The sequence below is a fragment of the Amblyomma maculatum genome, chromosome 4, assembly GCF_055883805.1.
Source record: "Amblyomma maculatum isolate TAMU_Amacu chromosome 4, ASM5588380v1, whole genome shotgun sequence".
Lineage (NCBI taxonomy): Eukaryota > Metazoa > Arthropoda > Arachnida > Ixodida > Ixodidae > Amblyomma > Amblyomma maculatum.
In genome coordinates, this window is record NC_139347.1 from 15,137,887 (window position 1) to 15,258,978 (window position 121,092).

General features: G+C 43.7%; 4 protein-coding genes across 10 annotated transcripts; 2 read left to right on the forward strand and 2 right to left on the reverse strand.

Moving 5' to 3' along the window:
• Window positions 1-5,846: 5,846 nt before the first annotated feature.
• Window positions 5,847-42,210, reverse strand: mtDNA-helicase (mitochondrial DNA helicase). 4 transcript variants are annotated; one of them, XM_084600791.1, is made up of 16 exons: window positions 41,960-42,210; window positions 40,634-40,816; window positions 37,840-38,109; window positions 37,634-37,721; window positions 37,185-37,326; window positions 35,588-35,742; window positions 31,948-32,104; window positions 31,737-31,858; window positions 26,065-26,244; window positions 23,756-23,882; window positions 20,608-20,681; window positions 20,385-20,499; window positions 18,704-18,895; window positions 13,852-13,980; window positions 12,416-12,565; window positions 10,836-10,970 (listed from the first exon to the last, which is right to left on the reverse strand). In XM_084600791.1, exons 2-15 carry the CDS (start codon window positions 40,770-40,772, stop codon window positions 12,449-12,451), a joined length of 2,007 nt encoding a protein of 668 aa, XP_084456917.1. In that variant the 5' UTR covers window positions 40,773-40,816; window positions 41,960-42,210; the 3' UTR covers window positions 10,836-10,970; window positions 12,416-12,448. The 4 variants fall into 4 exon arrangements, with proteins under 4 accessions (XP_084456915.1, XP_084456914.1, XP_084456917.1 ...); XM_084600790.1 differs by lacking the exon at window positions 10,836-10,970 and adding an exon at window positions 11,284-11,420; XM_084600789.1 differs by lacking the exons at window positions 10,836-10,970; window positions 12,416-12,565 and adding an exon at window positions 5,847-6,264 and having other exon boundaries at window positions 37,840-38,091.
• Window positions 42,211-42,560: 350 nt separating this feature from the next.
• Window positions 42,561-77,888, forward strand: Glys (glycogen [starch] synthase). Its single transcript, XM_084600792.1, has 14 exons — window positions 42,561-42,826; window positions 45,136-45,317; window positions 48,950-49,141; window positions 49,988-50,182; window positions 55,341-55,485; window positions 61,218-61,335; window positions 61,414-61,534; window positions 64,609-64,775; window positions 66,027-66,219; window positions 68,421-68,547; window positions 69,358-69,515; window positions 72,668-72,769; window positions 75,062-75,130; window positions 75,983-77,888. The coding sequence occupies exons 1-14, from the start codon at window positions 42,697-42,699 to the stop codon at window positions 76,154-76,156; spliced, it is 2,073 nt and encodes a 690-aa protein (XP_084456918.1). The 5' UTR covers window positions 42,561-42,696; the 3' UTR covers window positions 76,157-77,888.
• A 6,890-nt stretch (window positions 77,889-84,778) lies between these two features.
• On the reverse strand, window positions 84,779-101,178 carry LOC146190331 (hsp70-binding protein 1-like). 4 transcript variants are annotated; one of them, XM_084600797.1, is made up of 7 exons: window positions 101,081-101,178; window positions 100,742-100,884; window positions 97,515-97,719; window positions 94,269-94,484; window positions 87,082-87,237; window positions 85,165-85,246; window positions 84,889-85,078 (listed from the first exon to the last, which is right to left on the reverse strand). In XM_084600797.1, exons 1-7 carry the CDS (start codon window positions 101,100-101,102, stop codon window positions 85,033-85,035), a joined length of 870 nt encoding a protein of 289 aa, XP_084456923.1. In that variant the 5' UTR covers window positions 101,103-101,178; the 3' UTR covers window positions 84,889-85,032. The 4 variants fall into 4 exon arrangements, with proteins under 4 accessions (XP_084456919.1, XP_084456921.1, XP_084456922.1 ...); XM_084600793.1 differs by lacking the exon at window positions 85,165-85,246 and having other exon boundaries at window positions 84,779-85,137; window positions 101,081-101,167; XM_084600795.1 differs by lacking the exons at window positions 85,165-85,246; window positions 101,081-101,178 and adding an exon at window positions 100,939-101,078 and having other exon boundaries at window positions 84,779-85,137.
• Window positions 101,179-101,394: 216 nt separating this feature from the next.
• LOC146190332 (sorting and assembly machinery component 50 homolog) lies at window positions 101,395-117,968 on the forward strand. Its single transcript, XM_084600798.1, has 15 exons — window positions 101,395-101,646; window positions 101,862-101,915; window positions 101,972-102,073; window positions 102,158-102,245; window positions 102,322-102,428; window positions 102,504-102,637; window positions 102,699-102,786; window positions 103,581-103,712; window positions 103,787-103,858; window positions 104,413-104,496; window positions 106,075-106,216; window positions 111,039-111,185; window positions 113,217-113,358; window positions 117,615-117,697; window positions 117,778-117,968. The coding sequence occupies exons 1-14, from the start codon at window positions 101,626-101,628 to the stop codon at window positions 117,658-117,660; spliced, it is 1,359 nt and encodes a 452-aa protein (XP_084456924.1). The 5' UTR covers window positions 101,395-101,625; the 3' UTR covers window positions 117,661-117,697; window positions 117,778-117,968.
• The last annotated feature ends 3,124 nt before the right edge of the window (window positions 117,969-121,092 follow it).

Sequence of the window (121,092 nt, forward strand, 5' to 3'; positions counted from 1 at the left end):
AAGAAAAAGTGGTTTTTGCCCCTCGGAGGGCCCATCTGCAGCCAGAGGAGTCTACAGGCTCTCATGCCTTCGAGGATAATCCCTGGCATAACCAACGCTGGGTGTCCAGGTTAAAATGAGAGAAAGAAGATGGCTACACAGTATGAAAGAGCATTGAACAAGGGTTGAGAAGGAGCCTCAGATACAAGTCGAGCCAGTGTTTCAACACGTGGACTTGTCTTCGTCTGGGCTGTGGCAGATAACGTGGTTCACCACAGCTTAATCTTAGTAACAGCAGCACCATATGAGGGTCGGTCCATGCCATTGTTTGAAGGGCCTGATCTGAGGGGCATCTGCCGCTTTTTTCTTAAGCTGGAATTCAAATATTATCACTTAAGAATGGCTTAAACCTAGCAAAATATTCGAAAATTTGATTACTCTGGGGACAGTGGTTGCAATGCAGTTCTTTTCGAATTGTACCCTTCTAACAGTTCTCTCCAGTTAAGTGCTTCGCACTTGCCACATTGTCTTGCAAGAACCGATAGGCACTGCAAAAGCACGTGCCACTGCTGTGCGCTTGCGGACTTCCAAACAATCTGAAGAACTTTCGTGGCACGTCAGGGCTGCTCCCAGCTCACCGGGGCTGGGAACCTAGTGGCCTTTTCCCTTACTCTGCGGCGGAGGTTTATCTGTTGTACGTTCCATCACTGCACTCGCAGCCGCTTTGCTGGCGGACAGCAGCTATTGCGATGAGCGTCTCTTTTTCTTTCTTTTCTCTCACGCACCTTTATTCTCCTCTGTCTGCACGCGGCAGCAGTGGAGGCTCAGCTAAAGCCAGTTGGCAGGCCCGTGCATTTTCTTTTCCTCCTTCCTAAGGTGGTGGTGGTGAAAATATTTTAATGAAAATGTTTAGGAGGTTGTAACAGCAGTTGGGGTCCTCAGTCCGGAACCCCATTGGCGTAGGCTGCTGTCCGTGCTCTTTCGACAAGCTCTTTTTGACTCCTTGCGTCCGAGCTGGTCAGAGCTGCCACCCTCCTGCGTTGGCTATGGTTATTAATAGGAATAATCTGATTCCATTGGCAGGCCCACACCATATGGTACAGGTCTGCCTTCTCCCCGCAGAACTTGCATTGTGAGTCAAATGACTCTGGATCTATTGCGTGTGTCTTCGTGGATTGTTGAAAGAGTTGGTCTGTAGTTTGCGGAGGTGTAGCACCTCTCATTTGTCTAGTGTCAGCCTGTTGCAATAACACGGTCGCTGTATGCCACGGCGCATATTCGAATTTGCGAACACGCTGGCGGAGAAGTGAATGACTACTAATACGAATACTGCTTCCGTTTTCGATAGCAACGATACGAGGCGCAGAGCGCACAGAAACGTAACAGGCGAAGCTGCGACTAGTAAATTGGAAAGGAAAGACTGTATCTGTAACTTCTGTGAACAACTGGACTTCACCGTAAGGAAAGGGGCGAAGGAGGGATTGAAATAAAATGCTACGGGGCATTGACTACTAAACTGCGATGAGGTGAAAATGGTGAAAGCCTCTATTGCGCCGCGGTCCGGAGGCCTCCACGTGCACTAGGGCGACTAGGGCGACCTCTTTCTCTCTTTTTTCACTCCCACCTTCCTCCTTTTCCTCATGGCTCGGTAATAAGGTACCCGCGGAGAATTGTGACAGGAAAGGCGCAGTATCTGGCACACTGTTCTGTGGACACCTGAACCACGCCTTAAGGGAAGGGAGGAAGGTGGGAATGAAAGCGGAAAGAGAAATTGGTACCGTAGTGGATATGACCTCAAGGTCATATCCACTACGTCATTCAACCGTAAGTAGAGCCGAAAAAAGGGCATAGGAAGGGATTGGCACGCAATTTGCAAGTACCAAAGACTAAAAGGGTTAAATAAGAAGTGAATTAATGTGAGGTAGAGGATGTGACGTCACACAACCGGAAGTAGAGCCAAAAAAGGGCATAGGAAGGGATTGGCACGCAATTTGAAAGTACCAGACTAAAATGGGCAAACAAGAAATGAATTAAGCTACTAGAAGCAACCAGAAGCAATTAACAGCAGCGTCCATGCTTTTACATTACTCCAATGTAGATTCTGCAGTGCTCTTGAATTTTTTATTATTATTATTACGTTTCGCTTCCATTGAAACGCAGCGGCGTTTCAATGGAGGCGAAACAGACGGTGGAGGGAGGGTGGCTGCTCCTGGCCCTACGGGGTTGGGACTGGTAGGTCACTGCCGCTTGCGGTGGGGGCTAGCACCCTGCCACCACATTTTTATCTGTTGTAGGCGATCACTGTAACTGCCGCCGCTTCAGTGGTGGACGATGGCTGTTGCGGCGCGCGTCCTTCTTTCCCTCTTCTTTTGGAGCGCAGCTCTTTGGCGCCCGTTTCTGGGTTTCGTGTCGACCGAGTCCCGCCCCTCTTTCATGCCCCTAGTTTGAGCACGGCCGGTCTCGAGGGAGAGGGAGGGGGGGTGAACGATGGGGGCACGAGCGCGTGCAACAACCGGATAACACGAGGAAAGGAGGGCGGGGTCGCTGGAGGCAGCGCTAACAGCAACTGACACCGCTGCCACCGCTAGCGAGTCAGGACAACGTGACTGCGTAGACTGATTTATAGGAAGGGAAAGGCGCGGTAACGGTCTCACTTGTTTTCTGTGGACACCTCAACCACGCCGTAAGTGAAGGGAGGAAGGTGGGAGTGAAAGTGGAAAGAGAGAAAGAGGAGCCGTAGTGGAGGGCTACGGAGTAATTTCGACCACCTGATTGGCCGAGGCGAGATGCGTCCCTGCCATGTGCAATACCACACTTGAAAACGCGCCAAGGAACGCCACGCGACAGGAGCGATGGTCCAAACACACTTGCCGGAGAAAGTGTGATAGATACTGCGCCTTTCCTTTCCTGTAAACCAATTATAATTAGAGCCCTGCAACGAACGCCGATAAAAGAAGTCTCATCTTGTCTAGCGTCCCTGCTATCTGCAATCCCACACATGAACGCGCGCCATAGGAACGCCATGGGACAGGAGCGATGGTGTACCGTCCAAACGCACACGTTTCAGAAAGTGTGGCAGATACTGTGCCTTTCCTTTCCTGTAAACCAATTATAATTATATGTGGCACTGCAACGATTGCCGACAAGAGCCTAACGATGGGAGGCAAATTATAGGATAGGAAGGGTAGGCTTTCGCCATTCTCCTCTTAAAAGACATTTAAGAGACCCTCTAATTTTTAAGGGGGAAGGAAGTGTTCTCATCCGTTCTGTGTCTAGAGCAGATGGACAGACCCTGGCACCCCTCTCGTCACCGCGAAAACGCGCCGCCTGTCTACTCTCCTGTTGTTCGGGGAAGCAAGTCCCATCCGTGGAAGTGCGTTCCCTCCGTTCTTCAGCCAGCCAGTTCGGCTTTCGCCTTGGCCGACGCTGGTCGCACCCTCATGAGTGTTTAACACGGTTAAAAGTACGCGTACGTCTTTGCTACACTGACGACGAGCAAACACGACAGTATACGACCTTGACATGCTCTCAACCTGCGGATTTGTGCTTTAATTTGTACTCTTTGGCTTTAAATACATGTATGCATTGTTTCCAGCGCTTCTCCGATACCCACGCAACGGTAGGCATGACAGGCCGATGGTTTCGTTTTTGCCGTCGCGCGCGAAGGGAGCTGTCGGCCATGCCAGCCTGTCAATGCAGGCACATCACTTGTGAACCAAGCCCGTCAGTGCACGTCGTTTAGAACGCTAACCATTTTTTTTATTTCAAAGATGTTATACCGCAGCGGTACAAATATGCGTGCGAATTCCGTCCGCGAGGCACTTCTATTATTCCAGCGTGCCGAAACTCTGCGTCTGTCACGTGCTGTTCGTCGCTTGTGCGGTGGCGGTGAAGCCTACTCAAGAGCAATGAGACCTACGAAGAAACTGCAGCTCTACCGCACTGTGCAGTGGAAGAATCTGCCGAAACATTCGCCATTATTTAGTAATTCTGCTTCCAAACCTCCCCATGTGGTGTACACGAACTGAAGCATTTCATAGAACTGGCCGCAAAGCGTGCTTTGTCTAAGGTTCAGTGCGTTTGCGATTATTCTGGTTTGTTTAGGGTTGGCTGCGTGGTTTACAAAGGTAAGCATGGGGTTATTCGATCACTGCAGTGGGGTTGCACAATAACAGACTTTGAATGTAGATTTGGCTATGCCCGTCATTGGCTTGACACGCGTCGATGACGGTGCACGGAGGGAAGGCACACTGCCGCGAAGCCGGCTCCGGCCCTCAAAAGAAAAATATTGCATATAATCCCCACCCCAACTTTTTAACTGCATTTTTTCTTTTAAATTCTTGGTGCGTGTTATATGCGAGAAAATATGATAATGCGAGGAAGTCTGAAAAAAATGTTCCATAGACTTGTTCAGTAATGTTCAACAGGCCCTCCTAGCACAGATCTGACTTCATCCATGATGGCTGTTAAAGGTTTGCCCCCAATGTCGTAGAAGCTGTGGTCTGTGTGTGTAGAGTTGGCGGCGAAGTTGGTGATGTTAAGTGGAGGCACTTTTGAATAACGGGTGGACACGTGGGCACAAAGCTACTGTATAGGCTCCTTACGAGCCAGGGTGGGCACAAAGCTACCGTATAGGCTCCTTATGAGCCAGGGTTGTGCACAGGTTATCTATGCTGCTCTCCTAAGCATGGAAGCTACGAGTTAAACTGCTGCTCTTGCATGCAGAAAGCACGCCTGGTGCAGCTGTAAGATATTTTGTTGAATCTGTTTATTTGTGGCTGCCAAGCTCGCTTTGCTCTTTACGTATAGTGTCGCAGTGAATAAGACAGCATAAGAGTAACATGCCAGCTGCACGGAGACCTGTCTCAAGAAGTTAGCACAATACTTGCCATGCCAATGGGCAGTGCCACCTCATAGAAATGCAACAAATCACTAGCATGTGCTTCTTATCATGCTGGAGAAGACTTGTCAAAATTGTGGTTTTGATACAAAAAAATGCTCTTCAATGAACATATGCACTTAAAGAAACAGACCGCAAAGCACATTAACTCTACACAAACTCTAAAGAGTACAGATGAGTTGGCTTCTCTGCAGTGCACAGATGATTAAGAATTACGTGATTACATTTTGCCAATACAGGCATGAGCAGCGTGGTGACAACAAACGGTATATCCTATGCAGTACTTATACGTGAGGAATGCATCCAGCGCTCAGAGCTGATTGCAGCAGGTTGGGGCAACTTTAGGGTGCTCTCTGTGTCCAGAAGTGACCTGAAGGTGTATCATCCAGGAAGCATTGGGATGCCTCTGGCATGTGAAAAATTCTATAGACCATGGCTTCACGAATGCCCTGGATGAGCTCTATGTAACAGCCTTCGCTGTGAAATTCCCATGTGCATTGTGACGTCAGCGCATGCTGAAAATCCCAGCCGATCTAAACCAATCCGGAGCCCTTCAGTGCAGTATCCCTTATAGCCCATTTTATACATAAAGAAAAAACAAAGTTGAAATGTGGTTATTGGGAAAGTATGTTTTCCTCCCACAAAAGTAAACTGGTAAGGCTCAGAAAAATCTTTTTGAGTGAGAAATGTAAACGAGACAGTTTGCGATAATGAAAGGCCAACAGTGACTGCTAATGCATTAGCATATTTTTAAATGCCTACTAAAAAGGAAGTGTTTCAAACTTTTCTGCATAGAAGTTTAGCAGGACACTGACAACATGCTTAATGTAAAAGATCGTGTCACATCAAACAGGAAGCAATTTAAGAATTAAATCACATTTCTTGCATTCCCAAAACTTGTTCGCAGGTTCAATTTTAAATTTCTTGTTACAGATAAGAAAGTGTATGGTAACAGCGGCACAATAAATCTCTTATATAAATCATTTTATTCACTGTCAGCTTCAAAAAAAAGAAGCTACAACTTATTTTCAGAACCTTGCATCCTTGTCTATAAATTACACTAATTTGCTACTAGCTCCAGACTGCTGAAGCTGGTGCAATATGACCAGCAAAATATTATTCCATTCCTAATGACTACTACTTTCCCGAGAGCCAAACAACACAGCAGCAGTTACAGGACCCTGAATCAGTCACAAACAATGTTCATGTAATATGGACATCTCTCATGATCGCCATGATGGAAGACTGTTGCGATAAGAGGCACTTTTTGGCTTTGTATCCGGTGTCTTCTTGAAAGGCGATGTGCTCTCTGAAAAAGTGAGGTTTTCCTTATTGAACTCCAGTGGCACTGACCCGATGTCTCCATCAAATCGATTCTTGGTCACCTAAGGGAGAAAAGTTCCATAAGAATCGCAGGCAAGAGAAATCAACCATTATATTAAGTCAGTGAGTACAGATTAAAGCAACCAAGTGAATTCGAGGCAAACAATGCTTCAGGCATTACCTTGTATTGAGAGCGAGACTTTCAAGACAAAGTAGCAACTGGCACTGTATGCTAATGTAATGACTAAATTTGGTGACTGTGCAACAAAAACAATTCCATGGCTAAGCAATAAAATGCTAGAAGTGCGCATTAACAGGTTGTTCAAACATTGAAAATTGTGCATTGAAGAGAGGGTCATAAGTAAGGCTCCTAGTTTCTCCTGAATCCTTGAAAAATTGTGGACTTCAGCATTCCTTGCATTAGCAGCCACATTATCTTCCTCCGGGAGACATCATGTTTTGAGACATCAGTAGGCATTTGAGAACAATGGGAACGTGATCAATTGTTTGAATTCTCTTCAAACCTAGAATGTACCTAGTAACAAAGTTCTGCTGATGATTTGACATGCTTGCTTCACTATCAACTCAAGCAAGCTAATGCCAGCTTCAGTAGCAATGTGCCCACATGCATATGTGGGGATGACTCATGATAATGGCACCTTTAAAAGGCAATATTACCGTAGTTCCACAAATATGAAGTATATTTTTTGTTTCAAACAACCTGTTTCAGAAAATATCTTGCATTATATTTGGAGTCTATAAATATTACATACTTTCCTTCTCTCTTTCTTTCTTTCCTTTTTTTTTTTTTTTTTTTTGTTACTTGAGGGGCCCATAACAAGCTCGCCCACCAGGCTTGTGAAATGCAAGAAAATGTCAGCTTCTTGATGGCCCTGACCATCAAAACGAAGTGCGTGTCGCACACTGGTAAAATAGAGATGTTACAAATGTGGCAGATGATGGTGCGAACAGCTGAGGAAAGAGGGGGAGCAGTGAAAGAGGCGTGAGGAGCAGAGAACGAAAAAAAAAAAAAAGAGGGCAGAATGTGCAGCACGAAGCACGAAATAGCGGGGCAAGAACGGTTGCGTTGCGTTATCCACATTATCACTTGGGAGATACAATACTGCCGATCCCGCATTCTCAATTCCCAGAATTTAATACTTTCTTCTGCAGAAAATTCGAGACCTTTGGCCTTACAAGGCCCTAGCAAACAAGTTGCTGTGAGTATTACCACCAAGTAATTACACTAATAGCCTTCAGTGCAAAGCTAAGAAAAGGAAGAGCACAAAAATAAAGGCTTCAGAGATAGGACTTGAGCCAGTCGCCTTTTGGCCATACATAATTTATTGCTATTGTAGAACCTCTCTTTATACTGACCCTCCCAATCCTTCTCGACAGGTGTAATGGCTTGACCCTTAAACTCAAATCGTAAACCATGACAGTTTTGCAGCACCTAAATTTCCTAACTGCATTCCCTGCAGTGCACTAACATACTTCACAGCTGGCTGACAGTCTACATTAGCACGGGAAGGCAGAACGCAAATAACTTTTCTATATATATATATATATCTTTTTTCTTCTACGTTGTGTTTAATTATCTTTCCCCTAAACAGATTACATTACTAATCTCTGTGATTATCCAAGTAAACATTAAAAAGAAAAAAAAAAGACAAAGTACCATCCCCAACGTTTCCTTGGCCTCGCCGACTGTTGGCTTCTTTCCTTCATTCATTCATACATACATACATACATACATACATACATATTTTAATATCCACACAATTGGAATTACTTTCTTCAGCAGGTAGGTACATAGATTAAAATTTTATTATCAACTGTAGCACTAGGCAGGGATGCAGCTAACAAAACACCCTAGAGAGCACAGCCACTTGTGTAGCAGGCAATACACTCTGGGAATGGGCAATGGTGTAAGATCTCAACACGCACAGCGTGGCCAAGAGACAACAAAAATAAGTGCTCAATTAACTGAATTAAGACAAACTTCTTGTGGTATCTTTCTAGACTGTCAGGTACTCACAAAGTGGCACTTATGGCCACTGCATTTTGCCTGGTGCCTTTTTCACACTGTGCTTGCCAAGCTCGACAGTACGGTCCAATATGAAGAGGAATTTGCCAACACAACTCCTGACCTGAGCAACCAAGGTAATTTAGTTCTACAATGACACACAAACACACAGGACAGAAATGCTGGCTGCCAAGTTGTCAGTGGATACACTAAGTTCCTCTGTATGCCACCTGTTTCCTTAGTTGTGGAACATGGGCTCACAGGGAACACACAGACTTATACCCCTGTCAGACGAGCAAGTTTAGTGACACTTTCACAAAGTGCACTTATCTCGTAAAATGTCACTTTCAGTGCTTGCTGCTACACGGCAAAATAAAGCGACATTTGGCAGTGATGGCGATGGCTAATTAAGTAATTGGCAGAAAATATTAGTTTTTGCACCTAAACGATTTATTATCTTGTTTTTTTTTGTAGTTATAACTTGTGTGGTCTACTTTGCTGTCATTTTTAAAGAACCTAGGATAAGTTTTGCAATTACAAAAAAGCGTCTAAAGACGAGACAAGCCAGAAGCAGCTCGTATCCTGGTTGTTCCAGCTGTTCCGAGTATCATGACGACACAAAGCAATGCTGAAAATCTCGTGGCAACGTTTATGTGTATTCGAATGCGACATCTTGCCCAAGACAGGGAGCTGCAGCTAGCCATCGATGAGGAAGCAAGTATACTAAAGGACCTTGAGCAGCAACTGAAGATGAACGCCTTCTACATCGCCGCTGTCATCGCTGGTACATCGCCCACGATACAGAGAGAGCGATCCTCCTTCGAAACAAACGAAAGGTGGTTTGGAGATACATTGCCAATTTGGGTGATTCGCACTTCAAGCAGTGCTTTCGCATGTCGTCAACAAATTTCAAGTACTTGGTGGAGTCGTGCTCGCGGGAGCTATCGCGGCAGGACACAAACATGCGGCCAGCAATCTCCATTGAGAAGCAAGTCGCCGTCGGACTTCACCGCCTAGGGTTGACTGCAGAAGACAGGACAATCGTGCACTTATTTGCACTCGGCCGGTCCACTGTGAATGAGATGTACCGAGTTTTTCACGGTGCTTCTTGAGAAACTCGAAGCCAAATGGGTGCGCATGGTGCGCTGTGACGAGATGGCCCAGCACATGCGAGATTTCTATGCTGTCCACGGTTTCCCGCACGCCACTGGCGCCCTTAACGGCTGCCATTAACGGCTGCCATTTCGCAGTATCACCACCAAAGGAGCAAGCTGCCGACTACTTTACCTACAAGGGGTGGTAAGTTCGTTTTCCTTTTTTTTTTTCTTTACAAGTCCGCTTGTTTCCAATCAAGACTTCTAGATTCAGAAAAAAAAAACAACAACATATTCTTGGAATAGTTTGCTTGCAAGATTTTTCAGTTCTTAAAGGAAGGCAATCTGGTTATAATTATCTAACATGATGAAATTATTGAGATTCCATCACAATATGGAAGTTCTCGCTGTGTGAAGGAATTTGATGGTTACTGCCTTTAGTTCCAAAACAGGTGTTAATGTGATGGCAGAGTTTACTGTTCTCTGTTTTTCATGCAGGCACAGTGTCATCCTCCTGGCACTGGTGGACCACCACTACCGCTTTCTCTATATAAATGTCGGAAGCCCGGGCAGGTGCCACGACATTCGTGTACGGCAGCTCCAAGTTTTGCAAGCTCGTTGAAGGATCCCATTTTCGTTCTCCTGTGGTCACAATTGAGAACACAACTGTGGAACCAATAATCCTATGCGATCAAGCTTTCACGTTACCATCTAACCTGCTTAAACCGTATCCAAATGCAGAGAAAGACACACGTGAAGCTGTCTTCTATAATCTCTCCAAAACAAGGAGAATTGTTTGTTATGAAAAGGATGGAATGTAAGCTGCCCAATGCAAAACAAGCCATTAGGGCTGCCTGCGTGCTCCACAACATCTGCGAAACATTGAAGGACGGCATTGAGCAGCAATAAGAACAAGAAGTCAACGCACTTGATGCCGTGTATGGACAGCCATGTCACACTACCACAGTGTGTGATGGGCGAGGTGAACAAGTGCGGAATGCACTGGCAAACTTCTTCTGGAAGCAAGTGCAGCCTGCATCTTGAAGTGCTACTAGTCAGTGGGACCCATGTGTAGCACCCTTTTAGCACGCATAGCTTTGTGTAAAGGAACCGCCATTTTTTTATACCATCTTCTACAATGTGTGTTTTCTGTTATTTGTAAATGAAGTGGTGTGAAGCTGTGAATCGTGGCAGAACATTACAAATGCTCTACTCCATAGGGCTTGTCACAATTATTTATTTGCTATTTTCTCCAAGAGGTCGATCAGGCGGTCTTCCTGTCTGGCGGTATTTTCCTTCAGGGCCAACCGGCGCTCTTTTAGCGCAAAACCTCGTTCTCGGGCATGTTCAATTGAGCAGCGTAGCTGCCGCTGCTCCTCTAACAGCTGCTGGAGGACAGCTGTGTGGGCAGCCAGCCCCTTTGTAGTAGTTGGCCGCAGCCTCTTTGGTGCGTTTGGCTTGTCGCCTCAGGGCAGTTGATTGTTGCGGGCAGCGAAGTACTTGTGTTTGGTGACAGCCCTGGCAATGTACCTGCGTTTGTAGCCGACCCTGGCATATTTTCTGCCACTGTTACTGTAGTAGCAACTTCTGGTTCAAGAGGCACTTCTTGTTCGTCAAGCTCCCTTTCATCAATCACACTGAAGAAGATCTGAAAGGATACATACGTGCACTAAATTAGGAAAAACAAGCTTGGAAGCGTTCAGTACCACCAAGAGCCTTCCTTTAATTTCAGTAGGCAGGCATGGTACATGCATGGTTACCTAGTGTGAAAAAATACAAGAAGGTCTCAAGTGTGACATAAATGGATGCTTTAAGTATTGTATGCTGCTTCCAGTCACTTCAAATGACGGAGACAGGCTGCATACTTCATAAACCGACTTTGTTGGTCATTTTGTGCATTTACCAAACACAATCGTCACGACTACATACCTGCTCAGCAGATTCATTCTCGTCGCAAACAGATTCCTGCATCAGGTTGCTATCATTAGCTAGCAGGGATCCTAGGAACCTGTGTATGTCCCAGTAATATCGCAAGGTAATAGATTCCGACCCATTTGTTTTTTCTCGGCTGAGAAATCTGCAGTAACACAAGCATGAACTGCAAATAAAGTGTTCCAAAAATATAGAACGTATGTTGTGGTACATAGCGTGTACTTTGTTAGCTGCAAAATTTTAAACCGAGAAACTGGGCTTGCAGCAACTAAATGGTGAACAAGGGGGAAAATGATGGCAAAAGACGAACGCAAGCACTGAGTTTCCTGTAGCTCTGTGTGACGAGCAATTTACAAATGCATATAGACATGCCGAAATTGATATTTGTACGCCTTTTATGAGTCACACACATGCATATGCAACTCACTCAATATATGCAATTTCAGGCCATTAGGTGCTTGTATATGCCATGGTCACAGCACTGCTTGAGCGCTTTAGAAAAGTCTGACCAGGTCTGTGCTCCATAGACATGAGCAATAATAAAATCACTGCTTTGACACCTAAAGAATTTAAGAGCATTGTTTTCCATAACCTTTGCATTCCACAGGTTATAACACTGGAAACATAGTTGTAACTTTATTATAGCAAATGCCAAAGGACTTCAAGCCTGGCGTATTGCAAACACAAATTTACTCAATCAAATCAAAAAGAAGCATGGTCATGCTTGCTGCCATGAGGTGAATAAACCGGATTGTGACCAAAAGAAATTCTGTAGTTCTCGCCACGGCTGCTACCAGTGTGGCGCAGTAAAGTGAAATTGTTTTGCGCCATCCGCTGAGAAGAAAAAACAGCAACATAAACAGTCATCGCGGAATATGATGCTGATTATGAGCAAGACAGAGTAGAGAAAATACACTGACAACCGTCTCTTGTTTGCACGTGCAGCACTAGGTGAATTATCAAGCATGTTTACAAACTTGCTAAAATTCAAGCAGAACTCTACGCGACAACGATGCAACTTGCCTAGTCTACGTGAGGAAACCAGCTAGCTGTGCAGCGTACGAGGTGCCATCATGCATGGTGAGAAGCATGCTACTAATCAAAAACTACGCGCGGCAACGATAGAAATCCCGTCCATCAGATTATCACAATACAACTCACCTGTACTTGTTGCCCATGTTCTCGATTTTTTTTTTAACTTCTTTGCTGCTTTTTTGTATCCCGGCTTCTTGAAGTTTCTTGGCAATAGCGGCGTATACCTTCGCATTGCGCTTTGTTCGCCGGAGGTTGCCCAGGTGGTCTTCCCACAGCCTAATAAGTGCGTATGTTTCCATCTCAGACCACGATACTCATTCTTTTCTTTCTTCGGCCTGCGCCATCCTGCAAACTGACTGCACTCACAGGGCTAGTGGCTTCTGTACACACTGACGACCAATTGACGACACAATCAAAAAAGGCGCGTGTCGCCATGCTGGCCTTGCCAATGGCCTTGCTTCCAATGAACAGTGCAGCTGAGGACGAGAATATTTATTGAATACTTGCAATATATATCTCATGAATGGCGGAAAATAAGTTTACATGCGACAAGGCATAATAAAAATTGGAATGCGGCATTTTTGTTTTGGTAAAAGTTTATTTCGTTTTTGAAACGCTGCTATCGAGGCTACGCACTTCGTCCGCCGGGAAAGTGTAGTGAGTTCGTCAAACTCGCTTCGCGCCGAGTGCGTTTAGCAGCAAGTGTCAATAAAGTTCATTGTGTGGCACGATGCGAATGATACTAAACGCGAGTGCACTCATTGAAAGTGACACTTAACTTGCTTGTCTGACAGGGATATCACATGCCCTCTCATTTTGTAGTGTAAAGCTACACTACGCGGGTCAGAGCCGAGTTTCGCATGAGTCTAGGACGCCCATTATGGGCATGCGTGAGAGCCGCCAAATTCGAAGCGACCAACCTCATGCCTCTATGAATTGATACTTACAAAATAAATTAATAAACCTTGTCTTCCACCGGGAATCGAACCTCCATCCCCTGGATCCCCAGCCCAGCGCTTTACCATTGCGCCACGCCCCGGATCGTGAAAAGCCCTTCATAATTTCCTTTGTTTACAGTGAGAATGATAGCGGGATTCCGCAAGTGACAGATACTGCGTCTTTCCTTTTCTGTAGACGAATTATAGAATGCCAGTGAACTTTAATGCGTTCAATAAAATGCTGTTTGTGTTCGACAAGGGGCGCGCGATGCACTGCCACAAGACGCTTTCTTAGACCGGCCGCGAGAGAGGCTCGAAACACTGAACCTTCCCAGAACAAAAAGAACGCCTAGCGAAAAGACGTCGCCACGAAGCTCAACGACATGCTATGGCCGCCGCTAAACAACAGCAGCTGGAGGAAAGTGAGGAAGAGGACGAGGAGGATGAAGAAAGTGATTCCAAGGCTCGTCGGTGCACTGAACACACAATAAAACTCTAATAAAAGTTGGCAGTGGCTTAGCTCTGCTATGCCTGGATATACGTAGCGTGAAGTTGCGGTTATGCTTGGTGCCGAGTTTGTACTTTCATAAAGTACAAACTGCCATGCAAGAAGGGACCACTAACCTGCAGGTGCTTGCAACCCTGTTGGGAGCTCAGTCGTCGATCCTGAAGAATGAGCACATTGTCTGCCTCTTGGCTTGCCTTGGCTCCACCAAAGATGGAACTTGTGCTGAGCTCCTCAGCATCACGTTCCTGAGATACAGTTACTTTAATGAGTCAATGGAATGGAAAGTTAAAAAAATAACAAACATTGTTCATCCTGTTTATTTCAAAATTCACATGATATTTGCAAACAAAATTAAACTAGAATTGAACAGAGGTGTATACCTTACTGAAATATTCGGTGTAAATTTTGTATACAAAGTTTCGATTATCCATTTTTCATAGAGGAAGGAAACCAGGTGAAGTTGTTCTATCGCTGCTGAATACAGTAACCACGTTAATTTTTTATGCATTTATTTAGAAAATTTTATGTATTATTTATAATTCTGTGCGGAAGAGAGCAGAAAAAAAAAAATGCCCGAATTGATCGAAAGCTCAAATTATTGAATGGGCCTGAAAAAACTGCCGAAAACTGTTTGCATCATAGTAAATTTATCTGACGAACGCCTGCATTGCTGCTGTCTGTATTCGAGATGACATTGAAGTCAGAGCGACATTCTTCCTGATTTTGTCAAGTGCTCTGCTTTGCGTACATTGTCGGGAAGGCCCTCTGCACAAAAGGAAAGGTCCCTCCTTCCAAAACTGCCCCCTTGCGTTTCGAGGATGCTTCACTGCATAATCAACATGGCAAAGCATTGCGGTGAAGCACGCAGTGCGGGGAACACTACGGTGAAATCGAAAATGTTTCGACGTGTTCAGTAATTTTCAAAAATTCCTAATATCGGTTTTTCGACTACAAATTGAATAACAAACATATTCAATTCGTATTTTTTTATTAAACATTTTCAATATTCCCGCACCTCTAGTTAACACTACAGGCATCAAGTTATACCCACAGAAAAATTAGCCTTTCTCATTGATGATGACAGAGAATATACTGCAGCCATACCTCAGGACCTGAGATGGGTGACAGCACAAATTAGTAATTGCCTCCGAGATCAGGCATCAAGGCAAGAAAGGTTCCTAAACTACCCTGTGCCATGCCGCATTGTCCAAGAGGCTCCGCATGGGCATTATAAACGATGCCACATGAACAGTGCTTAATCACTGCAGGATGGTATGCAGAGTCAGTACGAGCTGTATTTTTCTAACAGTAGTCGGAGAATAATGCTGAGGCTGACCTTTTTTGAACGAACCTAATGCCAATTATTTGAAAAGTATCTCAAAAGTTCACAAAATATTGATTTCAGTTAGTATAATTTCCAATATTTGATTTGTCTGAATAACCCAAAGTGAGAAGATTCGATTTGCTATTCTAAATTTTCAAATATTTGCACATTCTGACTGCTGCACCCAAGGATGCGGTTTGATTCCGGCCATGGCAGCTACTTTTTCACGGAGCTGAAAAGCAAGGTGCTTATGTACTGTACGATGCCAGTGCGCACTAAAAAAACCCAGGTGGTTGAAATATCTTGTGCTCTACACTACAGTGTCCCTCATAGTCTGAGTCGCTTTGGGTCTTTAAATCCTATTAAACAAACCAAACCATACCTTTTTTTAATGTCAACCTTTCCCTCATCGATGAACTAGACATCCACCATCAAATAACCACAGTGACTGAGACAAACCACGTGGTCTGGAGTCTTAGCAGAAAAAGATATACTGTCATAGCCACTGTACAGAAAGCTGCTTGTGGTTTATAAATTGCTCAAGGTGCGTAAAAAATGGTTCTTGTCTGACCATTTCTGCATATTGTTCACAAACTACTGCCCTGTATACAGCCGATTCGCGATACCACATTCATTCACTCGATTCCAAAACGCATATTGTTGCATGCAATAATGATCTAAAAATGACATGCATATCAGAATCAAATAGAAAATGAAATTATAGGTCAGTAACACCCTGTCACCACGATCCCAAAATGGTGACTTGGCATTTCCTCTGCACAGATGTTACCTACTACTACCATCATGAATAATGATAAGCCTCGCAAGTATCTAAAGCCTGCCATCAGTAAGGCTCCGATGTGGACTTGAACCAACATGGAAGCTCCTGATTCAAAGACCCGCTGAGTTCACTACTATAAAAATCAAGCAACCCTGTGTGCAAAGACAAATGGCGATCAGGCTAGCTTAACTGTGTTTGGCATTTCTGCAACTTATGTGCATGACTGGCAGAAGTAAAGAGACAGAATTCAACTTGAAAAGGTTTTGAAAGTGTCGAAGACAGGCCGGTTTCCAGATAGTCGAACCCGGATATATCGAACTCGAAGGGGATCGCGAAATAGTTCGATATATCGATGATTCGATATACAAAAATCGGCTTGTGACGGCACTTACGATGCGAAAAAACGATACCGTATTTGTCGCATAATCAATCCATTCGCATAATGAACGCACCCTCCACTTTTGCACCCGAGAATTTGAAGAAAAAAAAAATGCATAAAGGCCAGCTCGCTCACATGCAAGCGATTGAGCGATCTCGGCGAGGAGCGGCAGCGAGAGCGAAAAATTTCTAACTTGTTGGAACTGCGTCCCTCTCGCCGCTCGAGCCACCGCGGCAGAAATCGCGAGCGTTTTCGCTTGCATGTGGATGGCGCGCGTCACTCCGTTTCGGTCGTCTCATCCACAGCTCATTTCTTGGCAGCGTGCCAAGATGCTGCGCAGCGATAACGTCCGAGCGCGTTTATCTTTTTATTGCTCCTGCGCTGGCGGGGAGCGAACTTGGCAGAGTGCCCGTGATGGCTTGATTGCACAAGCCACGCCGCGCTTGGGGCCGCGCTTGGGGCGGGCGTCATGATCGCAGCAGCTGACCGCGTGCTTTCGTTGATTCATACATGCAAAGATAAACGACTCCCGCAAAAAAAAAAAAAAAAAAAAAAAAAAAAAAAAAAAAAAAAACCGCCGCTTAACGTCCGAACAGCACAACGATAAGAAAGGATGACTCATAAAAGAAAAAAAAAAAAAAAAAAAGAGGGAGCTGCCGCTTCTTAACGTCCGCAGGCGCCTTAGCCACGTCAGCCAGCCGCCGCCGCGCGCAGAGGGTTCGCAACACACGCTGGAGAAAGCGTCCGACGTCTCTCTGAAAACAGGCTGAGCTAGCTTGGCGCATGTGTAGCGCGTGCTGAAGGAGACAGCTCGGCAAAAGAATGGGAACACCCACGCACATGGCTTGCAATGGCGCGCGGGAAACGATAACTGCAGATGCGCGCGCCTTTGGGGAATGGGCGCGGCGCTGCCCAGACCAGCCGTCCCCTCTGTTGCTTCTCATTCCTTCCGCGCATGGCTTGAAAACGTCACGCGGCAAACGGCCAAGGATGATGCGATCGTCTTTGGGGAAGGCACACTTTCCAGTGCGTGGTGCGGAGTCCGATATATCGAACGACCGGTGAAATTAGGTTCGATATATGACGCGGCTTTCCTATACTTTTACATGGGATTTTCAAGGGGATATTTCACGAGTTCGATATAACCAAAATTCGATATATCCGGGTTCGATATAACCGGGTTCGACTGTATAGAAGAGCGTGCTGACTTCGTGCAACAACAGTGAGTAGAACGCAGGCCTGTGACTATGATAGTCTCTTGCAAGTTAGGACAATGCAGCTTGCAAGAAAGAGGCCTAATATGGATGGATTTTAAAGTTGTAGCAGGTGCTAGATTACAAGCTTCATGAAACGATGTGGATTTTTTCTTTGAACTGAGCAGGCATCTGCCAGAAGTTTCCGGCGAAATTTTAAATAAGATCAAAACTGCCCATAAGAACAGCTATCCGATCAGGCAAACTGAAAATGCGGACCAAACATTGCTCTCCTTCCAAATGCCTTCCATCACAACAGTGAGGCGATGGCGCTGTTGATTTCATCGCCAAATTACAATTTGGTATAAAGGTCAGTTGCTCCATGTGAGAAGATTCATTTCTTTATTTAAGCATAAAAATCTGGTGCATGCTGAACAATCTAAGGTATTGCACCGTAAAAAAACAGATGGATGTTACGACCAAGGGTGCATCAGAATCGAGCAGATACAGTATACCAAACCTGGATATATCAATTTATTGTTGACACATAGCATTCAGAGCAGCTTATCGAAAATCCCATACGAATAGGTAATATACTACTGTTAGCATTTATCAAGCATATGTCAGAATGTTCAATATGTTGAATGGCGCACTCTACCTCTGCAGAGGCAGTTCTAACAGTGCTCTTGCAAACATCTTTTTTCATGCGGAGCCATGTTGGTTCTGGGCACTTTTTGACAGTGCTAGTTTTGCAAAGTCGCGTGAAAAAGTTAATGTGGAGTTTGCTTGTGGCTAGATTTTGATCTCTCACACTCAGCAGCGGCTCTCGCCTGGCATGTTTCGCTGCCACAAATGATGCGGAAACCAACTGTACATTATCCTTAATGTGAGATCATGATAGCCTCTGGCCAGCTGCAACTTCCAAAGCACCACCCACTGCACCTTGCAAGTGATGTGTTGTTAGTGCGTCGATGGGTGGACTGTTGCTAACACAAGAGATGTGTCACTAGCATGGATGCACTGCATTTTTGCTTCTATGCTTAGATACGCTTATCTATTTCCATTTCTATATATATTGACTTATCAATTTACAAAACTTTTTCGTGGCACCCTTTGGTTTCAAAATATCGAGTATTAGCTGTAACACATGCAACCGATCTTGCAGCTTAAAAGCAGTGTTCAATCAACACAACGAGCCAACATTAAGGTTCATTCAGACTGAGGCAGAATCTTCAACTGTTTCCATGCATTACGGTTCCTAGTAAACTGAGCCGAAGGCACGGGCTCCCACCTTGCGTGGATGCATGACGAGTGTAACGTGACAGTTGTGCTGGGTGGCAAAACGTCGAAAAGCTGCGATCAGGAGGTCCTGCCTCCAGAAGCGGTCCACATTTGAGCTGTCCATGCCAACGCCCATCATGAACTGTACATTGTCCACAACCACATGCTGAATGTCATGCACATAGACAGCATGAGACATGGCCTGCAGAAGGGAAGGAAAAAAAATAATAAAACAGAGGAGAGAGTGAGGCAAGCGGTCAGAAATATTTGAATCCAGCCAAGCAAGCTACACACTACAATAAATTACAAAATGGAATTCTACCTTGTGTTTGTGAATTCACTACTTTTTCATTGGCACTTCTGAAATCACACAGGGGCACATTGGCACATTACCATAGCCCACCATAAAGAAGCAAGTGATCCCACTCAACCCACATTACCCGAAATTACTAACATACATTTTCGTTAATTTAAACTCACTTATTTTTAGTTTTCATTATGACACTTTGGTCCTGTAAGCGTTAAGGGTACTAAAGATATTCCTGTCAATTTGGCCAGCATACCAGTAAACCTACAGAGACCAAAAACCGGGACATTTTTCATTCGTGCCAATGTGGGAGGGGGGAGGCTGCATTCAATGTTTCAATGGGAGGGGATGACCAAACAAAGGCAATGTGCAATGAATCCTTTTGCACGGACTTTGCAGTAGCAGGCATTGCCAGCTTCAAAAATCCGTTGAAGTAATTTTGCTCACAGCATGGTCCAGATTGGTGGCCCTTCACTAGCAGCAGATGTTGGGAGTAGAATTCAGTTCTAGTTTCAATTCCAAATTACCTTTGCCGCTGTGAGACACGCTGAAGATACATCCACGCACTACGCCAAATGCAAAAACATTTGTCTTCTCTCAGTGTCACAAAGCACGGGAATTCAGAAGTATAAGATAACAAAAATTTCTGCAAATATCTCTTCTTGGGCTTTGATAACATCATGACTGAAAGCACACACGAGAATTCTAACTTAACACTGTGCATCAAACATAGGGCGGCCTAGTTAGCCCTAATTATACATGCAAGCGCCTGCAACAGCGAGCATGAAATGCAGCCAGCAACAGCTACTCTGGCTTTGGCTTGAATTGGGTTTGATCGGCTGTTGATGGTGATGTTGGCGATTATCACGTAGCTGCAGATTCCGCGGCTCTGGTCTTGCAAAAACACTTCTTGCGGAGGTAGAAGCAACTTATTGGAAGATACAGGGACGTGGTTTTACAATCAGAAAGTTCAATAAAAAAATCAGAAGTCTCCCAGGAAAATCGGGAGGCTTGGAAGGTATGCACAGAACAATGGACCAGTTATGCTGCTCAAGGTCTTCATCTGAGAGGCTTTTCTAGATGAACAAGTACATCCTCAGTACCACATCTATTCATATCCACCAGTGTAAACCAATGGAGCCAAGTACTTCCCATAAGTGCCCCTAAAAACAATACAAAGCTGCTATTCCAGATGCAAACATGCTATAAAAGTTGTCCGCAGCTCAGTTTGTGTGTCTTCTGCAAACAAACGAGAAGTGTGACAAATACAGAATAAAAATTATCTTGTTGTGGTGTCATAATCTCCCTAGCTTTTAACAAGTTTGTGTATAACTTGCAAAAATATGCAAAGAGAGAGAGAGAGAGAGAGAGAGAAAAGGCTTACATCCATCACATTTTTCATGGTTTCCTCGCCATGAAATGTCATAAAATAAAGAGGTAGGAGCTCGAACTTGTCAGCCCAGGAATCAAACTCTTCCATGTTGTTCTCTAGCGAGATCCTGCAAGAGCCATAAGAGGCATAAAACATCAGACGCAAGCACAATTTCTGTTTGGTTCCCAGAAGTTGCAAAATTGGGAAATCAGACAGCTTCCTTCGATTCACTTACTTGGAAAATTGGGTCAGCATTATCTTGGCCAATTTTTCATTCTGAATTTCAAAGCTTCCCCAAAGGGTGTTGACCTGCAAAAAAAAAAAAAATAAATAAATAAATGCTGCAGAATGAAGCAAAGAATCAAATTCCATGGAAGACCCACTGATTCTGCATTATACAGAACGGTCAGCACATGCTCATAACAATGCAAATAAAGCTAATATAAATCTGTAAAAGGTCACAAAATGAAATGCAAGCAGTGCCATCACAAGCTGTTTGCAAGAATTTCTCAGATGTCAAGTACTTCTTTGACTGGAGGCCTTTCAAGCTAGACTGCACTCCTATGCACTTACAGCCAGCTTTCACATAGTCCATAATTATTTCGGAACCATCAGTTTCAGTTGAGGAGCAGAAAAAGTTATTCCATCTTCAATTCCTCCTCAGCAATAAATGTCCCTTCTACAGCTATACATGTGGCAACAGAACCAAGAAAAGCCAAGTAAATGGATTTTTCTAGGAACAAAAATTGGGACTGCGCTGTTCTCAATGCCCTTCCAAACATTAGGCTGTGTGCATACCTGCGATGCTAATTGATAATGTAAATAGCCTACCGCTAGAGTTACAAGTCATAAAATACAACGGTAAATAAACGGTAATGCAGCCACTTTGCACTAACTAGCTTTTAATGAATACTCCTCATAAAGGGACTCCAGGAGCCCCGTGAGAAATACTAAAAGGACCAGACATACAACAGGTCCCCTGATGCTCACACATATGGTCTTTTAGTTAATGACATCTGGCTGATGGCACCTCTGCCAAAAAATTTGCAGAAACAACTAGTCTCATAGCGGGATTTAATATGTTCTATCAAAATGCTCACCACAGCAGATCAGTTCTACAAAAGGCTGTGTGTGTGCTAAACAGGGTGAACCAGAACACACCTCACTAGCAAAAAATGAAATACATATACACCTCTGCTACACAACAGACAAAAATGACATGTACTTTACATTCGGACAAAACAACCTTAAGACAGCTTTGCTTATTTTATGATAGTGAACTGCAGCTCAATCGTACTGAATGCACACAGTGACAACATTTTTAATGTGCAATCATTCAAAACTATGGCTTCAACGAATCCTCATTGCTGAAAAAATATATTTACAGTAAAGCCCCACTGTTAAATTTCTCAGGTGATAGAAAAAAGAAATGTGCAACAGCTGGCAAACATAGTCAAGCCTCATCACAATGAACAAGTAAAAAATCGTAAAATAGTTCAGTATACTAGCTGAAAAACATAATACAAAATTTCGTAATAAGTGCCTGAAAAAGCAGTACAATTTAGTCACCAAACGGTATGAAAACGCAAGCAATCCTTGCTAGAAAAGCAGAAAATGCTCTTCCCACCTTTTACCAACATTTTTGAAGGCGCTCGTGGCGATTCTGATGACTACAAAAAAACCTGAGCACCCTATAGTCTGGCTTCCCTGCACAACACTGCTCACCCACAATGACATCATCGGATGAGAGGTCAAGCACTGGCTATGGTGGCTCTTCCGCAAAAGCTATCGCTGTTTGCACCACCTTTGTGACAGCATGATGGCTACAAGGCTACAACTTTCAATTCCGCTGCTTCCACAGTGCTGTAGACGGATTTTAAAAGCGAGAGTCATGCTCATAGTCAGATTAACAACTATTTACGCCTCTGGATCTTCCGCGGCACCAATTGCAAATGTGAGGTATTATCACTATAAAGTGCGAACATTCTCATGAATGCTCACCACACCACTACCAGTCACTTGTGTATTGTGGCAAAGCCTGCCGCTTGCAGTCCGAGCAAGCACTGCTCTGCGCTGGGAGTTGGATAAATATCAGTTTCAAGGCAGACCGCATTCAATATGTGAAGTAGAAATTACAAGTTTGTTAAAAATATTTAATCAGAGTTCAATGCAGCCAATAACTGGTACAGTAGAATTTCAGTGATACGAATCCAGTTGATACAAATTTCAAGATGATACGAATTTGCGAAATTCCCCGGCTGGAGTGCACTGCGTACAATGTTCAAATTTCGGATGTTCCGAACTCTCCCACGCCACTACGACTGATACATCGCGATTGTCGATCGCGCTCACGCCACGAAAAGCTTTCAGCGGCGCGTGGTCCACTAACCGTGGACGTCGCAACTGCAGCAGTTGGCGGTGGCGTAAGCGGCGGGTGTGCACGGACCGCACATCGCTGACTCCGCGATTGCGATCCGCGAGCAGTTTGCGGCGCCGCGCGGCCCGTATGTCGGCAGCCTTTCCCATGCCTTCTGTATACTTATTCTCTTTTGTTTTGATGATACGAATTTTTTCGCCATCCCGTGAGATTCGTATTACCGAGGTTCTACTGTTATATACACATCTGTCATATTGAGGTTTGACTAGCAGCTGAAGACAGCGAATGGAAAAATTGGGCACCTTTGTCTTCTAAACTTTTTTTGTCTCGCCAACATGCTTGTGTGCAATTTGTAAGGCTTTGTAGCCCTCGTGATCACTTCAGAGTAACCTAGCAGGCTGACCTGCAGGGCACATGTGGGCAGGTTTAATCCTACACAATCCTCGAATGTTTAAATCTACGACTTGCGTCTTTTAAGCTGAGAGCGACACGAAGAAAGCAGATGACAGAAGCAAAAGCCTTCGAGCCAATCCACACAGCTACACCTGGTAAACCAATGCTGCCTAAACCACATCTGCCATGACATAGTTTCATTCTTTACCTTAGGTCATTCACACTTGCACTGCAATGGCAACAGAAGTGCACCAACAGCAAAACTTTGGCATAGTGGCAGTCAAGTACTGATGGAGTGCGGGGTCCTGCTCTGGCCTGCATGCCACCACCACCACGATGGACCAACCAGGCAAGAAATGGCGGCTGCTGCTGCGAAAGGCTGCCTTTGTTAATGCATAGAAGACTCCCCGCCGAATACTACAGATTCTCTGGTTTCAATTCACAAAATTAAAAATTTTTCGCCACAGAAAATTAGGGGCCTTAAATATGGGTGTCTATGGGGTGGAACTGGCTCATGAAATCACGGCAGCCAGAAAAATGCAGCATCCGGGAATGCAACAGCGGGTTATACTCTAGAAGCTGCAAGAAATGAAGTAGAAAGAAATATGCATACCCCCTGCATGCAAAGGTCCAGGGAATACTCGCACATAAATGTGGTCTTGCCTGAACCAGTGGGACCCGTAAACACCGTCAACTCCCCTGTCCGAAAACCTTTCAGCAGACGCACCAGCCCCGGAAACCTGAAACCATGACACAAGCTGTGTCAAAAATGCCTTGTAGCCCAGCAGGCCCATTTGTTATTTACTTAATTACCCCTATATGGCTGAATAATAAAAGAAAAGAAAGTGTACTTGTTCTAATGAGTGGTCAACAACATGGTTTGAGTGGCACCTTCTCATGCTGCACTAATATATTTACAATGCAAACCCTATATAACCCAACAGTGCAAAACCATGTTGTAGTTAAAGGATTGATTAAGTGTTTGAGCATTTTGGCTTTTTGATATGCACCAAACCAACCAAAAAAGGCATATCTATATGCTGCCTAAGTTGAAATATGCGCTGGCAACTCAACTTGCACAGTCAATCATGAAATTGAATTATTGCTTATACTGAATAGTCAAAATACAGTTAAACCTTGTTATAACGAAGTCGTAAAAATCGGCAGTTTACTTCGTTATAATGAAATTTCATTGTATCAAAATTCCGTGCCTAGCATGCGGAAACATTACCTAAGCACTTGCCAGTTGTAATGACTTCATTTTTATTTCCTCTGAAAGTAATCAGTGACCTTCTTTTGCGTCTGTTTAGCTATCAGAGATGGCCTCACACTGTGCTCATAGGCCCACAGAGATTGCACCACTTCTTGCTGTCCTGCTAAACTCGCGTAGCGCCGCAGCATGTTTATTGCGTCAAGCACTTCACGGTTACTTGGGGCTTCGGCGTCTTCGGCGTCAGTGTCACTGCCCGGGTTCGTCGTCTCCTTTGCAAAATTTTTGTCCTTCCGGGTAAAATTTATTTGTCTGAAAATTTCGTTGTAATGAAATTACAGAAACATTTAATTTGTTACATTGAGGTAAAATATACATGGTTTCCAATGGGCATTATGTGATGTATTCCTTGTAACTTCGTTATATAGAGGATTTCGTTATACCGAGGCTTAACTGTACCACCTTGAAAAGCAGCGTTGTTCATGTTTATCGAACCCTTGTTGAGTGAAACATTTGATAATTTGAACTGCTGTGCCATTTCCCTGCAAAAAGGTCCTTCTCCTAATGACCGCTATCAATTTTCGTGCACAGCACTGAGTCGGCTGCGCTGCATTGGGCACAAAATGAATTTGGGGTGTTTTGGTGTCGCATGCTTAATTTCAACATGGCACTGCTGTCATGCCCAAAAGATTGCAAGTAACTCTTGTGTAGCCTGCTTCACTGTAGAAGGCGACACAGTAATCAAGCGCACCACCCTAATTTCAACTAAGATGTCACTCCATTTACAATGTGACTTCTTTCAAAACCTCGCCTGCTGGGACATCGATGACAAAAGAGCTAGTCATAGCAACACTCAGCGTGGTCTGCGACCAGTATGCCACCAGTATGCCGGCAGGCAGAACATCGCTGCACAAAAGTGTGGTACTAGTGTGAGTGCACTGTATTCACTACGCTACAAGTCAAATAATCTGCTGCCATATGTTTTACATCGAATTATTGACACTAGATCAAAACTATTTCACAGTGCCTTTCAAGTTCAATATGTCCGGGATCAACTGTAGAAGCAGAACAATTGTATAGTCACTAAACAACAATGGCACACTCTAGACAGAAAACAGGAACTACAATATACTACTTGTAAACAAAAAAAGCTAACAAAAGGCACAACTAATGAAAAAAGAAATTAGTTGTAGTTTAGCTCTGGTTAATCCTAGTTGAATTGCGAAAGCAATGGCGAAAGCTTCTTTTGCCTGCTATATTATTCCCCTATCATGCCCTATCAGTGCAACGTGCTACATTATTGGGGACACTTAAGCTCATCCTTTAAGGGTATGAGTATGACGCGAGAGCGTAAGCTACCAGCCCACATATAAAGTCACGCTTCAACTAAGCCATATGGACGTGCCTGCATGTCATAGAGGTAACGAGAATGTAAATGGTTCTGGCAGGCTGATTCTGATATCACCCTCCCACATGAAAGGAGTGACCCGAGTTGGCAGCTTCTGCCCGTGGCATAGGGGTAACGTGAATTCAAATGTCATGGTAGGCTGATTTTTTTAATGAGGAAACCGTAGCTACGCTTCTTCACGCCTCTTCACGACGTAGCTGTGGCCACCTGCGGTCTCGCTTTGGCTGTCGCAGTATTGTTTATGCAATAAAATAAAATTGCAGCAGCACTTCATCACTGTGCACAGCCTTAATGGGTGACTGACCTCTGCCAGCGAGTGCCCACAAACGTGTCCATGTTCTGCAGCAGGTCGGCTACTGCTGCTCTGAGGCTGTGGAACGTGGTGATGGCCCGATGGCTCACAGGCTGGCACCTCTTCAGCACATCTGGAAGCTGGCTTCGAGGCTTGGCCTGCAGAGCTGCCAGTGGGTAGCCCTCCTTAGGCCTAAAGGAAACAATGACAACGATGCCAATTTTCACACACAAATCTGACACGGGACCACATTGGCTTCACTTCCAACAGTGACCATGGGGATCTTTTTGAGATCTGACGTCATGAATTTAAATCGAGAGATGGGGAAAAAAAAAGGAGTTTCATTTTCAAACTCAATTTTCTCACCTATAAATGTGGCTTTTGCTGCCAAACAAGTATCAACATGGCCATATAGAAACACATCTTGCGGAGAACAATAATTGTATAGCGTTATCCTCAATGTCTTGTGAATGTCATAGTCTGCATTATGCGACAGTTGTTCAGTAAAGACTGAGACTGATTCTTTATTACATTTATTTCCGAAAATTACTCATCAGGGCTTTTTCCACCTTCAAAATATTCTACATTAAACGTAGGATCACTAAATGCACTTGTTCCATTGTATCTCATCAGTGTTTTTGTCACCTTCAAAATATCCTACGTTAAAGGTTGGATCGCTAAATGCACTTGCCCCATTGTTTCTCATCAGTGCTTTTGTCACCTTTAAGATATCCTATGTTAAATGTAGGATTGCTAAATGCACTTGTGCCATTGTTTCTCATCAGTGCTTTTGTCCCCTTCAAAATATTCTACGTTAAATGTAGGATTGCTAAATGCACTTGTCCCATTGTTTCTCATCAGTGCTTTTGTCACCTTCAAAATATCTTACATTAAACGTAGGGTTGCTAAATGCACGTTTCCCATTGTTTCTCATCAGTGCTTTTGTCACCTTCAAAATATTCTACGTTAAACGTAGGATTGCTAAATGTACTTGTCCCATTGTTTCTCATCAGTGCTTTTGTCACCTTCAAAATATCCTACGCTAAACGTAGGATTGCTAAATGCACTTGTCCAATTGTTTCTTACATGGCTGCAAAACATAGGCAAAGCCATTTTCCGTCATCTGTTTGAAAACCGCCTCCAAAGCCTTGACTGCATTCCATGCTTTACCAACATCACATGAACGTTTAGATTGCAAGTGGGGTCGTGAAGAGATCCAGGAGGCCTATGTGCCTCAAATTCTGCGTAAAAATTAGGTTTTTTGCTCCTCCCCCTTCTGTGCCTTATCAAAACGATGTCCCTTTAGTTGCTTCTTTGTCATGGAATATCCGAAGAGGTCACAGAGGGCTAGGTCAGAACTGTAGGGCAGGTGAGGGACTATAGCAATGATTTTCCAAGCGAGATATTGCACCAGTTTTCAAAACATGAGCCCTTCATTTTTGTAGTAATTTCCAATTTCCCACAAGTTATTACCTTTTTCTTTAGAAGGGTTACCTCATCAACATCTACAGGACACTTCTGCAGCACTTGGCATTTACTTTCTGGCCTCTAGGAACTGCACAAGTATATACAATGCCTCCTTTTTGTTCGGAAAATGTGATCATTAGTATTGCCTTGTTTGCTGCCCTTTGGGCCTTGGCTTTCATTGGTAGAGGCTGCCCCTTTTCAGCCCACTGAGTGGCTTGCCACTTTATCTTTGGGTCATAGCACCATACCCATGCCTTGTCTGCAGTAATGACGGTCTTCCACCAGCTTCACCTTCCACTTCTACCCACCACTTCCAATCGAGACAAATGTCTACACGGTTTTGCTTCTGGAGTCCACTGTGTACAGATTCTTGACAATGAAGATGTTATTCTCGGTGCTTGCCACTAAAATCTCCAGGTATAAGGCAAGTTGCCTGATAGTGACGCCCCCATCAGTCTTGATCATTGCATCCGCTGTCTTGATGGTTTTCTCAGCAGCAGGTGTGCCATTGCCTGCCTATAATTTAGGGTCTTCCCTGCCTTCTTTGAAGTCCTTGAACCACTGAAAACAAGCTGCACGAGGCATGACATCGTCACCAAATGCACACATCACATCAGTATACGTTTCCATGATTAAGATGAGCACAACACTCGATAGCGTAGCGTTGTTCACGCAAAGTCTACATTGGTCACACAGCCAGCACACTTGGAGGCGGTGAAATACTATCTCGTGTTCGAGCAACTGTTGTTGCAACCACATTAAAGCCCGAGTGATATGGCATATGGTGTGATATTGACATGGTGCAGTCTTTGTCTTCCCTCTGCTGTAGTGGCTCACACTTGCGGTATCACGCACGTTCGAAATGCCTCTAGACTTGCGACGCTTTCATTGACAGAGCTGGAGAGGCCTACCACCGATCGCCAAGTGAACGAGCTCCTCCAGCGCTACCGGGCGACCATCTCTAATTCTTCACGTGTTGGCAGAATCAATCTCGCCAAGCACCGCATTATTACGGATGATACCGTGCCACCTCTCAGACAGTCACCTTACCAAGTGTCTCCTACTGAACGCGCCGCTATCACCTGCCTAGTGAAAGATGCTTCGTAACGATGTCATCCAGCCATCGCGGAGTCCGTGGGCTGCACCAGTCGTTCTTGTAAAGAAAAAGAATGGTACGCTGAGGTTCTGTGTGGAATACCGCCAGCCAAACAAAGTTACGAAGAAAGACGTCTATTCCCTGCCACGTATCGACGATGCGCAAAATATTTCTCTTCAATGGACCTGAAATCGGGATACTGGCAAATAGAAGTAGATGAGATAGACCGAGAGAAAACGGCGTTTATTACTCCGGATGGGCTCTACGAGTTTAAGGCTATGCCCTTTGGTCTCAGCTCTGTGTCGGCTACTTTCCAACGGCTTATGGACACCATACTTGCAGATCTCAAGTGGCAGACATGTCTCACTTTTAAGAACAAGAAGTGTCATTTTGCTTACACCGAGCTCAAGTTCTTGGGGCACGTCGTAAGCTACGCTGGTGTCTGATCCTGAGAAAACGGCAGCTACTATTGTCAACTTCCCTCCGCCCTAAGACCAGAAAGCTGTTCGACGATTTCTTGGCTTATGTGCTTACTACCGGCACTACGTCAAAGATTTCGCTCGATTCGCTGAGCCACTAAAATGTCTGACAAAGACAGACACGCCTTTCACTTGGGACACACCACAGGTACAAGCATTCCAAGAGCTTCAACGCCGCCTACAAGCACCTCTCATATTGGCTCACTTCGACGAAAACGCCGACACGGCACTTCACACTGATGCAAGCCATGTAGGCCTGGGTGCCGTTCTAGTTCAAATCCAGGGCGGCCAAGAATGTATGATCGCTTAAGCCAGTCGCTGTCTGTCTAAAGCGAAATCGAGCTATTCTGCAACAGAGAAAGAATGTCTAGCCATTGTGTGGGCTACCTCGAAATTCCGGCCATACCTTAATGGGAAACCGTTCAAAGTAGTTACTGTTGGCTAGCAACCCTAAAGGACCCTTCAGCCCGTCTTGTAAGATGGAGTCTCTGACTACAGGAATTCGACATAAATGTCACGTACAAGTTTGGCCGCCAGCATTCGGACGCCGACTGCCTCTCGCGTGCCCTTGTAGATCCCCCCACAGATGGAATTCCTGATGATGCCATACTGTTCAACACCGTCAGGGCAGAATGCCTCGCTGAAAGATAATCTGCAGATCCCGAACTTCGTCACATCATGAACTATCTAAACGGTGCATGTACAACAGCTCCGAGAGCTTTCAAGCGTGTTCTGTCATCGTTATGTGCACACGATGGTGTTCTCATGAAGAAAAACTTTTGTGCCAGCCAAACGCTGCACCTGATTGTTGTATCTATGAGTCTGCATGATAAAATTTTACAAGCTTGCCACGATGAACCAACTTCTGGACATTTGGGAGTCACTTGCAAGGCTCAAGGAAAAGTACTACTGGCCTCGTTTTTAATTCAGACGTTTCCCACTATGTGAAAACGTGTCGCAGCTGTCAGCGTCGTAAGGCCGCCGACCAAACCCACTGGATTCTCGAAACCAATAGACCTGCCATTGAGGCCTTTCCAGCAGATTGGCATGGACATGCTGGGACCATTTCCCCTTTCACACTCCGGTAACCGGTGGGTCATTATTGCTACGGATTACCTTACAAGATACTGCCCTAGAGGTTGCAAAGCTTTTCATCAATTGCGTTGTCCTGCGTCATGACGCACCGGAGATTTTGATCACTGACGGAGGTGCCGCATTCACAGCCGAATTGCTGCAGCAGATTTTGATTCACAGTCATACTGAACACAGGAAGGCGACATCATACCATCCTCAAACGAACGGCTTGACCGAACGCTTGAACAAAACACTCGCTGACATGCTCTCAATGTACATCGACGTAGAGCACAAAACGTGGGATGAAGTGCTACTGCATGTTACCTTTGCATACAATACGGCGGTCCAGGAAACAACGAACATGACACCTTTCCGTCTGGTCCATGGCCGTGAGATGACCACGATGATTGATGCCATGTTACCACATCTAGACGACGACAAATAACAAGCAGATGTTCACACCTTTCTGCACCTCGCCAAAGAGACCCGTCAGCTGGCCAGGCTGCAAATTCAGAATCAGCAATGCCGCGATGCCCAACGATACAACCTCCGACACCGTGATGCCCGGTGCACAGCTGGAGTCCCGTTCTGGGTCTGGTTTCCTGTACGTCGACGAGGCCTAAGCGAGAAACTCCTGTGTTGTTACGTTGGCCCGTACAAAGTGGTAAGACAAGTTGGGGACTTGACCTACGAGGTCGTTCCTGATGGATTTAAAAAGTCCCGACGCTCCGTGCTCCCTGAGGTGGTCCACGTGGTCTGCCTGAAACCGTATTACGACCGATAGTCTTGACTCTTTCTGTGCGCAGGGCAACTGCCTTCCGTGCTATGTTTTTTTTTTTTTTTCTTTCTTATCTTTACCCACACTTTCAGCATTGGGGCGATGCTTCTTGTAGCCCGAGGGGGGGGGGGGCAATGACGGTGCAGTCCTTGTCTTTCCTCTGCGCTGATTGCGAGCGTGTGCCTCATCAAGGGAACAAACCGAAGTTCTCCTGTTGAAGCAGGCCCTGCTAGTTTTCTGCCGCTCTGTGCACTGTGACTTCTGTAACTCCTGTGTCCCGCGGTGACTTCTGACCAGACTTCACACCGTGGCAATATTACTCGAGTAACAACGTTTACCAAAGACGCCGAGAGATTGCACAGTGAGTATGCAGCAGAGAGCACTAGGCCCAGCTTCAGTCTTTACTGAACAACCCTCATAGTAATTGAAGCCTATACAGGACGCCCCAATAGAACAGGCAATGGCTAAGTAAATTTATAAAAAAACATTTTAATTAGTATTTCTTAAGATTTGTTAACTTCCAGCTCAAGCATTTTATGCACTCATTACAGTTCGTGCAAAATGACTGTCCTGTGATCACAAGAAACAAGTAACATTGTTAGGGCAGTTAGTAATTTTACACATTTCAAAGTAATGCTACAGCACATACCACTCAAAACTCTACAAGCATTCCTAGAACTTGACATCTTCACGACTTTTCTTTGACTGAAGTAATGTTCAGAATCATTGATATACAGCTAAAGAAAGGCACTTCTGCAAATTCAGGCAACCCAGAGCAAGTGGTGCATACCTGATGTAGTAGCACCTTTTTTCACCCAACTTCCTAGCAAACACCTTGACGGACTCCCAGTCCTGCAGGCGGTTGCCAAACCACAGGGTGATCTTGTCAAACTGCTCAAACAAGGGAAGAACCTGCGTCATTGCAAGAAGGGAAGAACATGTATTGCACAATATGGTCTCTGTGAAACAGAAGCAAAGATAAGTGAAAGAACAATGCACACCTCTAGGGGCAAGTTTGAGGTTCCGGAGAGGAGTGTGGCCACAGGCAGGTTGGTCTCCTGAACTACAGCCAGGGCATCTTTTTCTGTGGCAGTCAGGATGAGCTCCTGGTGTTTCCTCTTGATCCTATGCCAGCCAAACAGGCCTGCAACTGTTGATCTGCATGGTCAATGGGAGTTTGTTTATGTAACATCCCTGATGGGACCTTTAAGGGATCAATACATAATCATGATGATGAAAAAGGCAATCAGTTAAAAAAATTATGCAGGACACTTATGCCGTCTTTGACTGGCCACCTTCAATCACACCGGAGCACTATGAGAGGCAAATGAACAATCAGCCAGTAGAAATCAGAAGCTCTGACTACATAAGACTGGCTCTTTCCAAATACATCTCACTCAAAGCGGCAGGAGAATATTTTATTAAGGCGAAAGCCTTATTAGGCTATGTTGGCCCTGGAAGTGTTTGCAAAATGTGTTGGCTGATGTGACGTCACCAGTCATGATTCGAAGGGTAGTGTGGTAAAGCATATAAAGGCAGTGACTAATCTATACAGTGATGGTCATTAGTGATGTCATGATCAGTTGTGTCATTAAGTAATAACAAATTAACAATCACTGAGTATGTCACATGACTATGATAGTATCACTTAGCAAAACCATGTGACAGTAAAGTTGCACGAAAATGTCATGCGACTATGAGAGTATCATGTGACACATATTATTGTGAAGCAGCCCAAAAATAATAAAAAATAATATGCCTCTGCCCGTGCCACTAAGTATAACGGGAGTATCATGTGACATATTCTATGGTGAGGCAGACAAAATTAAAGAAAAATAAAGTGCCTCTGCCCGTGCCACTTAGTATCATGTGACAGTCAAGGTGGATGAGAACGGCACGCGACAAAAGCAACGGTGTGCCATCCAATCCCACACTTGCAGGAGCACTGCAACGAACACGCGCCAAGGAAAGGAAATTTCCACTATGCGGCACAAGCCCTGGCCTTGCTAGCAAAAGCTATACAAGGGGCACGCGATGTACCGTGTGCAGTAGCAAAGCTCAGGCTTTCGCATTTCTCCACTACAAATTCTGAAGTGCTCTCGGAATTTTTTTGACGTTTTGATGTTCTGGCATCAGAGTTTTGCACAAAAAAGTGTTGGTATGTGCCAGTGTTTTGGGACGTTTCTTTGCTGTGCATAGCAGCATAGATCATGGTGTCAGCCTCGGGGACTGCACTAATGGTGCTTGCATGTATGAAAAAGTGTTTATCACGAAAAGGCTTCTGTTGTCCTTGTGCCTGCATTTTTAACTACGCATCATTGCGCTCTATTACTGTGACTGCAATTGCAACAGTGCAGTATACAGATATGTAAACAATGAAAGTACAATGTTTTTGCGGTCTGCTGGCAAACAGACTGGGATGACAACGCTGACCAAGCACGAGTCATGCTGCGGTACCAATCAGTTTTCAGCGGTTTTTCAGCGAGTGCTCTGAGCATAGAATATGGACGTGCTTTGACAAAAAAGATACGATCAAGAATTAATAAAATGCATCAAATGTTGCTACCAGCCAGAGGCAAGCAATACGCTACCACAATTTGTTTCCATCACATCACTGCTCTTGAAGCATCTCACATATTTAGCTTAACGGCCCTTCCGGAGGAGCTTGGATTAAGAACTCGCCCCAACCTGCAAACTCTAGGCCCGAGGATGAAAGTGACCAGTTGAAGACCCCTTTAAGGTCTGCTTTTAGTATAAAGGAGCACAGACGTGGAACATTGGTTGGATGTTTTTTTCTTGTTGATGACGCGCAAGACATTACTGTACATGGATCGTCTTGTGGCAATCGCCTACAATCACTCCTATATAATTTATAACTGCATTTTGTTTCGGTATCAGTTTCAATAGTTGAGCAATGGCTACGTTGGAGTAGCATATAAGTCATGTGAGGGATGAAAAAACTGCGATACAGTCGAGCCCAGTTATATCGAACCGAGATAATTAGAATTTTGGTTATATCGAACTCACGGAATATCCCCTTGAAAATCCCATTTAAAAGTATAGGAAAGCTGCGTCGCATATCGAACTCCAATTTCACTGGTCATTCGATATATCAACTCCACATCACGCACTGGAAGGTGCACCTTCCCCAAAGACAATCGCATCACCCTCAGTCGTTTGGCGCGTGACGTTTTCAAGTCATGCACGGAAGGAATGGGAGGGAACAGTTCGGCGACGGCTGGTCTTGAGCAGTGCCGCGCCCTTTCCCCAAAGGCGTGCGCATCTACAGTAATTGTTTGCAAGCCATGCGCGTGAAGGAACGAGAGGGAACCGATTTGGCAGCAATTGGCACAGAGCAGACGCAGCCAGTGAAGCGTTGGTGTTCGGGAGAGGGGAAACAATGCGATAGAGCGAAGCGCAAGGTGTACCCATTTTTGTGCCAAGCTTTCTTTCTCTCCTTCCTCTCTTTCCCAGTCTTCATTGAGAGCAGCACGTACTACGCATGCGCCGAAAGCCAGCCTATCCCGTGGCAGAAAGAATAATGTTGAACTCTTCTTCAGTGTGTGCTTTGCCCTCTGTGCACGGCGGGCGACGTGAGTCTTGTTCTTTTTTCTTTTTTTGCTTGAGTTGTCCATCCTTGTCATCGTGTGGCGAGTAAGCTATGGCAGCTGTGGACGTAAAGAAGCGGAAAATTTGTTTCTTCTTCTTTTGTGAGAGTGATCCATCCTTGTCATGATAATCGTGCGGTGTAGCATAAGCTATGGTGGATGCAGGCTTAACAAGTGGCAGTTTTTTTTTTTTTTTTTTGACGAGTCATCCATCCTTGCATCTCTGAATCAACGAAAGCATGCGGTCAGCTGCGGTCATGACACCGGATTTTAGCATTGTTCATTTCAAACAGTATTTGCAGCTGTCACACTTTCCAATGATTTTGTGACAGTTGCCTACACCCGCCACAAGTGTGACGTGATAAATCGAACCAGGCTTGTGAAATCAAGCTATCATGGGCACTCTGCCAGGTTCACTCCCCGTCACCGCAGGAGCTAACATCAAAAGTATAGTGAAGATAAACATGTCATGACGTTGGCGCTGCGCAGCATGGCGCGCTTCCAATAAATGAGCTGTGGTTGCACGGCTGAAACGAAAGAACGCGCCAACTAGTGCTTCTTTTTTTTCAAATTCTTGGCGGCAAAAGTGAAGGGTGGGTTCACTATGCGAGGGGGTTGATTATGCGACAAATACGGTATCATTTTCCCCCATCACAAGCGTCGTCTAAAGACTATTTTTGTATATAGAACTATTTAGCGACGCCCTTTGAGTTCAATATATCTGAGTTCGACTGTATATTTGCTCCATTGCCATTTTGATTCAGTACAACACTAAATCTAGCCTGCCTCAAAAGGAGTGAAGAAGCTGCGATTATATCACAATGGGTTCGGATCCCACCAGTGGCACATGGCTGTTTTTTCTTCTACGTTGTAATATCTTTCATGGTTTCATAAGGCTACCTCTTAATGAGCTCCTAATTCAGGCTCGCATGCAAAGGATAGTGCACACCAACCTTGATGACTACAGTAATAGAGGTTGCATATATATGCTTGCGAAGGAAAAGAAAAAAGACGAAAATGTCTAAATTATTACCTAGGAAAAACATTTGTTGCCTCATGGTCCCCCGTCACCTCTATGGATTTGAGCGCAACAAGTTTCTTGCTTGGTCCATAAATGGGAAACAGAATGCTGGACTCATCTTCTGACAGGCGGACATCCATTGCCTTCATGGTAATTGGATGTATCCTCTGTACCAACAAGCAAATAAAGTAGTTTAAATCTCATTGGCACAGCATAGCACAGTAAGACATGCCATGATTTGGCACAGTACGGGAATAGGTGGTTTGATGGTTTGGTTTACTTTACAGGGTTTAAAATTCCAAAGTGACTTAAGCTATGAAAGATGTCACAGTCTAACTGCACATTAGCCGTGAGAGATGGTATAGTGAAAGGCTCTAAAAAATTAAGAGCATGCGAGTTGAAGCAATGTGCCAAAGATGTAGCAGTTGCTCTCTCAAAGTATACACCACCTCTTCTCACATGGAAAAATTAAACGGTGTTATGTGATATCTGGTGGCTGCACTTAGGCTTCTCCTAATGATTTTTTAAAGAAGTAGCTAGAACAAAATTTGGATGCGTTTCTTTAGAACTGCATGAAAGACAATAGTGCACATGAGGCACAAAATGGAGTTCACCTATGTCTGCTTAATAATTCACAACTGAATTTTTTTCTCGTTCAAGTTTGATTTCAATACCTGAACGACTGTGTGATGTCATAGAGGAGCTCTGGTCATACAAATATAAAAGGAGGAAAGGAAGGAAGGATGCAGATGAAAAGGAACAAAGCGCCTATACTGTAGTTTTTTACGCGCTACACTTTACTTCAAAATATCTGTGATGTCACAGCCACCGTTTTTTGTTTGAAACTGAAGCCATAACTACAGAAGAGAAGAAATGCAGTTATGAATTATTTAATGCTTTTTGTGTATTCTGCGTAGATCTTCATGCTCTGTAATGTCCTTCGTACTATTTTAAAGGCAGAACACCCAACAAAAATTTGGTGTCTCTACTCCTTTAATGCATTTTATTTAATGAGCAGAAATAAAAAAATTCAACCAGCCTGGTTCTTGCAAAAATTGTTGTTTGCATCGATGGGAAATCCCAAACACCTTATTGTGATAATTCAACATAAATAGTTTCAAAGAAAAGCAGAAATGATTAAAAGAATAATTCATCATAACTACAGTCCAGGCACACCAATTTTGAAGGCTTGTTCCCTTTCATAAGCAACAATAATTAAAAAAATAAATGACAATTAGACAGGTGGTAGTGAGAATAATGAGTGCTAACTATGGAGGCACAATCATGTTTCAGTCCCATTAATTTGTCAATACTACTTGTTCATTTTCAATAGTGACAATCAGCGACTTATGAACCAAGAAGTGAATTGCCAATTTTGTTTGCTCCAGACTTCATGCTCATGGCACACTGGAGTTCTATGAAAGCCAGCAAGTGAGAGCTGGAGATAGCAAGGCAACAGTAACGAGATGGTATGTTCTGGAGAGGTTATGAACGTCCCCTTTTCACTGGCATACAGAAATATGCCAGCCAGATCCAATTAGACACATTCTGTTTCTATTCTTGCAGCGGACAACACTACTTGCAAGCCATGCTGGTCAAATGAACACACCTGGAGGCCAAACCTGCAGATGACTTGTTGCAACAGTGATGACCCAGCATCTGCAAGCCTTCTGGAAGATTCGTACAGGGACTGCACATCCTTCAATTCTTGCTCATTAGGGAAGGCAGCAGACCTGGTACATAGCTTTTCTCTGAAGAGAGAGCAAAGAAACCAGCCATACTGAAAGTTAAAACAAAGAATGTCGATTTAAATACAGCAAGAAGAACTTCCCACATCTATGTTGAATTATTTCGCTTCCATTTCAGTGTTTCCTGCGACAACAAAACTAACAATAAGATGTATGCATACTGAGTGTACAAGTCTCTCCTCAAAAAATGTGTATGGCTTTTTACTATATTCTTTCTTCTTTCAAACAAAATTTTAGTTGATAGGCCACACATGACAGAATAAACAACTGCTATACAAAGTCTGTGAAACTGTCCACTACTTCCACCAACCTGAGCTCTGCTGTCTCTTTGAGTGCAAAAAAATCTTGCAGATTCCGCCAGCTGGTCACAATTTGACAGTTATAGCACGTGAACTGACCTAGACAGGTAAAAAGAAAGAGAAAGGAATTGAGTGATTTACCTTTCGCACCCACCAAACGCAATAAAACTAGATCTTTTTACAACTGACAAAGTGATGCGCTTCCCATCTACATTACCTGTTATAATGTTGATAAATGCTGTCACTGGCGTTGTCTGAGGACTGTCAGCAGAAGAAGGATTGTGTTGACAAATGGGACACAGAACCTTGAGACATGTGTAACCTTCTTCAAACCCATGAGAATGCTCTCTGAGAACCTTTTTGATCTTGGACACAGTGACGGGAGCAACATCGGTTGCATTAAGCATCGTCGCCATGGCCCGCCTTTGGATGAGGCCATTTTGAAGTGCCAGAGAATGCCTTTTCATACCTGCAATCGATAGACAGGCTAAGAGCAAAACGTAAATGTTTTGTGGCCAGTCTTCTTCTTTTCAAAACACCCGTGGTGCCCTTTTTTGAGGAAAATTCATAAATTATACAGAAAGCTGGTTGAAAGCAAACAGAAATCGACAGTATACAGTCCTGAGCAAAAGTGGTATACAACATGCAGCCGGTGACGGAGCTTAGGATAACATCATCTAGCGACAGCGACACATGTATGTCGATAAAATAGGGCACCCGCCACGACTGCCTTGATCCCAGATAGCTGTTGTTAGATGCGTTGCAATGCAGTTTTCCCGAGCTCCGCCATCGGCTGCATGTTGTATACGACTTTTGCTCATGACTGCACGTGGAACAGTACACAAATGCAGATGACAAAAACACTGGCAGCAGCAATCATACAGGATATTTTACCTAAAGTGCAAGGAGAATGTCAGTGTTTCAGAGGAACAATGAAGCAAAAATCAAGAAAGGCGAGAAAATGCATATCTGCTCACACAGACTAAAATTGTTCAGGCTAGGAATCTTCTTGAGATCTTGCCTTTGATTTCTTTTTTGTGAACACCATTCGCTTCTCCGTCCCAAAAAAAAGGATGGTTACACCAAATTATATCCTTAGGAAGACCATTTGCAGGTACCAGCAAGGACAACTCCTGTCAGCAGTTTTCTGCTGCCTCTTGACTTCTGGTGTCTCTTGACTTCAATTTCCCTGCTTGCTTGCTGTTGGTTTTTCTATCGCATTTCCTAGTAACAGACAATTCCTCTGTGTTTGGAGTGGTCTTTGGGCCCTTTCACCCAAAGCAGCAACAGCAACGTTCTTTGAAAACAATATGTACTTTTCTCAATACACTTAAGTCAAGCAGGTAGGAAGAAACGCGCGCTTTCCATTAGACATGATATTATGTATAACGTGTATTTCATGCTGAAAAGCACAAGGCAAAATGAAGGTGTGAAGCAGATAACAAATGCACTGCATGACTATTCTGAACTGAATTGAGGTTTCAGAAATGTTACAGCATAACACAGCAGCTATTACTGCACAGGAAAAACAGGGTATGGATTGGCGGGGAGGGCTCCGACACATTCGAAGACAGTATTTAAATTTCCCCCCCCATAAAACATATTCTTGCGAAATTTGTATCTCTGTAGATTGATTTCCCAGCTGTTCAGCACTGTGTAGAAATGTTCGTTTAAGAAGTAGGTCAGACCAATCTAAACATAAGAAGTTCCAAAGGCCGTTACAAATCCTTTTCAAAAAAGGGTAGTCAAGGATTTCAATGATCTGTGTGGACCCTGACTGGCAGTGTTGGGAAAACCACTACTTGCCAATAATGTTCACAAAATAACTCAAATGTACTCAAAAAGCAACAGACCAGAAGAAAATGGTCATGTGCCACAAAAATTACAGCAATTCTTGCGACTTTGAGCTACTCCAGTGAAACAAAATTTATTTTTACTTTTTTACAATTTTTTCTCACTAGAATAAAAGCATAGCTTTCTATATCAAACATGGAGAGTAACAGTAGCGGCGGGCTCAGTTACATACTTGACAGCATTAACTTCCTAGCTGGGAAGCAAGCCCTTAGGGAATGCGTCCAGGGATGCTACTCGTTTTTTTTTTTTTCAAGTGTGCAAAGTGCACCATGTAAGCTACTTCCATCTACGGAAACTGATATGAACTGCACCTAAGTCAATCTACATTGTATTATTTGAAATAGGCATTAGGAATGCTGCTTGTCTTTGGTAGGAATTGTGACGTATGCAGTGCAGATGCAGCAGAAGTCGTCCTCTGTTCTGCACCCTGGTTCAATACATATCACATAAGGATATAAAGAAAACTGCCAGCTGCAAAGCCATTTCGCTTTGAGAAGTCTCAATAAGTATATCATGACTTACAAGAAAATAGGAAGTAGGTTCTACTAGCTTTGTGCACCAATCCTGTGCATTCATTTTTGTTGAAAAGCTCATCAGGGGGTGGACAGCACGAAAAAAAAAAAAAAAAATACCACCCTAGAAAACTTAACGCTCAGCATTTTAAGTTCAGAATGCCGCGGTGGTGCAGTGGTTGAGATGCCAGACTACTATGCTGAAGTAACCAGGTTCGCTCCAAACTGCCGGGGGCTGCGTTTCAATGGAGACGAAATGAAGAGGCACCCGTGTGCTTTGTGATGTCAGTGCACGTTAAAGATCCCCAGGTGATCGAAATTACTCTATAGCCCTCCACTACGGCTCCTCTTTCCACTTTTACTCCCAACTTCCTCCCTTCAGGTGTCCACAGCAACAAGTGTGCCAGATACGTGCTTTTCCCTCCCTGCTTTTCCCTCCCTGCGAATCAATTATTATTATTATTTATTAATGAAGTACATGAGATTATGAGAGCAGCAATGTCATTTTTTAAAATTTCTTATAATTTGACTTGCTCCTTTTAAATTACTAACTTTTTTTTCTTTTTATGGTCATGACAAGAAAGAGATGGAGAAGTTTAATTTGGACATAAATGTGACGAAATACGAGTACAATTACTGTCTTACCATGTAGCTGTTTCATAACGTAGTTGTAGTGCACATAGGACAAGCTGGAGACACTAGATGTCAAGCCTGCCACATCAGCTGCTGTGGTGTCAGGACACCTCGTCAAAAGGTAGGAATACCGCATTAACTTGCCAGCCATATCTCAGCATCCCTGTGAGATTTTTTTTCCGACACCGAAGTATGCTTCCGGAGAGAAAGAGAAGGAAAAGGAAGAATATGCACCAGCTGAAGATTTGCACAAAACCGCAGCTTAGAAAATCTTAATTTTCACAGCAAATTTTGTTACATCAGCAGAAGTTAGCAATGAAATTACCTGTATATTGCTAAATGATGCAAAAGCGAGGATAAAGCGGTTTATTATAATGTTAATCAAAATTAGATATTTATTTTTATTCTTATCACAAAACAAAACCTCCCACTGCTTCAGCTACTACAGAGCAGAGTGAGAATTGTACTGTTTAGATATGTTCGCGTATAGCATTGATATGGCATTAATTATGGAGTCTAAGACCAGGCGGCTGGAGCTTTGTTGGAGTGTGAAGGGGGCGGGGGGATAAATACTAAATTTGCTGTATTAATTATTTATTGCGTTTTTTTTCTTCGATATTTTGACCCTGCTTGCGGTACTCAAATGTTTATTCATTATTGCATACGCAACCTGAACTAGAAGGAATGACCACCGATTACACTAAAAAATTTGGTGCATGGCTCGTTTTAATTCAGTTATCCTTGCTCACTAACTGAGAGAAGTCAATAAACAACTTTCATTGGGATACGAGTGGTTTAGGCAATAAGTTTTTCCTACATTAATAACGCCCTAAGAACGGGGGTTTAGCTTTTCCAGAAATCTACCAAGAGCGAGCAAAGGAGGAATGGGGAGGCACTTCCACTCCGGAGATTTGTTTTCGCCTACCCCCTCTTCCCTATTCCGAGTCCCTTTGTAGGGCCACTCCCACCTCTCCCATTCTCTACGCCAATAAGGACAGGAATGATACCAGAGGCAGCATTTGTACGCAAGTGTACGATCTGTAAACTATTGTTATTCAATCATTTCAAGTGGACTGAATTTTGCCGGAGTAAAATATACTGAAAAGAAAACACCAAGAGGTAGCAAAAACGGATCTAGTAGCCCGTTGAGAACAACATCAGCAGTTTCACGTTCTGAAATAATATTAATAATAAAATAAAGACAATGGACAGCGCTCAAATGCGAGCAGCACGATCAATCGATTGTTTCAATAGCTTCCAAATTCTCATCGCCTACTAAAGTAGTAAAGCTAGCCTTTTGAGATTTACTTATTCCTCGCGCAAGTGCAGAGTACTTACCTTCTACGGGATGAGCGCCAAAGTTCAGTGTAAACAAAGCTGTAGAAAGGTGGTTCTAGCTCGAATATGCCTTTTCAAAATGCTACATGACTTGATCAGCCAAATATTATAAGCTCGCATCCAAATTATTACGCAAAATCGATTAGCGCCGTTTATTAATCCGCGATGCCGAAAAGCGCGCGACATACACGCGCGCCCCGACCGTAACATGCAGAAACTCGCCCATGCTCGCCATGTGCTCCTGACAGTTGCTTGCATGCCGACACAAATATTCGCCAACTTTAGGCAAAATTTTCTTCTGTGTTAGATAAGGTTTATTTAGGTTTTTTTGACATGAGTTATTTTATAAAACGCCCAGAAAAGCAGCTTCTGCAGTTATGTCTAGAAAAAAGTTAAAAATGTACAGCGAGAACAAGACGCTAGTAGTTGTTACTACTTTTCTTTCTGCTGTTAAAAAATTGCAATAGCAGCCCGCAGCTTATAATAAAATTTACCGCATGTCAGCATTTGTAGTTTTACTGGTTTTACTGCTACTTGTCACGTGTAGTGAAAAAACGGTTTGCCAAAGGTTCGAAAACAGAACTGAAACAGGTCGGCCTGTGCCGCTCCGGTGGGCGGGCCGTTGCTGGCCTTTTCTCGGTTTTCTCTTCTTTTCGTGCGCTCAGCGGCGTTAGCGGCCGCCGTCGGTCACTGCGAGTGGGAAGGTCACAGCGGAGCCTTCAAAAAACATCTCCGCGATGGCTTCCCGCATCTCGCGCCGATTTTACCGGTTAGAAGGCACAGAAGACCTTGTACTTGACCGTGGTGCAAGCGCTGAGGCCGAGAACCGATGGGTATTCGAGGTAGCGTGGGAAGTCGTCAATAAAGGTGAGCCGCTCGCACACTAGCTTGCTGCAGTCCCGCGCGTCTGGCCAGGCCACATTTTTTTGGCAGGGGTCACGGCCGGCTTTAATTGCTTGCCACCTTCCACGGTGCAAAAGAGCTAACTCTTCCGTTAGCAACCTGGCTTGAAGCACCGCATTTCAATGGGTACTACATCTCGTTTCCCCGGTGGTACTAATTAACCGGATTCTTGCGTTGGCTAGTACAAACACTGCCAGTCGCCGAGCAGTGTTGTCGGAGAGTAGCACGCCGGTTGTCAACCTCTGAATCATCTTTCTTCGTGAATTTTTTTTTCTTGGTTAGTTTACAGCATACGATGGCGGTTGTAAAACTGGTGCACAAGGGTTCAAATATTGATTGATGCACACGATATGTGCTGCGGTAATGTGCGTACGTGCCGGCGTGATCGTTTGCCTGTGCCGTCGTCATGTGGGCCGCCCGCCGCGCATTGCGACAAGAACAGGGGCAACGCACCAGCGGCCCTGCTTGTTTTGGGAAAGTGCCGGGCGGCCCGTGAGGCAACAGGCACGCCCACCCGCTGTCACTGCTGCCAAAACTCTCGCCAAGGTCGTCCGATCGCTGCGAAGGTCGCGGCTTACGTTTCATAGCTCAGGCACCGAATCCAGAGCCGAAACGGCGATCCGTGATATACGCGAATGCAACTGGGTCATCTTTTGCAGCTGACTGCATGCTCGAGCGGGGATCACGCGTGCCGCCGATAGGCAGATATCTCCTGCCTAGAAGAGGATCAAGTGGCATCGATTAGTGATGAAATGACAGATATTATATTTAGCAGTCGACAATAGGCACTCGCGAAATGTTGATGTTTTGCTCACCTGTGTTAAATGAAAGTGCTGTATATTACAGCCAGACAAGGCAGGACCTATATGCATTGTCTGCAGCTTTATCTAAGCAAATTTCCCTGACTTGGCACCATATCAAGTGTAAATGCCAAGCATGTTTCTCCTTGTTTGTATAAAATAAAAATAATGCTCAAGGACATATAAGCAGAAGCTCTCCTGCTTGTCATGTGGTCTAGTACATCTAGGTACTGAAGGAATTTGATCAAACACATCATCACTACACTCAATGCGAGAGAGAAACCCACATAACCACTACTATTTTACCAAGGGCACATTTAATCTTTTCTTTAAAGGCAATTGGCAGTTGATTCCACACCACACAGGGAAGTAGCTGAACACAAGGTCAACTAAAAGATGTCACAATGTTGATTCACTCTTTGCTTGTTAAAGTTTATGAATGAAAATGCATCCATGATATTTATGTGACCACAGCTACTGGTGCTGCCATAAATGACAACTTATTCTATTTAATCTTGGAAGCTGAACTAGGTAGAACATACAGCCGCCATATCAAGACTTGTAATGTCCCTTTGATTCTATTTCTAGTGTTTGACCTTCTGAAGTATGCCTGGGCTCTACATGGTGCATGCACCTTTTTCAGAGAAGTGAATTTTCTGGTATCTATGTATGTACTACGTGCTATGTATCCTCCATTCCTTACTTCCTGGGAGTGATACGTGGATGAGCCCCATGGTTGGTTTCCCACAATCAAATCAGCTAGACAGAATTTTCTTTTGGTTAGGCATGTAGTACCAAACATGACCATTTCGACCTTGCCTTGCATTGTCATTTGCTAGTAGTCCTTATACAAGCTCATCCTACCAGATCTGATCCCGTGGCAAGCACAGAATTATTTTCAACAATGAAGAATTGATGAAGCTGTAGACTGTGCACTAGTCAATTTAATATGAAGACTTGTGCAACAGTGAGCCTACGGTGCATGCAGTTGAATGACCAAATGGCATTCAGTAATTGTCATATTTCCAGGAGGAATGTAGTATTTAATTGTTTATGCTATCACCTCTGCTAAGACATCAAACAAAAGTGAAATAAGGAAAAATGAAAAATATAGAGATCTTTGCCATTGGAAACAGGATTTTAGTATTGTGGTCTTCATAACAGTAACAAGTGGTGACTACTTCTTGCAAGTAAGGAGTAACTTTTTTGTAAGGAAGAATGAATTATGCTTTGATGTAGTATCAGTCGACCAGAAGACAAGATTTTTGTCAATGAAGGCTAAATAAGTACATGATTAGCTCTTGTGAAGATCGCTAATAATGTGCTTACCCAACCTGCATTCATGAAAATTTCTTTTGTTTTTTCATTCTAAATGTGCTTCAGTGCTAAAGGCTGGGGTTGATTAAATTGCCATTCATAGTTACAACAGACAATGAGGCAGGTGATCTGAAATTTGCTTTAATTTTCATGCAGTTGGTGGCATCTACACTGTGATTCGGTCCAAAGCAGAAGTGAGTGTAGAAGAACTCGGTGACCAGTTCTGCCTTCTGGGTCCCTTGAATGAAAACCTGGTGCGCACAGAGGTTGAAGTCCTGGAACCACCTTACAATGTCTTTTGGAACAGCATCAAGGCCCTGAGAGAACAGGGTATCAAGGTCAGTCTCTCGCTCAGAACTTCTGGAACCGATTGTGACACCCCCTCAAGATCTTAGCAACAGCGAGGTTGGGAAGTAGGAACACGGTGAGGTGTGCTTACCCCATTGTGCTTTTTTACTCCCGACTTCATTTTTATATTTAGTGCTGTTCTCTAGCAGACTAAACTGCCAATTTGCCTCATATGTGACAATTTTAATCAAAAACTTAAGTTTCCAGCATTGTGCAAATCATAATGTGCATGCACCCACAAAGTACAGATTTATGACTGTGCATGGGTGGTGGATGCAAATGAATAATTACTTAATTTGATAAGATGATAATTTTATGCATTAGATTTATGCAGTCTGAATGTGATAAATTACTGGATAAGCATGTAGGTGACTATATTGAGCTGCTGTACTCAATTAATCAGCAAAGTTTTTTAAGCATGGTATTTGTAACATGTCAAAGTGTTCTGTGTACTGCTTGCGTGCACATACTATACTATCCAGCAAGAATTAAGCGCAGACAGTGCTGGATTAATCTTCTCCATGTGGCCTCAAAGGAAATCTGTTGTGGTCAGGGTCTCCACCCCAGGACTGCTGCCTCTCTACCACATGACCTAATCAAAAGGATTGAGACTGAAGTAATGAATGACCAAACTGTTAAAAGCAATAAAGTTTCAGAAAATCAACACTAAATTTTCAGAGCGATGTTTAATGAAAAAAATATTTGCCTTCCAATAAAGAGTAGCCATGTGGGCACAGAAATACTTAAATTTTTTTCTTATGAAACTGCCTGCCTTATAAAGATTTGAGATGTTTCTTTTCTGGCCTAATTGATACAGTGTAGTTGAAATGTAATTTTCTTCTTGACAAAAAAAAAAAATGGATATAGTTTATACTTTGTGGTAAAGCTTGTGGAGCCTGCAACATGTGCAACTTTTTGATGGGCGTGCTTTTGATGTGAACCTATGCATAGCTAGTGAATGATGCTACTTTTAGACATAGGTAGAAACTAGATTTATTTTTAAGTCATATAAATTGTTTGCCATTTGACGATTTTGTTAATAATTAGCAATTAAAACGAGCCAAGCCTGTAATCAGCAGGGTGGCTTCACTGCATATATGTTATTAGTGCTGTGAAGCCAGCTTGACATGTTATCAGTCTCTGCATGAAGTAACATGAAATGGTACTTGCCAGTATCTTTTTACTTCACTGAAAAGGATTTATTTGCAGCTATGATTAGAGCTTACTATATCATGTGTAATGGGTGCATTATCGCAGTCTTTTATGCACTGCCCGACGCACAAAGGGACACTTGATAATTTAGATTGTGGCTGCATGGAAACCCACCGCTCATTGCTAAAAATGGGCTTTTTGACATAACAATACAGGTAAATAATATTAACTAGAGATAGTTAACCTAATTCTAATGCTTAACTTTTTAACTATTATGGATACATACCTAGTTTCAATTGGAGATAGCTGGGGCCGAATTACGGAACTATCATATCATGATCACATGACAAAAACTGCAATAAACCTGTCAATTAGTCATGTTTCTATTGGTCTATATATCCGCCGGCCAGAATCTGTTTGTGACAGGTTTGTAATGTGATCATTGCTTAATGACGTAATATCAGCCTTTAGATTTTGAAAATGCAATTACCCTTTGCAGTGTGGCTCAACTAGTTTGGACCATTTCCAATGCATTTAAAGCATCACTTGTATGCAGAGTGCACTCTGCGAAATCCATCAAAATGTGTCGCACCGTGGCGCATGTGCTATGTGACTTTCTGTGCCACGTGTGCCAAGGAGTGACGTGCTTTGCATGTTACAAATACAATTATGATGAAAAAAATATTCAACAGAGACACTTAGGACCACCTCCGTGTATGAAGACGAAACCTGGCTCGTGCAATGCACTGTCACAACGGCTGCTCAACCGCACTTTTTGCTGTGGCTCGCACTCCAGCACATGATTGGTGGTGCAGTGCCCTTAGTACTCTTTCTGTTCCTCTGAAGGCCTTATCTCTACTTCTCCTTTGATGGCTCCTGCTACGCTAGGTCTCATGGTGTATTGAGGTTAAGGCATATAGTTGGAGTTAAATGTATCAATTCGAAATTCATATCACAAACTAGCCTCTAACTTAATTAGCAGATGCATGTCAATTAGGCAGCGAAATGGCGTGACATTACCCAGAATGCTGCATAAAGCATGACTGCATCACAATTCTGACAAAAAAAAGGGGGAAGTCTGACGCCACATGAAGGTGTGTTAGTGACGTAATCCAGCATCATCTATTACTGGCAGTGTTGGAGTGTGTTGACAACGCCGACCACAACTACAACAACAATGCTTGAGACATTTTTGCGTAATAGGGCTACTGAGGCTTCATCCTCTTTGCTAAAAGGTGTGAATGGCGAAAACATTGTAGTTAAACTGATCTGGAGACTTGAAACTCACTCAGTGCTGCTGGTCAGTTCAGTTCAGGCGTTCAGTCGTGTCCGACTCTTCGTGACCCTATGGACCATGTCACGCCACGCTTTCCGGTCTCTCACTATCTTCTTAACATCACATAGCTTCATCTGCAATGCCTCGAGAATGCCATCTAACCATCGCGTTCGCTGCCTACCCCTTCTCCGGCGACCCTGGTAATGTGCTGCTGGTAGCACATTACAAAGAGGCACCATAACGCACCCTATGCAGCCTTGCCGGGGTGGTGCAGTGATTGGGGTGCGCTCGACTACTGTGCCCAAGGATGCGGGATCAAATCCCGGCCGCTTTTTAATGGAGGCAAGAAGCAAGGCACCCGTATGCTGTGCGATGTCAGTGCACGGTAAACCCAGGTGGCTGAAATCTCTGGAGCCTTCCACTACAGCATCTCTCATAGCCCGAGTCGCTTTGGGACACTAAGCCCCATAAACCAGTCAACATCCTATGCAACATGGCAAGAGATGCAGCACAGGGATTCCTCGACGGCCCCTTACCCTCCCACCGTACACACACGCAAGGGAGTGTACATTCCTTTGAAGGCACCCCCTAATTCTTAATGATCGTTTTCCACTGGTAAGCACCACCTGCCCTGCCCTTAGGAAATCTATATCCCCACATTTCATTTCCTAGAGAAACTCCAGGCAAAGCACCATTCAGTTTTCCTCTTCGTATGCCCTTCGAATCGCACTATCAACTCAAATGACATTGCATAATCAGAAAATAACCGCAATGCCTGTTGCAGTAAAACAGCGTGTAGAAACAGGACAATAAAGCAGGATGCATATACTTTTGACCGTGTTCTTGTCACCTAGCCCAAATAAGAGGTTTGCCTATATGGATGTCTGTAGCAAAAGTTTACGCTTCACCATGAAGTTGGAAAGAACGGCGCAGTGTGTTGTTAACTTTTGCAACAGACGGTACATTAATTAGCTTGTGAAATTCATAAATGTAACAAGCATTAGATTATATCAGTGCTAAGTGAGCAACCGGGACTGATATAATAGTAAGCTGTTCGTTATGGTTACGCTGAGATGGGTTTATTGGTTTGATGAGGGGACCTTGCAAGCTGTTAGCTAATACAGTAGAAGTAAAACCGTCCCTAGCCTCCCATAAGGATAAGTTAAGAAGCTGTTCTCTCACTTCTCCTCGCAGGTGGTTTATGGCAGGTGGCTTATCGATGGCTACCCGCAAGTGCTTCTCTTCGACATTGGATCAGCTGCTTGGAAGCTTGATGAATGGAAGCGTGACCTTTGGAACACGTGCAACATAGGAGTTCCGTGGCATGATCGGGAGTCAAATGACGCTATTATTTTTGGATATCTTGTGGCTTGGTTCTTAACAGATGTGAGTAACCCTTCTTGACTAGTACTAGTCGTCATAACAGCGATTTCTTTTACTCTAGGCTTCACTTTGCACTGTGGCTGTTTGTTCATTGGAGGAATCTCATTCATCTCTGATGCAGCTGTTCCTGTTCTGCATGGAATTAGTACACCTTGCAAAACAATCTGGTACCAGTTCCATTAAGAGAATGTTTGTTTCAGCATACATTCTTGCAGTGGCCATAACAGAGTGGGTTATGTGAGAGATAGCAGTGGTCATGCACTGTATCAACATGGCACCGAAATGTGACCTTAAATAGAGATTTATCCAGCTGTTTTTAAGCCGTTTGTTTTCTTTAGGATTAAATTGGAGTATACGACTTTGCTGCAACTTGACTACTCGGCAAGCATATGCCTGTCTACAAAATTATAGACAAGCTTTTCGGAGATTATGCCTAACTTAGTGCTAGTTAAGAATTGTATCCAACAGAAGCACTTGGCTTTAGGGAGAGAGAATTGTAATTTTCCTCTTTAACTTGGAAATCTGCGACAGCATTAGAATTAAGTTGAGGTTTGACTTGTGGATACTTTAGGGGAACATTATATCATTGTACATCTTTTTCTGGCCAAGCATTCTGATATATGAGCTGATGTCTTGGTAAATGTACCCACTCATCAGCAACACTTTTGCATTGTAAGCATTTCGCAACTGCAAAACAGAATAACCTGCTCAAAAGGGGAAATAATTAAAAAAAATGGACCCCATTTCTCCTTCTGAGTTGACAGTGTCCTCACTTCTTCACACACACACTTCACAAACTGAAGTGTAACACTGCTGCCCCCACTTTCCCACGCTTGGTTGCTCTTGCAGTTCCTGAAGGCAGTGACTGCTGAGAAGGGTCCTCCGCTGGTAGTGGCCCAGTTCCATGAATGGCTTTCAGGCATTGGGCTGATGCTGTGCCGCACCAGGCACCTAGATGTTGCCACCATCTTCATCACCCATGCCACCTTGCTTGGCCGGTACTTGTGCGCAGGAAATGTGGACTTCTACAACAACCTCGACAAGGTCAGCTAGCAAAAAACATCCTTGGTTTTACATTGCTCCCGATTGTGATGCGCACGGAAAGTAGAACAAAATGCTGCAAGGTACGCATGACAAACATACATTATAAGCACATCTCCTACACTGATCAATAACGTTTGACGAAATTTTATCTTCAAGCTCTGTAAACCTTACTCTTAATTAATGCACTTCCCATGCCAACAGTGCTCTTCATACTTTTTACAAGAAAATGCGTGCATGATGCAAGCAAGCATAATTATTTTAATTATTTCCAGTACATGACACTAGTTCTCATAAGCAAGACTATTGTGGGGGACAACAGGAAAAGCAAAGGCTGCGAAGAGGCCCTTTAGAAGCACTGGGACAAATGCAGTAAACACGAGCCTCTCAACCTACGCATGAAGCTGTAAGCTTTTCATAATTCAGGTTTTTCCAGGCTATTGTTTTGTGAGCAATAACACATTATATTAGTATTTCCTTATTGCCAGACACAAGACCCCTCTACTTCACTCATTATATTTATATTCATTCATCATAGTAGCCATTTCAACTTCGCAGTAGCCTTGGTGCAGGATGTTGTTGATGTACATTGTGGTGCTGCATAAAATGATGCCAATAATACATCTGGGTGCTACCTGCCTTCCGATCTAGCTTCTAAAAAAAAAGATGGATGTACAAAACCCATGCTGTGACAAAGCCACACTTATGGACTGCAAGCATTAAGAGCTTTAGAATCATCATCGGTTAGCTGAAAACATTACTCTAAAAGAAGTATGAGGCATCCGCATGTTGTTGAAAGCATATTTTTGGAAAGAAATCGGACTTAACATAATTTTTAAAAAAGTGTGCTTGAGGTGGAAAATAGATTTTTGGGAGTGCACATCTTTGGGTAGAAATCCTAGTTTGTAAAAAGTGTGCTCAAAGTGAAAACTAGAGTTTATTGGAAGCATATTTTCAGGTAGACATTGGACTTAGCCCAATTTGTAAAAAGTGTCAATAGAATTTATGTTCGTTTCCTTTTCGAAAGGTTCCTTAAACCCTTCCTCTCATGTAGTTCGGCGTGGAGAAGACCAGGAGGCGTACTTGAAGGTGATGGTGGCAGAGCATATGTACATCTACGTGTACCTTCACGGCTCCCTTTGTCTCGAGTCGTGACAATATATACAGAGAGCAAAAGTGGCAGCAGAAATGAATTTACAAAAAGAACAACTTTGCACTACTTTAGACAATATATACAGAGAGCAAAAGTGGCAGCAGAAATGAATTTACAAAAAGAACAACTTTGCACTACTTTACTCTTCGACCTTAATGGTTAGAGCCTGCAGCCGCGTTCAGACTACATGCGCATCCGTCGTAAGTATTGTATTTGTCGCAGTGCGCATAGCGGCTGGAGCTCCCATTTACGTTGCTTGCGACCGCGCATGTTCACACTGGGCCATTCGGTAAGATGCATTCTTTACGACCGGCTAACATGGCGCCGGTTAGTGAGCTGCTGATAGCAGAAGTCAAAATGAGATGTGAAAGAAAAGACTGGACACACAAATAAAATACGAAAAAGAACAATGGGTGTTTCAACAATTAACCACTCGATTACAAATACACTTCGTTTCGCACACGCACGTTCGCACATAGTTTTCAAACGTCCGCTCACCGTGCTGACGTACCGCTCACTACTTCGCACATTTCTTCACGCGCGTGCTCTCATTGTCTGCGCACTGCGCACTCTTGCCCGGTGTCCCGTGATCGCACTCTCTCGCACCAAACCAGGCGTGCAGTCCGCCTGCATCCCTGCTTGCGATTTTACCAGTGCCCCGGAGCGATCTTGGAGACGGGCCGGGGCAGTGACTCAAAGGTCGTACTACTGACTCCAAACAATGAGCCGGGGCGCGCGACAGACACGGAAACGTCCGCGGAACCTCGTCTCCCCTCAGAAAACGCTGTTTTCTTTTTCTCTTTTACGGTGAGCTTCTTTTCAAACTTGATGAGTCCATGCCAGCTCCGTTCTGCGGCCCGACCGCAACGTCGCCCCGCATCGGCCCTTCGCTGCAGGCCAACTGTCTCCTCACTTGTCAACGGAGCCGATGGGCTGCGAGAATGCACTGGGATGAAGCGGGCATCCCCCGCCTCCATAACCTCACTTTTCTAAACTAGAGGAAACATTTGCTTGTTGAGAGCTTGTTCGCACATGAAAAAAAGGGATTGAAGAACCACTTATTGCTTTGACTCAGTGCACTAGCAATTTGCAGCCAGGCATCGTTTTGCTCTTCTCTCTGTGCGATTTCAGCTACTGGTAGTAGAGAGCCGGCCTCTGCCGAACTTTTTTAGAGAGGCTGATACTTCCACAGCGAAGATTTTGCACTGCACATAATCAAGCTGCGGACAGACACAATCACCGACACAACAACGGCGAGCCGAGACACTGCAGCAGAGTATAGGAGCATTGGATGATGTCGCCTACTAGCTGGTTCGCGCGCGAAATCTGGAAGGACCGGAAGCCCCGTGACTGGAAAGGGAAAACCGAAACGGCTGTGCACATTGGTCGCGCGTAACAGACGCATCTGTGCTAGTCGTAAAAGTCGCGGGACCTCCAACATTTACGCCCACGCTGGCTGCGGACGTTATGCATCTTACGCTCAATGCGACAGCAATCTGAACAGACAAATTACATTTTTTGCACTTACGCTTATGATCCTTACGAACGATATGTGCGTTGCGCACATAGTCTGAATACGGCTTAAGTAGAACAACCGAGTTACATGCCTACGCATGGAGCCCCAGCTCAGGCTGGACTAAACTCTCTTCTATCACATCCCGTTTTATACACGCTGAAATGTGGGTGGTCATTTTCAGCGGCCGGCTCCCCACATCAATTGTCCAGTGAGGAAATAGTATGCTAGATGGGCACAGCCCCGTGGGTTGGCCTCAGCCTCTTGCCCAGGGCCCTGGTAGCAATACAAATTACATTAAACAAGGAGTACAGCAACACTTTCTCCGGTGAGGGTATCGAACCCTCTACTGTCGGGAGGCTCTATTCCCACTTGCCTCCGGCACACCACCGCCCATCCACGCTGCCGCTGTTGGTTAAATACGTTCTACAGATGCACTGCCAGTCTGCCATGCGCCACCCATGCTTGACTTCTAAAAGCAACTGCATGGAAAGGGAAAGACCACCCACCCGCTATGCCGAAAACCCGGAACATGAGGAAAGGGAAGCTTCTGGATTCTACGCTCAGAACAATGCCAGAGTCAAATCCTGAGTGCTTCCCCTGGCGCTCTTTGTCGCATCCGCGGACAAGATAAGTGAGACTGCCTTTCACACTGCACAAAGTCACCGTGGGGGGAAAAAAAAAAGAAAAAGACGGTTTAAGTGTCATTTGGGTGCTCATTACTGGCCAGCCCGAAGAGTGCCATATGTGCGACCACCCAGCAGCTTTGTCCGCTGTGCCTCTCCTCATCGATGGCCTTCCGGTTAAGAGGGTCCCGGAAAGCTGGCGACAACGGTGCAGTTGGCCTCCCCCACACATGGCGCGCATGTAGAAGAGAGGCTGCGTCCACAATACAAGAAGCAAAGAGGCGCGTGGCGGCGACATGTAAAGACGCGCTCCTGGAAGTGATCAGTCTCTAGCGGCGGCTCGAGACTCAAGGTGAAGATTGGATTTTCTCGAAAGCTCATTATTGGGTTTAAAGTGCCGAACTGCCAACCCCACAGTGCTAATCTACTATATAGAGGATGGCAAAAAATACTGAGATTCGCTGAAAAATACTAAAATTTTTTTTATAACTCAAAATCTCTTTTGAATGATGGAAAACAGAGCAGTCTAAACCAGAGTTCCGAAAAGTCACGTAAACAACTTCAGAAAGATGTATTTGAAGTGAAAGGTTGGGAAAGTGCTGAGGAGGTTACTGCTTTTGCCTTCCGCAGGAAGTCCTTGTCGAACACCTGATTGTGACAAACTCCAGACTTCTTGCATTTGACAATTAACCATTGTTCTAGGCCCTTTTTTGACATGGAGGAGCAAAACCTGGTGCATGTCTTCTTGACTTTGCTAAACACTCTTTCACACTCTGCGTTACTGCATGGAAGAGTAAGAATGCCTAACATAACTTCTGAGAGCTTATCATACTTGAAAGTATGCTCAATGTTCTAGATACCGGCAGCAGAGTGCTTTGCTCGTCTATGCACTCCTGACTCTTCTACTAGATAAGAAAAGCCGTGAAGAGACACTCGGCTTGAATAGTGGCTTGGTCCACTTCAGAATTAAAATATCCACTAATCTTCTCGTTGGTGTCAATGATACTTGCCGAATCCTTATTTTTCTTTGTACCGAGATGGAGCAGAATTTCCCCGACGACCGGCATCGCAATATTCACATCAAGCGGCAGTAGGTGCAGAAAGTGTATCTTTCGCCTTTGCTATATTTTTGTATGCACAAAAAAATCCGTCGAATATTTGGGCATGAACGCTTTAAAGTATTTCTTGTAGATATCTCACAATCTCACCCGCAGCAACTAAGCTGCCAACACAGTAAGCTAACTAACAGCTTGATAGCCTCGGCTAGCCGAAAAGTCAACAATTGCGATGATGATTTAGCCGTGCTTTATTGAACGGGCATGATCTAATTAGAGTAGAGGCACCGACAAGTGATGTGGCAAACAAATAAGATGCGCCGCGGAGTACACAGCCCGCCATGAGACGGCGCACGCACCACAAAACCAGCTGGGTTTGCATTTTCGCATGTCTACTCGGTGTAACCCTATCACCTTTTTTTAGCGAACACACAAATCAAGAAAAATCGTAAAATGAGAGTGGGCACTATGATACTCATAAAAAAGCACTGAAAATCAGGCACTTTACGATAAAATTGTAAAACTTGGCAGGGATGAAAGTGGATATTAAGCCAGTTTTTAAAAAGTGTGCTCTAGACAAAAGAATCCGAACAAAGGGCTTTATGAATAATGCACATTTACCTAGTTTGAAGTTTCATTGCAGCATTACAGTTGATTTATTTGAAAGTGCAGGTTCTTTTGGCAGTTGCTTTATTTTCTTGGATGGTTTGCCAATCAGACTGCTTGCACAAGCCTCCTTTTACATAGGCACAAAAACTTTGTGACCTTTGCAATTGGCAATTTTGTCCTCCCCCCATTTTTTTTCTTTCTGCAGTTCAGTTTAGATAAAGAAGCTGGAGACAGAGGCATCTACCATCGCTACTGCATGGAACGAGCGGCTTGCCACAGTGCTCACATTTTTGCCACAGTCTCTGATGTGACAGGAATGGAGGCGGAACACTTGCTCAAAAGGAAACCAGGCAAGCATCAGCTCATGCATCAACTAGTAGCACATACTGAAAAATGTTTGCCTCAGTGTAGTGCGTCTGCTTTCGACCACTGGCTTGCAAACAAATACTGCCTCAAATTCAGGCACATTGTGCACCTGCAAAACTGGTAAAAACAGCTGATATTCTGCCTTCTTTGTCTTAAGTTTTCATGTTTCACTGCGGCTGTTGCAAGTTTATTCCAGGTAGATTGAAGTTTTTAGATTTTTTATAATGTTTGCAAAAATGCTGGTGTGACACTAGTATACTTTAAGCAAGGACATCAGTTATATTAGCTTTGGTGTTTAATAACCTTGTGAATAGCCGTTTTTTTTTTTTTAAGTCATTTTAAGCCTTTTTTTTTTTTCTAGCATTAGGAGTATGCATGAACTATGGAGAACTCAATGGCAGACTAGTGCAATTATGATTCTGAAACTCCATGACAAAATCAAATCTGTCATGTCTATTCTGCTTTGAGAATGTAGCAAATGCTAAAGAAAAGACCATGGATGCTGTTTATATACAATACATATTATATAACTAGATGTTTGCGAATATTTGAAATTCATCATACAATTCTAATGACTTGTATTTGAGAAACGGATACTCGGAATTTTCCGAAGATTCGAAAAGTACTGAATACACTGAAAATTATCACATCTACTGCAGTTTCACCGCACTGTTTGACTGAGGTTAACTGTGCTGTAAAGCACCCTCTAAACACGATGGGACTGTTTTGTCAAGAAGGACCTTCCCTTTTGTGAAGAGGGCCTTCCCGACAGTGTGCGTAAAGCGAAGCACTTGACGAAACCGGGAAAAGCCTATTCTCACTTAGGTTTAATCTCAAATACAGACAACCATTGTGCAGGTGTTCATCAGATAAAATTAACATGATGCAAAGGGTTTTTCAGTTTTTTCAGACCCAGTCTATAATTCAAGCTTTCGATTAATTCGGACATTTATTTTCTGGTCCCTTGAAGGCCAAATTAATAATATTTTACTGTACTCAGCAGCAATATGACAGCTCCAGCCTGTTCCCTGCAGGTCCATTATGTACAAAAAATTGATATATGGAATTCTGTATGAAATTTATACATGTACTGCATTTTTCAGTAGGGTATACTCTTCTGCGCAATTCTACTTTAATTCTGCTGGCAAACACCACATGAATTTTGAAAAAGAAAAAAAGAAAAAGAAAAGATGAACAATGTTTGCTATCATTATTTTTTTTTTTTTCCAGTGATCGCTATTCTAAGGCATTTTTTTTCCTGTATTCATATTTGATTTGTATTCAATACTTTTTTTCAATATTCGCACACGATACGCTTTTTTCAACAAATGACATCACTGACCTTAAGTTGACAAGGCAATTGGCGCTTCTCATATGTACTGTTTGTTGCAAACGTTTACACAGGATGTCGAACCAGAACCGAACCCGAATTTTTGGCTGGGATCGGAACCGAACTGAAGCCGAATGTTTCCCGCCACCTTGGAACTCAACCCGAACCGGAACAAATCGGAGGAACTGTTCCGAACCGGTTCGCGGTACAGTTCCGAACCACTTTTGCTGGCAACTTACCTTCATAATTTTTTTTTATCGTTGCTTGTAAAATGCTCTTCTCACTTGTTTCCAAAACTCCACTGCATACCGCAAACATCACAATTATATTGAAAAATCTTCTCTTGCATAAAGGTGACAAGAACAAAGGAAAATATATTGCCACATGCATAGCACCGATCTCTGGTGTCAGGCTATCATTTCATCCCGAACACAAGTGGCCACTGCACTGCGCAATCATGCCGCTCATGGAGAAAGTTGCCTCGTTCGAGAACCATCCTAGGCAGTGAAATAATAGCATATAATTTTTAAGTTGAGTTACATATATAGATAAATAAATATATAACCATGCATAACTTAAAACAAAATGAGGAATCTGCTAGAAAGGATGTCATGCAAATCATTGCATTTTCTTATTGTTCGACGACGTCGCAATGGGTCACATGGCACGTACATAGCAACTATATGCGATGCGACACTAGAAGATGCAATTTCGGTGATACAGACTTCGGAATGATAAGCCGAGGCTGATGGTGGGAAGGCCGCCTTGGGCAGTAATTGACCGGTCAGTCCTTGAGTTGTATCTGAACTGAGCACAAAGGTGGTTCCATAAGTCGATTTCCCCTTTTGTCTTCTCTTCCTTTTGCCCCTAACGATGACTGCTTGTTTTATTTCCCTTGGCAAAGGCAAGTTAAACTATGCCAGGAATGAAGCTGCGATGTTCAAATATGAAGACGGGGTGGAGCAAGGAACTGAGTGGAATTATTGGTAGGAGTATTAATTCACAAGCTCTATTTGGTGTGCCACCGTTTCAGCCTGTACAACTATGGTGTCGGCAAAAAGGATGCGTTTCATCGCTTTATCTACCGTCATTAATGTGAATACCTAAAAGGTGTAACTCTAAGTGAGAAGTGTACTATTGAGAGAAAACGTAACTAATTAGTAACCTGGTGTACGGGTTGCACGGTCACAAGGGAGGTCGGGACAAAAACCTCGGGAGAAGGACGAGGTCAAGTGGACCGAAGGAACTGCTGTAAGGAGAAAAATACAGAGGAGGAAATGGCAGTAATTGTGCAAATTGTGCAATCTGTGACTGCAGCGCAAGAAACTGGAAAAAAAAAAAAAAAAAAGCTGGTGAGGCGGTGGGAAGACGAAAATGAGCTCTGATGAAAGAAGATTGGCATGGCATACAAAATGTGGTAACCGCCTTTGCGCCAGCTCAAAAGCCACTGTGAACTACAAAGGGAACAACTAACAGTAGGTGATTTCTATGGTACCTAGTTGAATGTCACATACTGTTGTCCAATATTGACATCTTGATAGCAACATAGCAGTCGCATGAGAAGATTTTGTTAAGGAGTGATCTGTTTTGTCTAGCCATTTTTAATCCCTCAATAACACATTACGTTAACCAGCCAGGAAAGGTGCCAAGCAAAACGGCATTTGGTCACCACATGGAAGTGGATCGCTGGCAGCAATCAATTACTGCTACAGGTGGCAGCAGAATCTCCCTTTAAGGGATTACGAGCTGAGGATGGGCTTGAAGCATTATTTATGGAAAATGAAGACTGCCTGCAAGGACTCGGGGACAGCGGCAGTTCTCTCCAAATTGAAGAAGTACAGAGCCTGGTCGACGCATTTGAAAAGGTGCCCAGTGTAGGCAAAGACTCAAGTGTTTTGGAATTTGGGAGAAGTCGCGGCACCCAGAACTGTATTCACTAGCTACAGTAGCGCTTGCTGTGTCATCTGCACAAGTCTGCATCGAGAGAGCATTTTCTGGACTAAAGCATATCCTTTCTTGTCACCGAACCCAGATACCTTCAAAAACTGTTGACAACGTCCTCTTTCTTCAGTCTTTCTAAGGTGTCAAATAAAGTCTGCAGCATTTACTGAGCACATAATACAACATTTGCGAGCAGCCATGATACCATGTCATGATTGTTGTAAATTATTCGACTAAACATACCAGTCTAGGCTCAAAGTGGTTCAGAAAAAGGCATATAGGGCGCCTATGCAGGCAACCATGACGTGCAACAAGACAATGGTCGCATCGCGTTGCGGCCACAGGAGCGAGACAATTATTCTGGTTCTACCCAATACGTGGCGGAGGGGTCTTTTGTCAGCGCCTTTCGGGTCACAACACTCGGGTGCCTTGTGTTTCACCCTCATAGAAATGCGAAATGCAAAGGTGTTAGCGACTCTGCATGGTGTGCGATATATACTCGCACATATGGTATGGTATACACATAGTGCTTGGTTTGCCCTTGATCTGATTTCAAAGTCCTTTAGTGGGAACCGGACGAGACACTGTTGTACATGTAGTAGTAGAGGCTAGCTCTAAAATAAAATTCATACGAAATTTTGTGCACCTGAAAGGTGCAGCATGAATCATTGTTTTCATTTAACTTTCAGCTGTGACAGCTTTAATTGGTTATGTGCCTATGAAAAAAATCATTTTTTTCCCATCCTGCTATAATCGTTGGTCATTCATCATAAACATACTGAGGTCTGTACAACCAAGCTGATCTTGACACATCTGACGACAAAACCAATAGACTGACTGCTACCTTGTGAAGCGGTGGCCTTGTGGAAGTGCATCCGCCTCGCATTCAGGAGGTACCAGGTTCGATCCCTGGTGCCGCCGGGTGCCCGCCGGGTGCCCACCGGTTTCTAATGGGTACAAGATTTCCTTGGCATGGTGCTCTACTCTTCTGGGGTGAAATGCTTAGGAAAGGGGTTCATGGATGAAAAATGTTGGTTCAGAAAAAAAAAAAAAAAGACCATATATGGGCTTCTGCTGCATGAGGCGGACTTATGGTTGTCCAATGGCGAAATGGATCACTGTCCCATTGGTGCAGCTGGCTTGGGAAAGGGGTCATAGGTCCCCAATAGTTGCACTGATGGGACAGCGATCTGTTCTGCCATCGGACAACAATAAGTCCGTTAAGTTTTCCTCGTGCGGCAAAACCCCATTATGTGGCTTTTTCTTTTTTTTTGAACTAACATTTTTGCTCCATGGCCCCTTTTTCTCAAGCATTTCACCCCAGAAGAGCCGAGCACCAAGCCGGGAGAAATTTTGTACCCATTAGAAACCGGTGGGTACCCGGCGGCACCAGGGATCGAACCTGGTACCTCCTGAATGCGAGGCGGATGCACTTCCACAAGGCCACTGCTTCGGTCCTTAGATTCAGCCCTGTGTATAAATTTTCAGCTTCTATTATTTACTGGAACAGGAAAGAAAACTCAGTATTAAGAAAGTGGAGTAAAAAAAAATATGCCCGAAGTTTTTTTTTTTTTCTTTTTTTTTCTTTCCTGTACCCATTTGAACTGGTTCGGGCAAGGTAAAATTTGTTCGAACCGAAACGAAATGTGTCTCTGGAGCCGAAACCGCACCTAAAAGGCGTAAACCCGAATCCATACTAAACCCCCAAAATTCTGGTTCACACACTGCGTTTACAATCCACCAAGAGGCATAAATTCATACAGCGTAGTGGACTGTGAACTTTTGCAATAGACAGTACACGGTGTCATCATGGGAATAATGTTGGCATTTCTAGTATTAAAAAGCAACTAATGTGCAGCTTCAAAAAGCTCCCTGTTTTCCTAAGGTAACTCATGAGCACAAGCACTAGACGATCCACGGAGAAAAGACAAGGACGATCTTCATGGATCTGCTCATCAGTTACCTTAGGAAAATCATGAACCAACAAGCCCCAGCTGAAGCACTGCAGTGAAGCAATAGAGGGAAAATGTCCATTGTACCGATGTAGTCTTTGTCAGAAACGTGTAGCCCTAGAGGTATGCTTCTGAGCCTAGTAACGGGACTCATTGCACATCTCCAGCATTCGTAATCTCGGCAGTGACGAGCAATCTCATCCTCATCCTTCGTGTTTTCCAAGAGTCCTATTAGAGGGCTTAGAACCAAACCCCTTGGACAGATGGCCAAATCTATCATTTGCTGTGATTCACTCCGCTGTGCTTGTCTGTGGAAGCACCCGCATATGAACATTGTTTCTAGCTCCCAGCAACCCTGGTTGGGATGTCAGTTTATTTTTTCACACCATACCACACACGTGCTCTTGACAAGCCCGATACAGTGTGTGATGCATTTAATGAAGTGTGCTCAAACTTCGGAACTTAATTTCTCTTTATTGCCCCTCTCTCCAAGATGCCATCGTGCCAAATGGGCTCAATGTCAAAAAGTTCAGCGCACTGCACGAGTTTCAAAACATGCACGCTATAGCGAAGGAGAAGATACATGACTTTGTTAGGGGCCACTTTTATGGGTGAGCACCTCTTCTGCCATAAACCGAAATGTCTCCTGAGAGCGCAGTAAAAAAATAATCATGTATGGGACGTTTCAGGCACTATGACTTTGACCTGGACAAAACTCTCTACTGCTTTATCGCGGGACGATATGAGTTTTCCAACAAGGGAGCGGACATGTTCATAGAGTCCTTGGCACGTCTCAACCATTACTTGAAGGTGAGTTACCTGCAGTACAGGTTCTGTACTTTCTGCAACATGTGTGGTATTCTGCAAGAATGTTCTCTTCTTTCAGATTCAAGTGTGCTCATTAATAATAATTTCTGTGCATATACTAGGATGTTTCAAGTCAAAGTGTACTGGGGCAGGCTTGTCCCTTCTAAATTATAAATTCATTTGCCTATAATGATGAGTTATATTGCAGTCCACTTAGCGATGTATTATTTCAGTCTATTTAGTTTAAGGATGCACTTGTGTTCTTGTCTGGTTTGTCAGGCAAAAAGGAAAATTGCTGTCTGCAAACCCAGTCAGTGACAGAAAACCATGCCGAGCAAACTGATGGGTTAGTTTTGTCACGTGTTTGGAGCAGGGAAAAAGAACAGCTCACCATAAGAGAGCAGAAGCAGGGTTGGTTATTCGGCTATTTCTGAAAGATGGTGACAGTAATCCGAGTGACAGATCAAGCATGCTTTTGTTTTGCTGGTTCTAAAAGGACACTGCGGCGGTTTTTAAATGTGCTAATACTCTGGATTTTCGAAGTAGATTATTTGTTGATCACGTCTGTGAAGTGATTTTTTTCGATTATGCATTAGGCACCGGCGCAACTGCCGATTGGAAGCGCGCAATTCAAATTGCCCACGCCACGCGCGACTGCACCAGAGGAGGAAAGCAGACTGAAAAATCTCTCTTCTCTGTTCGCTGTGATGTCACTTTGAAGAGCCGGAGGCATTCAGAGCCACCCGAGGGCGCTTTCGGCGTGCGCTGTTCCTCGTCTTGCGTGCGTTGCGTACATACTAAACATGTCAACTTATTGTTGTGCGCCTGATACAACACAGCTCTGCATGTGTTTTTATGCACGAACAGCTGTGGGCACGATGCTGTCGTCTTTCATCGTTTCTCTCAAAAGCTCGCGGCGCAGTGTGGCGCTGCTGATAAGGGAAATAAATTCAAGCCAGCCAAAGCAAACATTCTACTCGAATCATTTTCGTGACTGACTACGTGCAGTTTGGTCCTAATGCAATTTCTTACGGTTTTGTCAAAAAGGCATGGCTGTACCATGACGCGGTTCCTTCTATGTCCTTGCACAAAATAGTCATGCCACTTACTATTCCCTAGAACCACGTTTAGGGAGAAAATGGTTGCACTTCTGATTGTAGTTCCATTACTTTCTGACTATTTAGGTCTCATTTGGATGTGAATCAACGTGTCTCTTCACGGAGTGCAATCTCGCGATGGGATGGGCAGACAGCTTCGTCGCGTGGTTGTACTTGCGTATCTCCTTTCTTTTTTTCTGCGCAAAGGTATGCGCAACGGCTTGTGTGCTAAACAACAATCGGACAACTCCAGCAGCATGTGCTGATGAACCTTTGCAAACGAGCAGATGATAAAGAAGAGCTCACCGTTGTGTCCCAACTAGGTTGTGGCGGCTTTGCGAGATCCTTTCTAGCACGCAGCATGCCTGATATGTTCGTGGAACCCATACGGGAGCATTATTAGAAGATAAGGCATGTACCGCTCAGCTGAGTATGGGCGCATTCAGGTATGGAGCGCACTGAGCGAGATTTCCTTCGTTGAGTCAAGCAAGCAATCACTGAAGTTGTCAATATACGGCCTCGTGATTTTGCACCCATTGGTGCCTTGTCATTTTACATAGTGCTGTGTTGTTTGGGGATGCAAATTAAATTAGAACTGGAACTGACGAGGCTAAAAAAAGGGAAAGGTTCTCTACATCGGCTAATGTCCCATGATTCAAGCAGCATTCTGCACATATTTGACTTTTCTTCCAGCACATTAGCTCCGTCAATGCCTCGCATGCATCGCAGAGCTCGGCAACCGCGTTTCTCTTACTGTTCATTTCTCTGGTGACAGCTGTGTACTGCTTCACCCTTTCCATAAAATTCTTTGTTCCCCCTAGGTACTACCACTGGCACTCAAAGCAGGATTTGGTACATTATGCCTTGGGCCCTTTTTTCACAACAATGACTTTTCAGGCTGGACGGGAGGTCTGAGACAAAGGTAGTCGGCTAGTGCATTGTTCGCTGCCCTTCCTTCCCAGAAATATGCACGCTGAGGTTTCGCTGAGGGCCATGTAGTTTCTGCTAATAATGACATACACTTTTCAAAATGCCTTACTCTAAATCACAGCAAGTTTTTATGCAAAGCCTACGCTTCCCACAACGAAAGTGCTGATCGTTTGTGGGCACATCTAGTATGAATACATGTGGTGAAAAACCTGATGGTTATTTGAGTGGAAATGGCATGCCATAATGACTTTTACAAAGCTGCAGAGAGCTGCGATCGCACGCGGCACACCGACGGAGCCGCATCGGCAGTTTCCCCGGTTCTCAAAATGTTGTTCTCGACGCCTTGGCCAATCACAGACTGCGGCGTGACCCGCGGTGAGCCCCATCAAGCGGGCTACATATTTCTGCCGAAAGAAGGCTTTTTCTGCTCTTTTCTAATTTCAACCTGATATTCGTGTTTGTGGCATGAAAAACTGGGTTTCTGCTGAAAGCCCGATTTCTGGAAAAACTGCCGCAGTGTCCCTTTAAAGACAGGCAACTTTTATTCACAGGTGTGTGAATATAGACATTTTTGAAATACGAACTGAATATGAATATAGGGGAAAAAAATGCCCTCGTGTATCGAATATTTGATCTGTGAAAAAAAAAAAAAAGAAATTGACAATAAAAAACGGCAAACATTGTTTTATAGAGGATTCCGTATATACTGATTTATTGTACAAGAAGGATCTCCATGAAACTGGACGAAACTGCCATACTGCTGCTGAATGCAGTAAACTTGGTTTAATTCAGCCTTCAAGGAACGAGCAGAACAAAATTTCGAATTAGTTGAAAGCTTGAATTAACAAATGAGCCTGAAAAAATGTGCTCAAAACTGTTTCATCACCGTAATTTTATCTGATCAACACCTACCTGCACAATGGTTTTTTTCATATGTGATAGCTAGCTGCCAGCTTGCATGTGCAGAGTTATGTCGGCTTGAACAGTGTATCTTCTCGTGCAGACAGTGCGCATTTTTAATCACATTTTTGTTTTCCTCTTCCTCAACAGACTTCAGGAAGCGAGGTTACAGTGGTTGCTTTTCTCATCTTCCCTGCAAAAACGAACAACTTCAATGTCGAGTCATTGCGAGGCCAGGCAATCTCAAAGCAGCTTCGTGACACAGTGCAGCAAATGCAGTCCACCATTGGGAAGCGGATGTTCGAAATTTGCCTATCGTAAGCACACCACCTCCCTTTTTGTCACTGGCAACTAACCATTGTAGCATGCAAACAATGTTAGCATCGCACCACTCCTTATGCTATCATATCATTGTTTTGGCAGATATTTTGTTTTACTGTCAGCACAGAAAGCTAATATGTACGTGCTGCCATGTTCAGCATGGCAGTATGATATGCATACACAAATAATCAAAGGTGGAACATTTTTGATTTAATGGAAATTGTGTTGTGTTGATTGGCGTGATAGTACTTTTATGATTTGCAGACATGCAATACTGGAGCAGAACTCCTCTGCAGTAAAGTTGCTTGGACCAACCAAAAACCTTTACTGTAATGGTGTCTGCACTGTGCAGCGTTTGTGCTGGCATGGTTCCAAGAATGCTAGTTATTACTTTGACTATTCTTACTTTAATGCATAGTGTTCGCATAGAAAAGAGTCAGAAATGCGTACCACTTCGCTCCAAGTTCTATTATGTGTTCAAGTTTCATATTCAATTCTCACATGTTTATGTTATCACTTTTGTCTGAGCCTAGTAGGAGTACTTTAAATACTTGCACAAATATTACTTTGCTACAGATATTGGCAGTTCGAGTCCACATGAAAACGACTGCCCTGTAGTGAACGTGTCGTCTTCTGTGGCCCCAGTGTCATTTAAAAAGCAACAGATAAGAAGTGTGATTGACACAACTGAGCAGAGAAAAATCCTGACTGTAGTGCTGCTGTTCTTGTGCTCTGACTGTTTGCCCATCTTTTTCCCATTCCGTATTCCTCACTGCTGTTTTATAGCCCTATCTCAGCGGCCCACACAGCCTTTGTTTTAGAGTTAATGGCTAGCTTTTCATTACTGCCCCCCCCCCCCCCCCCTTTATTTTCTGCACGCCGCCTACATTGCCCATTGCCTCACAGTTAAAAGGCCTTTGAAAGGTGACTTGCATTGTTGGCCTTGTGACTGCACCATCATGTGTTTGCTGCTCTGCAGTGTCCTACACTGCGAGCATCCCGCAATGTCATAATGCCACAAGAAGAGTGTTGCCATGACCGAACGCTCGTTTCTGTAACTGTTCTTTCATTAAAGATAACTTTACTACGCCTTCACTACATGAGAATTTACTGCACCTTATTAAAAAAAAACTGTCATTGACAAGAGTGGCTGGTGAGGGGCTTTCTGTACCTGGTGATAGGTTATTCAGAGAGAAGCACAAAGGCTGCAGTGGCTGCAGCGGATAAGTAAAAACAGATTTCCACAGGGGCAAGATTCCCAAGGGTGAAGAGCTGATCTACCCAGAAGACTTGGTGCGGTTGAAACGCTGCATCTATGCCACCCAGCGCACGACGCTGCCCCCAGTTTGCACCCATAACATGCTGGACGACTCCTCTGACCCAGTCCTCTGCCACATACGGCGCTGTCAATTGTTTAACCGCAGGGAGGACCGTGTCAAGGTGAATTCACTGTTTCGCTACCTCAAACTAGTCCTACTCACAAGACAATTAACCGATAACTTCGGTGGTATGTGTCAGTCATCTTCAGAAGAAGCAAGTTATCATAAACCTGGTAATAGTACAGGCACTGCAATAGGTAATGTGTAGTTCAGGGCCATCAAGAATTCTGATGCTGTGAGGCCTGAATGTTGACTATGAAGGATGCAGTGCATAATATAAAAGGGTACAGCGGGGTGAATTGACAAAGAAAAAAAAAAATTCTTTTAATATCATGACCAAAAAATAATACACAATGTGAGGTGCAACCCATGCAGCAGTGAGTGTAGAGGAACGCCCCAAAAACTCCTTTTAAAAATGGCATTAAATTCTGTGGATCCTGGCAGCAAAAAATGGGATACACAAGCGTTTCTTTGCAAGCTGCTCCATTGCATTTTTTTTTACCCATTTTTTCACAAGGAAAATGCCTAGGTTAATAAAATGTATTCATTTCCTGATATATTGTAGGAGCTTAAAATTTTTCTGTTCGGGGCACTTTTGTAAAACACTGAAGCCAAGCTGTCGTTGCTTTGCTGTTCAGAGATTGTTTCACTGCGTATTGCTGATTTTTAAAGTTATTCCTCCTTGTTATTATGCCTTATCTTGGCAAGAATGGTTATGAAGTCTATGAGGAAGGTAAAGTTCCCCATCAAACAATTTGTCAAGGAAGACATGGGCAAGAAGCCAAATCAAGAACTGTCTAAAGGCATGCATCATCCTAGTGTGGGTACAACAGAATCCTCAATAAGGGCAATCCTGAGGCATATTCCCATGAAAACAGTCTCCCAACTGCTGTCATAAAAGTAATACAAGTGTTTCAGGGTGTGTGTGGTTGCTTGGAATTTTGGGCAAGTGTTTCAGTGAAAAGACGAACACCAATAAATCAGTGAAACAGCTAAAATGCTGCCGCTGCTCTAAAGCACTTGGTGAGGCCGACGGCATAAACATCGCCACTTGTGGTGCTGTGACTTACTGCAGTAGTCCAAATCAAGCATTAAATGGCGTTTCGGAAACAGTTTGCATAACATGCGGTAAGTTTTGCAAAATTTCTCTGCGCTGCCTTGGTAAGGAACATGATAATAAAGCAAAGCTCCACAGCACTTCAGACCCCAAGGAACGATGGAGAAATAGAGAAACCATGCAAAAGGCTTGAGGAAGGTGCCAAGAAAACAAGAAAACGTTCCTATACACTTGATGCCTAGTGAGCCATTGCTGTAAGTGTAGACACTTAAGTGCCATTTTCACAAAATGGCATTTTTGAAATTTTTTTCCCACTTCCCTTACCTTTCCTTAGAAACTCTTCATCTGACTATGCTGAAATTTTTGCGCGATTATAATGGAGTCAGTTTTCAATAGTCTGAATCTGAAACTTTAGGATTGGTATTGTGATAAATGTGAAAAGAATTAATAGGTTGAAAGTTCTATTTTACTGTTGATTACGAGTGAGAGTACTTTTTTTTTTCTGCACTGTGCAAGTAGAGACTAATTTTTTTAGGTTCAGTTTAATGCCATTAGCATGTGAAAAAGGCACATTAATTTTATAATTTAGCCTAGCTTTTTGCACTTGAAGTAGCAAAAAGAAAAACAGCGCTGCAGTAATCGAATTGCATGGCTTTATGGCCACATGCATTACTAACATAAAAATCTTCAAATTGAAATATATGACTATTGCAGATATGAAGCTGAAACAAGCAATACCCATCAACCCTACCATAACCCCTTAATACACGACAGTACTGTACAGCACACAGGCAACATTGAAGTTGTTCACCTCCATCAAAATGCGGCCACTGCAGCAGAGAGTCCTCCCATGTCTTTGTGACCAGCAGCCGAGTGCCACTGTCTGTGAACACCTACTGTGGCGGGGGAATTCACTTTTCTTGTTCACCTTCTGTAAGGCTGTATTTAGTGCTTGCATAATAAGACAGGCAGTATTTTATCAGCACTAGCAGCAAATTTCTGCAACCAATATACAGTGTAACACAAAAATACATGTTTTGGCTTTGTTCACAACCCTCAGCAATGTCGAACAAACTAGCCCAGATTGCCATTCTTACACAAATGGAAAAAACAAACAAAAAAAAAAAAAAAACAAGAAAAAACCAAGAAAATAAAAAAAAGAAGAGTTAACCTGGCAAGGAATACCATCGCTTTACTTCTTGCAGGTCATTTTTCACCCAGAGTTCTTGTCATCTACAAATCCACTGTTCAGCATGGACTATGAGGAGTTTGTCAGAGGTTGCCATTTAGGTGTCTTCCCTTCATACTACGAACCCTGGGGGTACACGCCTGGTGAGTAGCCCACTTGGTGGAGCAGCTACACTTTCTAACATTGCACATCAATGTGCATAAAGCCAAAGTAAAACAGCACTGGCGAAAATAGTGTGTTGTAATGGAATATGACTTGTCTCGCAGACCACTAGTATAAATGAATGTGTAAGTCACTGTGCGAGCTTGTCTTCAGATGGACCTTTTTGTAATACAGTAGACTCCCGTTTAGAGACGAACTTGCTTAAGATGGTCGGTTGGTCACTGATATCAGTCTAAAAGATATTCACTTAAAGATTTCACTTCATGCGCAATGCAATATGCGCTGTATTTGTAGTTCTCTTGCCAAAAGGCCATTTTAATCACTGTTTTCATGCATCATATATAGGGGTACAACTCGGACAACCGTATAGCTTTTTTTTTGTGCTAAAATGAACATCCTTTTATGGTTCCTACAAGTACTTCTTAAAGGGAGTCTACTGTACATGAATTATCTGCCGCCGTTTCCACTGAGGTTCTGTAGCTATAGGCTGTCAAATATAGTACTGCCATCTTAGTCGTGCTTAAGAACTGTGCGTGTAACCGGAGGGCACACTGTAATTGCACCGGTGAACAGTTTAAGAGTATTTTAAAGTGCAGGAGTGCCCATTGCTTCTCTGCACTGAAGCTGAATTTAAGATTTTTTTAGTGAAATAGTCGTAGCAAGTGTTCCAATATCATGCAGCATGGGAGGGGATCTGCATTTCTGTACAGTTCCCCATGGGATAAGGCAGAATCTGTACCTTGCAGTCTTCTCTCACACTCTGCAAAATTAAACGCTCTCTTGGTTTACAGCGGAGTGCACGGTCATGGGCATCCCCAGTGTCACCACCAACCTTTCTGGCTTTGGCTGCTTCATAGCCGAGCATGTCGCTGACCCCATGTCGTACGGCATCTACATTGTTGACCGAAGGTTCAAGAGCGCCGAGGAGTCAGTGCAGCAACTGGCACAGGTGCTTCAGCTCTCGCCATTGAGATAATGTACACCGGGTCTCCCAGCTAGCTGTAACCAAGTTGTAAAAAAATGTGGTCTGCCCCGGCCCAGTGAAATCGACTGAGGGCTGTTGAGCGTCATATGGCCTAGTATTCAGAATCATTTTTTTTTTTTTGTCATCCACAGTGAATTCATTAGTAACACCTAATTGGGTAACTTTTTAAGTATTGGCACGAGGATCAAGGTATCAACTCAAATTTTGTAGATTCTCTTGAACAGCTAGTTGCCATGTTTGCATCAAGGTAGTATTATTTATGCAGCCTTGGCCTTCAATGAAAGCTACCATGTGGCCAACTGCTAGCTCATACCTTTTGCCTAGTGCACCCCCAAAGCCCCAATCACAAGGAACCCCAATCACAAGGAACGTTCCATAGAAAAGTAGATTTTGGTATCCTAAACAAGTCTTAGAATCCTGATGTGGCACCCTATCATGTGCAGGTCTTTTTAATTGCGCGGGTTATCCTTTAAGACTAGTAAAAAAATAAGCCACTTTACGTAAGCAGTGACAGCTTGGTGAAAATATTTCAGTCAGGTGTTTTTGAAAATTATCTACTTCTGTACTGACAATTTGTTCCTGAAGTCAATAGTTAAAATGTTTGCTAATTAGTCTTTACTAAGTGATTAACTTAAAGACAACAACAACAAGAAAAATACTGCAGACTAGGCTCTGCCTAGTCTGCCTGGTCTGCAGCAGCCCTCACTTGGTTTCACTTCGCTAGGATTGCACCATCTTTATTAAAACTTTGGTTACATTTAGCTGGGACACCCAGTATATGTGGGCCACTTTGTCAGAACTTATGGCCTGCAAAAATATTGCGTTTACTTTGTTGACAGGATTCTGAGCAAATAGGCTTTCATTAGTGAGTCATGCATACAATAAGTGCAAGGCCTACCTTTTCCTCAGTTGTGTGTGCCTTCATAAGTTTACTCTTAATTTGCTGCTCAAGAGTGAAGAAAATTTCATCAGCAGAACGCAAAGAATGAAAGCAAGTGGCATGCTATAATGTAATAGGCAATTGATAAACATGCAAGAGGGGAACCAATGAAAGCTGCTCATGGCTGGCAGCTAATATGGTGGTGGAATGACCAGGAATATAAGTATTCCCAGGCATATTTTTTATTTTTTAGGTAATAACTCCGCACAAAGGCATTCAAATCATGTTTTTAAGGATGTACTGACACTCTCAAGCATGGGTAATGGTCAGTTTTGCTTTCATCACACCAGTTGGGAAGCTTTACTTGAAAACCTGACTGTTGTCCCAACCACTACTCTGCAAATGTTTACAGAGGGCAATATTATCTGGAAAAAGCAAATAAACCTTTCATACTCTCTTTGTTGCCACTGAAAAGAAATACTTTTCTGCCTGTCCCTAAAAAGACAGTTTGTTAGTTTTTCAGCACAAAATAAGAGCGGGTGATTTTTTCTATAGATGTGACACTTTGCATGACTTGCATGAAATGTTGCACATTGATGGAAATAGCAACATATAAATGCTGCGGCTGAAAAAATGAATACCTGAGGGATCAGTGGAATGACTTACTGCTGCACGAAATTTTATTTATTGCACTCACTATATTCCATAAAAATTACATGATTTGCGACATGAAGGTATCAAAATTCACTTGAAACAAAGGAATCGCTGCAGGTTGCTGCACACTCTCAGATAAAAAAACTGAGTTTCTTTGCATGTAGTTGTGTACAGAGCATATCAAAGTGACAAAAGTTGTCACCACCTACAGTAACCCTGAGAGGAGCCGAAGCTTGTTTAATTTATTTTGTTGCCAGGCATCGGTGCATCTATTAACAATCTATGTTACTGACTGCAGGCTATCTGTTAACCTCCAAATTTCGGCCCAGTCTGACTGCCACATTACAATACACGGGCAGTATAGGGAGTTTCACAACTCATCATAAAAGAGCTCTCTTGGACACCAGCATTATTACTGAACGTTACAAAGTTCCACATGAGCAAGTACTTTCATTGACATCTCTTTTTTTTTTTTTCTTACATGATGCTGCTTGGTTGTGTGCTCAAATTAAAACAAGCGAGAGGTTTTCGTTCCTGTATGTTCTCAAACTGTACTCTAGGCATAATAATTTAAGCATAATGTCTGAAATTAGCCTTTTCTGTGTGCACTGTGAAGGCTATGCTGCAGGATGCTCCCTCAGTATTGAAAGGTAACACACGAACACCTTAGTTCCTTTGCAAAAATTTTCTTTGCTTGTTAGACGACTACCATATATCACTGCATATAAGTCTCAATTTTTTTTTCGAACAGTGATGTGAAATTGGAGGAGGGTGGAAGAGTGGGTCAACCTGCGGCATCTGAGGTAGATTCAGCTGAGCCATAGTATACCAGTCAGTGCCTGTTTTCGGCAGGATTAATTGTGCTTCATATATCAAATGTTTAATCAATATGCAAATCTGCTCCACTACAAAGATTGCATTGTGCCCTGTTTACCTGGCTCACTCACTGTCATTGTCACTGTTCTGCGCTGAAACCTAGAACTACAGGACCATTATCTGTTCGATTTGCTACTAATTCAGTTGGCTGCCTGCAAGTATGGAAGGCAGGACGGAGTGCAGGCTCATATTTGTTTTTATTTTTAGAGTGCTAGCACTGTGCTTCCAATAAGCCATTTAGCCATTGTGTGATGTTTGAAGCCTCCAGGTTCGTTCAGCAGTGATATGTAACATGCTTGCCTGTGTCTGCTGTTTGTGCAACATCACGAAAACTGGCAGGGCAGCACTTTTGAGATGAGAATTGAACCCAATGGGACCCTTGGTTCTCGAGTGACTCTCTACTCCTAGGCTGTGCAGACACAGTCGTGCGGCTTGGATAAAGCGATGATTATTATCTAAGTCGAGTAGCATTTCACATAATGTGCTAGATTACGACATGCTGATATGTGTGGCCTGAACCTGAAGTGAACACAGACGTTTCAGTGCATCTAATTCTCATTTGGCTTAACTTTTTTTAGGCAGACTTATACCTTACAGTATAGGGTACATGCTTTTTGTGTCTGTAGCACAGTCATTTGGATTATACCTGCAGGAAGTGCTTTGCTTGGAGATGTCACATGACTGTGCTTTTTCTCCCTTTTTGCAGTACATGTTTGACTTCTCTTGCCTCTCCCGGCGGCAACGAATTATTCAGCGAAACCGCACAGAACGCCTGAGTGACCTCTTGGACTGGAAGAACCTTGGAGTGGTATGCACTGGAAGTCTCTGCTTGCAAACACTGCAAAACATATAATCTGTGATCGCAGGGCTAGCATTAGATGCAAGTTAGATGTAGCCAGATTGTGAGATCATTATATTCATTACCTCTTGACATTTTTCCTGAGGGGACAGTCACAGGCAGATGCGAAATGTTTGCTTTTCAGTTTTGCGCTTTTATTTCGTACTGTTGCTTTTTTTAAAACCTATTTTTGAGGCTAGAATTTATTACTATTGCTACAGAAATTTACTAGGCCGACTTTTGAAGATAGATAAAGCAGTGCAGATATGTCAGCATGCAAGTTACATCAAAACATGAGCTCTATTCTTTGTGTCCTATTATACAAGCAGTATGTTTGCGTTCTTTTAGTATGCACTAAGCACCCCCTTGTTCCAACTTTGTTTCATACCGCAGCCTTGAGTGTTTATTAAAGTATATCAGTTAATATTGAAAAGAACACCACACTAAGTATTTGACATGGCCTACTGAATTTCACTGTCACGAGCTCCTTCCTCATTTTTTTGGAGCAGCCTTAATATGTATATTACATGGAAGTGCGTCACAAAATTTTCATTTCCTCGAGAAGTATTGTCATAATTTCAGCCCAGTGTACTATTTACAATTGCCTTGCAGTTCAGTTTCTATTTGTCCAAATACAAATATGAAATTCCAATACAGTAAAATCTCGTAACTTGAACCTTTGTTAATTTGGCAGTTTGGATAATTAGTACCAGAAGCACAGTCTTGGCTAACGCCCATGTAAGTCTATGATGTTGCACATTAGTTAATTCAGACATGGGTGGGCTCGCAATGGTTTATTCAGATAGGGGTTGCATTTAGGTAAAATCTGTGACAATGTCACAGATTTTACCTAAATGTAACCCCTATTTGAATAAACCATTGCGAGCCCACCCATGTCTGAATTAACTAATGTGCAACATCATAGACTTACATGGGCGTTAGCCAAGGCTGTGCTTCTGGTACTAATTATCCAAACTGCCAAATTAACAAAGGTTCAAGTTACGAGATTTTACTGTATTGGAATTTCATATTTTGTATTTGGACAAATAGAAACTGAACTGCAAGGCAATTGTAAATAGTACACTGGGCTGAAATTATGACAATACTTCTCGAGGAAATGAAAATTTTGTGACGCACTTCCATGTAATATACATATTAAGGCTGCTCCAAAAAAATGAGGAAGGAGCTCGTGACAGTGAAATTCAGTAGGCCATGTCAAATACTTAGCGGATGAGATTAAGAAGTTCGCAGGGGTCAAGTGGATGCAGCTAGCACAGAACCGGGTTAAGTGGAGAAATATGGGAGAGGCCTTCGCCCTGCAGTGGGTATAATCAGGCTGATGATGATGATGATGATGAAAATCTGTGAAGAAAGGTTGAATGAAATCTCATCTGGTTGGGTAGCAGGTTCATTTCAAAAACAAATATCACCGACCAAAGGTTTAAGTGAAGAAAAAAAGACAATCTTGTTCACCAATTGTGTGTGCTTGGATTTGTATTTGTATTTGGAAACACCTTGTTTTTCCTTGACCCAAACATTTGGTGAGTGATCCTTTTGTTGTTGAAATGAACAAGCCGCAAAGCCAACAATCATCCATATAGACATCCAACAGTGGTGCCCATGCACCTCAGCTGTGCGTGCTATGGCAGGCGCGGCAACGATTGGAAGTCCCTCATAGCCAAAGCCTGGCAACAATAGTCAGTTTCACTTAAATTCACGCACGAGCACTGGCTAGTCGCATCATTTCGGACATTACTTTGCACTTCACTGGTCTTAGTTTTATTTTGGGATGGCATCAAGCCATTAAAACTCCCACACGTATTTTTCTCTTGCATCCACATCCTTCCTCCGCTCTGCCATGTACGCTGAACCATAGTGATTTGAAGGTGCTTCACTTCACGGTCCGTGCAATAACTGCATCACATTGTGAAACGGATGCACTTAAGAGTTTGCAGTAATACCTTTGACATTTCCGACAGCATGGAAACCGCAATTCACTTAGTTTTCATCTCAGATGTATAAGAAGTCATATTCCAGGCATGCATTACATAAAATTACTGCGATGGAAATAGATTTTTGGTAGTTTATTGAGAGTCATTCGATCATTTAAAGTTTCTAATTCATGCATTTCTCCTGGTCTTGGAATTAATGAGATATTACTGTATTTATAATTGCCACAAAAACAGCAATGCTAATTTATAAGTGCAAATGTTAGTTGAGCCAAAATATACAAAGATCAGCAAAAATAAATTATTGTTACAGTACTATCGGAAGGCACGACAGATGGCCCTCCACAGGACACATCCGGAGCTCTTGGAAGGCGACGTTGGGGTAAGTGAACAGACTGGAGGTAATTCCTGTCTCCCTGAGCTTTGTATAGTAATAGGCACCTAAGGCTAACAAAAGATCTGTTGCAGCAGTAATTTTTAATGAAATGTTATGCTTTAGTGAAAGTTCTATGCTTTTATGCAAATTGAAAAGTTGACATTCCTTTGTAACCCATTATTCCTGTAGCAGCACCCCCATACTATGTTCTAATGCACGTTACTAGCTAGAAGTATTGCCTACCACACTTTAATGGCACATATTGTAATACACGCAGCAGCTTGCTTTTTCCATGCCTTCCCGCATTGCTCTGATTAACTGCATGATTGGATTAGCTACTATTATATATGCAAGCACAAATACCACACATCAGGGCATTTCTGAACTTTAGTTTTTACTCCATGCATAGCATGCATTAGCCATTTACAAGAGAAATAGGATGCCCCTATAGGTGTCCCTCACTGTTTATATAATCTGCGTGTACTAATAAAACGAATTTGTATGCTAATAGCAAGCCATATACATCTTTTTTTTTTTATTTATGCACATATGTACCGTTCAAAAGTATGCACAGCTTGAAGACTGTAGCTAAAGGGGCAGAGAGTACGGCAGTATGCCATCCATGTTTTTAAGTATTCTTCACATAGCTGAAAACCTTCCCAGCATCTCATTCTGTGTCTCTCTCTTGCCATGCCCAAGCAGCAGCAGCAGTACAAGATCAGAGCTGTTTAGACGCACTCCTCGCAGACCTTTCCTCTATGAGCCATCTCCCGAATACTGCATGCTTGTCAAGCAGCCGTGAAAAAAAAGCTCTTGTTTTCCCACCCATTCCCTGGTTCCCTTCTCGCAAATCTCCAGCCCAAGCTGCAACTTCGGTACCCACGGCCCATGTCAGAGCCACCATCACCATCGGCATCGCGAACCTCGACCCCAGCACCCTCAGAACACGGTAGCGATGAGGAGGAGGAGGATGAAGATGAGTATGCCGATGCCTCGGAACGAGCCCTCCTTAATGGCAAGGATGGCAAATAGGTGTTGCCAGCAGCTCTTGCTGCGACGGTGATCTGGTGAAAATGCTCCAAGTGAAAGCACAAGAGTCACAGCCACACGCTGGAAGGCACGCTCGGCTACTTTTGCATTAGGTTCACGTCTTGACTGGCGTCAAAAATGAGCTAGCTTAGACTCTGAAACTACATTCGGAGCTTTTGCTTTTTCTGTGCCAACCACATTTAGCAGCTCTCTGGGTAAAATAAGGCAAGATCCTGTTTATTCTGTTTGCTCAATTTGCCACCACTAAAACTTCTGAACTGATGTCGACCATCACAGACACATGCAGAACGCCAGCAAGCATCCTTGCAGCAAGCCCTCCATTGATGGTGGTCTCAAATAAGCTTGTGCTCCCAATTGGCAGCATTTCTCAGATCAACCGCCACTCCCTGCCCCATCCATCAATCCTCCTCCCCTCCTTATCATTCCCTCATGGTGGTGTTGGTGAGAAAAACAAAACAAAGATGGTGGCCATATCTCTGCGGTAATGCAAACGGTCACTTGCCATCTCTTTGATTTTAAATGCAATATGTGCACTATGTGGTCTTTGAAATGTGTATTTAGGGCAGGCTATACATACATTTGGATCAATTTGTTGTTAGAAGCCAGGCAGCAGCAATAGCTGTTTGCAGTTGAGCTTGCGATGGTGATGCCATTTATTGCTTGTTTCTTTCTGCTGGTGACATGTTCCAGGGTAGCAGGTATTTTTTTGCACCAGCTGCCTCTGTTGCTGGTTCTGCTTGTGTTGCCAAATGTCATCTTGCTGCCCAGCCCAATATGGTCCCTTGTCTTCCTAGTCTCCATCTCACTTCTTTTCTCCTTCCATTTCCCCGTCCTCCTCCTTTCTTTGTGCACATTTCTGATGCCTTCTGTCCCACTTGGATTTCATGCCATCCGATGCCAGTGCTTCTGGCCACTCTGCAATTTGTATGTAGACTTCACTGTGTTTTATGCTGTTCTTAGCTCATGTTCTTTGGTTGCCATGAATGTCAAGAAGTAAGCCAACAAGTTGCAAGTTCGGGCTTACAGAGATGTTTTTAAGTGATGCCCTAGGCATGTATCTTGGATCTGTTCTTGGTCATGCACTGTTTTGTGTCCTCTTTAGGTTATAGCTTGTGCTGGTGAGTGTCGTCGTAGCAGTTTTTCTTTTTAGGCGGCCGGCATCATCTTGTGTGAAGCAGTCTTCAACTGTGTATGTCGGAGATGAACTGTTCAATCGAGGTTACGGGAGTCATTTATCAAAACTGGAAACCTTTGCAACAGTCAAGGGCTACCAGGGGCTGCATCGTAACATGAAATAGAAAAATGCCTGTTCCTTCGAAGTCCCTCCCACCCTTTTTTCTGAACACTGTCGCACCAATACTCATGCTTCTTTGATGGACATGTTGAGTATTCTTCCTTTATCAAGTTTTGAAATGTAACCCTCTCCCAAGACCTGTGCCATATAATTGCAATTTCTTAAGCGAGACGAAAGAAACTATAACTGCTGCAAATGTCCATTACACTAATTTTATGTTAGTTTTTTGAAGCTGTTGCATGCTACTTTTTACACGTGAGTGCAGTAATAGAGGTGCTTTACAACCACATGTGTATTTACAAGCGTAAAAAAAAAGCTATTCTTGTATAGGTTTCTGTTTTTACAAGGTCTCTACCATTCTCTCTTGTGCCCCTTCTCTTGGCAGTTTAGGACCACTAAATAAATTTTTCCAAGGCAGTACACATGCGAACACATTTTCTTTATGGCTTAGTAAAAGCACTTGTTTCACACAAGAACCTTGGCTGGCAGATTGCAGTCGAAATTCCTGAATGCTGCAGTTAAGTCCTAGCAAAAACGACTAGGAAACATTGCTAGGTGAGATATGCCTGCAGCACGAGAGGTTGCCGCAAACCTGTTCAGCACAAGGTAAGCAAATTACAATAGCCACTTCTCAGCTGTGTCCTTGCAGCTTCATGTCTTGTGGCTTTTCAATTTGAACTACTAGTACATGCAGTAGCAATATAACAATTCAAAATGCCCGGCACTTAATCTATTGCGTAATGATTTATTTGAAAGAAACCAACAGTCTTAACACTGATCAACACTAATTTCAGCTGTACTGACCTATTTTATGATTCTTTCACCTGTTTGCTATAGTGAGGTTTGAATGCATAAGCAGTGTACTGCATAAAACTACCAGTGCCTAGTGGATGCGATTTTTGGGATTTATCTGCGATTATATCTTCAAGCAGCCTCCCAGATTTACTAACGAATTGCAGATGCCATCGAACGCAAGCCGAGCGGAGAAATGTTCTCTTTACAGACCAGGTCACCGGTGCTGTCGTCTAGTGCTGGCTCCCTTCTCAAGTGAACCGCTGGCATGCTCTTCACTTCAACTACCAGGCAATAAACACATTTGTTGCACACCTGTACATTCTTAACATGTTGCAGTGCAGAGTGGAAATTGGAATGCACATCTGTCAAGCTGCAAACCCTTGCAAGTTACTGCAGACTAATCTTTAAGCCTTTTTGATTATCTTTGAGACTATAGGATGAAGAGATTAGGCCATGCACTAATACACTTCTATTTATGGAAGCAGGTTCGAGCATTTTGGAGCAGCAATTAAGCCAATTTGGAGCAGCTTTGGAGAAATGGAACGAGAGTTTTGGAGCATTCGAATTATGTTTTGGGGCACGTTTCTAGGACTAAACGCCCTTGAAGATTTCAGTTTTCTATTCCAGACATAAAAATCTTTTATTCCTTTATATGCTACATTCAGTGCTTTTGCCAACTATGCACACACCTCTGACAAGACAAATGGCCAAAGCATGTAATCATGTTTAAAACAACACAGGCTGACCTGAGCTACCATTCAGAACCATGCACCATGCATCTCGCGACTGAGCAAGTCTGACCTAAAGCTTTTGCTGATCTTGACTTGATTCAAATGTGGAGTCTTGGGCGTTCACATCAATGGACACATTTCTGGTATTTTGTGCACGTTCTCTGATTCACATTTCTGGTATTTTGTGCACGTTCTCTGATTCTATGCCGGAGCTCATAAATTCCCCGAGCACTGGCCATTAGTGCCTTCAGGGAGGAAAGAAGGAACTAAAGGGTCGCCTTTTCCTCCTTCAACTTCTTTACTTCATTGCCTCTCGTTATGTTTTTGCTTAAGCAATGCTGGGGTTTTAGTTAACAAATTGGCGATAGGCTGTGTGGCCTTCCAACACCCCTGCAAAGTTTTCTAGTGATTGGCACCCTACAACGCTTCAAGTATGCTTTTGTCTGACATAGGCCTGACACAATTGTCATTGAGAAAGAGGCACGATGGTGAAGTACTTACTCGTTTTTAAAGCAAGAGCATTAGAAGAGCTTGTGTACTTTTACCGCTAAACATATTTCCTAATGGTCCCAACCATGCTAACATGGTAGTTAGTGCTACCTGCTTCACTTGCTGTTCTCACTTGCCTCTCCACTGGTGATTCAAAAATCCGAGGACACTTTGGCGACTAAAGTGATAAAAGGTGAAAGCCTGAGTGCTGCATATGTAGCGATGAATGCTGCTGGTAAAGCGAGCTAATACTCTCACATTTTGCGAGTGCATTTATTCAGTGAATTCAGCTTGGCAGTGACGAGATCTCTCTCCTTGTACTTCGCAGTTGTTCTACGTTTACTGTTAAGAGGTTGATTTTACCGGGTGTGCAGCATTAATTAGTTAATAAATTATGCAATTGTCACTAAGCAGTAGTTATTAAATAATTAGATATTAATTAGCACTTGGTAATTAATTAACAAGTCAGTTACTAATTAGTAATATTTAATTAGTAATTCATCATTGATTGGCATATGGCCATATAAGGCACGCATTCACACATACTGTGGTGGTGCTCTGTGATTGGTTGAGACCTCCATGACGTCATCCCGTCTTGACCAATCAGAGCCGCTGCAAAAGCGTGACACTTTTGCTGACGACAACGATGAGGCAATAAAGGCTTTCGCATTAAAGCCTGGAAAGATGTGCTATGTCACATGCACAGTGCATTTTTTCACAGTTACCTTCAATTGCTTGTGGCTCGCATTCAATTCACTTGCGAAAAAGTTTTAAATTATGCTCCACATTTCCTAGCTTGCGAAAATTTTGTTGTATTGAGCCCATTACAAGAAGTGTTATACATGTGCTACCAGTGCACTGCTACCATTCCTGCGTTGAGCTAAATTTGATAGTAAAACATTGCAGCAACCGGTTTGGAGCAATATTGCATTTTGAAGCAGGATGGAGCACGGAAAGCAGTTTGGAGCAGTGCTTCCACCCCTGCACTTCAAATGGAGGCCGAGAAAATCTGCTGGTGAACATAGCAAGCAGTGAAGAAAGGCTCAAACGGAAGGATGCTGCTGCTCTGTGTTTGTGATGCTTGGCCGCACATATTGCAGTATGTTTGCATATTTACTAGAAATGTCTCCGTATCTTCAGGTTACCACCGCCACTACTACTAAGCTTGAAGACAACACAAGGTGGTGTGTATAAAACATAAGTTAGCAATAGTAATAATAATAATAATAATAATAATAATAATTGGTTCACAGGAAGGGAAAGGCGCAGTATCTGTCACACTTGCTATGTGGACACCTGAACCGCGCCGTAAGGGAAGGGATGAGGGTGGGAATGAAAGTGGAAAGAGAGAAAGGGGAGGGCTACGAAGTAATTTCGACCACCTGGGGATCTTTAACGTGCGCTGACATTGCACAGCACACGGACGCCACTTCGTTTGGCCTCCATCGAAACGCAGCCGCCGTGGTCGGGTTCGAACCCGGGAACTCCGGACAGTAGTCGGGCGTCTTAACACTGCACCACCCCGGCGGGGCCCATAAGTTCACAACTACCGTGTTATTTGCACACTGATCACCACTACGATATCTTCCAACCTTCTACATGCAATTTGTTTTCACCAAAACGTGCATTTTTCTTGCAGCTTGGCTTCCGATCTCAGGCCCAGCATAAGTGCATACATTAAGTAACTGTAAAGCATGTACCAAATTTACAGGGCTATTGCCGTGGCTTGCTGCCGGCACATGCAGTAACTGGCATGCAGCATCTTGGCACAATGGAAAGCAAGACATTGAAAACATTATTTGAAGAGGCAACTTGCTGAGGGTGGACAGACCACTAGCACACACAGCAGATAGGGCAGAAACCAGGTGTGGGCAGCCCGAGCAGGAGATGCTCGAGCTGGCAATCTGTGATGATGAAACGTGGCGGGGGCATTGCCTTCACCTTCCTTGCAAAGTGCATTGTGGACAAATGACTGTGGCATTTTCCAGTAAAACTCTGGCTCAGTACCTCAACTTCCTAGTGGCAGAAGTAATAAAGCTATGGCATCAGTTCTGTAAACTTGTCCACTTTATTGATTCGGCGCTTTGCATGGTTCTCAATCTTTCACTGCAAAACAGTGAATTGGCCAAAATCCACCGCCCCACTTGTTCTCTGTTGTGAGGACTCTCCCTGCTCCCTTTACCTGAACTAACAAGGGGAGGGTTCCCAGTGTTGCAGCGGCCACAGACAGACTGTTGGGGAGCAGGTCTCCTCTTTTAGGCTTCGGAAAAGATGTGCGCTGGCGTTTTGGCATCAAGATGACTTATTCTATATCCATGAATTCATCCTGTCTGGCCTCTGGAAATATATCTCCTGACAGAGTGGCTGAATGAACACTTGCTTGTAACCTTGTTACTACTGGCCAGCATTACTGTTGTTGAAGCAATAAACGCCTGTTTGGTGCCATCATGTGTTGTTGCATTGTTCCCCAGAGTACGGCTCGCCATGGTCGACGCTCTGAACAGTCTGCCACAAATGAACAAAATATATTTACTATATTTACTATTTGGTCTGCACTGCACCTTCACTGTTCCTAAATGTTCAGTAATTACAAATTTCCTGTCTATCCAAAGTGGCAGCAAAAAGAGACTGTCATTTACAAACAGCACTATCTTGCTCTACTCATGTGACTTGCTCTTTTCTGAGGTGTGACTGTCAACACGTAGCAAGAGCCTGTTATGGATATCGTGAGTCGCTGCTGCATGCTCGTAGTTGGGAAAATAAAGTGCAGCACCAAGTGGCACGTCAGCGTGTTTAGCCATGATGCAGCTGATAAATGGCCGAGAGAGCAAGGGCCTTTGCCAATCCAGTCTGATAATGAAAATCCACCTTTCATCTCGAAAATCTATTTTTGGTATTATTTTCCACTACTGCAAGCCTGAATGGCACCAATCTAGTTTTAGCTCACAATATGCTAGCATGGAAGGAGCCTGGCTTGTGGCGGATGTAAGGGTGAAGTTGCAGTCCGTGTGCACTGCTGTGGTCATTTCGTGGCAACCAGTTTAACTGTTCTCAATTAGAACGAACAAACTAAGCACATTAGGCCACAGTGGTTAAGACAGGAGGGTCGGGCTCGAAGCCTGTCTGCACAACTACACCACAGAGTGACATGCACACTGGAGAAGCTTAACAGTATGGTTTTGTTTTTGTGCCTTCATGGATTTCTGCAATGTTTGGGTGGTTCAGGCCCCCCATGGGGCTTGCAGTCCAATGAAACTGACGCACAAAGTGCTAAATGGCTGGTTCCTTGGAAATAAAAGTTGGTGGCAGGTAGGTACCAAACTTTTGAAGGGGTTAACATGGTTGATGTTCGAGCTGTAGGCCATAACTAGAAAACGTATGCACGGTTGAAATGGGCCACAGACAGACAAACAACTAAATGATGAGCTGGTGCAGCAGCGCCGAGATGCTCGCAGACTCAAGGCCACTTTGTCACATTCCACGCAAGCACTGAGGGCGTATGCAATGTCACACATTATTCTTCAGCCACCTGCGCCAGTTCTCCCTCCCTGGAAATTTATACAGTTAGGAGACAACAAGCCAACTGACATCCGCAGACCGACGTCTGCCAACTCTGCATCGTTGCTACGCCAGAGATTTGAAGAGCAAGATACTAACCTGCCTCAAGATTCCATAGTAGTGTACGTAGATGGAAGCCTGCAAGGCTGTGAAGCCAAAACGGCAATCCACTGTCCACGGAGGCCTAGCCTGAATCAGACAACTACGTTTCAGCTTTCGGAACCACTTACATCTTTCTGCGTTGAGCTTGTGGCAGTTCAAGAGGCACTCTGCTCCGTGACTTCTATAACCATGCTCCCTACAGCCCACATTGTCATCCGCACTGACGCACTTCAAGCAGTACGTCTGCTCCGACGTGTCAGCCGCTGCCCTAAAATTTGCCAGGACATCCACCAGCTTGCGGCGCGCATTCCACAGTCAATACGCATTGAGTGGGTCCCACGGGATCTGCTGCCTTCCCAAAGTCAAGCTGATTTTGCAACCCGCCTCGTGAACCAAGACGCGTCAATCCCACGGCTTCTCGAAGTCGACGACGCTACCCTCCTTTTGTCAAGAAAGGAGCACCTCCGGCGCCGCACACGTGCACTTATCCCTCCGTGTGCGATATCCCTTCCCCGCGGTCTCACCCGTGCAGAGCAGGTTGCGCTTAGGAGGATATGGGTCGGTGTTGCCCTTACACCAGCAGTAACTAGGACGTGGTCATACTTCCAACACTTATATCCTCGCCCAGGATGCCCGATCTGTAACAACGAAGATGTCGAGGCCGACATCCACCACTTGCTGTGGGACTGCCCAGCACTCAAGCCAACACGAATCCGGCACCTGAGAATAGCTGGCCTTCCAGCAACCAATCCTGCCTCATACGTCACTTGGACGCAGGGACCTCATCATCGCTCACTTCTGGACTTCATAAAATCAGCCAACCTTTTTCCATTCATTTAATCATTTATTCATCCTTCATCTCATAACCTACTGATGCCCTGAGGCAATAAATATCGACAAAAAAAAAAAAAAAAAAAAAAACAACTAAATGAGCGTTTCCCCCCTCTGTGACCTTGTTTCACCTGTGCTGTGCATTTTTATAATTTTCGTATGGCTGCATCATGCCTGCGGACAGAGTCACTATATCTGGTGTGTAACTGTGCTCTCGGGCATTATGAGGGACCATCAGCTGTTGCAGGGATGTAGCACTAAAATAGTCACATTCTCCACGAAAATACCCGAGCACTACCCGCTGCTGAAACAGCTGTCTTTCATTCAAAAATATTTATTTTACTAGTGTTACATTTTCTGTGGGATACATACTGCAGCTTCCCTATGTTGAATTAGTGGATTTAAAATTTTCCGGCACTGAAAAGTAGGGGCTTTATTCATGTCGGGTGATCAAGCATGCTTGCCACCAACACGTATGTCTGAATTCAGAAGAGAACAATGAAAGTACTTATTTCGATACCTCTGTGTCAGAACTGTCCACTCTCAAAGCTCTTCTTCCACCAACAGAACCCCTTGAGGTAGGGCATGTATACTGCGTAACTGCATAACTGCCACACTAGGCAGACTGCCAAAGAAAGCTTTTGATACATATAGCTTGAGTTTCCATGTCTCAGGCCTTCAGATTGGACTCTAGGGCATGCAAAGAAGGTGCACAGCTTGGAGCGCTATCTGTATATCTTCAAATAAAACAAGCACACACCAAAAGCAGGTTGCTTTGCATCCCCCCCCCCCCCCCCCCCCTTCCCCCCACACTAACCAGAATGACAATAGCAGACTCTGACAGTCCACATTTCTTGATGGGTCCCTCTTTTACCTGTCCATTTCGGGATTGCTGTTGTCGGCACTGTCCGCAAAGCACATGGCGAGGATGTGGGCACAATGGTCGTGCTCTTCGCGAAGCTCGTCGTGGCCGCGCGAGGCAGCCAGGCTGGTGCGCAGGGTGTCCTCCAGGTGCAGCTCAGGGCGACGGCACTCATCACGTGCAGAGGGGCACTCGGTCACCAGGGTGTCCAGGGTGGATAGCAGGTGTTCCCGGTGGGAGCCCTGCTCATGGTGAACAAACACCGCCAGCTGCTCCACAAAGCCCATCCTGATCAGCGTGTCTGCAAGGGCACGGACAACACACTTACTTGCTGCTTCTGCCTACTTGCTTCGTGACAGACAGAAGGTCACCTCCACCACCGTCACCACTGGCAGCAGCAGCACTGTCAACTGCAGATCAAAGGTCTCTGCCTCCACTGAATTCCGAATTAACCCTGTTCTTCGCAAACTGAAGCCACCTTGTCCTTCAAACTTCATAATCTCATCCGCCCACCTTTGTTACTGCTGCTCCCAGCTACATCTAAAAACCAAAACGCTACCCAATGAGATTATTGGCTATCTTCTGTCTGCATTACATGCACACTACATTACAAGTCGCAGTGAGCATCATGCCATATCAGACACGCATTCCACAGCGTTCAAGTGCCTATGGCTGGCTCTAAGTAGGCCTAGACAAGGACAAGAAATTGTGGCAGCCTGTGGACAGTGCAGCCAATGTAGCCATTTACCTCCGCAAGCTTGTCAGAGAATATGCAAATGCTAAATGATTCAACGAATTACCTGCAATGGGAGGTTTATTTGTTATTTATTTTATTTATTGGATACCTGCATCGCCCGTACGGCATTACAGCAGGGGGGCTACAAACGTTATCCGTGACCTTGCCTATTATTTCAATGCACGGTAAATAGCATCGTTCACTGGAATATACACAGTGCTTGATGGCAAACTAATCCAGTATAGCACAGTTCTAACAAGAAAAGAGTAACACAAGCGTCACAAACCGTGCTTGCTTGACTATGCCAATCACACAAACTGACAATTTGCCTGGAGCGTACATTCGCCTATCAGAACAAGGATCTGGAAGGGGAACCACTAACATACTGATCAAAGAACAAAGCTTTGCAAGGGCAGATTGTGTAGCGCACCTAAGTCAAGTTTAAGCTTGCATATGCATATCGGGAATCTTTTTTATTTTTTTATTTTTGCTCTAGTGCTCAAGCTCTGTGTGCTTCTATCAAGTCCACTCAGAAGAGAGATAGCCTTCGGGCATCAAGCTAGATTTCTACTAAAGCTTTAACCCTACAACTCACATCTAAACTTGGTGCTTAAAGAACAGAACACTGGAATTTAGTCTCATTTTTTTTTTTTTTTTCCGCAATGGAAACATTGATGTCTAAAATATTCAATTCCATAGCGGTTTTTGAACAAACACCGTAGAAAATGTTTACTGAGAATTTTTCTATCAGTGCATGCGTCCATTTTTATGTAGTCCAATGCTGAAAACCATGAGCAGCGACCGCGATGACGACTGGTGGTCGACAAAAAAGACGTACCAAAAACAAATATAAATTTCACTCTCCAGACAGTAATTAGACATTTTTTGTTTAGAGGAACGTCCTTTTCAGTTTCACAATCAAAGTTGTTATGGCACAATAATGCACGCCTCGTCGACGAAAGTTTTTGTGGGCACTATCACTACTTCATTTGCAGAATTCCAAACACTGTGGCACTATCTAGTGGTAAAACCTGAAAGCATGCTTCTCGCAGTGCGAAAGGAGGGGTGGTTTCTATTTAAAGACAATGTAGAGAGTGCAAAATATAATAAATTATGACAAGCACTCCTAGAAGAAAAAAGAACAGTGTGCACTTACGAAAATCAGCGATATTTTGCTGACATGTAGTCACGTAGGGTACTACACCGAAAGTAATAGGGTTTCTCCGCTAGATAGCGCCTCAGTTGTTTTTATGCGATTTTCAATGGGAAATTAAAATTGTAAAGCATCTTTTCTTTGATATTAAAGTGCTCGATCTGTACTATATGGTAAGGTCTTTTCATCTCCGCCATAATCTCATGTCATATTTTGGGCAGTGTTCAGTCCCTTTAAGATTACAATGTAAAATCCAATGTAATGCCAGTTATCATGCAAAGTTTGAAGAAAAGAGTGCCGGCAACGAAAGCCACATATACTATTCTACGTTTAAAAGCTGCCTCCTGAACACTTGCCTCTGCTTTTCTCCTGCTGGGAGCAGAGTGATGAGAGCAGGAAGCATGCCTTGGTCTTCAGTTTTGGCGAGTCTGACTGCAGTGCCCTCAGCAACACAGAGAAGCCATCTGCTTTCTCGAATGCCAGGTACATGGGCAGGTTGTGGCGCACAAGGCCTAGTGGGAAGCAGAAAAGCAAACAAGATGATTAAAAGCACTGAGAACAGATAACCTGCCCAAACAAATTCTGCACAAAGTAGTCTTAACACAGAAATTAATATAAAGCTAGAAAGAAGTCATCATCATCATAAGCCGGAATATATCCACTGCAGGGCAAAGGTCTCTCCCATTTCCTTCCAATTAACCCGGTCCTGTGCTAGCTGCATCCACTTCACCCCTGCGAATTTCTTAATCTCATCCACCCACCTAATTTTCTGCCGCCCCATGCTACGCTTACTTTCCCTTGGAATCCAAATGGTTACTCTTACAGAGCAGCGGTTATTCTCTCTTCGAACTACATGCCCTGCCCATGCCCATTTCTTCTTAATTTCGACTAGAATGTCAGTAACTTGAGTTATTTATCTGACCCACTCTGCACGCTTCCCATCTCAATGTTACACCTACCATTTTCCGTTCCATGGCCCTCTGCGTTGTCCTCAACATAAGTAGAACCCTTTTCATTAACCTCCATGTTTCAGCCCCATAGGGCAGTAATGGTAGTATGCAACTGTTATACACTTTCCTCTTGACTGATAACTGTAAGCTGCGAGTCATTATGTTGAGTACTTTCCAAATGCGCTCCATCCCAATCACATTCTCCTAGTTGTTTCCCTTTAGTGGTCCAGGTCTGCAGTCACTACCTGTCCTAAGTAGACATTTGCCTACCACTTCCAATGCTTCGCTACCTATTTTAAACTGCTGTTCCTTTTCCAGGCTGTTCAGCATTACCTTAGACTTCTGCATATTAATTTTTAGGCCTACCTTTCTGCTTTTACAGTCTAGATCATTTATTATTTGTTGCAGTTGGTCCCGTGAATGCCTTTACAAGGCAATGCCATCTGCGAATCACAGATTACTGAGATATCCTCCATCGGCCCTGATGCCTAGCTGCTCCCATTTCATGTCTTTGAATACACCCTCTAAGTAAGCTGCAAATAGCACTGGGAAGATCGCGTCTCCTTGCCTAATACCTTTCTTAATTGGAATTTTTCACTTTCTTTATGCAGAGCTATGGTTGCTGTGCAGCCACCATATATGTCTTCCAGTACTTTCACATATGGCTCACCTACACCCTGATCTTGCAATGCCTGCATGACCGCTGAGGTTTCGACCGAGTCAAATGCTTTCTCGCAGTCAATGAATGCTATGTATAGGGGCTGGTTATATTCCGAGCACTTTTCTATCACCTGATTTATAGTGTGGATCACCTGGTTTATAGTGTGGATATGATCGATGGTAGAGTACCCTTTCCGAAATCCGCGATTACCTTGGTAAATACCTTGTACGTAACAGATAGTAAGCTGATTGGTCTAATTCTTCAAGTCCTTAGTGTCCCCTTTCTTATGAGTTAAGATAATGTTAACATTCTTCTATGATTCCGGTACTTTCGATGTCATCAGGCACTGCGTATACCGGGTGGTCAGTTTTTCTGGCACGACATCCCCTCCGTCCTTCAACAAATCTGTAGTTACCTGATCCTCCCCAGCCACTTTCCCCCTTTTCATAGCTTCAAGGCGTTTTTAACCTCTTCCTTCGTTACTGGCGGAACGTCTTCATTACAGCCAATTTCATTCTTATCCTGACTACTATGGCTAATGCAGAGGTCCGCATAGAACTCCTCGGCTACCTTGATTATCTTGTCCATGTTAGTAATGACATTGCCCGCCTTGTCCTTTAGTGCGTACATTTGATTTTTGCCTATGCATTTCTTCTTTACCGCTTTCAGGCTACGGCCGTTCTTTCGAGCATGCTCAATTTTCCCCATGTTATACTTCCTTATGTCGGCCACCTTACACAATAATGAAAACAAAAAACAAAACAAGAAAACAAGTCAGTATAAAAGAAGGAAGAGAAAATGCATTGAGGGGCACAAAATGCTTTAGCAGGTTGGAAGAAAAAAAAAATTAAATGCATGCAAAAAGAAAAGAGGAGGTTAAAGAGAAAATGCCAGGCAAGCTGGCATGAATCATTTGCTAATCCCAGAAGCAATATGAAAAAATTCAGCGCAATTCTATGGTTTTAGAAAGACGTGATTTGAAAGATGTGATGTGAAAAATGGTTTTAGAAAGATGTGATTTGACAAATTTCAAGGCATTTATTCGCAGCTTCGCACCCTACAAAACCTAGCCAACGCACCTGATTTCCAGTTTTTCTGATGCTAGCATACTTCTAAACTTCTCCTAGATGCACAACTGCCTTAGTCGCTTATGCATAATGAAAACCCAACACACAACACAACTTCTAAAGTTTGCTATGCATTCAGTGCAATGACAAGAAGGGTGATAGTCTCAGTTCTGCATGCTCCGAGCACTCTTATAAATGTCAAATTATTGTCCCGTGTGGCCAATTTTTTTATTAAAGAGAGAGAGAAAAAAAAAGTCCTGATTCCTGCCCTTTTTTTAAACTCACCACAAAGAGCAAGAAAAGTCAACCAGTGCAAGGAGTGCATTTCAGTAGGTGCACAAAGGCCCACATATGGGAACCATTAATTCTATCCTATCCTACCCTGTTGTATCATAATCTTCAGACAGACCACACTCGATAGTGTTAATGCCCCCTAGTCACAGAAAAGCCAGTGTCGGCGTTCTTGTTATCCACTGCAACACAAAAATTTTGAGGAAGCAAAGAAATAAAAATTGATCCAAAAATACGGGGATTTAACTCCCTTCAGATTATGAGACAAACACTCAACCAATACACCACAAAATGTTGCTAAATTCGAGTAAAGGTGCATCTAGAATATACTTTGCCATACAACTGCATGTTAACAAACAGCTGTGTCATTAGAAAGGAACTATTACAGAACTAATAATGAAGAGAGTAATAACGTACATTTCTGGTAATTTTGGCTATGCTTGTATGAAATTTTAGCGCCAGCGTGCAGCGCCGACAGAAAACCCGCAATCGCATTGCCCTGGCGCAACAGATGGAGTGCAATCAGTATAAAATGTATGGTGTTCTACGGACGCAGAGCGGGAACGTTTCTTGAATTACATGTGCGATAGATATGTTGCTGTCTACCAGTAAGGGATGCTCATATGAGTCGTCATCATCTTCTACGAGTGTGGATCATGCATCTATGCCTGCTCCTGCTCACCAGCCTTCTACAAGTGTGGATGGTGCACCTAAGCCTGGCCCTCGGCGACAGGGTCAGCCAAGTAAGTCTGAAACTGGGAAAGCAGGGACGAAGGATAAGCATGAAAAGGTGATAAGGGTTTGGTGCCGCAAAAATGTCAAGATGCAAGCATTCGAGGTAGAGGCAATGCGACAGCAGCGAGCCAGAGACGCGGATTATCCAAAAAAGAGTGTTCTGCTGAACACACACTAAGACGCATCAAGTTTCGAAAAGCGGCGTTCGAGCTGCAACGATGTCATGACCTGGCAGGCAATTAGAAGTAAATATTAAAAATTATAAAGTGAAAAGATTAAAAAAAAAATGTATGTATGTGTGTAAAATGCTATCGTGTCATACTCTTAATGATGAAGCTTAAGTGTGCCCTTAATTTTTTCGGGACAGTGTTAGTACTCCCATGTCAAGAAAAACTGTCCATTAGCGTTGGTGCTGATCGCCTGAAGCCTCACAGAATCAAAAAATTATGAGCATGCCTCTGGCAGGTATTGTTAGCAGACCAGAAATACCAGACCTCACCCCCCCCTTCCCTTTTGAAGCATCACAGCCTCGAAATATCAACAGCATGCCTCTGGCAGGTGACAAATATCGGGACCCTTGCGCCCTTCCCCACTCTTTCCGTTTGAAGCATCATAGCCTCAAAATATCAACAGCATGCCTCTGGCAGGTGGTAGTTGGCAGGTGACAAACACCTGGGCCCTTGCACCATTCCCATTTGAAGCATTACAGCCTCAAAAAATCAACAGCATACCTCTGGCAGGTGGTAGTTGGCAGGTGACAAACACCAGGACCTTTGCACCCTTCCTGTTTGAAGCATCACAGCCTCAAAAAATCAACAGCATGCCTCTGGCAGGTGGTAGTTAGCAGGTGACAAACACTGGGACCCTTGCACTCTTCTTGCTTGCAGCATCAAAACCTCAAAAAATCAACATCATGCCTCTGGCAGGTGGTAGTTGACAAGTGAGAAACACCGGGACCCTTGCACCCTTCCCCATCCTTTCCGTTTGAAGCATCACAGCCTCAAAAAGTCAACAGCATGCCTCTGGCAGGTGACAAACACCTGGGCCCTTGCACCCTACTCCACTTTTCCATTTGAAGCATCACAGCCTTGAAAAATCAACAGCATACCTCTGGACCTTCCCCACCCTTTCCATTTGAAGCATCATAGCCTCAAAAAATCAACAGCATCCCTCTGGCAGGTGACAAACACCTGGGCCCTTGCACCTTTCCTCAACCTTTCCATGGGAAGCATCACAGCCTCGAAAAATCAACAGCATGCCTCTGGTAGGTGGTACTGACATACACCGGGACCCCTGCACCCTTCCTCACCCTTTCCGTTTGAAGCATCATAGCCTCAAAAAATCAACAGCATGCCTCTGGCAGGTGACAAACACCTGGGCCCTTGCACCCTTCCCATTTGAAGCATCACAGCCTCAAAAAATCAACAGCATGCTTCTGGCAGGTGGTAATTGGCAGGTGACAAACACCGGGACCTTTGCACCCTACCTGTTTGAAGCATCACAGCCTCAAAAAACAGCATGCCTCTGGCAGGTGGTAGTTAGCAGGTGACAAACACCGGGACCCTTGCACCCTTCTCGTTTGAAGCATCATAGCTTCAAAAAATGAACCGCATGCCTCTGGAAGGTGATAGTCCGCAGGTGACAAACACCCCCATTCTTGGCCGATCCCCTGTGTGGGTATGTGCCATCAAATTAGAGAACAACAATCTGACCCTTGCACCATTCCCCACCCTTCCCATTTGATGCATCACAGCCTCAAAAAATCAACTACATGCCTCTCGCAGGTGACAAACACTGAACCTTTACACCCTTCCCCACCCTTTCCTTTTGAAGCATCACAGTCTCAAAAAATCAGCAGTATGCAAAGGGAACTGCCTCAGTGCAATAAATGATTCAGAAGTGAGCATTAAAGTCTCTGTCATTCTTGACACAGGTGATAACATAATCATGCAGCATGTTAACACTTTCCTGTCCACGCCCATTCCCATTGATAGCCCGCTATCGATGGTTTCACGATATGAATTTTCCCGCTTTTGAAGCGCTCCTTGACAAGTGGCAGCATCCAGTGGGTAATAGAACAACCCTTTTTTCAATTTCGCTTTTGGTTTTATTTTTTCCGCCGTGTCGCGCCCGTTCTTATAGTTTCGGAGTAACGTAACCAGCACTCCTTGCTTGCAAAATGGTGTCAACGTAGCGCTGCTGCTTCTCGGAAGCGGCCTGTTTCCACGGATACTGACGCATTTGAGTCCTCATCTGTGGATGCTAACAGCAACAGTGATGATTCTGAAGATGACTTCAGTTCTTCAGACTTCAGCACCAACAACGAAACTGCGTCAGAACGACCAGGAACGTCAACGGCCATGTCCCGGTAAGCTTCGTTTTCTCTTTCCAAAAGTTCTGCTTTTGCTGCGCGCTGATGGGTAGAAACCAGAGTGTTCTGAAAGTTACAACTGTTATCTGCAGGGTGTCAACGTCATTTGGGTGGGACTATTTGTCATCGGCAGCGCAGAGAGTCCTGTTTTCTCCTAGGAGACAGCCAGGGGTCGACTTTGGCATTGCGTGCCGCAGTACCGCACGGCGCTACTCCAGATCCATCGATTTCTTCCTGCTGTTCTTCACCACGGAGAACATCAAGGAGATATCGGCGCGGCTTTCCCAATGAATTGAAAGACAAAAAATGAGAAAAGAAAGCAGAAAGGGGGCATGTTCGCTGGCTGCGAGGTCAGGACGTCTTGTACCTTCAGTGGAAGGACAAGCGAATCGTCAACATGATATCTACTGCACACATGGCAAACAAGTTCATTATCACCAAACGACGAAAGAAAGTGGATAATAAATGGGTAGAAATCTTAGTCAGAAACCCAGAATTCATCACTGAGTATAATATAGGCATGCTCAGCGTGGACAAGTCAGACCAACTGATCAGAAGCTACAGCGTCCTCATAAAAAGCGTCCGCTGGTTAAAACATTGCATCGACGTAGCCATCGTCAACAGTTTCATACTTTTGGACGCACATCGCCTGGCGCATCTCGAAATGGCAGAATTATCAAGGACCTCAAGATTTGATCAGTTCGCTTTAAGACTTGAATTGGCCGAGCAACTGCTTGGATTTGGTGAGCCACAACCTGGAGACCCCCATGTTAGCCCTCTGTTTCCGCCTCATGATCAACCTCAGGGGCTGCAGCACAAGCCCCAAAAAATGGAGAAGTACAAGAACTGCAAACTGTGCAATGAAGAATAAAAGGTGGAACAAAAAAAAAATGCTTTCTGTGAGACATGTGCAGCAAACCTCTGTTTCACGGCAACAAAGAACTGTTTCGCATAGTGGCACGATAGTCACAAGGTCTACTGTTTTCTTTCCTAACTTGAGTAATACTGTACTTAGAAAGCTAGAATTTGCAGCATTGTTGCCTCGGTCTCTGTACTAAAAAATGTATCTCAAATTTGTTTTGTTTCATTTGTGTAAGAAATTCTTATGTTTTTATGAAGTTCTTTAAATTTTAACTGCAATTTTTTCCGATAATCTTCTTTCATCATCTATGCAATAAAGATGTTAACTGTGACTAATACTATTGTGAAGAGAATTTCCTCCTCTACAATTTTCTCTATACACTCCTGTACCAAGCAAGCTTTTGCAAAAAATAAAAAAAAAAAAATAAAAAAAAAAATAAAAAAAAAAAGAGACCTATTTATGACATCACTCAAAAACCGCTACTTTTCCCGCAGACAGGAAAGTGTTAAAAAAAACAACAACGCTCTTGCATATATGCAGCAAGAGTCTTGTTGACAATCTGTGAATTGTTTTCCCTCAAGGCACCCCAGTACAACAGTCACTTACAAGACACAGCATAGAGTGCTTTCAACAGGACGGCTTCTTCCCTTGCAGTGTCGACCAGCTCCAAAAGCCTCTTGAGATGCTTTGCAGCTTCTCTCTGGCAGTACGGGTTGTTCTGCACCAGTTCAGCAATAAGCTCACAAGCCTTGGACTGTACCGGACCATTTGGAAAGTGGAGAAGCTGTTCCAGTACATCAAAGCCACCAATTTTGTGGAAATCTGTGCACAGAAAAGCAAAACAAGAGCATGGCTAAAAAATAAAAAGGCACACAGAAAATATAACACTTTAATTACCACATAGTACAATATAATGTGTAAACGAATGAGTAGTGTTCATTTATGATCATAGATGTACATTTATTATGCGAAATACTACAGAAAAAGTCTTTACCAACATAGTCGTCAAAAGGTCAGTGCGCCAGCTGCCAGAAATACAGGACACATGCTGGTAGATAACTCCCCACAACAACAAACATTAACATCAAAGCAGTCTAAAATTACATGGATGTGCAGCTACATCAGGAAATGATGGTTCCCTACATTTGTATATTATAGACCAATATCTAGAGTCATCCTCGTGCACAGCTATTTCCTGCAGACTGTCCCACTGCCATGTGGGTATTTCCTTGGGGGCTGTAGTATCTCCATGGCAGCATCTGTATATAATTTATTGGCTGCGGAGGGATGGAAAAAAATTTCATGCATACCTACACAAACGGTTGTGTCCAAGAATTTTTTTGCATTATCACAGGGACGAAACCAACGAGTTAGGCATACACTTTATTTAAGCATTTAATTTTCTTGCCATTCAGCAGGCAATCGTGCTAATGTTGCAGACTTGGTACCCTACAGGAATATGAGTGGCGCCCACATACAGTTCCAATTCTTATTTAGTCTTCGCTCCTTCTTTCCAGCCATAACAAAACCCTATGTTGGGCTGTGTTGGCATCTGTATGGTGGTGCGCCAGTCACATCTACAAATTATTGTTGTAAGTACAGCTTATTTGCAGAGCTAACAGAGGAAAAGTTTTGTGATGCTTTACAATTACAAACATTGCTTTGTTAGGATCCCTTCTTTTGTTCTTTTGTGCTTAGCAAATATAGTGCCCATCAGGCAATTGCATCTGCATGTCATCAGATGCATGACACATCTTTTTAAATACTGAACACACTTTATCACATACTCCAAAGAAAAGAGCAGCAAAGGCATGCTAGCTGGCACATAACGATAAATTTTGCGGTATGTAGGGTTTAACGTCCGAAAGCGATACTGGCTATGAAGGTTCCTGTACTGTGCAAAGTCATTGCATATTAAAGAAAACCACGTGATCGAAATTATCCGGAGCCCTTCATTACGACATTCCTCATAGGTCGAGTTGCCTGGAATGTTGCTGGCAATAAAGCAGTCATGTGGCAGTAAGACTTCCACATGACAACGTGGCAGTCTGCAGGAAATAGCCACGCACATGAGTGGCTCTGGATATTGGTCTATAAGCAAATATAGGGAACCATCATTCCCTAATGTAGCTGCACAACCACTGAACTTCAGACTGCTTTGATGTTAGTGTTTGTTGTCATAAGGAGTGATCTACCAGCACGCCTCCAGTATTTATGGCAACTGGCACATTGATTTTTTTTTACATAAACCAAACCACCTTCTCGTCTTGCATGTTCAACTGAATTATTGCACCCCTTTTAAAGGGAGAGAACACTGAAATTTATGTCTCTTTTTTTTTTTTTTGCCGCAGTGGAAAGTTCGATGTCTAAAATGTTCGATTCCATAACGGTTTGGTTAGAAATGCTGTAGAAAATTTTTACCGGGAATTTTTCGATCAATGTGTGCGCCCGTTTTTATGTAGTCCGATGCTGGAAACCATGAGCAGCGACCGCGATGACGACTGGTGGTCGACAAAAAGGACGTACCGAAAACAAATATAACTTTCACTCGCCAGACAGTAATCAGACATTTTTTGCGTAGAGTAACGTCCTTTTCAGTTTCACACTCAATGCTGTTACGGCACAATAACGCACGCCCTCGTCGACGAAAGTTTTAGTGGGCACTGTCATTGCTTCATACACGAAATTGCAAACACTGTGGTGCCATCTAGTGGCAAAACCTGAAAGCATACCTCTCGCGGTGCGAAAGCAGGGGTAGTTTTTATTTAAGGACGCACTGGAGAGAGTGCAAAATATAATAAATTTTGGCAAGCACTCCTAGAAGAAAAGAAAACAATGTGCAGTTACGAAAATCAGCTATATTTTGCTAACATGTAGTCACGTGGGGGGCTACACTGAAAGTACTAGCGTTTCTCCACTAGATAGCGCCTCGATTGTTTTTATGCGATTTTCAATGGCAAATTAAAATTGTAAAGCCTCTTTATTTGATATTGTAGTGCTCAATCTGTACTGTATGAGGCAAGATCTTTTCATCTCCAGCATAATCTCATGACATATTTTGGCCAGTGTTCTGTCCCTTTAATACCACATCAGCATCCCATCGATAACGTTATACCCTAAGGAATATGACTATCTTAATCAGTGACTTGGTTTTTTTCATGTGCTAATGTGGTTGCGCACATTCCTTTTTGTGTTTTTCCCTCTTCTTATTTTTTCCTTTATATTGCTGCCTCACAGGCAACAATAAATCATTTGGTTGCTAGTCAGCGCATGTGTCTGTCGTTCACGTGTTTCGTCTCCCCTAGCGCTGTTTTACTCTATTCTTAAGCATGTACCAATCAGCCCGTATTTGCCCTCTTCTGGAATACCACATAACTGCAGCTTTTGCTGCCAACAAGGCACTCAGCATCTTTTCAAAGCCCATCTGTTTAGAAAACTTAGCTCCTGCTCCTTCTCATTTTTTTTTCTTCCTTAGTGTAGTCATGGTCCCACTTCAGTGTATTGCTTCAAGAATTCCTCCTCCATATGATCAGCTTGTAAGAAAATTCAATGCATTAATAAAAAAATGAATCTCATTCTGAAGGGGCACATCAGAGATGAAACACGCAAGGTAGCGTGATAATTTTTAAGCTGAAGCAACACATTGGGCTGCAAGGCAGATAATACTTGAGTACTTTGGATAGATTTCAACCCCCTGTTCTTCACTGTGAACTGAAACCTCGGTACAAGGGCACTTTTCCATTTTGCCTTCACCAAAATGCACAAATACAAGATCAGCAGCCAAGCTTCACAGATAATTAATTACTGGGACTTGTTCACAGTGACTTTGTAAAGCTTTACGGATATAGTCACCTTTAGCACAGTCTATGGAGCCGACATATTCTGTGATGCTCTCGAGAGCAGACTCGAGAGTGCAGCACGACTCCTCAGTTGGTGCTTGTCCAGCAGCCTCGCTCTCATGGCTCAGAGTGTCCTGGATGACTTTCAGGTTCTTCTGCATCTCCTCGACAGGCGAGAGCACCATATTTGACACGGCCTCTTCCAGCCATTTTCGCCTCTGGAAAAGGTCAGGCATTGACAAACTTGCAAGTTTTACGCAAAAATACGCATCACAGATTTGTGGTTAGTGCGGCAAGCTAGGAACATCACACAATGCACAGCCATGTTTGTATGCGTGATCCTAATAAAGTCTATAGGAGGTATTCACATGACGTCATCCGCAAGGGGCGCTAGCAGCCGGTGCAGCATTCTTCACATGCGTGGTAGTGTGTGTGGGCTCCACAACTAGCCGCAGTATTCAACTCGTGATCCATGGGGTGCACCTTTCGCATCTTGTCGAAATTTCTGAGTGCGCCAGCGAGAACCATGCGAATGAGTGGATACACCCGAGGACTCCGACCGAGGGAGGGGGGGGGGGGGGGGGGGGAAACTCTTTTCTCACAGGTTGTGAGCCTGCCTTTTCATGTAATATAAACAAGGCTGAATACAGGTTAGAAAAATGGCTGTGTTTGGTTTGTTGGTCTGGCTAGAATTAGAAATACATGCTGCCATAAACTACCCTGTTTCTGCATATGAGGTGCTTCGAATATACCGCATTTACTCGCCAAATGAACCTGCCTCCATCTATGCTCCTGCAAATTGGAAAAAAAAAACTCGACGGGGAAGCTCGACGGTAAATGTTTGACTTTGTGAAAACATCAGGTCGTACAACTGCGGTAACTTCGTCGTGGTGTGCGGCATACTACAAGATTGATCACTGCTTCACGTTCAATTCACCGACATCAGGGCCTGCCTTGTGAAGTGCGGTCTTAAGTTTTGCGACAGGTAAAACGTACAAATACAAAAAGCATTAATTTTTTGGCAAGTGAGCGAGGTCAAGAGCCACACATGCATGAGGGTGTTGATGACTGGTGTGCCTTTTTAGAGGTCAGTAAATGGTGACATGTCTGTTCGCTTAGCTAGTGCTAACTGTCACTTCTGCCGACATGTAAGTGACGTGTTACAACTGTATCAAGGGTTATCGCTGCACATCGGGTTTTTGTGAACCTAGGTTCTTTGGATTATGTGCATTTCAAGCAGAGCTGCGTTGCCGACAGTATATTTGTTAAAAACGCATGCTAGGTGTGCCGTTTATGCTGCGAGTGCGTGACAGCATTTGCTCGAACTTCTGTCACCCAAATTAAGCAACTGAATTGCTTCGCTTTCCTACTAGAAAAGCACCTGTGCAAGCTTCAACTGGCAGTTTGTGCCACTACTGCCACTAGAAATGTGCATCTTAAGGCTGTGCCAGCTTTAGAATTAGGGCAATTAATGCACTGTCTCTTCAAGATGTGTTCTGCCTCAGTGGCAACAACGGATTTAACGAGCTGCAAGTCGTGTTACACGCAATGGGCCGGCCAATTTAGTTGCCGAGCTGTTTGTTGCACAGGTGAATGCCAGCAGTGTTATGTCGTGGAGCACAAAAATACCGCTGTAGACTCCATGCACACAAAGGGCTCGACAGAGAAAAGTGGATGTGAAAGTATTTAACAACCTGACAGAACTTTGTGGATCACTTTCAATATACGGCGAGCACTCCACAGCGAACCTGATACTGCATGAGCAGATTCCACTGGAGACTTGAGATGACGGACGAGGCGTGGCTAGCGTCATCTGGTAGTATGGCCTCAGTGAATATCTCCTATACAGGAGTGCTACTGGTCTCGCATCTGACATGATGTGCAATCCTTGCAGTTGCATTGAACACAGAAGGGTGCATACACTTACCAGTGCTGCTGCTTTTAAGAATGTCATGTGAAATTTTTTTTTTTTTATTTGTTAGTAATGGGTGACAACACTAATACCCCAGTCAAGCATATATTCCTGTCAAGCGCGCAAAATAAAGTGCACTTATGGCGAGTGTCACTTACGAAAAGTACACTACACTACTGCTAAACAGCGTAACATAAATGCACTTGCCAAAGTGGCACTCAGGGCCGAGTGCGTTCAAAAACAGACTTTGAGGGCCGAGTGCGTAGCCTCGCTTTATACACGACCTCGCAGAACAGTCCCTCTAATGAAACTTAAACATGTAAGTGCATTTTTCATGGCCTCTGCATGGTGCTAGACGCTAAATGAGCAGAATTAAGGTCACTGAGCACAATTCCCTGCAAGCACTTCTCATCAGATGCACTGTACAATACTAAATACTTGAATTAATTTCCATGTGCATTCACTTTACTTAAGCCAGATGTAAAACATTTTACCTAGCTGTGACGTGAGGCAGACTTTGAGATGATAACTGTGTAACTGCTAGGCCGTGCACAGTGCTTTTGAATCATGCTTAGTGATTGCAGACAAAGTTGAAGCTTGGCTTGAAGGGTTGGTCAACATTTCAATAGTGCAAAGATGAGAACGAAGTACATGAGGGATACACAGATTTATATCTATGCAGATGTGGGTGGACACCGACAAGCCTATGTGATTCATGCAAGGAAGTTGATTCTGTAGAGCATTTTCTCTGCTCCGCCCTTCAGAAAAATATTGACCTGGAGGCCCTTCTTTCCAGGTTATGGCTCTCCTTGTCTATACCAGTGTTACTATCATTTGATGCGAGCGCCAAACAATTTGCAGTGGGTACAATTTGTGGGATTCTCCACGATTACATAATTGCAACTGGTGCTCACTCTTTCAATATTCTTACAGATCTTCCCTTTTATCCAAACTTTTTGCTTGTTATTTTACTTTAAATAGTCTTCTGTCGTTTTTCGTCGTTACATTTTTCAAAATTCCCGCTTGGCGCCAATATTTTTGTCGTAATCACCTGTAGAAATACGTTGGCTATTACCCACATGTGGGCAATGAGCGCACTGCCTGTGTACCTCACGTTGCCAGTTCCTCTTTGCGCTGTTAAAACAATGCTAGCAATTGCGTTCACAATCCGAGGCTTCTGAATGATCGGATTTGCATATCAGAGAATCAGAGTGGAAAAAAATGCGCTGCTCTAGAGGTTGCCGTTAATGTTTTGTTTTGCCTGAACAGAGTACAGTTTTCCACTTTGACGCAATGTTCACGGTCCCAAAATGTTTTGCAGTGTTTACCTCGGGATCCATTGAAGCGGAGGACGCGTTCGGTGCATCCTCGGAGGCTGAGTTCCGCACACAGAAGTTCAGCAGAGCTGGAAGGTTCTTAGGTGTCTTGTCATCTCCCCCACTCATGTTGTTGCCGGTCTCGGGAACGACAGCTGCAGAAGATTACCAATGGATAAAAGCCCTTACACTTCTCTCAAGTAACTTGCCGTGCTAAAAGTCTCGAAGCTCCGTGAAGTTCGGAACGTCAAGCAAGCGACAGAACTGGAACCCTAGAACTATGTACTTATGCTAGAACCGCTAGAAATGATAACCCACGGTGAAAAAAACAGAGTTGATAGAGTTTCTTACACAAACCACCAGTGCGAAGCATTAAGTTAATACCACGGTTAATACACAAAAAAAGAAAATCTGACCAAAAGTTATTAAATTACATTTAAACACTTAAAAAGAACAAAACAAGTTTCAAAGAAGGTATTTTTTTTGTTTTTCGCTGCTTTTGAGCTGCTTAGCACACTTCTTTCGCTAAACTAGTTAAACCGTAAAAGTGTGCTCAAACGCAAAATAAAACGCATAATTAAAATTTAAAATTAACTACTTGTATTTTAAACAAGCAAAACATAAAAAAATATAACTTTACATACTATCAGCATTATCAAACCTGAAATGTCACACCCTTTCCTTCGCTAGGGGAAGGTCATGAAACATGCCGGTGTTTTGCATACTAGTGGGAAGGATCGAAAGGTAGCCGCACACACCACTTAAAATCTCTGGACTTTACCAAACTCTGTGCTGTGCGTCGTTTCGGTTATGTTCATACAAGACCTTACAGCAGGAGAGAGGCTGAGGCGTCCTTGTGCGACAAAGTTGGTGTAGTGTGTGTTCAACTTTTAAAAATGGGAACCGTCCAAGCAAAGGTATGTCTGTGAACCTGCCTATATTTAACTCGGTGGTGGAGTTATTGCTTTTTCGATATATTTGTGCACATTGCCATCATACTCAATATACGCCGCGCGGAATCCGCCAGTTTGAGCTTTGACCTATTTACGTTAAGTTTCGTTCACTCGATCGCATGCAACGTTTTGGCAGTTTGGTGATACTTGCTTACGATACTTGCTTACCTGTCTTGCAGTCGTTTGAGAGGCAAGAGGCGAAGGAGATGCAAGTGCCTCTGGACCAAATAGAGGTCAGTGTGTTCTCTTTTAGTTTTAGATGCTGAGTTACATAGAGTTTATTTTGCAGGCTCGTGTTGACGCTGTGTTCATAGACGGTGTTTGTCGGACTAAGGATGATATCCTGAAAAAGGCCGTCAATGAACTTTTCAACGCTAGAGATTTTCAAGAGGTGAGCGTGTAGTCGCCAAAGCGTCGAGGGACGACTATTTGTCGTCGCGAATGTAAGCAGTGACGAACAAACTTTTTGTTTCAGGTAATATTAAAAACGCGCTACGTGAGAAAGCAACTTGAAACATTGGGAGCATTTAAGCAGATCGCCGTGACGATTGATACAAGTTCAGGTAAGGAGAGTCAATACTCAGCTGAGCTTGGAAGCTTTTTGGTAGTACGATGGAGCACAGAAGCACTGCCTTTCAGGGCCTGAGGCAAGCCCAAGTGGTTTAGAAGTGACATTCAAGGTTCAAGAAGTGAGGCGACTTGTAGGAGGTATCAATACTCTTGTTGGCAACAATGAAGGGAGCATGGTATGTATCCATCACTTGTCGTCTGTTAAATAGCATGCTTTTAATGACCAAGCTCACTGAAACAATTGCTTCTAGGTTGTGGGCCTCAAGTTCCCAAACACATGGGGTCGAGGAGAGTTTGTTCAAACAGAGTACCACTATGGCACCAAGCATTCTAGCGGGTTCAACATTACTGTCAGCAAGCCGTTCCTGGGTTGGCTAAATCCCAGGTAACACTGAAAACTGCATTTGTAACCTGACTTTTCATACAGCGCCTTCTCCTCTTTACAGAATCACTGGAGCAGTATTTCAGCAGGCAGCGGACTTTCCATGGAGTGGCTTCAGGCAGCTTGATCGAGGCTTGCTTACGGAGCTCTTGGTATTCACACTTTGTTGCTTTTCTTCAGAAATTTAAGTCAACAGTTTTGCAAAACTCATTTTTAGCCATTTGGTCTGCAAAGTTTGACTCTAGTGTTAGAACTTTATTCTCAGGCACCGTTTGTACTTATTTCTTGTAATTCCAAAACTCTGACCATTCGCTGCTGCCCAAGGAGTTTCCGGTTGTGGTATAGAAGAGCACTGACCTTCTTTCCAGAGAAACTGCTGTATGCTGTTATCGCTGTAAAAAGAGAGTATGAGGAGGCAGGTTGGACAGCCTTTTATTACTGCTACTTTAAAGCTCGTGTATTCACATAAAAGTAAAGTGCCTGGTTTGCCAGATTATTCTAGGCTCCTTTTTTTTTTTTCAGTAATAAAGGTAAGACAGCAGTTGGTCATGTAAAGACAGCTGGCATATTCTTTGGAGGAAAAGGTAGTTAAGCATTATTTATCTGAGAAGTACCTCCACACAGGTCATGGAAGGAAGCTGGCAACCTTCTAGAGTTAACATGAATCAGCTTATAAGATTGGTGGGCTTGAATACGTTTACCCATCTCATTTTTGTGTATAAATGTGACAGGGGTGTCTGTGGAAAGCACCTGTTGGTCTTAACACAGCAATATAGAGGAGTCAACTAGATCAAATTTTGCAAATTATTAACTGACATTGTCTCTAGCGAGTGCTAATTATGATTTCAATTTTGTTGATGGCAAATAAATAGTAGCTTTAGCCTTGTTATGCAGTTAAATAAAAAAAGTTGCGTTGAAATGTAACGTGTGCTCTTGATCCTCATAGTTTGAGTCGTCACCTGGTGTGCACCATAGCCTTCGATGGGAAGCTCTGTGGCGTGAACTGTCCTGTCTTGGCCAGACGATCCCCTTCATTGTTCGGGAAGAGATGGGGCACTCCTTGAAGTCTTCCGTAAAGGTATGCATGCCCATAGTTTCCTGTTCTGGTGACAAGTTTGTACAGTGTAATGAATTTTTTCTTCTCTGGTTTAGCACATAGTGACTGTGGACAGGAGAGATAACTCTATCCTGCCAACGGAAGGAAGCTACTTCAAGTTGCACCAGGTAAACCCAGCTTGATTCTTGTCCACATCGGCACTATATTTCCTGCACATAGTTTCTATGGGTTCTTATATTAGGCTGTCATGCTATTTGTCTCTTAATACTTGCTTGGCCGTAAGCATCCTTTTATTTTTTTCGCACCTGTGACTAAAGAGCAAGTGGAGGGGATATGTCTTTTCTAAGCAAACCTAAAATCCAAAGACAAGTCTTCTCTTAATTTTCTTTTTAAAGCTAAATGCTTAAGAAAATCAAGTGAAATTCAATTGTTTAAGGCCCCTTACCGTGCATTTACCGATGCCTGCTGTCGTCCATGTCCCAGTAAAGTAATTACATGTTTCATTCTGTGTTTCAGGAGTTTTCATGACACAGTTGTTACCATTTCCATCTTTATTGTTACCATTTGCAACCAGAGAGGATCTGTTCTTAAAACAACACTTGCAGTACTTGTTCCAAAATATAGAAAACGAGGAAAGTAAGCACCAGTTGAAGTACATAAACGATTTTATGCTGGCTGTTCAGCTTGCCACCATGAGCTGTTTCCTTTCTTTCTTTCTCAGGAGTTTGCTGGTTTGGGTGGTGACGTTGGCTTCGTCAAGCACGAAGTGGAATATCAGCTGAACCTGCCAATAGCAAGAGACATAGTGAGTGCTTTTTTTTTTCCTTTTTTTTTTTTTTGCCATGACTTTCTAGGTTCGCTTGCCAGTTGATGGTGGTCATTTATTTTTTCTTTTGCTGAATGGTGCAATAGCAGGCAAATGCTTTGCAAGTGCTGTGAAGCCAGGTAAATTCTGGCTTCAAGGGATTCGAGAAAATGTCAGAATTGTCTGAAGGTTGAATGTCGCCTAAAAACTGTCACAAACCATTTGCATGAAAGTACACTTTATTTCCAAAAAACCTGGGATATGGTCATCTTTTAAGGCTAGACCCATGCTATAAAAGGTGTTCTCTGTTTCGTCAAATGGGACGCATGCGAAAGCCCGATATTCCACTGCTCTGCCAGTGGATCGTGGACACGTGGAAAGCAATACCAGCCAGCTTTGTGCATAAGAGCTTCAAAAAATGTGCCATCAGTAACAGCTTGGATGGTTCCAAGGATGACTACGTCTTTCAGAGTGGTGATGAAGCCTTGGTTGGATGGTAGCAGTGAGAGCGGCGGCGATTGAGAATCGGATAACCAGTGGTTTGAATAAGTGTTCTGAAAACGAAATGATCACCGAGTTTGCAATTGTATCTTTCTAGTGCCCTTTTACGAAATGATCACCGAGTTTGCAATTGTATCTTTCTAGTGCTCTCTTTTTTTTTATTTCTGATAAACGTGCAAGTTATATGTGAGCATTTTTTCACGGAGTTCAAAGTTAGAGGTGCTGGTTATATGAGAGTAAATACGGTATCATATGAAGCATGCTGCCGAAGTTGGCAGGAGCGACACAGATCTAAAGCTCTGGTTATCAAGCCGCACTAACATGTCTGCATGGCTTAGGAGTAGTGTGTCAGACTCAGGTTCCAAGAGTCCTGGTGGGTTGGATTTCCATCTCAAAAGTGCTGCCTAAGTTGGCATGTGGCAGCTCCTGCCAATTCTCATGACATGTGGTCTCATGATGCCATGCAAATCTCCGACACAGACATGAGTGTTGCTGTTGCACGAGCCCGGAGGCTTCTGTCTTTTGGCTTGGCAGGATTTGGCTTGTGGACTCTGTGAAAATTACAGTTACACCGAGCTTTAGTTACACAACTAACTGATGTAAGGTCCCAGTGGTGGCTTTCACCGTAAAATTATGAGAATGCCAGCGGTGCTGAGAGACCGGCAGGTGTCTTGTTGCGTTGCATATTGACTGGTCCAAGCGAGTGGCCTGCACACTTTTTCAAAGGCTGTGCCTTTTGCAGATTTTTTTTTTATTAAACACTTTCCATGATTTTTAACTAACACTTTGTATGTATGGATCTTCTCTACTGTTTTGAAACCACTGGTTAAGGGGGTTGCTTGATGAATTTATGTATTGTTCATGAAAGTTACCAAATTTGAACCCTCATACTTTTTTTTAATTTTCTAGCAGAATGCAACTGTTATGTAGGCAATAGCTGAAGCACTTCCTCTCCGTTTTTTTTTTTTTTTTGTTGTACAGGTGCTGTAAACTTGAAAGAGATGGAGTAGCTTGGGAGTGCAGAATATTGTTAAAGAGTATTATACTTAACATAATGGCATGGCTGTTCTGACGCAGGTGCTTCAGGGATGTTGCATGGCTGGCCACATGATGGGCTTTGGGCACAACAAGACATTTAGCATCTGCGACAGGTTCTTTCTTGGTGGCCCACTAGGTCTGCGAGGTTTCCAGCAGAGAGGAGTTGGGCCACACGTGGAAGGTAGTAAACTCAGTCCTCTTTGTACTGCGGAACGAGTATATACTATACGGAAGAGGGGAACTGCCGACTGACAGGATTGTGAGAGATTAAGCGCATGCAAGCACTCACGTGCACAAAAAAAGATAGTGAAGAGGACCCACATAGTGACAATACCTGGGGAGATTAAATGCTAGCTCTTTGTGCAGCACTTTGTGATTACGGCATTATGGATCACCAGGTACTTATGACAGGTGCCTGAATGCTATTTAATTTGGAGGAAATTTTTGGATAACGCTGACTCTTGCAGAAAAGAATCTCGACCTTCTTTGCCTCGAGGAACCCTGAAGGCTTTACAATGGTGATGAGGAATCTCGTGTGTCCTGGCTTCCATCTCAACCTTTTCAACATGCATGCAAAAAAAAAAAAAAATTAGGCGAGTCGCATCAATTGCAGTACAGTCAGATCTAGAATAGAGACTGAGAGAAGTGGGTGAGATTGAGGCATGCATGCTTTTAGGCACTAAAACCTTCCAGGGAATTTCTCTAAGGTACATGTCATGGGTCTCATGGAAACCGGCTTGAGAACACTTTTTTGCTTACAGCGATAAGTATTTGAGTTTTCTGTGGCTGTATTAAGTCCCTGCAAGGTCAATAAACATAATTCTTCATTTTTTTATAGAGTGCTCAGAAATTATTACTCACTTTAGTGACATCTGACAAAGTTAATCAGTTGGCTTTACCATGACATTATCTGCTTGAGAAACCACTGATTGAATGTGTTGCAGTAAAGATAGTAAAGTAACAAACATTGCATTTATCTTCATGCTAGCATGTTATACTGGTTGCGTTCTTGACATTATAGTGCCACATAAGAAAAGGCAGTTTCCCATACTCCTGCATATTTTTCTCTGTGTTACTGACACTGGATTCCATGTTCTATAGAGGCTGTTGTGAACCTAGGGGAGGGATGGAGGGGAATGCCGGGGGCGGTGAAAGAAAAGATAACCGCGGCACTAAGAAAAAAAAAAAAAGCTGTGCTGGAGTATAGTTTATGGAGGCCAATAAAAGCGTTTTAAAATCTGCGCATGCAAAGTTCAAAACAAAGAGAAAAATATTTTGTTAGACATGTGGCACCACCTAGCGAGGCTGATGCAAAGCACAGCACAGCAGTCATGATCATGTTGCTCTCACCAGGGAGCAGGAAATCAGCCTTGAATTAGCCTTGATTTATACACCTTTCCAATTAGTGGTCACTGGCCGTCACCATTGTTCGCTTGCCTGCTTTGTGCAATTTGCGTAGTGTGATGGAAGCCACAGTGGAACCGGTTTGCAGCAGTCCAGTATGGCAGTGCACTTTTTGGAAAGGTATATAGCGCAAAGCACACATTAGAAACAGCAAAGGCATAAGGAAATGAACATGGAACAACAATCGTCAGTAGTAAAAAAAATGCTCTTGCATTACTGCATTCAAGCAGATGCTTTAAATTTTTTATCAGGTGCCAAGAGGTGAATTCCTTTTGGCTAGAGGCTTAAGGACGTGGCTTTTAGATTGTAAAAAATGATCAAATAATTTTTTTTTTGTTCTATCCATTAGTATGCCCCATTTTCTGTGCTGTCCAAAAGTTCCACTGTTGAAATCTATCAGCAAGTGCTCTAAAGAAAAAGTTTAATGATCAACAGTGACACCACTTATCAGAGATTGAGTCCATTAGTTCGTTTCGCTCCGAGGACCACATTGCAGGTGTGCTGCAAAACTTCTAATTATTTGGAGCCGTGAACAAGACTATGTCATATCAGTCTTTATTTACTTATTCATACCTTAAGTGCCCCTGAGTAGGGGTTCTACATGAGGTGTGGGCGATTTGAGAGAAGGAGGTCTTTAATAGCCGACCTAAAATTTGTCGAACTGGAGCGGTGCACAACTTCTTCGGGCAAGTCATTTCAGTCCTTTGGGTAATCGAAAAAAGAATGAATGAAAATGAAAAGGATGAAAAAAATAAATAAATAATTTTCTGAAGCCTTGCAGGGCAAAGAAATCTGATGCTTTTGTTCTATGATACCGAAACAGGGCACAAGATATGTGCAAGAAACTCGATAGAAACGCGTCTGCTGATGACCTTCCAGGGACTGAGGCGGCAAATTTTAACTTCGCGCTTTACTGTGACGGGTCGTATGCTTTATTCTCTCTGTCGTTGTCAGAAATAACGATCACTTAGTTTTATTGCGTTAGCAATACTGCGCCAGGTTCCAGCCCGTCGCACCGTCCCGGGAAGGGCCATGTTTGAGCTTGAGCTGCTGCAGAATTGAATACGGCTTTAACCAAGCCATATGAACGTGCCTTAGTGGCCTATAGAGGTAACGTGATTGCCAGGGTCCTGGCAGGCTGATTCTGACTAACCGTCCTATGTGAAACAAGAGACCCAAGTATTGCTAATGCAAGTCAACCCGGTTTAGCCAGAGCTAAACCACAGCCAATTTTCATTCATTTATTGTGCTCTTGGGGCCATGCGCATTACATAGGAGAGTAGTTATACATAAATTTATAACATAGCAGTGAGAGCGCAATTTTACAAAGTGTTGCTGGTTATAAAGTCAAACCCGGATATATCGAACCCGCATAATTCGAATTTTGGTTAAATCGAACTCGCAGAATATCCCCTTGAAAATCCCATGTAAAAGTATAGGAAAGCTGCGTCGTATATCGAACTCCAATTTCACTGGTCGTTCGATATATCAAACTTCGTACCACGCACTTGAAGGTGCGCCTTCCTTGAAGACGATCGCATCACCCTCGGTTGTTTGCCACGTGACGTTTTCAAGCCACGCGGAAGGAATGAGAGGGGACAGTTCGGCGACGGCTGGTCTAGGGCAGCGCCGCGCGCATCTGCGGGGATTGTTTGCTGCACACCAGCACGTGATGTTTGCAAGCCTTGTGCGTGAAGGAACCAGAGGGAACTGGTGTGAACGAGAGGGGAAAAACGCTATAGAGTGAAGCACAAGGGTGTGCCCCTTCTTCTGTCGAGATATCTCCCTCCTTCCTCTCTCTTTCCCTGTCTTCGTTCACAGTAGCACGCGCTACGCATGCGCTAAGCCAGCTCGGCTCGTGGCAGACAGAATGTCGTATGCTTCCTCCAGCATGTGTTGTGAACCTTCTGTGCGCGGCGGCTGACGTGCGATGTGCGTTTCGTGTCATCCTCTGCTGAACGTGCATAAGCTATGGTGGCTGCGGACGTTAAGCCGCAAATTTCTTCTCTTTTTTTTTTTTTGCGAGAGTCTTCCATTCTTGCATCAATGAAAGCGTGCAATCAGCTGCGATCATGACACCGGCTTTTAGGTTTGTTCGCTTCAAACGGCATTTGCAGCTATCACGCTTTTCAGTGATTTTGTGGCGGTGGGCTACACCCATCCCAAGCGCAGTGTGATAAATTGAACCAGGCTTGTGCAATCAAGCCGTCATGGGCACTCTGCCAAGTTCGCTCCCCGCCACCCCCAGCAGGAGCTATCGAAAGATAAATACGCGATGACATTATCGCTGGGCAGCATCTTGGCACGCTGCTAATGCGACGGCCGAAATGGAGGGACGCACGCCACCGATATGCAAGCGAAAACACTCCCGTTTTCTGCTGCGGTGGTGCAAAAACCTTGTTTTGAACTGTCGAGAGCGACGCAGTTCCAACAAGTAGGAAATTTTTCGCTCTGTCACTGCCACTCGTCGCTGAGTTTGCTCAGTCGTTTGCATGTGAACTGGTCTTAATGCCTTTGCTTTTTTTATATTCTTGGGGGCAAAAGTGGAGGGTGGGTTCATTATGCGAGTGGGTTGATTACGCGACAAATACGGTATCATATTTCACGATCCTAAGAGGCGTCTCAAGCCGATTTTTCTATATCGAACCATTTCGCGATCCCCTTCGAGTTCGATACTATCTTGGTTCGACTGTACAATTTTAGTTGACGCATTCTTGAATTATATGATTGTCATAGATTAGTGCCTGTGGTGCGGGAATGTGATTTCACTCATTAGATGTACGCGGTAAAAATTAATAAAAGTAGGTTTTTGTTCTGCAGAATGCTACTCCAACTTTATAGACGTGATGATTCTATGGTGACACATACTATGGAGGTGAAATAATTTCTTCCCTTATGCCAAGCTGCTTGCCAGAAAAATATGCATGATGTGATGTAATACCTCTTGCAGTTCAAACTGAGCACAATGGAAACTGTATCACATTATCACCGGATGTAATGTCTGTACTGAGCTCCCTGCCTGTCTCAAGTGCTCAGTTTCGGTTTTGTTCAGTAAAAAGTGTTTAATTTCCTTATGCTGCAGGGCTTTAGAAAATGAATTCCAGAAATTTATTCAGAAAACCTAATATGGCACTGTTTTGTCCACAGCTTTGAACTCTTCTTTGGGAGTAACCACCCCAATGCTACAATTAAATATTTAGTGTGCATCAATTAATTAGTTGTATAATTAGAAGACTATAGCAAATTATGTCTGCCGCAGCTAAGAATTTGTTCCTGTAACAGTTTTCTTCTGTTTTGAACTGACTTTTTTTCCAAGAATTTTTGAATGTGTTTGCTAATACATCTGGTATGCATATTTGCTTTGAGGTTCACATGGTGTGATGCCGTTCTGTGGAGGGTGTGCACATCACTTGTATTGTGAAGCTTTTCTGGGTAGGGGGGGGGGGGGGAACGGCTTGACTTTTACTCTGAGTTTACTTGTACGGAGCTACAGAGTGTTCTTGCATTTTAAGGTATTGTTGCGGCATTCTTAAAGTCAGCTTGTTCTACTCCGTGACAGAGCCTGCATTGCCATGTGGCCACCTCTGTTATGTCCCCAGGTCATTCGCTGGGAGGTGAGGCTTACTGGGCCTCCGGCCTTCATCTCTACACACCACTGCCTTTTCGACCCGGTGAAGGTGGTATAGGAGACTACTTTCGGACGCATGTCTTCGCCACTGCTGGAAATGTGGACGACTTCAAATTCAGTGAGTGTTGAGTTAGGTGATGTGCACTGCAGAGCTGTGGGAATGTTTTTCTTGTGAACTGTTGTCACTGTAGCAAGGAACAAGTGTCGATTCACTCATGCGTAAGTTGGAATGCTGAATCAGTTGTAGAATCTACAGCCAGCATGTAAAGTTCTTGGGCTTTTTCAGAGTGTCTACAACCGGGAAAACGGGGAATTGTCAGGGAAATTTCATACACTGGAAAAAAATCAGTGAAATGCCAGGGAAGCCATAGAAAATTTTGCCAAGTAAAGGAAAATGGCACAATATATTCTGCAGTTCATTTTCATTTTAAGCTGGCGCACATCAAGTATGGTATTCATGCAGTTGTTTGTTTTGTGCTGTCTTGTCAGCGTGCGGCGTGCAAGGCGAGGCGCAATATATTATGCTAACGCATGGCTGAGCTGCCACAATGCAGTGCAGTTCACTTATAACGATACTACTGAGAAAACTGGAAAATCCGATCGTTATAACCAATTATCGTTATACCAGAACCAGCCAAAAAAGGGTAAAAAAAAAAAAAAAGAGCACGCACCCACATATTTTCCCATGTATGTAGGCTTGCCTACTTACTAGGGTGAGTAAATCTGGTTGAGCAGCGCTAGTCAAAATAAATATCACTAAACACTTTATTACAGGATACGTCAATAGCCATAAAATAACTTTTAAAAAGTTGGAAATTCGCGCTCGCTTGAGCAGCAGCTGAAGCTTGACAATCACTGTGAGCAGCACTTCCAGTAGTGTGTACGCTGGTGGCAGCCCTTTTTGCATGCGCGAAACCGATTAGCGACTGGATTAACTGCAGAACATCCCCAGCCTTGATGGTGCTTAAAATCGTAGAGTGCGAATGCCCATATTTTGTGACGAGGCTTCCAAATTGAAACCTGCCAGAAATCCCGATGAATCTGCTGTTTCATCTCAAGAGCTATTGTGTTGTCAATGTGGTCGGCGCAATCTTCCGCGGACGCACATTTGGCGATGACGATATGACTGCACCCTTTGCATGGCAACAGGCAGCGACTGCAATAATGATAGTGTTCATTTCATAATCGCACACAATGGCGCTCGCCGATTTCTCCACGGCAGTCCGTTTTGGTCACGCGTAAAGTTTTCATGTCATTCCCTTCTTAGTATTTTATTTTTTTATTAAACATTCAGACAAATTTTCGTGGTAAACATCTACCGGGCGGCGATAAAGCTATCATTGTGTTCAATGTACCATTAATAATCAATCGTTATATCCGGTTTATTTTTACATTGGGCCAATGGGAAACTGATAAATTCCAAGAATTTGATCGATATAAGGGATATAGTATTGGTGGAAATGTGGACAGCTTCAAATTCAGTGAGTGTTAGGTTGGGTGATGTGCACTGCAGAGCTGTGGGAATGTTTTTCTTGTGAACTGTTGTCACTGTAGCAAGGAACAAGGAACAGAACCGGGTTAAGTGGAGAAATATGGGAGAGGCCTTCGCCCTGCGGTGGGTATAGTCAGGCTGATGATGATGATGATGTTATATCTGGTATCGTTATAACTGGACTACACTGTAAAAGAATCAATACGCACGTGAGGTGGGTGCTCAATAAAATATGTGGAAGCGCTGTGTGAGAGCAGAATGCGACAAAATGCAGGAATAACCGCCCCGGCAGCGGCCAGTGTGAGAGAGATAGGCGTGCTTTGAGGCTGGCATCAGTGCGCTTTAGGTTTTCAGAAAACTTTTGACATTCTTACCGGCCATTTAATAACTTTTTGTTGTGAATTATTCGTCTGTGCTCATTATCATCAGCAGCGTCATTTTTTAGCCTCTTCACTGGTCAGGGAATTTGAACTGAAATAACCAGGGAAAACCTGGAAAAGTCAGGGATTTTGAAAATAGTGGTTTGCCAAACACGCTTTTCTTTTTTTTTTTTCTTTTTTTTTTTGCGGGACTCATACATGGTAGAAGTGGCAAAAAAAAAAGTCAAGATCTGACCATTTGCCCTTACATAAATATTTTCTTTTGCCTCTGTTTCAGCAAACGACATGCAGCAAAACTTTGAGCTGGCCACGCGCAACTTGCGGTGGTCGGTCGGTGCAGGCATTGTGCTCTCCATTGGACACATTGCCCGCTTTGAGCTGAATTACTGCTTGCCCATGAAGGCAAAGTCTGGTGACAGGTTAGTCTCCGTACCGGTCCCTGTCTTTTGCAATAAACTATTGCAGTGCTATTGTGTAAAGCAAAGTTGCACCTTGGGCTGTGGCAGTACATTGTGGGTCGAAAAAGCCTTTCTTAATGACTTCAGTTGCTCATTTGCTGGAAAGGATGCAAAGCAAGAAAATCATTGATGCATTCATTGCACCTTCATTGAACATTGCTGGCACATAAAAAATGCTAGAGGGAAAGCATTCTGTCACCTGGTGGTGACAATGCCGAAGTCATATCAAACGAAGGGACTGTTGTAGCACTGAAATGAACTCTCTTTCAGCCAACTTATGCCTGCAAAAGAACTACGCAACTCGGCGGCGGGGATAACTGAAATCATACTTGGTGGTTATCAAACTACAAATGCTCATTGCTGTCAGCAGCGCCTAACTCTTTCCCTACTGTGCCCATTGAGCATCGTTAGCCCGCTAATGATGACTTCACGCGCCGATTTTGAACCCTTCCACGTCGCTCACGGACACACTATAATATCTAGCGTGTAGTCGAATAACTAAGTTTTGATTTGGATGCTGTTTACATTTTTTCCACATAGCGGCTATTTTTGAGCGCGCTCCGAACACGCGGAAGCATCTGAGTCGCATGTGAGAATGGTGACATCAGCGTCGACAACCCGCACTTCAAAACGTCGCAAATCTGACGACTACGCTCTATCTACGATTGTTTTTATTAATGACGCAAGTATAACCGACTCTGAAGATGCTACCAGTTATTGTCAGAATTCAGTTTCGACCCCGCTGACGACGGAAACCAGCCCGGAACATCGGCGACCGCACTCTGGCCCGCTAACAATGACTTTGTGAGCAAATTTTGAACCTTTCCGCGTCGCTCACAAACATGCTACGCCTTCTAGCATGTAGTCAGATAACTGGAGCTTAGATTTTATTGCTGTTTACATTTTTCCCGCCAGGTGGCTATTTTTCAACACGCTCTGAGCACGTGGCAACGTCGGAGTTGCATGCGAGAATGGCGGCATCCCCATTGACAACATACGCTTCGAAACGTCGCAAATCTCACGATTCCACACTATGTACGACCGATGTTATCGATGACCCAAGCAGTAGTGACTCTGAAGATGCTGCCTTATCGTCAGAATTCAGTTCCGACCCCGATAACGATGGAAACCAGCCCGGAACATCGGCGGCCACAGTTTGTTGGCCTGTTTTGCATACGTCTGGGACTGCTCTGGATGTTTTGTTTATGTCGTTAGTGTCATTTATCTCATTCCCAGGGTGTCAACATCATTCGGGCACAATATCTTGCCTCCCACAAAACGGGGAGTGGCGTTCTGCCCAAGAAGGGAACCGGGAATCCGTTTCAGCATGGCGTTCTGCAGCGGCCCTCGTTGATTGCTCATTATGCATCAAGAAAACTATTCAATACTGCACTTTTATTTTTTCACAGGGGGTAGCCAATATGATGCTCTGCATTTTGTATATCTAAAAAAAAATTTAAAATTTTTGTTGTTTCATTTAAAAGTGCATTTCGTCAAGTTTTCTTCAATATTTTCTAAAATCTACTTTTTTGGAAATTATATTGTGTTACTACCCACAACTTTATATTCAAAGTTGTATGCCTAAAAAGCGAATCTATTTAGCTTTCTTTTCATGCATTGTATAAAAGTTTAAACATGATAGTTTTTACAGAAACAAAAATTACTGAAACCTACCGAACACGGCCATTTCGCCCACGGTAGGGAAAGAGTTAATCTAAAGGTGATCAGGAAACATCAAGATAAATCTACCAAAGGTAAACCTTTGGTAGAGCAGTGCGGAACGGTGTGGACGCAGTCGTGCGCGGCTGTGACCATTCGAGACAAATCTCGGCACATCTTACATATCAAAGAATGTGACAAAGTAGAATCCTGGCGACACCAGGCATAAGCAAACAGCACAAAGTCTTTGTGGCATTAGATTGTTCTGCGCGTTACAATCTAAGTGATAAGGCTGCATGTCAGCAGCTGCCAACAAATACTGGCATAATAAAGATTGCAATAAATAAATAAAATAATATTGCAATAGCTTGCGGCGTTACTTTCCAGGGAAACCTATCTAAATTTCTAAGAGTATGGAAAAATGTGACTTGAGAGTGAAGTACAAAGGCATTTCTTGGCAGTTTTGCTTACCTAAGAATGCCAGTCTGTGCATGTTGGTGCAAAGGTTGAAGATGGGGAGCACGTCTGGTGCTTGTAGGCATCTGTCTGCATTTTAATACCCTTTGCATGAAAGTAGCAGGGCGTCTTGTTATGACAGTAGTAGGTTTTGAACACTATGCTTCTAGTTTTTGAAGCAAAAGCTTCACTACGGTAGGTAGATCGAGCCGTCGGGTATACACACTTTTCACCTTGAGGGAGATTTTGAGGTCAAACTTCTAGTGGTCACCATGTGACTTTAGTCACATAGGTCACCAAATGGTCGTGACCACTGTCAAGCTCAAGGTCATGTGACCTGCCGTCGGTAAGGATATTTAGAGGTTAAATTTCTGTGTTAAGCCTGGTGGTCACTATGTGACTTTAGGGCATAGTCACATAGGCCACCAAGTGACCCGTGACCTCTGTAAAGGTCAAGGTCACAAAATTTAGAGGTCAGACTTCTGTGTTAAGCCTGGTGGTCGCCATGTGACTTTGGGGCGTAGTCACGTGGCCACCAAGTGGCCCATGACCACTGTCAAGTTCACGAGATTTAGAGGTCGAACTTCTGTGTTAAGCCTGGTGGTCACATGTGACTTTGGGGCATAGTCATGTAGGCAACCAAGTGGCCTGTGACCACTGTCAAGGTCACGTGAGGGGATGTCAGTGTGACGTAGTAGAGGGTACTAGAGAGGCGATTTATGTATAAATAGGAACCCCCGGGCTCCTACCTAGGTTACGACACTGCGCGAGATGGAGGAGGACGAACGCCGTGCTACAGTAACGCGTCGGAATGCAAATGAGGCCCTGAAAAGACGGCTTGCCGAAGAGACTGATGAAACACAGGTTTTACGTTAGGAGAAACGCACTAATCCAAGCTTGGCAATGAGCGTAGCCGTGTAATGACGCTTTCGCTTTCCTCCAGGGTTAATCAAACTTGAACCACCAGCTAATTTTTTAACACTTTGTAAACCAGCCACTCTCACAGCTGTCTGCATGTATCTGCTCATTGTCGTGTGGGTTCACGGCTTGGCCCAGTCATTAGTACTTTGACCTCACTTATGAATGCTTGGCCCCATTGCATCTATGCACTGTGAAGCTGCCACCATGGCAACTGAGTGCCCCTGTACCCCTATGTTTGGCCCCTCGTGTTTTAGTGTATTCTGTCGGTCTCTGAGCACATTAAATGGTTAGCAGCTGAGGATATTATAAACATGCTTATTACGAAATTTTGTTATCAGGCAGCACATTAGTCTTTAAAAGCAGTGTAAAATTACACCTTCTTGTAGAGCCACTCTTGGCCTTCTCAGATTTATTCCATGCAATTTATATTTCACGCTCTTTATTTCTTTGTGTGAATGAATTTCCCTCGAAGTATAGTTGAAAAATATTTCTTATCATGTTGCACAATTACAATTTATGCAATGTTTTTACACATCCCGAGAATTGTGCCGGGAGAATTGGGTGGGTTTGAGTGCAAACACCCATTCACATCCTTTCCCAATGGGAGGTCGTGCTACACAGCTCTAGCTTGAATGACCAGCTGTAACAGGTGAGCTCAGCCTGCCTGGTAGCGAAAAGTCCTTCAGAATGAGGGGGAGGGGGGAATACTTAAACTTCTGAGAACCCATAAACTTATTTTTACTACTTCAGCAAGTAGCTTGTAGCAAGAAAAAAGAAGTTTGTGCCTTCCAGTGTGCTTGTATTTTCACTGGTACTGTCGCAAGCAACAGGTGGTTGCATGTGAATATGTTTAGGTAGAAATGCTTCTGTCACCAACGCTATGTTTGGCACATGAAAAAAAAAAAAACGCAGCGGAAAGGATGCGTTCACAAGAAGTGTACACACAAGGCTAGTCCAGTATTGTGCTGTGTACTTATCCTTGAGAACGCATCCGCTCCGCTGGTTTTTTGATGTACCATGCACCGACTGGGGTCAAGTGGATGCAGCTAGCACAGAACCGGGGTAATTGGAGAAATATGGGAGAGGCCTTCGCCCTGCAGTGGGTATAATCAGGCTGATGATGATGATGCACTGACTGGTCTAACAAGCTATGCTTCAATACTCTGCTATGCTTATTCCAGGTTGAACCAAGGCCTGCAGTTTGGTATTGGAGTCTCCTTTTTGTAGCACTGCCAGTCTCTATTCACATCCTTTGTTTTGATAGGTAAGTTCTGGGTTGTCTTGACATCCCTGCCTTATTCTTGGCTGGCATTTCCTTCTTTTCACACACTGGTTAACTTCCAGGTTCCTACTTCTGAAGGACATAACAGCGAGCTTACGGATGCACTCTACTGGAGACTGCAGAATGCGCTGGAAATCTCTCCACTTGCTTTTAGGACCATAGTGTACAATCATTTTCAAGAATTTTTGTTTTTTTTTTCCAAGCTTATGGCTTCCGCAGTCGTTGAGTTTGAATAAAAAATATGGATGCTGTGTCGAGAGAAACTTTTTCTTTTGGTAACTATGTTTAGAAAATGCCTATGACTGCGTGGCACCTACCCTTCTGCATCATTTGCACATCCAATAGCAGTCCTAGACACTCTGGGCCCCAGCTCAGTTGCATCAGATAAACATGCATTGCACTAAGAAGCACAAATTACTAACAAGGAGGTTATATATAACCTCCTTGGTTACTGAAACCAGAGCATAACATAAGACAGAACAGCTCCTTAAAACCTGCAGACTTCCTGATATGTATGAGGCAACAAAACCTTGTTAGGCAATGACTCGTCACATGAGAGGTGGACCCCCTCTTGACAATGTTTTCTGTGCAGTGTTGCTACTTGCTCCATCGTTTATAGATCCCTTTTAGTTCTGAAACTGCGCCTCCAAAAGCGGCCGCACTTTGCGCCTCAGTACTGAGATGGTGCTGCGGTCGAAGCTTGCGCCACGCCGGCCGTGCGCCGATACGGTAGCGCTGCACTAGCTGGCACATTTATTTGTTTTTTTTTTTAATACAAATATCCTGTTTTTCTGTGCGAGTGTCAGCGCAATATCGGCTGTACGGCACATGTTACCCTGCAGTTCAGTGTTGGCATCTGCACTGTCCATGAAGTTTTAATCGACGATTTAAAAGTTGAATGCGCTGCCGGACGTTATTTGTCGGACGTTCTCGAGCACAAAATTTTGAAAATGATCACTCAGAAGGTTGGTGGTGTACGTCATTTATCTTTCTAAATATTGAATGAGCGACCATATTACAATGCATTTTGAGCCATATGATTTCAGCTGGCACTGGCATAACTGGGGGAAGAGATATTTCTCTCTGCTGCCAAATGGCCATTTGTCTTGCAACTGGGAGAGAACGGCACCCGGAGAGACAAATTGATGCGAATAACATGAAGGGTGTGCAACACACACTGCTGGGAAGGGGATGTTGTTAAATTCTATGAACATGCAATCACAAAAGTGGCCAAAACCTAGCGGGTGGTATGGTCCATCAGGCATGATGCATTTTTCTAGCGTGTCATAATCATTTATTGTACATCTGTCTAAATGAATAACGGCAAAAATCTAAAAAAACAAAACAAACGTTACATGCACAACACAAAGTGCGGAAGATGCCGAGTAAATTAGATGAGTGAAATTTAATCAACTGGTGAAAAAAAAAAAGCACTATATATGGTTACCTAGAGATCGGAAGCTCTGGATGAAAATGGGCATTGTATATAGGTCGATTTTTGTACAAGCAGCAGGAATATTACTAAGAGCTAGTGCCGGGTCCGCGAAGTCATGAATTGCGGAATACCTGCCGGCGGACAACTTATGTCGACGTTGCCCATATGGATCTGAAAATTACTTTGCTAAGAGATGTAGAGGCGATTGTGCCCGCTTTGCAAACTATGCAAAGCCTGTTGGACCTTTAAAAGTGGAAGGACTGTCTACCACAAACAGGCAGAGTTTTTGAATTAGGGAGAAAAGCAGTGCAAGGTGTTTGAAATTGACGAAGGTACTGAAAAGAAAAAGTGCACTATATTAATCCATGAAAAAAAGTCCATCTTGCGGCCCCTCATTTGAGGAAGAGGCTGGCCGAGTTGTGCCACTTTAGCCGGCAGCAAAAACGGGAACAAATTAGCCATCCCAAAAAAGTGATGATGAAAGTGCCAAAACCTCTTATAAAAGCATGCAAGACCTGTCAGGTCACAATATATGCCAAACAAAGGGGGTGTGTAGATGCTTTATAAGGCCCAAAGTCCATTAATCGTCTCAAGCCTCGGGTTCAGACGACATCAACGGACAGAGGCTTCACACATATGGTTCACAATTTTTTTTTTTTTTTTTTGCCGTGTATCTGATTGCTATTGCTAAAAATAATGAAGAAGAAAACATCCATTTGGACGGAATGCGATGAAATAGGAGTGAGCAGAGCGAGCACACACTCGCTTCCAGCAACGCACCTAGATCATGTCGGAAACACTAAAGCTGAGGGCGTCACCTAAGCTCCGCTTTTAAGACTCTATAGCGCTTCACACATATGGACCCTGCTTTTTTACAATTTTTACACAGCGATATACTTAGCATCGAGGCCGTGTTGGTCAGCTCAGATCTGGGGGTTCAAATCTGGGTCATTGAATGGGCTACTCAGGCCGCTGTCTGTCATGGACTGATAGCCACCTAACCTGGATCGTCTGTATTCTGCCTTTTCTGGCGAAATAAATGTTTTGCCATCCAATTGAATCAGCAGATATTGGCTTTCCATGCTGAGCAGTACACCTCTTAACGCAGTTCTCATTTTTAAAAATATTTCAACTTTAATTCATCAATTGCACACTGAATTTTACTTAATTAGCATTATCAAGCATTGGATTTCATTCAGAGCATCCCGACACCATTGAACCTCGTTTTGCCTATAGTATTTTCTTTCTTTCATTCCCCTTTGAATAAGTGTGAGTGCTTAATTTCGTTAACTTATCGCCGCCTGTCACAAAAAAATTGGTCATCGATCACTAAAACCATGAATTACCATGGTACGAATTCTTTTACGCAGGGCCCGGATATTTCTGAAGTACGTTGCGGACTGCAACTACTTCGCCGACGAATTTTCGACTGAAGAAAATGTACAACCTATCGTTGAACACCTAACTCAGCTGGCAGGATTAAATAATCTTTAAGCACGCGGCAGTACTCGTCATTGTTTGCTGGTACACGTACGTACCTACGTGTATGGTGCGCAGGCATTAGGACCAAATGGCACAAAGAAGTTTCTATTATGTCCAAAGACAGACGCCCATTTATTTCTAAGCAGTAATCATCCTTACTGACATGGGACACAAGTCCATAAATTTATACAGTGCAGATAACGACGTCACGAAGTGCGAGCAATGCTTCAGTGCAATTCGGCAGCACAGTGCGGCTGGCCGCACTTCTGTAGCAGACGCTCTTCCCTGGCGCAAAGGTCGACAGCAGCGCCGTGGTGGCGGGAGCAGCGGCGGACCGCCTGCTCCCTACGGATGCGCCGAGGAGATACGGAACTGAAAAGGATCTATAAACGTTGACTTGCCCTACACAGCAGCTAAGATCAGACGCCATCACTGAACAGCTTGATTAATCTTGTATTTT

Bases quoted from the DNA above. Each gene is read 5' to 3' on its own strand.
- mtDNA-helicase (XM_084600788.1), bottom strand. From the start codon at position 40,772: ATGGCTGGCAAGTTAATGCGGTATTCCTACCTTTTGACGAGGTGTCCT. The intron at 31,859-31,947 runs GTGTGCATTGTT...GCAATGACGCAG, and splicing joins CCTCAAACTTGCCCCTAGAG to GTTCTTCCCTTGTTTGAGCA. The intron at 23,883-26,064 runs GTCAGTCACCCA...TCATGGTTTCAG, and splicing joins GTGGGCACTCGCTGGCAGAG to GTTTCCGGGGCTGGTGCGTC.
- Glys (XM_084600792.1), top strand. From the start codon at position 42,697: ATGGCTTCCCGCATCTCGCGCCGATTTTACCGGTTAGAAGGCACAGAA. The intron at 45,318-48,949 runs GTCAGTCTCTCG...TTCTCCTCGCAG, and splicing joins TGAGAGAACAGGGTATCAAG to GTGGTTTATGGCAGGTGGCT. The intron at 49,142-49,987 runs GTGAGTAACCCT...TTGCTCTTGCAG, and splicing joins TGGCTTGGTTCTTAACAGAT to TTCCTGAAGGCAGTGACTGC.
- LOC146190332 (XM_084600798.1), top strand. From the start codon at position 101,626: ATGGGAACCGTCCAAGCAAAG. The intron at 102,638-102,698 runs GTAACACTGAAA...TCCTCTTTACAG, and splicing joins CTGGGTTGGCTAAATCCCAG to AATCACTGGAGCAGTATTTC. The intron at 103,859-104,412 runs GTAAACCCAGCT...TTTCTTTCTCAG, and splicing joins GCTACTTCAAGTTGCACCAG to GAGTTTGCTGGTTTGGGTGG.
- LOC146190331 (XM_084600793.1), bottom strand. From the start codon at position 101,102: ATGCTTCGCACTGGTGGTTTGT. The intron at 100,885-101,080 runs GTAAGAAACTCT...AATCTTCTGCAG, and splicing joins GCTTCGCACTGGTGGTTTGT to CTGTCGTTCCCGAGACCGGC. The intron at 94,485-97,514 runs GTGACTATATCC...TTCTGTGCACAG, and splicing joins CTCCATAGACTGTGCTAAAG to ATTTCCACAAAATTGGTGGC.